Source organism: Drosophila eugracilis, unplaced genomic scaffold (genome assembly GCF_018153835.1).
Source record: "Drosophila eugracilis isolate 14026-0451.02 unplaced genomic scaffold, ASM1815383v1 contig_90, whole genome shotgun sequence".
Taxonomy (NCBI): domain Eukaryota; kingdom Metazoa; phylum Arthropoda; class Insecta; order Diptera; family Drosophilidae; genus Drosophila; species Drosophila eugracilis.
The window spans coordinates 8,925,086-9,032,006 of NW_024573812.1; the positions used below are offsets into that span (position 1 = coordinate 8,925,086).

Here is a 106,921-nt window from a genome sequence, read left to right on the forward strand (position 1 = left end):
CCTGCTCGAATTACGCATCTACTTGACTGGCACTTTGTAACTGTCAGGGAATCTAACGAGCCAAGCCAAAACAAGTCGAATTGAGTTCAACCGAAAGTTAAATATTTGTTAGGCAAACGCGAAAAATGATTCGTGAATGGGTGGGTAGGAGGAGGCGTAGGCTCATTAATATCAATTTATGAGCTGAGACACGAAATTAGTCTGTGACAAGTTTCGCCGCAGGATGTGGACAAACAAACAAGCGCCCATATCCTTCCACACATCCATCCATCCATCCATCCTTCTATCCTGCACCACTCCACAGGCACTCACACATGTCGTTGCTTTGTTTTCGGTTCGGGTGATGGTGATGGTGCTGGCGGTTTGGTTGTGGGGGTGGTCCTTCAGGGTCTGGGTCTCTGGGTGGTTGAGTGGTTTTTGGGCTTCGTCTGGGGTTGCGTTAATTAATTCCAAAAGTGTATTGCGTGTCCTGCCAAAAGGACAAATATGCGTACACGACTCATGTCCTGTGGTGAAATGGGCTTGTTACGAGTGTCTCTGGTATGCTCCGGCCCCCCCTCTCACTGGCCGCAAATTATGAAAAATATTTCCAAATAAATCAGGGAAAACGAGCTGTCCGAGCTGACTGCAAGGGAAAGTCAGAGAATTTTTATTTTGGTCAGGGATTTTCCAGCATTTTCCACTCCATCCGGCTGACTCACGAGTTTTGATTTTCCTGCAAATATTTATCCCTCCCCCCTCGGTTGGTTTAAACACAAAAACTGGTCATTTTTATACACATTTTCCTCTTTATTTGTTTTTGTTCACTTATTTTCACTTGTTTCTGCTCGTTTGCAATATTAAGTTTTCATTTGCTTTACATTGAAGGGAAACCAAATGAAAAGTAACGATGTTTGCACGAGAAATAAATATTCAATTCGCTTAGAAATCAAGGGTTAATTAAAAAAATACTCATATGCCTAAGTTTATGTTTGTAGAGTCGAAAGTTCTTAGTGGCTAAGTTTAAACCAAAATTAAATTTCATTCTTAAGTTTTTCGCTTATCCAATTTATAATTCGAGTCACAATTCAATTTGATTTTGTCATTGAAGAAGCACTTTTCATGTTGGTTTTTCTCTTTGTAGACTAATGGTGGGTGGGGGTGTGATCGTGATCGGAGAAAGAATCATTAAATGGGAAATAGAAAATGGAAAACTTTAAGTTCGGCCTTAGAGCAACTACATTGAATTGGAAATTGGGCTTTTCTTTGGGCAGGTGGTGGCGGAGACACATTGAACTTTTCTTTTGTTTTTCTTTTTTGCGCGCTGCTTAATCATGGATACATACAGATCTTTTATATATACGTACTATATAGATTTGATAAAGTTCTCGACAACAGATGCTTATAAAATTCATTTCACATTTAACAAAATATGATTCGATGCACATATACAAGGATAATCCATTTCATTATCGTATCGTATCGTATCGTATCGCCTTTAATATATATAGTTTGCGCCTATTTCAGATTCCTTTGTCGGTTGTTGTTGTTGCTGCTGCTGCTGCTGTGTTGTTCTTGTTCTGTGCTATATAAGTATTATGTCGATATAGAGATATGCCATTAAATTCTGTAATTTTATCATATATATGATCAGGGGGATAGTCTTTTCGTAGATTCGCAATGTGACTAACTAAGTTCAATTTAGTTTAGGCTACATTAAGTGGCTAAATCGTTAAACTAGTTTAAGTATTAGCTGACCTGATCCTAAATTAGGTTACATATATACACATCTATAGCTTAACTAGTTAACCAGCGCTCCTCCGGTTAATCTCTTAGTTTGAAGTTTAAACTAGTTTCTCGTTTATTTCACAAGCATAGCTCATTATGTTCACTGAAGATTTCCATTATTAATCTTGTTTTGTTTTAGTTTTTCCTTGTTTTCCATTTTGTTTTTGCGCACAAAGACAGATCTGAGTTGTACAGTAAGTAAGTAGTAAACTAAATAAATGCTTTTCCTTTGTGGTTTACAGTTACAGTTTAGTCGGGTTCGAAAACAATGCTAAATCCAGTACACATAGGCTATATCTATATCTATATATATATATAATCATATGATTTACTTTAGATTATTTTCCATCTGCTCCTGCTGCCCTTTCCATGGAAGTCTTGTCGAGTTTTCATTGCAGCTTAACTACTATAATACAGATTTTGGGATTCAGTTACCTCTTCGACTGCTCATCAGTGCCTCCTAGTCGTCGTCCTTTAGACGATGGTGGTGCGCTCGGCGCCCAGGGTGGTGGTGGTGCACGTACTGCTCCCGCCAATACACACGATCTGGCACTTGATGTCCTCTTTGGCTAACTCTCAGGAGCTCACCGTCTCGTAGTTCCCGCCGCCGCTCATCAGGAGCGGTGACTGCACACCGGCCAGGCCACCACCCAGCGTGGTGCTATACGTGGCCGTTTGGGAGCGCGGCGATGTCAGCAGCGACTGTGCCGCTCCAATGGTGATATTTCCGCTGGTCACCGAACTGGTCAAGGCCGCCGATATGCCACCCACATGCAGGCTGCCCGGATGGGGCAGTGTGTTGCATGCCCCACCACCACCACCACCTACCATTCCCACGCCACCCAACCCACTGCCGTTGGTCTGCAGCGATCCATTGGACTGGCCGCCCAGCAGTGGCATCGTGCAGGTGGTGGTGGATCCGTACGGGGAGGTGGGCGAGGTCCGTGTCTCGTACGCCGGCAGGTGATAGCCGCCGGGTCCTGCCGCCGTGACCGTTGCACCGCCGCCACCACCCCCTCGACCCGGTATGCGGGTGTAGATGTTCGGGGGCGTCCTCGTAGACAAAAGGGGCGGTGGTGCGGTGTAAACGGGCCGCTGTACGGCAGGAGCACGCTGGGGCGTGTTGTACAGGCTGAAGGCAGGATTCGTGGTTAGCGAGAGTTCACCGTACTGCGGAAGAGGGGGAGAAAGATAAAAAAGCAATTAATTAAATATTTCTTAAGAGGTTAAAAAGGTTATACACTTAGTCAAACCAAAGAGTTTTCTTAGCAATCTTTTACGCTTAATTTAAAAATATAATAACAACCTCTAAAGCCTTATTATTCCCAGTTCCATTTAGCATTTATATTGCCAAAGTTTTTTCAAATTCTACCTTGCTAAAAGTCGAACCAAAAATTAATTACTTTTTCCATTTGAAATAGAAAACGAATTTGATTTTTGCTTAGTTTTTAATTAGTTCCCCTTTGTGCTCCGTAATATTTGAACTGAAAGTTTGACGAGTACTTGCCCCAACCTATCCGATGCCACATTTATGACGAACGCTGACAAAAACAATTTCTAATCGAAAAGTTCCCAAACTGACCCACACAAACACCAAGAACTTCTAATGAGCTTGTTAGGAACTCTCAACTCGAAGGGACAGGACGGGACAGACCAACAGAAATTTACAAAAAGCCAAGCTAAACAAAAAGCTAAACATTTTTGAACTTTTGCTGGCAACGACTGGCATTTTGCTCATCAAAATTTGATGCTGCTGGCTTTTCCCACCTCAAACCTCAAACAGGAAAATGGGGAAAATAAGGAAAAACCAAACAATGATAAAAATTTAAGCAAAACGGCAAAGGACGTGGACACTAAGGAAAAGTTTCGGCATGCCAGCAACTTGTTGTTGGTGCGGAAAACAACGAAACTAATTTGTGTAATTTATTTACGGTTTTTGGCTAATTGCCGGCAAAAATGTACGGGAGAGGATGAAATCGAAGTTTGGCAGTACTCTTTCTTAAGAAGGTATATGAGAATATAAGGTTTTATAAGCAGATAAGTCTTACTAAACATACTAAAGCCATAACCTAATCAAAAATCAATCAAATTCCTTCTAAAAATCAACCCACTAGTCACATTTTAAACCAAGCCCCTAAAAGCTCACTAATAATTACAGGTTATTGGCGTCACTTTCAATATCGACAGCCGTAAAGTAGGCAACATTTCTCTCCCACGTGCTGTATAAGCCATGCACAAAATGGAATCTGTGGAATCAGAAATCGTTGCCGCGACCAAACAAATATATTCACCTGTTTGCCAAAAGTGGGTGACAGCGAGGGTGGCGGCGGCGAGGCAGTGTTAAGCCGCGTCGGCGGGGTGTACAAAATCCTCTGCGATTCCATATTCAATCGGTCGAAGGCCTTCTCCTCCTGGTGGAATTCGTCCTCGCTGTTGGCCTCCTGGGGTACCACATCCGGATTTTTGTCCTCCAGGCTAGAGTGGCTGCCCATGTTGCGGGACAGTGGCTCGGCACTGCCCTTGTCGGCTTCCGTGGTGGTGGCATCGGCCCCGTTGCCATGCCTCCGGCCGCCCCGCTTGCTACGGAATTTGATAACGATCACCACGCAAATGGCCACCAGAATAAGTGTGGCAATCACGCCGACCAGGGCACCCAGCAGGGGTGTCAATTGTACCAGCACCGCCGTCGATGAGGCTGTAGAAAATGGCGAAAATGCGGGGAAAATTGTGAAAAATTGAATGACAAAAGCCGAACAATGAACCCATTTGCGAGAGAGTTGACCTCGTTTGAGAGGCAAAACAATTGCAATGAGCCCAATTAAAATAGCCAAAGTGGTTAATAAAATAAATTTGTTCTTTTATAGGAATTTAGATTGAATAATATTTATGCTTTCAAAATATTTTTGGTGTCCATTTAGATTAAATGGGAAATGTGTTCATTCTAAGCTGTGTAGATGAAAAATTGACATTATGGCCTTTAAAATAGTTTTAAAAAGAAGTTAAGCTTGTTACAGCAATAATGGTAAGATATTAAAATTAGAAGAAGACAATTATAATTAACTGAAAAGACAACTTAAAATCTCAAAAATTAAGTTTTAATCTTAAAAGTTTAAAAAGTCTCAATGTAAGTCCTTCTTGTAATAAAAACTCAAACTAATTTTCAAATATTGGCTTTTTGATGTATCTTCATCAAATTAATTAGCTACTTTTCCCCCAAAACCGGCTAAAAGTACATCTCCGAGTGCCGAAAACTCACCTGTCCGCAGTAAAGGCGCCGAAAGCGTGCGTCCTCGCAGACGATATGCCGCCTTGCTGGGCCCCTGGGCATTCACCGCCGTTATCCGGATGACGAACACGGAGTCGCTGGGCAGACGTTTCACCGTGAACTCCGGGTACTTGTACGAGGCATTATACAGTATCTGGCGGTTCAGTTCGTCGTAGATCTGGGCGTGAAAGTGCTGTGGGATGCCGCCATCAAAGCCGGGAATGCACTGGATTTGCAGCGAGTTGGCCGTGGCATTGAAGGCCGTGCAGTTCTTCACCGGTTCGGGAAGGTCTAAAACGTGAAATAAATTGAAAAATCAGTTTAAAGTTTTTCATTTTAACATTTAACCTTATTTTTCACACCACAACATGGTTTAACTTGCCACCCCTAAAGGCCCTTTGATGGCTTCCATTGGCTATAGATACCCCCTAGCCAGAACACTCTCGCTGAATGGCCTTTCGGGTGTGTTGTTATCCTGCGGCTACGCACCAGAATTGGTGCGTGTTTTTGGGCCATGGCCAGCGGAGGTTTTATAAATAAATGATGTACCCTGGCAATTTATTGCATTTGATTATCAGATTATCGGGCCGCTCACAGATTGCAGCAGTTGCCGTTGCAACAGTGGCAGCGGCAGCATCGGTGAAGCAAACATGCAGATGGCGTTGGTAAACATGGCTTTTATTGCTGTCACGGACAAAAGCTGGCGATTGCCGGACGGACGAACAAGTGGATGCTGCTGTTGCTGTTGCCAGGATCTGTCCAGAATCCCCCTCCAATGCCCCTCGCTTAACCCCTTGACAACCAACAGACAGGCGGGGAGCAACGCGTTAAATTGCCGCCTGCCAGACAACTTCGCCCAGCGTCCGGCAAAATGTAAATAACGTGCAGAGATTCACTCGCCGGTATCCGTACGTGCTGCGTGCCACAATTATCTACTGACCAGCCAGCAACCTGCAACCAGCAACCAGCAACCGGCAGCCGAATCGAGTCAACATGTTTGCCGTTTGCTGTTGCCGCCCACCTCGATCTGAAATTAATTAAATTTTTTTCCATACCCTTTTGGGAGGAGTAGCTAAGACTTTTATCTCGATTTAATCCCTCCTAACTAATGGTTTAATTTAGGCAAATTTTTTAGTTTTCCCTTATTTTAGAAAGCTTGTTTCTTATTATTTTAAGAGATTTAGTTTTGAATTTCAAACTGATTAATTTTAAGTTATAAGCAAACCTATCTCCTCAAGTAAGATACCCTCAGAAAGGGTATCCCTAGCTACCCCGTTGTATCAACTGATTTCCTGACTGCTCTCCGGCCTTCTTTATCTACCGTCTCCGCTTGGACAGAGTCCGACACACACTCACCTGCCGGCTGGATGTGATACCAACAGGGCGGACTGTGGCCCATCTGACTGCTGGCCACGCAGGAAATGGCGCCGAAGCTCTCGTAGCTCTCCACGTGGTAGCTGTACACGTTGTTCAGCGGGGGCGCCGAGGTGGTGGTCGGGGGCGTGACCACGCCTCCGCGATGATGCTGCTTGTGCAGGGCAACTAGTCGCTTGCGTTCCGCCAACTGAAGGACTCCACTGGATGAGGATAAGGAGGAGGAAGAGCCATGGTGGCTGTCTCCGGACGATCCGCCGGATGGCATCTGCAGCTGCTGCTGAGGGGACAGCTGCTTCCGCTGCTGCTGTTTGCTGTTCTCCACGTGGTTCTTGTGCACCATGTTGGAGTAGACCATCTGGGTGAAGGGCTGGCCAACATCCTCGCCATACTCCTCGAACTCCCCATAGCCATCCTCGTCGTCATCCTCGAATCTCACGGCCGCCATTCGGCCGTGCCTGCCGTGTAGAAGGCGTTGCTGCACTCCGTGCGAGTGCTTCCGCTTGCTCCGCTGATAATATCCGTTCAGATCCGTACCGGAGGCCAGCATCACCGGAGCCACCACCCCCAGTTGGGGCAGCTCGATGAGGCTCTCCAGCGAGTTGTTGAAGTGCCACTTGTAATTTAGATTATCGAGTGGATTGGCGTCCACCTCGCAGGTGATGTTGATTGTCTGCTTGAGCGCGGCACGTATAATCGTCGACTCGGACTTGCAAACTGGCGGATCTGAAGGGGTGTGAAATGCACAGGCAAAAATTATAGCAAATTAAGGTTAAGTCTGAGGTCTTCTTATCAATGATATTCGAAATTAAAAAGTTCTCTTGTAATTGAGAAATTATAACCATAACCATAAAATATTAAAAATGTAAACTATTTAAGTTGTTTTAACTTATTTTTTACTGTGCTAAGTTGAAGTGCTTAAGTTAAGTGAGTGGGTTGTGGGGCACTTACACTTCACGTCCAAGTAGACCTCGTTGCTGGACACACTGCCCTGGAGATTGGTGGCCCTGCAGAAGTACTGCCCGTGCGAGGACTTCGAAATGCCCTGGAGGACGAGGGTCTGGTTCGAGATGATGATGCCGCGCGAGGAGTGGAGTTGTTTGTCCTGCAAAGGGCAGAAAGGATAACAAATATTATTCAATTTGTGTTTGTTATGGGATTTTGAGTTTTGCTAGTTCTAGCTGTTAAATAAAGATATTTATAATCTTAAATATACTCACACTGTGGTACCACTCCACCCGTGTTATTGCTGGATTGGCCTTCACATCGCACTCCAAATAGACATCGGTACCCTTGAGTAGATTATCCGGGTCGAGAGGGGCTCCCAGGTTCAGGTTGACAATAGGTGCATCTGCATAAAAAGATGCATTTAAGTTTCAGGGAAAACCTTCCTTCCCTTAAGGGCAACTTACGTGTCACATTAAGCACTCTGGAATCTTTGAGATACAGCCCGGTATGTCCATTTCCCAGAGTGGTCATTATCGTCGTATGACCCTCATGCAGTTGCTGGGAAGTAATCCCTGGATTCAGGGAAACAGAGCAGACCACCTGCCTTTCATTGTCCTCGGGAACGGGTATCAGCATTAGTTCAGAGATGGTAGTGTTTCCATCGGAGGAGGTCTGTGGGAAAATACGTTATATTCCTGACTATACCCCCTGGTTAGATAGCACTCACCGATGATGTGGCTCCCCGGACAATCTGACCCGCCTTGGACCACACAATTTCCGGCGGAGGACGAGCTCCAATGGCCGTGCAAGTCACGTGAGTGCGAGTTCCAGCTATTACGGCGTGGTTTAGGCCTTGCAACAGCAGACTAAGCGGCGGAACTGTCAAGAAAAATCGCAATAATTCAGGGAGATTTCCATCAGCTTTAATTGTTTTCTATTTGTGTAATTTGTTAATAAATAATTTACTCCCAACTTGACTCCTAATCCCATTAATCACTGATTTTATCCGCTCTTTTAATAAAATAACTAACTAGGCCGAAATGCATAAATTTGCATTAAAGTTCTTGTATCTTTAACAAAATAGTAGAAACCGTTAGGCTAATTATAGATACAGAATGCCTGTTTTATTCACAGTTTTCCTATGAAGCCCTGCTGATTAACATTGTGAAATTCAGTTATTACCGCACAAGGACATCGCGCAATTTGCGCTTCCAAGGATCCCGCTTAATTTCCTGCTCATCTATAACCAACCTTTATGGAAATGTTCATTATTTATGACACATTTTATTATGCCCATCACTGGGGCTGTCCTGTGTCCCTGCCCCACTCGAGGGACCCACAATGCGATTAGCATAGCGAGCTGAACCACCTGGAAGCCACCCGTAACCCGCATAACCATAAATGCATGGATGTGGATGAATATGCGAGTGGTCGACGTGCGTCCTTGCGGCAGAATGGCAAAACTTTAATTACATTAATTTCCATGAAAATGTCACGCCCACAACCGCAGCTAAAACAAAAACAATAAACCAGCTAAGAGCCGACCTTGAACTGCGTGCTGGTTAGCCCCGAAAATGTTTGTAATATAATATTTGTGTGTGAATTTTGATTAAAAGCGTATTTAAAGAGCTACTTACGATTCATGTCGAGGATAACTTTCTTGGTCAGCGCTGGGACCACATGGCCGTTGGTTGCCTGGCAGGTGTACATCTGGAAGTGAGGTGGAAAAACAGAAGGAACAATAATGAAACCCGATGATTTATGCTCATTACAATAATTGCCTTTCACTACTAATAATAACAACGAGCTTTGGCCCAGGACAGGGTATCGATGATAAATCAACCTTCCGAACATTTAATTTTAATTGCGGGAAATGTGTATCGAACACGAAGCAATATCAAGAAAGACTAATCAATTATGCTTTCAGTCGGAGTCGGAGACGGAGACAGAGACAGAGACTGAGGACAGCCACACAAAGAGTTCAAAAGGTTGGCGAATGCAAGTATCAATATCATAAATTCCCCAATGGCTGGCTGGTAATGCGATACTCCTTGGGTCCCGACCAGACCAGGCCATATACATTTTGGACATTTTATTGGGCCAAACGAAAACTGTAACGATGTCTGGCAATAAAAATATTTGCATAACTTTTGGGTTCGCCGCACCGCAAGTCTCGTTTCGATTGGAAAATTAGGTCATAAATTTCTATTCGGTTACACAAGAATATCTAACGTTATGCGGAGAGATACTTGGGTCAGGTAGGGGGTCTTGGAACTCAGACTGGAAACTGGGAAGTGTCAAACAGTGGGTCATTGATACCTCGAGGTGTTTATTATTATTATCGAACGGTTTTTGATCCACTGAATGGAAAATCGATTGGCATATCAACTTGAATTTGTTTTTCCGATATTTAATCCGAGTTAGTTTAACTGCTGCAAAGCTTATTCAGCTTTAACAACTGTTAAGATGGATTTATTTCATTTGTCGGTAAACTAGACTCTCCTGTTTGTTGTTCTACTTTTAATGGCCAATATGGACTGCTTTTTGATACGAGAAATTCTGGCTGGAAGCCTCTGTTAATCTGTTTATTAAATATTTTATCATGTTTAATTGTTCTGCCTTAATAAGTTTATATTTTGCAGATGTGATAATGGGTGAATAATCCACACAAATAAATATTATTTGCCTTGGAAATCTGTTTGCCGAACAGTTTAAAAATCAACAGAATTTAAGTTTCCCTTTTTCCATGAAACATTCAATAATATTTCCCCGCAATTTGACTCCATAAATCCCCACAATCCGCCGCCTTGATTCATCTCTTTAGTTTAAGCTAATAACTTTTGGTATTACATGAACAACACTCAAGTGATTCCACTCCAGCCATTCATCCATGATACAAAAGCCCTGACCGCCTCACAATTTGCCGTTCGGTTGGAAAAGCTGGTTGAACGGAAACCGAGATGTGAATGGCGGGATTAGCGCTGTCTAACAATAATGTTCATTACACGGACCAAAGAAAAGTCCGGCTTAGAATCAACAGAACGCAGCAGCAGCCTCAACGAGTCGGATTCTCTCGGGGGAAATGGTGTTCTCCGAAGGGAAAAGAGAGGAGGTAAGCCGCAGAAACCACCCAGGGAACAATTCCCAATGCAGTCGGTTGCATTTGATTTCTATTAGCCATTGTATGGCAGCCGCTTGCCACACGGAGCGCTGTCATTAACGGAGGCCCACGGACCAAGTCGTCCATTGTGACCAGCCGAAAATAAATGGCCAACTGATGCTGCCAAGGGGTGAGAGTCAGAGTAGGGAATCTGGCTAGTTTATAGACAAAGTTTAGAAGCTAATCGGTTTGGCAGCTTTAAGCATTTTTCGGAATAAGTAAATAGAAAGGAAAGTTTCTTCAAGGATAAGGTATTGATTTCGTTAATAAAAATAACGTTTTAAGAATAATTAATAGCTATTTTCAGCTACTTTTAGCTACTGTTAGTGACATCCCAATTAATAGCTATCTTCAGCTACTTTTAGCTACTGTTAGTGACATTCCAATTAATAGCTATCTTCAGCTACTTTTAGCTACATTCGACTGCCATCACTGGTCCAAAGAATGAGCCATTGTATTAGAAGTCGCTTTGTCCGAAAGTCGTAAATAAGGCTTACGATATTTGGAGCAAACACTCCGAATGGCCATCCATTGAGGTGGATGACTTACCGTTAGCAGATCCTTCCGCTGGATGTTCTTGATGCGCAGGACATTCCGAACGGAGCCATCGGGTAGCACCTGGAAGGAGTCGTCGATCAGGGCGTGTTCCCGCCACCAGGAGACCCGCGGAGGCGGAACTCCGCCGCTGGAAAGGCAGGTCAAGTCGATGCTGTCGCCCTCTAGGTAAGGTCCTGCTGTTTGGTCGCGTATCTCGGCACCATGGTGGTCCATAATCACGAGTTTGGTGGGTGGTACTATAAAGTAGATTAGATATATTAGATAAATATTAGAGGAATATGAAGCACAGTGAAACCCACCTAGCACTGTCACATTGATGCGCCAATTACGGGTCGGTGACTTGTGGAAGTCCACACGGCACTTGTAGAGTCCAGCATCTGAGGTCTGGATGTTCTTGATCCGCAAGGCAGGTGGGCTGGTGTCGTGGTGGAAGTGAGCCTTCTTATTCAGGACACTCTCATCTGCCCAGGGAATGCCCTGGTTAACAGGTCGACCTCTGGCATCGAAGCTGAAAAGGGAAGAAAAGGGTTGGTTAAGTTAAGGGAAATTTAGATTACAGTAAGTATATAGCCATGAAAAAGAGTTACTTAGATGGAGAGCAGAACTTATTTTCACCCATTAAAATAGCAGCACAAAGCCTTGTCATAAATATAACCTTTTAGCCAGCACCCCGACATTAATGGCCCATAAAATGTAGTTGGCCATGGAAAACCCTTTTGACACGTTCCACCAATACCCGAAAACACCTTCAATTACCCTGCTACTGATAAGGGAAATTGTGTTAACCTGGTTCATTGATTTTATTGTCCAAACAATTGAGACAACATCGGCCGGGGAAATGTGTGTCAAATCCCGGGAATCCACTAAAAGCGGAATACTTAATTAGCTTTCCCTTGGGTCGAACTATTTTCAGCTATAGTCCAGCTATACTTTAGATATATATATAGACGATATCGGGGGAGGGGCGAAGTGCATGAATGGAGGGAAAGAACTTTGTTTTTATTGTTATTGGCAAACGTTTTTGTTTTATGGCTTTGGCCAATGCATTTTGACAAAGTGCCGCATTAAATGTCAGCACGGCCCAAAAGCCTCACTCCCAACCGAAACAGACGTCGTAAAATGCATTTACAGAACTTTTGATTTCCCCCTCGCTTTCGCTTTTTATCTCTGCATTTTTTAGCATTTTTAAATGGTCACATTTAAATTGGTTTCAGTCTTTTTAATTTGAATTTTAATTTCGTTCTTTTTCCAGCATTTCGTTTGACCTTTTCCTGCAAATTAAAAAACAAAAAAGATTAACCAGAAACACATTTTTGCTATTTATGTTAATGCCTTGCAACTGCCGCCCTCGATGTGACACGCCCCGTCGTCAATCGGCCAGCCCACAAAATCGTGTTTTTCCATTTTCATTTTATAGTTCACTTCAATTAATTAATTGATCAATTTAGTGCTTGTTGTGTTTCCCTTTTGGCTTAAGCGGATTACTCTTTTATTTTTTGAATTTTCTGTATTTTCCGCATTTCCCTGAATTTTCATATCACTTTGTTTTCCCAATGAATTAAATGCTTTGTGGACATTTCTTTCACATTTTTTGTGGCACTTTTTAAGTAGCTTTAAAGAGCCCACAAAGTATCTTAAAGTTGGGCCATAAAGGCGCATGGAGGAGGCATTTCACGTTCTTATTTTCCTGCTGTGAGTTATTGGGAAAATTCTGTGCTGGCTTATAAAAGAACTATCAATTTCCAAAGCGAAAACTCGGCTAAAATAAGATTAAGGATTCTACTTTATGGGTTTTGGGATGCGAGTTAGTGATTTTTTGTTTAGATTTTGCTGCTAAAAATAAAATCGGGTATAAACTTTGTACGTTTTCGTGATTATTGCTTAAGATTAATCGAATAAATATAATTATGAAAAACCAAGTTAGCCCTCACTTAACCGCATTTATCGACTTTCCCCCCGGATCATCCCACATTTCGAATAGATCAGAGGCCCCATTTTACACTTTGGATGATTTATCATTTAAGAAAGCTCCAGAAACACGCATTTGGGAAATGCACTCGAAGAGTGGAAAACCCAACCCAGAAGGCCAGGAGTAAGTGGCACAAGATGGATGGGATATTTGTTAATGGATTTTAAACATAATTAAATTATGTAGAGAAGTGAGTGGAGAGCTGGGCTGGAGTGACGGGGAGGCAAGAGGTTATCCATGGATAATCCATGGCAATTGGAAAACAAATTTCTCATGCAATTAATCTCTCGACCTTCGGCAGCCTTTTGGCCATATTGAGTTTTCCAGCAAGCCAGAAGAGAACGAAAAAGAACATATTAAGCAGCAGCGAAACACAAAACACGGAAAATTTATGAAGTGTGGGAAAACCAAATTAAAATTGATGGAAAACAATAAAGAAAATGCGGGCGAGGGGCGGAGAATGCAGAAGAGATATCTGCATAAACCTCAACTTTATGCGGTCGTAAAAATTGCTGCCCCCTCTCTTTCCATGCACTCGCCATGAAATTGGTAATTGCAATCGAGAGCACACTGTAGTGGGAGACCGCAGGAGTGCACATTCTATGGCAGCGAACTTTGACACTTTGACTTGACATCATCGATTCCCGTGTGCACCGAGAACAGACGAACGAATTTAATGGAAAATGAAATAAAATTCAATTTCTGGTCTATTGCGCATCTGTCTACTTGAGACTCCACTCGACTTCACCTGCCTGGCGCTGCCTCCCCAGTTTCTTAGATTTTTCCATCTTCTGGGTTTTCCTTGAAAATATATAAAGTGAGTTGCCAACGAGCGACCTTTGAGCCGAATTGCTGCTGCCAATCAGTCAGTCTATATGGCTATATATGTGTTTATATATATTCCCCATCTGCCTGAACATTCTCCGCTGCCATTACTTGCGACATTTCCTGGCATTCCCTGCCTCCCAAAATGCTTTTCCTTTTCGTACTTCTACCTCATAAGCTTGTTAAAAGTTGCTAACGTGCCGTGTTAGACACTGAGAAAAATAAAGCATATTTCTATTTATTTTTTACTCAATTAATAAGTGATAAGAGAGATAATTTCTTACTAGGAATGTAAGCTTAGAAACTGCATTAAAAAAACTTTTAATAAAACATAAAAAATCCTTCAGAGAAAAATAAGATTTTCTAAGAATGATTAAAAGATAGAATAGTCCCCAATTAAGTGCTATTTTCTTTGAGTGCCAATAAACGGTGGAGAGTGGGTGGGACTTTTTCACCTTAACCCCACCCTCGAAACGTTCGTACCCCCACCCCGCACGTAGGTTGCTCTGTGTAAGTAATGTTTATATCGTCAAATTCAACATAAATGCCTCACGTTAATAGAATTTATAATGAGCCTAGCGCCTACTTTGTATGCCTCTGTATGGATTTCTGTATGTGCCACGCCTCCCCCTCCTTCAGCCCGTTAAACACCGGGAGTTTCTTTATAATTGGCTGCCGTTCCCAACGGTATCGAAACCGAATTCATTTCGGGTCCTTGGCTAATTTCAAATACAAATCCGAAAAAAATATGAGCTCAACTCTGGGCCTACCCCCGCTGGTAAGGTAAAATCATTAAGTGAAATTCATTTAGCTGACACTTTAGCGGGGCGTTACTGTGAAACAATCCCAGGAGAGCGAAGTGGCGGAGGACCAAAATGGATGAGCCTGCAAAGTTGGGTGATGAGATGGAGAAAGCTTAAGGAAGATTTAGTAGGATTTTGGAGGGAAGATGACTGCGTTAAAAAGTCGATAAAATATGAAGGAAGAGGTTTAATTTCGGGATATTATAATTCTGGGATTTAAGAGTAAAATAAATCATACTCCCATGAGATTCTATGTATAAGGAATGTAAATCTTAAACTTACGTGTAGATAGGCTTGACATGACCCTCGCGGTACCAGATGACCAACTGCACCTTGTCGGAGATTCCTGTTCCCGGCAGCAGATCGCAGGGCAGCGCAACCTCCGAGCCCAAGGCGGTCAAAATCTCAGATAAGGGTCCTGAAAAAAATCAAAATAAATTCCACTTAATAATGGTAAGAAAGAAACCTTAATCGTAGGATTTATAATGTGTTCGATTGGGAAGTTTGGTGGCTACCAGAGTTGCTGTTTATAAAACCGCTTTTGTGGCTTCCGCTAATTGAAATATATGAACTCTGACCTGGCCCTATCACCACCAGCCACATCGGGCGCCCTGTCCTTTGTGTTTACTCCACAACTATAAATTGACTGACAGCTTGATTTCCCTTTGATGATAAAGCCCAGTTCGCTGAAAGGGTTCAAGCGCCAAGCGGTCATTTCCATTGTGCGGATTCCGACATGGAGACATCATCGGCGCAGCGAGTGGCGCCTCCGCAGCCACGTTCCACACCGCAGTTCCGAATAGTCCGGGTCGTCGTTTTGGGTGAGGTTCGGTTTAGTCGACGGCGACATCTATTTCCATTTCCATTCGATGGCACCGCGCTGTGCGTGCCGTCGCCCAGAGGGGGGTAAAATGGGGGGCGGAGCGGTCTTCAATTAGTTGTCGCCCTTTGGAGATGGTCGCGTGACACGAACAATGTCGTTTACCCACTGAATAATATGATAAGTATGTGGTTTAGCTTGTTAACTAAGCTAGTAGTTAAAATATATCAAAGGTTACTTATTCTTAGAAGATGTTTAAGTGGTGGCTACCAGAAATACCCATTTAAAACCATTATTATCGAAGGAATATATCAAAATAAAGTGAATCTTCTTCCCAAGCTAAACATTTTTAAGCTGAAATATTTGTTAAATATTCTAAGAAACTTAACCGAGCCCAGCTAGTTGCCTCCTCTCCATTTCAGGGTGTTGGCTAAAGACCCCCCGCGAACAACTTCGACTTCATTTGTGCCTGCCTTGGCAGTGTGTTGTCGTTGTTGATTGGTATGTATTTGGTATTATCAAAAGGCATTGTAAATATACAAATTATATTTTCCATATTTTGTATTGCAACACCAACAGAAACAACGGCAATGGCATTAAAGGGCGTGTCGTACGTGCCTATATGTGGAACCCCCTCTGCCCTGTCCCCCCTCTAACATTACTGGGTTAGCCCCCAATGCAGAGCCACCGACACCGCCGCTGCTGCTGAATGCCTTTCCAAATATTAATCAATATTTATCTAGATTAGCCATGTACCTCCCTGGCCCCCCTCCCCTCCTGCCATGGCTCTTCCTGTTTATTCGAACTCAAATTCAATTATTTTAATGCATTCCAACTCGATTAATGGGCATTTTCCAACGATTAAAAGAGGCGTTTGCAAATATAAATGTTAATTCTGTTGGCATATGTGCCGTGGATATTGGGCAATGTTCGAAATATGGAATTGCATTTTAGTTTAAGGATTGAAAACAATACGATTTTTGGTAATCAGATTAGTAATAAATAAAAGTTTCTCGATCGAAGCTGAACGAGTTTCCCAACCCCGAACATCCGAAAGAATTGTTTCCCATTTTCCCGCCTGATTTCATTGGCATTTCCGGATTTCCGAGCGCCATAAGTAACTTTTGCCATTGGGCAATCGAAAGCCAAATCGAAATCGGAATCCTCTCCCGATATGCATGAACACACTCAAATAAATTAGGGGCCTCGGCCCGTGGAAGGGGTAGGTAACATAGAGAGGAGTCAAGAGGGCGAGGCGCCACGAAAATAAAATAAAATTGAAGCAATTGGTAATCGGATGAATGATATAATTCATTGGGGCCAAATGCAATTTGTTATGGCTCCGGGAATGGGATTTGTATTTGGGTCAGCAGATCAAAGTGATTAGACGAGGGCCGAAATGAGTTACAGAAGAGTTCAATTGCTAATTGCAATCCGCAGTCCGCAGTCCGCAAGTCCATGCAACAAATGTTCACACACATTCGGAACTGTGGCAATAACACCCCCCCTGATCTTTGTCCGACTTTGAAGTCCGGCGGAAACTAACCTCTGAAAAGATTTATTGTCACAGGCCCCAGCTGATATTGATTGAACGATCGCCCAGTGTGACAGAAGAGCTTTTCAGTGTATTTCCCTCTCTCTGTTTTCTATTTTTATTGGCTTGGCAATATTTTGACAAATTTAGTTGGATCTGTTGGCTGAGTGTCGGACATTTGGCCGCTAATGGTGCATGCAACAAATTTCCCGCATCATGTATTCTATAATTAAGCGGATCGCTAGGCATCGAGGCAAGAGACCGCCCCAAGATGTTCTGCGTTCCGCGTCCGATGTTGTCGCCTCATAATTGTGCCACTTTAAGTGGGCGTCAACATGATAGGGCCAAGTTGTTGCTCGGATCTTCTTCCTCGAGAAATAAAAACGAAAAACATTTCCGAACCGATGGAGATCGTTAGGCCGCAGAACTAATTCTGGTTGCCTCAGCACTCAGTTTCGGTAATGGAAAGGGGGATCGCTCCACAGAAATTTTATTCAGGTTCGTGGAATATGGAATTATGTGTCATATTCAATGTCTTCATGTTTTGGTGTTCTTGGAAAGGGCTAATAAAATATTCAAAGTACGATGTTGTTGAGGGAATAACCCTTTCCCATATTTCCCATCAGTTCACAGTTCAAGTCACAGAATTAAATTTATAGTCGTGTAGCAATTCGGCGGAATGAAATCTTTTTCGAAAGAGCGAAAGGGATGTATCTACAAGTGCAGTAAAGATATTTTTTCTGACTGATTAAAGAGTTTTCTATATCTAAACTAAGCCCCTTTAAATCGCTGCTAAAACTTGTTGAGATTTCTGTTCGTGTTGCAGGCAAACTTTTAATCCATTTCAACTTTCAACATGGAAAGCAAATATATTTTTCGCAATTTAAAAAATAATCCTGGCCTGGAAATTTAAAAGCTTATAAAAAAGCAAACGAAATAAGCGTGTTAAATGGAAAATCGGAATTTTCATGTTGGGAAAATGCATTTATTGTCTGCATTGAACTGCATTCTCCCACTGCAGCTCCCGCGGCGAAAAGCTATCAATGCAGCCCCATTCGCTAAGCTCATTTAGAACTTTTGTGAAAACAAACAAAAGGCCAGGCCAAGTGCCCGGGCAATTACCCAGTCAATCAGTCATGCATTCAAATCCCAGCCAGCGCATCCATCGTGTTTTTCGGTTATTTATTTATTTATTTATCCGCCTCTTCTTGTTTTCTGCCTGCAACTGTGAAAATATTTTGACAATCGCCTCAAGTGATCCCTATCTCTGCCTGTCGATGAGCTAATTACTCAGATCATTTGTATGGCCCAACGCTGCGGGGGATTTGGGTAAGTTATAGGCGAAAGCCCTTTGGAAAACCCAGTGTGAGATCTTTGAAGCTTTTTTCTTGTTGGCGCCAACGAGTAGCATAACAAACACAAAAGACCATGCTGCAGGAAATAAATCAAATTAGATATGTTTACGCAGCTCGCCTTTGAAGGGAAAAGAAGTGCAGGTTTTGGAGGAGGAAAGGTTATAGTATCTATAAATGGAACTGTGTGTGGAGTGGAGTGGATTCCCACCCAAACAACACCTGAAACGACAACCCAACAAACAATTGCTGACGACAAATTGCCAATGACTCAAACGACGCCATCAACAACAGCAGCAATTTGTACAGCAGCAACATGCACAGCAGCAACACCAACAGCAACAGCAACGGCAACGGCAATTGTCGTAAAATGTTTCTTTGATTCTTTTTTTGGTTGTTGCTTCTGCTGTCTTGGCTCCCTTTATTTCTATATTTTCAAATAACAACAGCAACAAAGTGGAGAGTTTGTCCCCCTATTGATGCCCCTATACTCCCCCCTGCACGTGACCAATGACAATTTGCGATCCACTGTCCATTTATGACCCCCAACCAAGTTCAGTCGTTTGAGCTTTAATATTTCCTGCAGGCGGCATTTGTCGAGTTTTAGGCGCCTCCATCAAAATGTCGTAGGCGGATGTTGAAATTGCCTGGCGAGGGGCGGCGGGGTGTGTCTCGGTCATAATGCCAATAATACGATTGCCGATTGCTTATGGCCCAAAGTGGGGAATTGGCCAAGAGGAACGAGCGACAGAGTCACCTAAATTAAGTCCGAAATTAGCCGGACTTGGCAGCTTGAGTTCTGAATTGGCTTCTTCTTCGGTGAGTTTTCCTCCCTAATAAAGTTCCTTTTGTTATTTTCCTCTTCATGGGAAGTTGTAAAATATGGAAAATACTCGTTAGACCTTCGCTTTCCCTTCTCTCGGTTATTTTATTTGATTTTCATTAGATTGACTTTGGGCTGTGGCCCTTGGCAAATTATTATTATGCATGGATTGCCTTCTCTTTCTCAGGGGTATTTTCCAATTGAAAACAGGGGCGGGTAAGGGGGCTGCTTTGGGAATATGTCCGAATATTGAAGTTATTGAGGTTGGATAAATGTCGGAAAGGGGGTTGCGGTAAGTGGGGTTAAGTTTGGGCTCATTGGCTTGTGAGGGTCAAGGTCTCTAAACTTTAGGAATAACTTTTTAAAAGTCAATTAAAGTTAACATAGAAATGTACCGAAATTATGCAAAATTAGTAAGCTCCTCACTGTAAAGTTGAGTAAAAATTATATAAAATTAAACTTAAAAGTGATTTTTAACCACATTTGGATAAGATGTAAGGCTTCTGCTAGAACAGCCTTTCAAATTTCACCCCTGCTAGTTAAATTCCAAATATTTTCTATTAAACCCAAGAATTTTCCCCCGAAAAATTCCAACCTTAAGATTTTCGTCGGAGTAACCTTCAAATGGCGTGTCTGACCCACATCATCCATCCAACTCGTTCACATCCACCCATTTCCACCGGCTGTCCATCGCCTCAGTTGGCATTGCCTGCCCAGGGCATAGCCCTACAGGTAATTCCCTAAATTAATATTTATACAACCCACCACCTACATATATATATTTCCTTTTATTCCGATATCCCAAATGTAGCACTCTTTCACCGCTTGGCTTAACTTTATCATAATCTTGGTTAAAAATCTAATGCTCGTAGCATTTGTGGCAGCCAAACTAATTTTATGATGGATTACGTTTGGCCCCCACTTTGGAAGGGGGATCGTATATATAAAAGACTTCAACACCCACCACTAAGGCCTTACACTGCAACAGAAATGTTTGAGTAATTAACTTTAATTAAGTTAAATTAACTTTAAACAGCTGTAAGAAAGGTAAAGAATGTTAAAGAGTTTAAAACCTTATATCATTTCCAATATATAACTATCTTTAAGAAGTCAAACTGATTATTTTAGTGTTACTCCGACTAACCCTTAGAGTGTCGCCAGTGGCGAAGGTTCCACTTATCGCCCTCGCTCTGGCTGTCCATCAAATGCAGCGCCCCACCGCGCTTATCAACCTGGCCTCACCTGACCACTAATAGAACCTCAAAGTGCATTTGCCTTTGTTGACATTTGTAAAATGCAAACAGAACACGCAATGGCGATAGATAGTCCGTCTGGCAAGGGAGGTACGAAGATACAGCGATACCAAGGCAGCCAAAGATACGGCGGATACGGATATATGGAACCCAGACGGAGTCTCAATGCCCCGAAGCCATCACTCAAAGTGATTAGATCGTCGAGCGGGGTAATCGAGTGTAGCGCTCAAGATACAGATACACGGACACATAGCTGGGTGGATAGATGGACAGACAGATAGATAGATAGATAGATAGATAGCGAGTTCCATAGGTGGATGGATGGATTCAGATTATGTGGGAGCTTCAATTGGGTTTTCGATTTTATTGCCCCAAAAAGGGGAATAAGGGGAAGGAATGCCAAATGGAAATGGTCATGAGGTCGTCGGAGTTCTTTCCGAGTCGGAGTTGTCTGTATTTACGATATTGACACTAGAAATCGTGACTTTTCCATAATGAACGGGATTTACACGTGTTTATGGCAGGTCATAAATGGTTCGACACCTCAAGGAATTCCTCTCCCAGACTTCTCCCCCTTCGGGCCCTTCTCCTTGTCGGTAATTTCCTTTTGTAGTACCCCACGGGGCAGAAGTCAATGCTTAAAATGAAAATATTATTTAAGCTCCTTCACCTTTCAGTGCACTACGAAAAATGTTTTTCTTTTAAGATGGAAAGGATCTGGAAACAGTTTTTTTAAGTTATTTCAAAGTTTTCAAATCTATTTGCCTTTCCTTTGTAAATTATAGCTCTTTTTTCGGCTACTTTCTTTCTTTATAAGCTTTTCCTTACTTTTAGAGTTCCATGCAGTTTCCACTCATCGAATTATTATATTTTCCGAGTGCATCATCATCTCCAGTGCTGTTTCTGCGTGTCTGCCTGAAAGAGGAGCTTTCAGACTGCATTAAGCTGAATAACTGGTAAGTTCTTTCTGGCTTTTCCCGACGACCCCTTTTCCTTTTCTACTTTCCGTGAAACACCTGCTGTTTCACCTTTGACAAAGCTCAGACAATCAGAGTGCTTAAGTGCTGCTCCCCAAACAAATGAGACATCGTTCCAAGTTTGGCCAAGAAGTTTGCTTAAAGCCGCTTCCCAGCGAAAGTGCACCCACTTCAAAAACACAAACTGGGCATAGTGGGTGGCGGGAAAACCTAATCGTTGTGGGACATGAAATTCATGCCGCATCAAATTACCTATCCTAGCGAGACTCCCAGCCAGAGAAGAAGATATTATGCAAAATAATATATAATTTTGATAGCACCCAATTTGAGCCTGTCATAACAAGGCCGACCCAGCCCCAGCCCCAGCCAGCTGAAAGGAAAATCGATATATGTAAAAAATGTTTGCATGACTTTAGGAAATTTAGCAAACTTTTTTTCCTTTTCCTTTGTTTTCCTTTTCTGACGGTTTTGCCTGCGTGCGTGTGTGTGTGTGGCCCCAATGTGGAAGCTTCATTGATATGAAAAATATCTTTTAAATGCAATAAACCAACGAGAAAACGATAGCGAATGGGGTGGGAAAGGGGGTTGGGGTGTGCTCCAAAGCGGTTTAGGAAAAACAAGACTCATAAAATTAATATGATATAATAAAGAAAAATTTGCAAGCTGCCAAAAGCATAACGATTGATTCTGAATTATAGCCCAGGGGGCAGAAAGAAAAAAACTTAGGAAAAACAGCAGACAACGAGGGTCGTGAGAATATATGCCACGCGATTTGATTAGATTATGATAAGCTATTTATTAGGCAAAGTAAATATTTTGAAAATTTGACTATTGTAGTAATAAGAACTATGTAAGCAACTACTCTTAGTATAAACATGACCAACGTAGTTTTAAGTTATTTATATTTTGTTATTTGTGTAGCCCTGGATATGTATTAAGTGTGCTATCCCTGGTTTGTAAAAGTAACGAGAGTATCTTCCATCCCTGGAATGCGAAAACGAAGAAAAAAGAAGAACATTCAAAAAAACGTGGCCGGCGTGTTCGAAAGTTAAGAACCGAAATAAATATACTATATAAATATGGAAAAATATTTAAGCTTAAGCTTTTGCTGGTTGATTACCAACTATAAGGATTAAACATAAAGAAAAGAATAAAATCTGAATAATAAGGAAATATGAAAACTAATGAAAAGATAAATAAATAAAGTAAAGCTAGACGGAGCTAAAGATTTGATTTATTATTTTCCAAACGTGTTGCTATTATTGTGCCCCCTACTGTACCTTTCGGCTTGAGAGGAGATTTGCTTTTGCAATATGTTTGAGGAGGGGGAGTCGGGGGCACCGAAATCAAATCGAATAAATAACACGCAGAACCCCCAAGAAAAAAGAAACAGCAGCAGCAACCCAAATATGTTCGGCAATCAATGGCAGCCAGAAAAAAAGAGAGAAGAAGCGAGGAAACTTTCGATGCCGCAAGGAATTTTCCGAGGGATTAGGGGAGCCACCAAAGGCACGGGGCTGGAGGCTAGAGAGGGATAGGGGGGCGATGCGGTTGGCCACTTGCTCCACATGCAGCGAAATTAATCATGGCATTGTTCGGCGCTTTCCAAAATAATAAATACTTCAGCGCGACTATAAAATAAATTACTCAAAATCATTTCATTTCACTAACGCAACAAGAGAATAGATGGAATGGCTCTGAAACGGGGAATGCCATGCGACTCTAAGCACTGGATCATGACAGAAAAAAAAAATATATACATATATATATTTCAGGAGCGTAGAAGGGCGTTTTCCCAAAGACAACGGGGGTGGATCGCGCAGTTTCAACTTTTCAGTTTCGGTTTCGGTTTTAGGTTTTTCCCCGCGCACGTGTCAACTTCAAAATGAAACGAAATGTCAGGGGAATTTGTTGATCATTAATAACGTGGCACAAAAACATTTCGGCCACTTAGGAGCCATGAATGGGCGCTCCTTCCGGAGCAGCTTCCAGCTACCAGACAGTTGTCAGCCCCAAAGAAATAATAAAAACGCCCCTGGCAAAAATTAATCACAACAAAAATAACAAAATTTGTTAACTTCTTGAAAGTCTATATAAAAATTAGTTAGAAATCAAATTGAAATCAGAAAATGTTGTAGTATTTCTTAGCTAATTTTAGTATTTAAATTATATTTTATATAAAACATGTTATAAGCTATTAAAAACACTTCAAATAGTCTTAACATTTCCTATATTTCTGCAATTCAGTCCTTACAACTTTTCTCCGCTAGACTAGACTTTCGTGAAATTGAAACTAAATTCATGTGCATATTTTGCTGGATTTTAATTTCACTTTTTCACTCTCCAAGTCTCGTCCTAAAAAAGAACTGGAACGGCAATATTCGTATTCCCATTTTTTGGCTGCTATTATTATTTTTGTTTTCATTGCATTTTTTCCATTTTCATTTTTTGTTTGTGTTTGGGCGTCGCAGCCACTTCCGCCCGAAACTTTTTGCTTTTGTTTCGTTTTTCTCTTCTATTTTCTGTTTTTTTTTCGGGAATGGGCAATGGGAATATTTATACGTCAGCGCCTCCCTTTCCACCCCCAACCCCCACCCAAATATTACCCTCGTCTTCTGCCTGTGTGTGTGTGTGTGTGTGCTTTTTTTTCTTTTAATTTGGAGCAAAATGTCAAAAAGCTACAGAAAATTAAGTAAACAAACTATAAAAGCAGATTATAAAGCCCCATAAACATAAACAACGAGAGCGGTGCTCCTCGAGATATGCAAATGAATTGGAAACCAAGGGAAACTAACTCCAACCGTTGATAACTTCATTAACAAATTGGATCTGAGGTGGGGGAGGGGTGAATTAAGAGCTGGCTAGTTTGTTAGATATTCGTGAATATTCATGGACAGCTTTTCGGACCCGAAAAACACTTTAAAAGGCGTCTCATAAATCTCCCTGCCAGCCGACTGCTTTTTAAGTTTAATATCGTTTTTAAAATTATTTATTGCACAAGGGAAGGGAAGTCCCAAAGGCTATAGTTCAGGCGTTAAGTGACTTCTTTACATATTTTAATATATTTAAAATTAAGTCATAACCATTTAGAAACTGGCAGTACAATCTTTGTTTTGAACATCAGAAAGTGGCCTTTTGATTTATGAAGCAAAGACCAAAAGTTTGCTTAATAAATATCCAAATTCCAAGTTATGGGAGATAAAATGACGGACGTTTCTCAATCACCGGAAAAGCGTGAAGAGGGGGCTTTTTCAGACTTATACATGTTCTTACTTTCCCGACACGTGCACAGATACCCGGAAGATGGAACCCATAAGTCATGGGTGCTTCCGCGGATACTAGTGCTATTCGCCAGTGGCGATATTGACCGAGTTATAAAGCTGATAACAGCCGATTTGGAGCACCCGATTGGGAGTGGAATGATCGTAACTGTTTTGGTAGAGGAGTCCATAAGGGAAGAAGTGATCAAGAAAATCCGCGCCAACTTTAAGCCGATGAATGAGCGCATTCAAAATCATCCAAACTATCTAAAGTCGATAAAACTTATCGACCGAATGAACTGCTCGACAATACATATCGAGGAATTCGAGGAAACTGATATAAAAAAACGATATGGACGGAGGATGAAAGGATCCCCTATCATAGTCTTGGACTTCCCTCAGTACTATTTCGGCGACAAACCTTCGGCTGTTATTACCTTGAGTACTTTCCGGACACTCAATGAAGTGGTAAAACTATACAAAAGGGAAGGCCTAAACTTCGATTCCGTTTCCGTTTGGTCATCGAAACTGGCTCAGTGCTTCGATTTGCTGACCAGACTTCCGCAAGCTGAAAAATGGTTCTTCAACTGCGTAAATGAAAACGTGAAGATGCCTAAAACTCAAGTCACTACATCAGTTATTGTCGAGGGGGGCTTTCACTATGAGATACATGTCATTCGGGACAAGACCAAGACTGTAGTGTTCCCAATCACAGAAGATGTCGGCTATACGTTGCTATAAATATAAGTAATTTATTGCTAAAATAATTATTTAAAGGCATTGTTTACCCATTTATCCATTTTCCGAAGTGTAGAATTTATTTATTACACGAAGAAAACCTACCCCACCCCTCGACTGCTGACTTTTCTTAAGGAAATCCACCCATCAATCGGTTCCAGAATATTTATGGGCCGAATGACTCTAATTTGTAAATCTCAAACACATCGAACACACACACTCGCGCGACAGATAATTTGTCAGATAATGGCTCATCTATCAGTTTTTGACAAGATTGATGGCTAGATAATGCGATTGATAAATCTCCATTATTTTGCAGCATCCTTTCTCTCCATTTTCCTCCAGTTAATTTGAGAGAGAGAGTGAAGGATGATTTTTCCTTCGCCGCTGAGACAATGATTTGATTTTGGCCATGTCACTTGCCATGTCATCATCCCCCAGGAGAGGTGATTTCTTTCTGATTTCCACACGCCCACCATTTATCATGGCGAGGCTACACAAAGAGAAAATGTTTGTAATCGGATTAAGCCCTATTGTATTCAAGAGTAAGAAAAGAAAACTAACTTCCTTAGGCAACAAACTAAGAGTTAGTTAAGTTTGTTATAGTTGGTTTCAGTGTACTTAACCACCATCAACTAAGTAAGTGACTCTCATGGAATCCAGGTTTATGCGGCAGGGGCAATAAAAGAGCCCATTGATTGGCATCATCCGTCGGTCGGATGAAATTCTAACCCAATCACACACGCTGGCCCATTAATCCAAAGTCATTCACAGCTCGCATTGTGATGGAGATGAGGTGACAGTTACTGGCCATTCAAGGTGTGATCGTAAAAGTGGCCGCAGACCAGGAACCGAAAAGGGTTAAATGCGTCAGCTTTTTGATTTAACCAATTGATTTCGGATCAAATTTTTGAAAACGTTTAACTTTTTACGAGCGGGGCACTAAAAAAGCTTTAAATAAATACGAATTAGTAGGAGCTTAACTCTAGAGATAGAGAAGAAGCTTAACCCTGAAGGTAATCTTGGGTAAGGAATTTATGTAAGTGTCAGCCATTGATTGAATTTCCTTGTTAGAAGTCGCCTTAATTATTGAGTGGGTAATAATAACAACCACTGATTGCAGGGTATTCTTGTGTCAAGTGCCACCTTTTTCACTTCCCTCTTCAACGGGCCCCCTAATTACATTAAAAATTGATTTCAATGACCTGTGAGACCACACAAATCGAACCAAATTAATATCCCTAGTTTCCAAATTGGTTTCCCATGTCATATAATTTTGTCAAATTACCAATTCACTCTCGAGAAACGTATCGATCAAGTGGATTACTATCGATTTCCAGGCGAGGGAGGGATTTCCAGGCCAAGAGCTGGGAAAACACAGGATTGTCCTCCTTCGTGCTCTCTATTTTTGAGCCACTCCTGCCGTGAGCGCTGCCACAAAAATAGTTGAAAGCATTTCCCGAAAAAAGGCAAAGACACAAACATAATAATGCCCAACAATAACAAAAACAACATCCCGGCAAGGACCACACACACAAATACACCCGCAGCGGAAAATTGTTATGCAGGAAGCACTTTTCTTGGTCGAGATTTTCCACATGCAGCAGAGGGAAACTCTTATCCTAAACCCGCCCGCCCTTCTCCGCTCCCGCTCCCCTTACATTTCTGTGTGGGAACGTGATTTCAGCATAATTCCGTATATCAGCGCATAAATGGGGCATGCCACACGTTCGTCGGCTAAAAGGAGCGAAGGACACTCGAAGCGAAGCCACAGTCACGGCCACAGGCTCAAAGAAAGGACATCCCGCGAAAACACACACACTCCCACAGAGATATAGAATCGCAGACTGCACTTTTGCCAGTTTATTGTGTGCCGCGATTGGCGGCCCAGTCTGCCTCAATTTCCATTTCCTCTCCTCCCCCCTGCCAAAAGATCTCCTCGAACCCCCACTCAGGTCAAGTGCATTCCAGAAATTCTCCTCAAAATCCACACACAAATATGAGAGCTGTGGGCTCAGCACATGAAGGGTGTTGAAAAAATAAAGTCGATGAGAAGGCCGAAAAACACTTTGACTGATTTGTATGTGGAGCGTATATGGAAATGCAAAGGGGGTGGATCGAAGAGTTGTACAAAAGAAGGTGGTACTGTAAGTTTATGATGTAAACTTTAAACTTTTTGTTTGAAATCAAGCAAAGTACACTTTGACTTCTAAAATTATAACTTTAACCTCCTTATAACCTCCTTATCTAAACTTTGTAAAAAAAAGTTTGTAAACAATCCAAGAATACTTTGACACCTTTGTGAGATATTTCTAGAAACCATTAATAGCTAATATTTTTTCTATCAACCTTTCATAATTTAGTCTTCAAACTCGTTAACCTCCTCCCGCTGACCACTGCGGCCAGTGCTAAAAATGAGGCGAAATCCATTGATTCATTGAGTGCCAATTTACAAATCGAAAAGGCACAGCCGCCAATGCACAAACGGCAATGGGAATCTCAAGCGGAATCGAAATCGGAATCGGAGCACACACGGAAATCGAGGAGAGGAAGAGGAGGAGGTTGGAGGATCGAGGGCTCTTTGGCAAACATGGAAAACATGGAAATCGAGCGCTTTAATATTTTGAGCCCATTGATTTTTGAGCCACCCGCTGGCCATCGAATGTGCCGTAGCCGAAACCGTAGCCATACCCAAATCCTTGTCCATACCCTCACCCTCTGGCATCCACATGCATATATGTGCGGTGTTTGCTCAAAATGTTTCCCTGGGATTTTCCACAATATTTTCATTCATTCATTCATTCAGCCATTCAGGCTACCGGCTGGTGGCTGCTCGGATCTCTGCCGCCGCTGCGGGTGAGTAATTTTTCAAGTATTTTCCATGTTTTTCCCGACCGTGTCTGTGTGCTTAGCTCCTGTTGTGGGTCGACCGACGCTGAGAGGGTCCTGACTGTCCTCCGCCAATATTCCCGAAAATCAAAGATTAAAAAGAGCAACGTAAACGGATGGCTCGGTGATAGGGAAAAGGACCTCCGCCGCGTATTTGCAGGAGCGCTTAAGTCCCGGTCAGGGATCGGTTTTGATTTCGTCACCAGATGCTGCTATTTGCCCCCCAATCCTCAAATCTTGCAATCCGCCATCCCCTAGCATTTTTCCACAAATTATTGTACAAATATTTGACTTCCAAAGAGAGCGGCGGGAATGGTGCCAAGAAAAATGTTATAAAAAACACAGGAAAAACCCGCGCTACGCATTTATTGAATTAATGAATTATTTCTGCGTCAAAACAGCTGCGACCTCTTCCCGATTTGATTTTTTAACCCCCCTGGATTATTATTCAAAGCATTTTCCGACCTTTTTTTTATTGATATATACTGTGACCCCCCCGGAAACCTCGGGATGACGGAGCTCTTTGAATGGAAATTGGCTTCCAATGTATTTAATTAGATTGAAAATTAACATTTTAATCCATGAAATTGTGTAGAAATTGAATTCAATTTTCATTTTAACCCGGGTAATCGGAGTCTTGTGTGGAGAATGACAGCGGAAAAGTGTGGAAAATCAATTTGCAAAGGGGAAAACAATGCCAATTAACTATGAACTATGATTGAGCGCCCTTTTTGACAGACAACCAATGAAGAATGCTTGATCAAAAGTGAATTTTCATTGGCAGTTTTATTCTGTGTAACTTTTATTTGATTGAATGACTGAAGGCTTTAAGTTTTTCTTTGGCTAACTTCCTTCTTAAGAGACTTTCCTAACATAAAATAGGTGATAAGGCACTGAAAACCAGGGGAAATCCAATAGAAGAAGTAAGTTTGTAAAACTAAAACCCGTAACCATATTATTCCTAATGCTGATCCCCACATTACCCTTTCTAGCACCCCTCCAAAACAACGCCCCTGACTCTGTACTGCAGTTAAGCATACCGTTTGCATGTTCAAATTACATTGGAATCGAGGTAGCAGAGCCGGAAAAAAGGGTCGCAATCACAAAGCACAAAAACCATTTCACAATTTTCTGTTCCAATTGGCCAAAACACACACACACACACTCGTACTAAGTGAGGGTTTTGGCCATTTGTAGGCTTGTGTTTAGTCGGTTTTTTTATAGCCCACATGAATTTCAGTTGTGGCCACTCTCGACTACAAACACAAAAACACACAGCACACACACACACACATATGCCACAATTTGGCCAAAAAGCCGAACATTAAAATGCACTTGTTAACAAGTAATTTGTTGGGAATGGCAGATATTTGCTTATCGCAGCCATGAAATCAGTTTAGCCGACTAAAAAAGGTTGAATATTTGACTAGATATAGCCTCGTTAAGGGCATGAACCTTTCGGCCAAGAGAGAGAGAGACGGAGTGAGGAAAGGGACAAACGTTTCTGTGATAGTTGCGACCCTCTAGTAAACTAGGGGGTGAAAAACTACCCACAAGTGCATCACTTACAATTAAGATCGTAATCACTTCGAATGGTGTTATAAGTAAGTCAAAACCCAAGGGCGAGGGGAGGCTGAGCCGATTACCATAACGAGACAGCATCTGAAAGCACTTAGCCGGGTCTCCTTCTATACGCTTTTTGTATATCTCAATGAGAGGCCATTCGGCATGAATTTAATCTTTATTGGAGGAGTCAGGGTAAGTCAAGTGGGAGAGAGCGAGTACTTGAACGCAATGTTCTGGAGTCTGCAGTCTACAGTCTCGAATTCCGTTCCTACAAATCCCCGCAGGCGAGACAAAATCAATTTCAATCAAACAAATGCAGCGAGTCGGGGGAGGGTCCCCGGACCAGATCCACTCAAGTCAACCAATAAAAACATAAAGTACAGGAAAATAATTCCAGGCAGGCACAATTTTCAGGGTGCCAGCTTGCCAAGGGGGGTGGCTTTCCCTCTCCCTCTCTCTGGTTTTTGGGACTGTGTCTGAGGGTTCTGAGTCACTGTAAATGAAATGCATGTAACGAAATAATTGAGAGTAATCTAGTTTAAATCACATTTGGCTTTGACACTGATGACACTGACACAACGATGATCTCGATCGAGTGGCGAAGGGAGGAAAGGCAGGGGGTGACGAAGCGCTGAGGGGTGACAAGGGTGAGGAAAGTTCAACTGTGACTCTCCACATGTCACATCTCAAGAGGAAAATCTGTCAAAAACCATTTGAAAAGTTGCATTCCCTTAATCCATTAGATACAACTTTGATGATGTTTGGAATTGCAATGGATTTTGATCGATTTTAGATATGTTTTGGATGTTATAGTTGGATATTGGGTTTACTACTCCATAGTTAGTGTTATCATTATGTTTAATACTTTATTTTGTAGCTTGATTATTCTCTTTCTTTTTAGACCGATCACTTCCTAATGTCACACTTTGGTAATCACTGAAATTTACAATCGCAGCTGCAGTCACACTTTAGTTATTCCCGCTGGGCTTTGCCATTGAGGCACAGTGATCCCCGAGATCCGGAAAGTCAAAAATTAAATTTCCCTGTCTCCCTGTTTCCATGTTTCCCATTTCCCGTTGCAATTAACCCTCCAAGCCCAAACTGTGTGTTTGTTTCGGTTTTGCCCGCCAGATGTTTGGTCGGTCCGTTGGGTAACGCCTCCGTTCGGGTAATGGAAAAACTAAACGCAATCGTAGTCCGAGGTTCTGGGCTCGGGCCATGCCCCATTTATATAAACAAACTCATTGACATGTTCTCTAATTTCATTTGGATGTCCGTGAAATGTCATTATGAAGGAACACAAAACGGCCAGAGGGGGAAAAACAATTTCAAATGTTGAATTTTTTATGGTTTTCGGGTCGTGCAGAGAACACGGACAGAGGAAACATTTCATTTTCATTTCAATGAGAGACAGAGTCCTGTTTAAAATCAAATTCCATACATAGATACAAGGGTAAGTTTTTTTCTATATTTAATTGGAATCTGTAGTACCGCCCAGCAAAATAAAAGTGTTAATGTCTAAATTGTTCTCGTTGTTGGATTTTTATCGCGGTGGTTTTCGGTGTTTCGTCATCGAGGCTGTTGTTGTGGCAACCCTCCTGCATTAAATTCAAAACATTTTCAACTGGTTTTCTGCGGTTACGCTGTTTATATTTCAATTGAGGTTTTCACGCAATTCGGAATGCGTTTGTTTGTTGTTTTTACGGCGCCTTTTATTTATTTATGCCCTGCCACTTCCGTGAATTTTGTGTATCCGTAAATTGTGTGGACATGCAGGGGAGTACGTACCTTCGTCGGCGGTGGCCGGGTGCTGTTCGCCTTGGACCAGGAGAGAAACTGTGGCCAGGACCAGGAGAACCGCAGCGAAAAGTGTATCCATTTTGGGTTGGACTTTTCTATGGGAAATCCCTTTCCTTTGGCGTAGCTTTTGAGTCGCGACTTTTCCTCAAGAGCGTTTATTGCTTTTGTGCTGAGTTCTCTTCTGCTGGGTTCTTGGCCCCGATTCCCCACTAATTGTTGCTTTAATTTTCCTCTTTTCAACGTTGTTAGTTTTCCTTTTTGTTTTTCTGCTCGGCTTTTAGTGCTTTTCATAAGTTTCCCATTTGGCGTGGCCGCGGTTTCGTGTTTTTCTCGCTTTTTCCTGCAGCTGCCTGTATTTTCAATCTCATCTTTTCTATTTGGGGGTTTTCTCCGCTCAGTGATTTGCTGTTCAATTCGATTTTTCCATCATCAGTCGCACGCTGCCGCTGACATTCGCCACTGAAAATAGAAAATGCCAAACATTAAAACAATGGAAAAACATTTGCACGAATTAGTTTTCATTTATGCACAATTTTCGGTTGGGGAAAAACAGGAACAACACTGAGATGGAAAAGAGCAACAAAATATTGAATTGCAAATTGAATCAGGGAAAATTCATGTTGAGCTTGTGGCCCCGCCCCGTAGCTCTTTCCCTCGTCTCTGCTTGCTGGCGAAAAGTGCATTATATGGAACAGTTTTTTGGGGAGGGAAATTCCAAGGAAGCAAAATCTGCATACTGCTGCGTGTTCGATCAAGCTTTCTTAATTACAAAGTGGAATTCGGCCAGAATTGGATTTGTATGCGAATGCAAATCGGAACGAGGAAATTGTAGACGACTGCAACATGGGATTGTTGAACTTCCACGCTCGATTTTCCCTTTTGTATGAGTAGGGAACGGGGAGGGAGAAGCATATATCCTTACATGTGCCACATTCCTAGGTAGCTTATATTGCAGCTCAGAGTTAGAGTTTCAAGCTTTGAAACCTTGGTTTTACTTTTCCAAAATACCTTTCTTTATACCCTTTTCTCATTTTTGCTTAATTATTACCCTTCTTTCGAAACTAATTATTCTAAACATTATAGTCCCGCCCATCGGACTGCCTACTTTCCTATATCTTAAAGTTCCTGTACCTCCTGTTTTCCCACCTGTTTGGTTCAATTTTCAGTCCAGATCTGTCCAATTTTCACCTCTAACCAATTGGATCAATACGTCGACGCCTCTTCATTCAAATTCATCAGGAAGCAACTTTACAGACACGCCCACAGAACTCAGAGCACAAAAACCACATACAAAGGTATCCCACGAGTATTCCAGCCACTTCTTACTAGCCACACCACCTCCCATCCACCCACTCATTTCGAATGCAATTGCCCAGCACCGAAACCCAATAAGTTTAATGATGTTGCTCCCTTTTGGGGCATGGAAATGACTTAAATATTTAAAATGCCAGCACAGACGGAAAGGCAGAGACAGACAGTCGGACAGGGAGACGGCGTCCGGAAAGCCTGGGAGCCATATCTCTGATAGATTACAGGCAAGCCTCGGCGGGCAGACGAACGAGCTGCAGACCGAGTGACCCACAACCTTGGCAGTTACGCCGAGGGCAGTGTAAATAATAAATAAATAAATATTGTTATATTTAACAACGATGTCGGTGGCAGGGAAACACATTCCAGCTTGGGCAAACAGACCGTTGGAATATGGAATATGAAAGTACGTTTTTGTCAACCTTTCAACATGCCAAAACAAATTGACCTCAATTTTCGTTTTTTATTACCCTCCCCTCCCTGCCGAAACTAGCCAGATGGAAATGCACAGGAAAAGTGAATTGTTTTGGGGAGTGCGGAGGGTTGGCTAAGAGGGAAAGCAACGCACTCCGTTACTTGTGTTTTACATGGCCAGGTGAAATATATAACTTAATGCTGGCCAAATTCTACGATTTAAGTATCTGTCTGTCTTCCTCTTACAGCCCCAATTTCGCAGGCACTTTCCCTTCAGCTTTTCCGGAGACTTTCCCTCTCGTGTGTGTTACTTATGTGCTCTACTTATTTGCCTCCTTTCTTCGCTTTCTTGAAGCAATTTAGCAGCATTTTGTTTGGCCAAAAGGGGCTTACAACGATTCTTCTAATATAAACACTCACACTAGCACGCACGCAAGGACGAACACACACACACACACACTAACACATTGGGGGCTTACATTGACACTTTTACGGATAACGGGAAAATCAGGAGCGGATTGATGGCTGTCGAGGGTGGACAACTTGTAGGGAATATAACCTTTAATTACCAGTTTGAACAGTTCTTCGAAGTGTCAATAAATACACTAATTTGATGGGAATTTTAGGCGTTACTAAAGTAAGTAACAGCTATTAAATAAGTGATAAAACAACTTGAAAGAAAAGCAGAAAAATCAGTAATAAAACGAGTAAATAATAATCTTGATTTTGCTTTACTTCGCACTAGCTAAGTACTTCTTACTAGCTCATAATTTAGAAATTTATTAAAATTCATTAGTCATGAAAACCTCACCGAACCGCTCCTGCACTTTCCACATTCAGTGAGTTCCCCAGGTGAGAGGGCGACCACAATTTTCCGTGGAGCAGCAGCAATAGAAACAGAAACAGAAGCTGAGACCGAGGCAAACTGGCTACAATGCATGAGTTGCCATTCATAATATTAGCGCGACGGGGCGAGCAGAACAAAGGAGCCACTGCCACCCCTTTTGCCCAACCCCCAAAAGCCGAAGAAGGGGAGCCACAGGAATTGGTAGCCAAGGAGGAGAAGTAGTTAGAGCAGGAGGAGCTGTGGCAGTGGCAGCGGCTGAGAAAGAGAAACTACACGTGTAGGCAAAGCAATCAACAAGCAGGATACGAGTCGAATGAGTAACATAAATAAGAAAAAAAGAAAGAAAGAGGAGGGTAAGGAGGATAAGGGAAGAATCAAGGAGGAGCTGAAGGAGCAGCAGGCGCAGGAGCTGGCTCAGACATTTGTATGAATGATGTCTGAGACCAGGACGACGCATGAATGGCAAATGGCAAAATGGGTGAGTGACGAGTGGCAAGCTCCTGCCAGAGCACCCACCTGGCCCACCTGCTCGGAAAAGCCTGCTTATTTATGCTGTGCCTATTGCTGCCACTCGAGACCCCCAGTCGCCCCCCCACCCTGTACAGTGCCAGTGTATACCCCATTTTAAGCCAGCGAATGGAATATGACGGCAAATAGAAAATATTTATGTATTATGCAAAGCAAAATGTGAAATGCGAAAAGCGAAGGAGCACCAATAATGGAAACCTGTTGTCCGGGAAATCTAATTTTCGACATTCCCACACGGAGCAGGACTTAGGCCATAACTCACCCGGAGAGCAGGCGGAGGGAGGACATGGTTATTTAATTTGGACGTAGCCTTCTGTATCCCCAAACGGAATAATGGCCATTTGGCCAGGTGAAAGGAAAGCTGTTGGTGTGCCAGGTGTAGCAGAGTGGAGGCCCAGGAAACTCCCCGGAAGATAAGATACGATTTGATATCTGGGAAAGGTGTTAAGTGTGCCAGAGATTAGCAGAGTAATCGTTGGGCTATTATCGGACTTTTATCTGTCTTCAGGCGTTGTGAAATCCTTGAGATGATTTTTAAGCAAATATTTATCCAGCTCATGTTTAAAGAGAAAGAACATTTTTTGGCAGTTTTTAAATTTAAAAAATCTCATCCCCCTTTAAGTCTTGGTTTTTCCTTTCTCAACATTTTCCCTGGGATTTTTGTTAACATTTTATTTCGCACAACAGAGTGAACAATGCGAGAAATTCTTAGCCAATTTGCATAAGTGATTTGCTCCCCTTTTATGCCCCGCCACTGAGCTTTATTGGGTGCCAGCCTGAATCCTGTGCTTCCTGTGGCGCCCCAAAAGGTCTCTTGTCTGTCTGCCTGTCTATCTGGGGCACAGGTGAGGAAGGTAGAAATAGGTGGCGAGCAAAAAAAAGTGTGTGTGAGAGATATGTGAGAGTGTCAGCGACGTGACGCTTATAAATTTATGAAGAAAACTTCTTTACTGGCAAAAAAAAATGGAAGGCAGCCCCCCAAAGACCTCCTCTTTTCCGTCTCCCATTGAGTTCAACGTGTGACTGGACCGTGTCGCATTGACAACTAGAAGAAGTACACAGAGGATTATAAATCGGTGTTGAATATAACTTATGTTTGTTCCAAGATATACCAGTTTTCTTTCTTATTTATTCTCCCAAATTCATAGAACTTATTGCCTTGTTTCTTTCTCTGTGCATGGGAGAAAAGGATGTAAGGGCTGGAAGGCCATCGCTGCAGAGACACTACAGTAAGTGAAATTAATTAAAAAGGACGAATAGCGTTAGTCAAGGATTGTTGCCCGATGGGGAGTTAGGGGCGGCAGAGAGATGGATGGACTAAGAGACACACAATGAATGGGCAAAAAGATGTCAACACTTTGTTGGCGATGACGACGTCGTCACGTTGTTGTCCTGTCTGTGAGTCCTTCCTGGGGTCCTTCGGTCTTGCAGTCCCTCAGTCCTTCAGTCCATCAGAGCATCCAACCCATCTCCTCTTGGCCACCATCAGCCATTGTTGCTGCCATTGTTTCATATTGCTCTTCTCATTCTCGGCTCTTGGCAGTCAGTCTGCTCGGCTGTTTATGAAGTGGCAGGAACGAGTGGCGTTGTTAATAATAGAATGTTACTTCTATTTTAGCCAGCTTCGCGTTACAATCTCCGTTCAGCCAAGGAGCGAATCTCGTTTCACGTTTCCGAGGGGCTTTTCTTGTTTCTTGTTTTCCTTGCACTCGACAAAGAGTTTTCACTCCTCTACCAACTTGGCTTGCGCCCCTTGAAAATGCTGATGCCTGGCAGTTTTCCCATGCTGGTAATTTAAATAATAGAGTTTAATATTTTATTCGACTGACTTTTCCAGCAGCGTGCAATAATTGCACATCCTTCTTCGGCTCTTAATGGAATATTTCGAAACAAAAGCCAAAGACACTCAAAACTCCGAGTGTAAGCTGTGCTTTTATTTGTTTTCCCAACTAATTGCACTCAAAAAGGCAAAAAAGGAAAATATTTATTGGAAAATAAAACATTTCTAGCATTGCGAAAGGGGGAGAGATACCCCAGAGATGAGTCAACAGTTTGCAGTTTAAATATGTTTTCATTTTGCACTAAGTACTTGGCCAAATAGCATGCAGGTAATCAAATTTCAACCTGTTCAAATTTCCAGGGAAAACACAAAAGGTTTGCCTTTTATGCATTTCCATGCCAAATTTTCATTTTATTTTCATTTTTATTTGCCTGCAAATATTTTTAATTAAAAGCAAAAAGTCAGGGGAATATATATAGATATATATCTACCGATTCCCCTGGGCAGGGACAATGGCAGAGCAAGGCTCGTAAAATTTCAATGTCAACAATTTCCCACCCACTCACACACACACACATGGCTTATAAAATATCCTACACACATGCATATGCCCCCGTCTGATTCTGTATCTATGACACAAAAATTGTTTACCTAATGGAGGCGAATCCCACATCCCTGCTACTCCTCTTTAAGCCTGTTTACCTTTTACTTTTTCAATGTACTAAAAATGCGTTTTTTATAACAAACTGCAGGGATAAGGCGGAAGAGGAGGGCACAAGAGACCTGCCTCTGGACTACTTTATACCCTTTAAAGTGAAAGTGCTGTTACGCGGGTAATAAAATCGTTTTAAGATATAAAAGTTATGCTACGCTAAAATAACATATACCAAAAAGTAAATATGCTTCTTTTTTACAATAATAAAGTATATTCATCTAACTAGTACTTTGTCCCGCTTCCGAACTGCCTGATATACCCCATCTTCAGCTGATGTTTACAGGGTGAGTTCAGTACAGAAGCCGATAAACTCGTGGGATTTTTCTGTGGAGCGGCGGTCGCGTAACGAGTCAAAAGGCAGCATATACATATCTCTCACACATACATTAAAAACATATAACCAATACCAGCAAGGAGGAGCACCAACACACAGACTCCGAGGAGGTCGTCGCGTATCCTTGGCACATTTCGTATGGATAACAAATGCTTGGAAAATTATTTTCAAATGCGCCGCCAAAGCGAAGAAAAGGGGGAAAGCAAAGGGAGTATGAATCTTTTTTTATATATATTTTTTAGCACTTTTCCCACCATTTTCCCATTTCCCTATCCGTATAAGCCTTAAGGAAAAGGGGAAAGCGAAGTAGCTAAAGGACTAAAATGTTTTAAAATGGTTTTCCTTTTGATTTTCTTCATATAAATATTAAAATTTCATCTAATTAATTTTACTTTGATATCAAGAGTCCTCTCTCCTGGAAACACTTTTAAACAGAAACCTTTAAGTTGACTTTTTGAAGGGACACCGGAAGTCTCGTTGCGTTTGCATTCTGCGGTTTTCCCTGACTACACCATCTCTTTTCCATCCCATTTCCCCTTTTATTTCCACACTTTTCCAGCGAGTGTGTTAATTGGCGGTCTAGGTGTGCGATTGTGTGTGATTTCCCGTATTTTCTCAGGTGCGAAGAGCAACAGGATTTATCCGCTTTCCCCCCTTTCCTTTGGCCCGTCAACTTGATTGGCTTCAGTGTGCAATTAATTGGATTTCTTTGCTCCTTATCTTTGCATTTTATGTTTTTTATCTTTGTTTTTATTATTTTTTAATTACCATAAAGAGTGGCTGGAGGTTGCCACTACAAGTTGCATAATTGACTGTGATTTCAAATCGACTTTAAATGGGCTTTGCATGTAAGGATAACACAAAAGTGTTTGTAAATATTTAAGGATTTTTCTTTTATCATCTGATTTAGCTCACTGCCCTTACAACCCTTGAACCCACTAACTAATCAAGATGTACTAAGCTCATTACTAGTCTCAGTTTTTTCCCTAAATGCTTTTACTCACTCCCAGAGTCCTTTTAACTCGGATTAACATTAGCAAATATAATATTTCTGTGATATATGAACGGCTATCTGCGACAGTCCTTTGACTTTTAATTTCCCCCCGCCAAGGCAAAGTTAGTTAAGCGGACTAAGTTTAGCACGCGATCTTAATTATGTAGGAGGGCTAAGTTTCCAAAGGGGTGAGAATCGCATTGCGTAAGCTCTACTAGCCAGAAAGAAGGAAACCCGAGGAAGAGGCAGACAACTCCACCGACAGACGCAGACCACTTGGAACTCGGGCTTGGGCCATGGCGGGCACTTTATGGCCATAACCGAAAGTGCCATTGACTGTATACACCAGCCCCCCCGCCCCACTTGCCACTTACCCCTCGCTGCGATTACCTGCGGGGCGACAACCCTAAAGCTGACGCCAGCCCCTGACCACACCCACTCCTCTCTAATGGGGATTAAGTATAGTCCCGGCAACAAAAACCCAGGAAAAAATAAGGATAAAAGCATGTGCTGCGTTTTTGTGCTCTTTTTTAGGGGAATTTTAATTTTAAATAATAGAAGGAAATTATAAAGAAGTTAGAAGGTGTTTTAAGGTTGATTTGGGAGCTAAAATAGTTAATAAAAAATACTTTCTTTCCTTCAAATATTTAAGCTATTCAAATTGACCTTAGGGACGTGTCAGAAAATAAGAATTCCCTTCCCCTTAACTTAACATTTCTAAACTGCTTAAATTTAAATGTGCAAAATATAGAAACCAAACCTTAACTAAGCCTTGTCCAACATAAGTTACATCAACTATTTTTGATATATGTTTGATTTTTGGATACCATCTAATATATTCCTTATAAAAACATCCTTTAAGAGTATCCTCAACTTCGGTTCCCAACAACTAATCCCTTTTTTATCAGGTTTATTTTTCGTGTTCTTTTTCCTTGGTAGCTAAGTGCGACACTCTGACATATGCACAAAGGGCCACGCATGCAAAGAGGTGAGGAAAATGCCCAGGAAGGGGGGTGGAAAGGCGTTGGATGGAGATGAGCGGTGTGGAAAAGTAGAGGATAAGGGACCAGCGGAAAACTCAGCAGGCGCTGCGACACGCACCACGCAAACATTTTTCATCGTTAGCAGCCATAAAGAAGACAAAACCAGGCATCAGCCCACCCCCACTTTTTCCACCACATTTCCCTCTTTATCCTCCAGTTCCCTTCTCTGGCAACCCCCTCCCCTCAGTTTCCACCAAGTGGCCAGCCGGAGACAGACCACAACTAATGTAAAAACAAACACAACACCAGCGGCCAGAACAAATTTGCACAATGCACAAGTGTGGGAGGGGGAGGGATGGATGGGTGGAAGTGAGAGGGAAAGAGGATACAACCAACACATGATATTAACTTTCATCACTTTTTTTAGCAGTGTTTTACTGTTCTTTTTAGTAGCTTTAATTTAAGTTTATTTAAATGGGAAAAGTTAGAAAAAGGAGCAATAAGTTTTCTTAAAGGTCTTAGTGACATGTTTTTCAAGGTTGCTAGTTAAGAACACCTTTCTATTTTAGTCAGTCTGTATTACATTTTAGACATTAGACATTTTCCTAGCCTTTGAGACCACAGTGCAGTCTCGTTTTCTGGGATCATATATAGACAGTAACCCGACCTGTCCTCCCCTCGCTTATTGGTTGTGCACACACATGTTTTTTTTTTTGTTCTTTTTTACGAGAGTGTACGTGGCGCCAGCAGAACACCCACACATTTGCTCTCCCCAACCCCGCTCCCCACACATATTTTCCTCCTGAGCCTTTTTCCAAGGCGCCTAACGACAGGCCAACTCATCGGAGGGGGGCGACGAAAGCGGCGACTAGGCGTGAATTATGACCTATTGAAACCTCAAACAAGACCCAAGCTCAACAACAACTGACTCACTTTCCCCCCACCCAGCTTTTCCCTTTTCCCATTCAACACACACCCCTTTTCCTGGGACGCTCCTTGCCCTCCCCCTGTTCACCCCCCTCTTGTCTGCAATTTTTACTTTATGACTTTATTCTGTCCTCGTTTTATGCATTTTTTATGCCGCTCCGTTGCGGTTTTCTCACTTTGTTGGCCAACAAATCCACTAACAGAGCCACCCCTTTGGCCCCGAATGGGTTAATATCCCACCACACCGCTCCTCCGATCCCTGTCCCCTGATCCTGTTTGAGTTTGTTATCCCTGCTGCATTATTTATGCATTATTTAGTTGAAGCGACAATTATTGGCTGTCGGACAGGGTAATGGGCGTGGGTTAATGTCTGCCACATGTGAGAAATGGGGGTATTATGAAAGTTTAATGCTGCTAAAGGGGGTATATATTATACATCATATTCTGAATTAAAGTTCTTAGCAAGCTAATGGAAAGGTTGGGAGGAGGAGGAGTAAACTAGTTGGAAAGGAGTGGAGTAAACTAACCTACAGGAGAACTCTCAAACATAAGCTGCTCCAGCTTTCGAATTATTCTAAATATAAAATAAAATCAAAAGTCATATTAACCATAAACATGCACAAACCTTTCTGCCAGATGGTAACTTGAGATGTTTGAACCAATTACGAACCCCTTTTTTCCCATTTTCCCACCCAAACGCAAATCATTTGCCATTAAAAAGAGCCCCAAGCTAAACTCCGATTAAAATGCATGTAAAAAAGGAGGCTATATATGGCTTATATAGTAAGTAAACTATCCACGTGTCGACATTTAGGTCCAATAAAAAATATGAAACGAAACCGCCTAACGCCTACCGCCCCTACCCCTTCGTGATAAAAATCTATAGTTAGAAACAGAAACTACCAAAATGTGAAACGTAAACAAGCCGGGAATTTGTTGCCACCCAAAAATATGATGAAACAGACACATAAAACTGCGGCCAGCTCGGTTGGCTTTAATGCAATTATGTGTCCCGAAAAAAAAGAGAGGAAACTGGGTGGCAGGAGGGGAAGAAAGTGGGAAAAAGTTTAAGTGAGGAAATTGCGTGCAAAAGGGAAGAAAATTTATTGGAAAACCAGGACGAAAAACGAAATTAAACACGCGCTGGGTGCCCGCCCGCCACTGCCTGCTTTCATTTTCTCTTCCCGCAGTAAAAAAGTCTGAATTATGTTCCATAATAAAAAGTTATGACTGTAAAATTTTTTAATTGCACATTTGGGAGAGTTTTTTCCTCTCCGTTTTTTGTTTATTTAATTTGAAATTCGTTTCTGGCTCAGACACCGCAAGGAACTTTATTGGCCGACTCGATGTTGCCTTAGCCAAGAGCTGGCTGCGTACGAATGTGTCAATACTTCGGGCCAAGGCAAAGTTTTGCCATTGCGGTTAAAACCAAGTTAAATGCTTTAAGTAAAAACAGCTGCCTCGTATTTAATTTTATTCAGCCTTTGTTCTGACTTTGGAGGAGCAATTAAATGGCCGTCGGGCGAATGTGTTTCTTTTTTTTTTGCTGGGTGAGTTTTCCGCAAAAGTGTTTTTCTCGAGTGACTCGGCTGCGGCGACAGGAAATTGAATTATTATTATTGACAAACTTCGAGACTGCTCGAGGAAAGATGAAGCCAGGAGTTCTGAGGGAATGCGACATTCCTGGGCTGTAAACCGAGATCGAGAGGGAAATTTGATAGACACTGCGAAACATAAATGTAAATACAAATTCGAGACACTGTTTGCCTACAGAAGTGGAGAGTCTGCCAATGTTGATTCACCGCAGAGTGAATGTGTTTTGCCTAAGACTAATTGGTTCTCAATTTGGAAATAGTATTTGCTGAATATTTGGTAAATGAAACTTAAAAGATTTTCCTTTTAAATTGGTTTGTTGATTTTGGAAATCATTTTCCTTAATAGTCTTTAAAGATTCGCCATAAATAACTCTTTAAAGGCATAAAAAAGGTTTTCTCTTCAATTTTTATATGTCATTTGGCAGGAATAAATTCTGTTTTTTTAGTTTAGTAAACTGAAAAAAGAGGATTTTTCCACATTTCATTTTGCTGGCGAGTTTATTTATGGTTTTCTGGTTCATTTGCCTTTTGTTTCATGAACTCGTGATTTTAATTACAAGGCTTTGTCACTATTTATAAATATTTATTATATATTTTTAAAGCATTTAATTTCAGTTTTTATTAAGTAATTTAAGCTCTTAACACCCTCTGAGTTCAGGCTCAGCCACTAATCCTGTGCCATTCCTAAGTGCCACAAATTCCAAACTCCCCAGAAAACTTTTCACAAGCAAATTTGTTTGTTTTTTCATCCTCAATGTCCCACTTTGGCTGATCCCCTCCCCTCGCTCCCAAATGACATCTGTCGTCCATCTGCATTTTTGCTGGCCTGGCCGAGTCTCTGGCTAATTTGCTTCTCTTTTGCTTTAATCTGGTCGAGTAAATTTACAAATTAATTAAAACAACAAACAAAAGAGCGAACAAAAAAACTGTCTGGAAAATCTGGAAGGAGAAAGTAAGACGGACGGACGAGCAACAGTCGCGGGGCCAAAAGTCAAAAATATTTAAAAAAAAAAAACGGCAGCCAAGAAAAACTTGAAAAAACCTCGCAGACAAACAGCGAAATTAAGGCACTAAAAACGGAGGCAGCAGACAACAACAATGGGCCAAAGGACCGAACAGGTCTGAATTTTGGGCAGCAGGTTTTGGATATCCCTCGCCGTGTTTTGGCCCTCTTCCTTGTTTGCCAGCCCGAATTCAAGGGACACCGCAGCAACACAGGAAAACACAGGCAGAGGCAACAATAACAGGGCCAACAACAAGGCCAAAAAACAACATTCTGTCCCCGTCGGCAAATGTAAAAAAGTCAAAAGTGGCAAAAACGTTGGTTGATGATGCAAAGGGGGGGTGTTGCAGAAAGGACCTTTTCTTTTTTTCTTTGCTCTGTTCTGTGGGCAGGGAAAAGCGCGTGGAAACGCACAGAAATAATAATAATAAAAGCGGGAGCTCTCAAGGAGGGAAAATGGGTACGGCGGGGGTGGTCGGTGGGTGCTAGGCGATTTCAGTGAGCCGAGAGTAAATTATAAATTAACGCTGCAGGCGACGCGAGGTCAACTTGGCGCTGTCCTTTGCTCCATATCCTCGCTCTCTCTCTTTCTGCTGATTCTCCACTGCTTTCTGCCGCTGTTCTTTGACTCGCTCACATACGCATGGCCACGGATCCATGTCCTTTCAAAAAATATAAAAAACCACAGCTAAGAGTGCTTCAGGACTAGGAGATACCATGTAGTTTCTCATTGGAAAACTTCTTGGATTGGAAAACAAATTTCTTGCAGATGAAGTTTATAGTCCACATCCCAAATATTTGAGTTTTAACACTCACAGATCCTGAGAAAAGTCGCTTAAAGCCTTCTCAACATCATTCAAAACTCTTACTTTCTCAGGCTATTCAAAATTTCAACCCATACATCATACCCTAAACCCTCCAAACACTGGGTAAGTAGCAAAAAAAAGGAAAACAAAAAATTAAACACGAAAAACACACATACAATGGAAACTCGGCACGCGGCCTCAACTGACCGCAAAAAACATAACGAGAGGAAAAGGAAAACAGGGCAAGGAAAGCGGGGAGGAGTTGGTCTCACAGCAGCAGGAGAAGGGGCAGAGTGGGTGGAGGTCAGGCAGCGTGGACAAGTGCCTCAATTGGCGTTGGTGGCGATAGTAAATTCTCTCCTGGTTCTTTTATTCCAGGAGAGGGGGATTTTCCGAATTACCAACATGGAGTTCAAGTGCAGCTGGTGTGGAGAAAGGAAAAGGGATGAAAAGCTGAGGGGAGCTGAGGGTGGCTCAGGATGGCTTTCCCACCAGATGACATGATAATTGAAAATAAGTTGAGATTTGGCCGGAGAGCTTAAGGGCGGAACAGTAGCTGAAATTCCACTTGCTGGTTAATAAAGTTAGGAAAAGCCAAGGAGTAGGAAAATAAGAAGTTGCGGAGAGGATTTCGAGTTTAAAGTTGAAAGATAAGTTTTATAAAAATATCTTTAAAATGCTTGAAAGTTCTGATTAAACATAATATATTGATAGAAGATAGCCAGAAGTTCTAAGAAGAACAATACTTACTAGTTTAACTTCAAATGATTCAATAACCTTAACTAATTGATTCCTATTTACCAATTTTATTTCATTAAAACTCTAAAAAGCGACCTTTTTATACAGAAAGTCTTCTCAAAAGGCTTTCCCCTTAGCTACCCGAATATGTTTCCAACTTTTATATGGCATATTTTTAATTTCTTTTACCATTTAGGCTTCCTCTTAACTTTATGACACGTTCAGAACTTCTATTTTCCCCAAAAAGCATTTTCATATTCCTCAGAAAGTTGCACGAGTTTTTAAAGGCTTACGGCTGGCTTGATGGTTGCACTTTTATTCCCGTTCCCGCAGGGACGGCCGCCATGTCCCCCCAGAGATTATTCACCCAGTCATGCATTCATCCAGGCGATGTCCATGACAAATATGCGGGAAACATGAACATAAACCCCAACAGGGGGCGGGGCCATCGGAGCACGAGAGCTCCCCAATGAACAGGTGTGTGGGCAAAGGGGGTTGCTGGCACAGAGAGGGTATGGGGAGGGTAGGGGGAGTGGGACACACGCGTGCACAATTAAAAGTTTCATTGACTCGCAACATGGACATGAACGGACATCCGCCGAAGCAGGATCCTTGGGGACGGGGCGGAGGGGTGGCAGCATAAATTTGTGCCTAGTTCGCTGTCATGATTCGGATTTATTTTCCAGATATGCAAATTACTTTGTTATTTAATCCTTATGTGTAATCCGCTGGGCATCATCCTGCAGCTACGCTCACAGTCGCTTATAATTCTCAAACACTAAGACACTGTGCCACACGAATCTGCGGCTGTTGCAGCAGCAGCAACATCTCACGAACACTCCAACTTTGGGTTATTATTAATTAATATAGAATTTTGGCTGTCTGGAGGTGATTGAATTACTTAATTTGGGCTAACTGTAGGGCTTTTACTGTTCCCCGCACGAAGTTGCAACAACTCGCGACGAACTGACGACAACCGAGAACGAACTTCGTGCAACTTGAAGGATCTTTTGGACTTTCAGAGGCTGTGCTTTTGGCTTGGCATTGGTCACTTTTGGGGTTTCGATTCTTCTAATTTCTAAATTCGATTTAAGCACTTCTTGCCACAAAATGGGGCACGCGACGCAATGGTTTGCTGATCGAAAAACAGAATTCAAAACGCAACACTACGCGCGTCTCGCGATTTCGAGTACCACAACGCTTGAATCTCTCGGCAATACTAAACGCAATTTATGAATCGAGTCGGCGACTGCATCGCCAGTGGAACGCATTCCTCGTCTGTGTATCGTATGTTAAGAGTGCGTAGAGAGCGTGGAGTACGCAGGCGCCGCCTTTATGGGAGAGAAATTGTGAGAGAGAACGGAAATCCACTGAATGTGGATGCTATGTTAATATTTAATTCAATTTTCAAGAAGTTTTACTGCTGGCCAAGAAGTTTTCGATCTTGTTAGCAAAGTTAGCTTTGATTTCATTTAACTTTTGCTATTCAAATTGATTATCTTGGATATGTTTTTTTAAATGTTGAGTTTAAAGGATCATTAAGGTATTTATATTATTAAAGTTATATCAGTTGATTTAAAATTTAACATTACTTTAAAATATATTAGTAATAATAATTGCAAGTTTCTTATGGCTCTTTCTTTAAAATGTTAATAAATTATTATTTTTTAATCTTATTTTGTTTTACCTAATTTAATCTTTTAAGTTATGATCTTACAACTTTTAAGTTAACATTTGCTTTGGCTTAAAAGTCACTTAACATTGCCCACAAAATGACACACATTTCGAAAGAGTTCCACAAACAAAACCTGACAGAATCAACAGCTCGCTCACAAAGTCCACTTTAGAAACTCAGAGAGAATAACATAAGTTCTAAGAAATGTCTCAGTGGAAGCTATTACGCTGCTGTGAATTAACATAAAGGGTTTATGTAAAAATAAACCTAAAATAAACTAATAAGCTTAAAAATTTTATAAGCAATATTAAAATGCATTTTTAATAATTTAAAATATTTAAAACAGTTGTTAAATTTGTATTCTTATATATATTTTAAATGCTCACAGTCTATGTTAGCTATTAACAGAAGGTGGAACATACTCTTTCGGAGTAAAGTCTTCCACACTAACATATGAGTAACCTGTAAAAGGGGAACTGCAAGCAAGTAAACAGTTTTCGGAGTGCTGTAATGTTAACCCCAATCTATCTTATCAGAACTGACCTATTCCATTCCGAAACCCCAAGAATCAAGCGGCTTTTAAAGCCTTTCATATAATTGTCATCCAATCTTTGCTGCAAATTTGGTTACATCTCAATTTAAGCTTTAATAAAATTTTATTGCCAGCTTAATTATTTTTGCATATCGCTGCTGGGTTGGAAAAAACGGCTTAATATATATTTAAATAAAGTGCAACGAACTTAATTACGTGTAAGTGGCCACATTTAAATTTAATCCTGCGGGGAATTCCCATTTCGCCCATAACTTTCCAACCGAAATGCTGGCGGCATTAAGCCAAACAAAAGATAAAATGCAGGTAACAAAAAATGAAATGATAAAAAGGGAAATAATATATATATATATATATGGAAAATTAAACCGAATGCAGAGGTCATATCGGACAGTTCGATCTGAAGGGATTTGGGTAATCGGAGGAACAACAGAAGTCTGTTTATTTTTCGATTTTAATCTCGATGCAATCTGGAAAAGTGCGTTTTCGCCCAAAGTGGTCCAAATTTAGTCGGGTTACGACTCTCCCAATGCAATCTGAATAAACTCTGGGAAGAAGACAAATGCGGCACCATTCCAGCTATTAAGGCAACCGAATACAATGACAGTACGAAATAAAAAATAACGTCAATTTTAATACCAATTAGGATACTTTTTTCCACTGCCCTCCTCCTCTCTTTTATTCCAATGGAAATGCAGGGAAAAATAAGGAGAGGAAAGCGGGTGAAGAGTGCGTTGGAACCTGCCGAGTGCGACAAACAAAGGAAAGGAAACCTGTTCACCTGGACGGGGACGTGGCAAGAGGGACAGGTACGAGTACGTATCACCGGCGAATCGGACGGAGAAAAAAGATTCCAAACTAAATAAAAAGCAAGGCAACGAGAAAAGCGGAGCGGAGCGCAGTTGAAAGATTAAAATCAGAATCAACGTAAACAGCGGCAAAAGAAAATAATGCAAATTCAGATGAGTATCAAAAGTTGAAGTTGAATTGTGTGGACGCTGACAGGCGGAAGGGGAGTGGCACTGCAGCAGCCAGGACAAATGCTGGCCAACAGAATGCTGCAGAGATTCATCCCGGGAGCAGCGAGCATTCATCAGTGGGCGGACCTCGAAGTTCACAGCGTTACACGGCAAAAATAAAGAAATAAATAAACATTCACGGAGAGGGAGAGAGAAAAACAGTTAAAGGAACTCCTGAATAGACCCTGTCAAAGGTCACTGAACCATTGGCCTAACTCACAGTTAAGATATGTAGCCATGTAATCTGCACTTACATTCATAGATACACTTCACAGATACAGTCTACTATCACAGAAGGCTCACAAGTTGTTGGTCATCAAGGAAATGACAGGTATAGGAGTTGGGAAATGGGAGACTTAGGCAGAAAAATAAATGTTTATATTCGATGTATTTATGCACTGCTTATTGGAATCGAGTGTTTTGGTTAGTCGATCAAGTGAAAAGGTTAGAGAAACAATATATGAATAGATATTAGGTCCTGAAATTATGATTTTTTTGTGGGAAAATGAAGAAGTTAGAACTTAATGGGTCATAGAAATATCTTAAAAACTGCTTACTTTTTAAAATTGATTTATAAAGATTAAGGAAGGAGGAAGGAGGGAGGATTTGCACTTAGTTTAACCACTTTTAAAAAGAGGCAATGGCAAGCTAGTCTTAAGCAAAAACTTGTAACTTGAACATACTAAACTACTCCCATATTTTCTCTAAATATTTTCTCTCAACTATTTATCGCAGTGCATCCAGATCCAAGGCCAAAAAGCAGGACAGTTGAACAACAAAATTAAGTCGGACATTTAGTTTGGATTATGCCAGGCGGAGTGAAGTGCTGGCCAGTCAAAAAAGTCGAGCATTTCGAGCAGCTTAAAATGTGTTTCTCCCATTGTCTCCGATGATGCCTGGGCTCTTCTTTTTGTTGTTTCTTTAGTTCTCTCTCTCTCTCTCTCTTTTGGATTATGTATTTCGGCTTCAGTTGGGGTCAAAGTTGACACGCATTTGCATAGGGAGGAGGGAAGAGGAGGTAGGAGGGCAGGCAAGGCAACAAAAGAAAATTCCCAAACAAACGATTTAAAAGGTTTTGCGGCGAAATATCAAAGCAAATACTCGAAAGAAATAATGGCTCAATGGTACGAAATGGTCTCATCCGCAAATCGTCAGCTTTGGGCCCATTTAGATGTCCTTTTTGGCCATGTTAGGTAGCACCCCTCGGGATAATCTGCATTATAATTTCATTGCTGTCTCACCTGTTACACCTTCTCGGATTGCTTTAGTTTCGGTTTGAGCCTCTTTTTTTCTTCCCTTCCTCGTCTGCAGGCTGAGGCCTGGCGCTTGATTTTATGACCCTCATTAAATGCGCTCACCAACTCGCTGGGTTATTTCGCGTTGGTCCCTCCCTCGCAGCAGCGCGCTGCTGGAAAAACCCATTCAGCCGCGATGCCCATCGCTTTTCCTTTTGTTTCTCGCCTCGGCGCCGTAGGGTGTCCACAAATGGGTTCTTCGAACTCGCATTCGGGATTCCGGGATTCGACCCGCTCGGCATTGTGTAAGAGTTTAGAGAGACAAATGGTTCTTGAGCCGCGTAATAGATCAGCGGAATTATCTTGTAACAATGTGCTCAGGCTAGCTGAATAGCCAGCTAATGGGTTAGTTTAATGGCGATGGGGGAACTAGTTCAATATAAGTTTTCCCAGAGATTTATTAACCCGAAGGTGAGGTCAGGTAAAGTTATGCTTCTAATGGTTTCACTTGCTATAAGCGGCATTAGAAACCACTATGTTTTCTATTCAAAAAGCACAGAAAAGCGATCAATGGAACTTATCATTTATCAGCTGATAGTTTTTGGACTCCTGATAAGTTTACAAATCCCTCTACTTAATCATTTTCTATATTTACCACCCAATCTTTCAAATTAGCTTCTCCCCAGAAATCCTTCTAAATTTAGACCCTTCAGAGATGTAGCCTTTGTTCCTGCTTCTGGTTCTATGCCAGCAGCTCATTCAACAGTTTAAGCAAATAAAACCCAAACAATTTTCAGCAGCCCGAAAAAGAGAGGAAAACAAACTCCTGAAGCATTTAAAGAACACTTTTTTCCGACATTTGCGTTCCTATTCCGCATTTATTATCGCCGGGCAAACAGTTCAAAGCGAAACAAAGCTCTCCAATGATGTCGTTTAATGAATTTTTATCTGCAAGGAGAGGGGAGGAGGATAAGGGAGGGGTAGACAGGGCTCTTAGAGGTCATAAAAAGGGTTCACAGACGATTTGCTCGAATTAATTGCGCTGCCATTAACGAAGCGACGCGGCACACTGGAAAGGGAATGGCAATGACAGTGGGTGGGTGGGTAACTCCTCCTGCCCTCTTCCAGATAAAAGAACAAAAAGTGGAAATTTCGGTGAAATTATTCTCGCTGGTAATTTGTTTTTAGCCTTTGTTGTTGACTACGAAGGGGAAATTACGAATTCGCTTGAACTGCACAACAATATTTGTTTATTTGATTTTATTTCGCATGTTTTGTTTGCCCCCCTCGGTCCCTTAATTTTATTTTTTCGGTTTTTTTCCAGGCTCCGGAAATGCGAATTGAATTGCGGGCCAAGCCAAACAAAGCAACAGGTTTCTGGTTAATTGAATTCGGTCTGAAGTTCCCCTTCAACCCCTTCGAGAAACCCCCACAAAAAGTTTCCAGCTTGATTTTTAAATATATTTCAGAGATTAACTTGCGACCTTTCGGGGGGATTTGCAGTCTAGCTCATTAAGCTTTTGTCTCTTCTGAATTAACATTTATCTTAATTAAATCTGTACAAATTGAAGGCATGCCAGATGCCTATCGCGATCATTAGATGAACAAATTTTTATGGAACCTCTCTACTGGCTAAGATATCTGTGTATCTTTGGCAAATTTATACGACTCTCGGGCCTCTAAACTATCATTAGTGAAACACAGAGAACACATCCTGCAGATCCGACTAATTAAGTTGGATAGCTCGTATCTCCCTGAGTGATGGATGCGATAAAGAGACAAGCTTCTGATACTCTGCCAGCTACCAGAAAGAATAATCAAGGCAAGGGGGAGTCATTTAACAAGCGTTTTTAGAGGAAGGCGTGGCTCTGGCAGGAGCCCAGTAATTATCTACTACATCATATTCAAATCCAATGATGAGAATGCAATTAAAAATGCATAGAAGCAGGGATAGCCACCGGAATGGAGGGTTCACTCAACTGTGGCTTTGATTGCTTCATTTCGTTGTTACCTAACCGTCGAGAGACCCTAACCTGGGTCACAATCTGCTTGAAGAAGTCGCATGACAAGATTCGGGGAGCAGGAGAGATTAGAAGTCAATCCAGTTAATCCCCAAAGCGCAGCTGCCAGATCGTAAAAATCAACGCAGGGAAAAACTACAAAATCAAAGGGGAACCCTTTTGACTCCTCCTCTCCGCCTCCAATCCGTCTGGAATTTTTATTGTATCCGCATCTTTATGGGCGTTTATTAATTACCCATTGAGGCATTGATTTTCATGGGACAGCCAGCGGCTTCGAAAGAAGTTTCTTGTTTTCTCAGTTTTTTTTTTTTCGTATTTTTGGGAGCAGCAGGAATGAAAGGTTCGCCTTCAGAGCGTCTCCTCCGGTGAATGACAAAAGTCCAAGGCGTTGAATTAATTTGTGTCCACGGTCCACTCAAGTTCTCCGTCTTCTCATTTCTCCTTCCTGCCACAATCTCCTCCGCTTTCGATAAAGCGTTTAGTTGTGGTCGTCGTTGCCACTGATAAATCGTTGAGTCCGGAGTTGGGCTTTCAACGCTCTTAAAGCTGCACTGAGCACAAATTTCGAAAGTAAACTATTAAAGTGCATCTACAAAGTTGGTTTTAATAAAGTTTAACTAAAACAAAACTCCCAAAGACTAAGGTTTCTGATCGTGATTAAATATTTACCCAACTAAGAGCGAATGGCTATTGAATTCCCACTTCCGAACCTCTTTTTTCTCTCTGTGTGTTAACCATTTCATTACGCGTACGGGTATTGATGATCGGCTGTCGACCAAATGACCAAACTTTAAGATAAGAGAAGACCCCAAAGACAGATGCCCCGAGAAGCTCTCGAAATGTGAGACCTGAGAAAATGCAACCGTTCGGCGAGATAAGCGGCCGGGGCCCAAGAAGCTTCTCCATTGAAAAGGCATTAAGGAATTACCTGAGCCTGCTTGCTAATAACCAGAAGGTAGGTGTGAATATGCCCGAGAAATGCCGGCGATAAAGCGTAAAGTTTAAAATTTTAATTAAGCCAAAAAGAGAGAGAAACGAAAAGCTTGGCCGACAGAGGGGAGAAGTCAGCTTTTGAGCAGCTTTTCAGGATTGCAGCTTAAGATGGTCTGGCTAATTGAATCCCCGGCACCCTTACTCCTTTTTTTTTTGAGGGGCAAGGAGGCGTGTCAGATAACTCAAAGCGATTTCTTTGGCTTTAAGCAGATGATATCACAACAAGGGAAAACAATAACAGAGAGCTCGTTCTTTTGCAGGGATTAAGTTCGATATGGCAGACTGGCCTTGGACTCAGCCGATTGTAAAGTTGACAAGAAATGGCTTGGATGAGGTAACCATAGCTATATCAGATACTTAAGTTTATTAAGTTTATTTTTTAATTAATATTTTTACTGAAAATCATTGGCTAGGTACTTTTCGGGATCATAGAACGAGGACATCACAATGCGACCGCTGAACTTGCGACCACTCAACGCGGTCAGGGCCTTTTGGCAATCTTGGACAGACTCGAACTGGACAAAGACCTTCCCCAAGCCCTGCGGCGGATTTTGGCCAATGGGTCGGGGGATTCTGATGCTGCGAACCTCTCCGTACTTGGCGCACTCCTGCTTAATGTCCGTGAGAATGTCCTCGTACTCCTCGTTGTCCAGCAGTTCCTCCGGCAAGACCATATTGAACAGACACAGAACCTCCGTGGCCACACCACCAGTGGATTGTAATGAAGGTAGCCCGGGAACCTGAAGTGCCGACATCTGACCAAGAAGAGAGCTCTTTCCGCCAGGAATGGATCTCTGGACGACCAGTCTGCGATCGCCCAACTGCATGCCGTGCAGGCCAGCGATGGCTTGATCCGTCACATTGGCATCCACGTACTCGAAGAAGGCGAATCCTTTGCTCAGGGTTGTGCCGGCTTCCCTCACCAGATTAAATCCTTTCAGATCGCCAAAGGATTGCAGAAGCTCCTTGATCTGAGTCTCTTCCAGGCAGGTGGGCAGCCCACCCACGTATATCTTATTGGGGGAATCGGGAACCAGATTGGATACACAGCTGGCAGAGATCGCTGGCAAGGTCAAGGTAGTTTTGCCCACCCCAAAGGTTTCGGTTTCAAAGGAACCCACAGAGGCCACTGGTTGGTAGTCGTGGGGTCTTCGGATCTTCAAAGTCTGTCCGCGAAAGCAAATCCCATCGAAATTAATAGCCTGGGTGGCCTCATCCATCGAACGGAATTCCAAGAAGGCGAAGTTCTTCTCCAGATTCGTTTGACAGGACAGCACCGCCCGTCCATCCGTGTTCTGCAATGAATCCAGTCCCAGCAACAGTATCTGCCTATTGAAGAAGTTTATCATGTCCTCCTCAGTAACGCCGAATGGAATGTTTCCCACATAAAGACGGCGTGCCTGTCGAGTGACCATCGCAATAGCCGCCGACTCCCCCGTGGGCACGGCATCCGGAATAATCCGGGAAGCTATCTGCCCGCTGGCCTGCATGGCTTTGTACTGGATCGGAGTCAGGTGGGAATAGCCGTCGGGCGGTATGTCCCAGGATGATGTGCCATGTCCCGGACGTCGTTTCACCCGTGGTCTGTCCGTAAAAATTGTATCGGAACGCGTGGGCCGCGACCGGGAACTGGAACGCGACCGGGAACGCTTTCTATTCAAGTAATGAGGCTTATACGACCGATGACGTCCCATAGTTTCCGGAAATTTTCCAAGGAACTAGCTCTTACTGGTGAAAAATTATTTAGAAAAATAGTAAGACCAAATTTTTGACAACTTCTTTGAGTGAAATGAAAGGGCTTCTTTTCGAAAGAAAAACTACTAGTTAATGGTGGCAACACTGAAAGCAATATTAAGCCTTGCAAATCTAAGATATAATAATTATTTAATATAAATATTTACTAACATAAATTACAAACTCATAAAAATATATAAATTTATAATAAATAAAAGGTTTTTATTGCTGAAAAAGGAAAAGTTTTCATGAAAGTTTATCCTTTCTTAGTAAATATTTTTACAAACTTAATGACCTCCCTTTTTAGGTTGTTAAATTTGTTTCTCCTTTTAAAATATCAAAATAATAGGTAAATGATTTTCAAGTTTTCCACTTTTAAGGTAATTAATGGACTTTCAGCTGACTTTCCCCTCTTAAAACCCAAAATCGTGACTACTTTACTTACCACATCCAAAGTTTGGTTAGCCTTAAAGCGCCAAATTAAACCGATTAAAATATATACCCCTCCCCCGTTCGAAAATATCAAAAATTCAATAATTTAAATGTGAATGGCTCGCTGAAAGCCGGCAATTAAGTCGTTTATCATACATCCGAATAGTTTGCAGCTTTTATTGTGATTCGTTATATCTTTCGAGAGAAAAACGTATCTGCGTATTTACGTATCTGCGGGTGCATTTCCAGCGAATAATCGTAATCATCATAATTTCCGTTAATATCGCCAATCAATTATAATTAATTGGCAACGGCTCGCCCGCAGGCCGAATAAATAGAGAAGAAGCCATTTGTTAGGGCCTGCCTTTTGGGTTTCGTCAAAAGAGCTGCGTGTGTCTCCATCGCAATGTGTGGTCTTCTTCTCGGACTCATCCTCCTCATCAGGGGGTTCTCTCGGGGATCGCATCCTCACGACATTCCTTGGAAACACGACAACGACGGCTTCATTCCGAGCCGAGGGGCGACTCAATTAATTCAAAAAAGGCGACACAATAAAACTGTCAACTCAGATCGGACAAAAGAGGGATTTTGAACTTGGGACAGAGGTAAGGGTTCTATTCAGGGAAAATATCTCATTTAAATTATTATATATATAATAAAAAATGTAAAGAATAAGATATTGAACTTTAGGCTAGACAATTAAGTCATTAAGAATCTGCTTTCTTACTTTCCAAATAGCAAAATAAACCATCTTTGATTTTCATAGTTATATTTTCTTCCTTACTCAAACAGTTTTTCCTCAGTGTTGTTTAGCTGCCCTCTGCCAACAACTCTCCGCCATCGAATCACCTAGAAACAACTTTGTCTGACCCAAAACCAAGTGATAATTTATGTCCCAAACCTCGATCCCCGACCATAACCACACGATAGCCTGCGGTCTGAGAGATCCTTTATGGAGACTTCGACATTCTTCTCCCACCAACCAGGATAATGGTCTACTGTTTAATGGCTATTTGATGGCCCAGCGATCGCGTACAGATAAAGAGATACAGTCAGAGTCATGATTCAATGCCAATTTGACACTTGCAAGTAGATGGTAAGGGACCTGCGAGGGGAATGCATACTAAAATGCAATCTCTGTCGGGCATTAAGCCTAAATTAAATATATTTCATGCAGTGTCCAAAAACCAATTAATTCTTTGTTCGGCCGTTTGGACTTTTGTTGCTGCCGTTGTCCCAATGGCTAGAACCTGTCCACAGGCCTGACAAACGCAATTAATTTGTCCATTTAAATTCAGGCAACGTCTCCCCACCACCACCGCCGTCGCCGTCGCCGACTTTCTGACACATCCCCGCATTGATGCCCATCGATGGTGTCCCACAGATGATGATGACGATGACGAGGAGGGCCCGCCCCTGGTCCGAAATTCCCTCCATTTTTCCCCAATCGCCGATTTCGATTTTGGCCTTTTATTTGAACAATAACGAAGGCGATAAATTAATTTTTTCCTTAACACACAAACAACTCAATAAAAATTCATAACAAATTGGACCACGTTTGAGTTTTGGCTACATGCACGAAATGGAAATCAGTTGAAGGCCAAAAGCCCTGTCCCATACGGCCATAACGAAAGCGTTCTGAACGAAATTGAAATTTTAGAGGGTTGTGGTGGGGGAACTGAAAACTAATGTTTAATTTAGATATTAAAGAGATTGCGAGGTAGATGATTTAATGGGTTTTTTAGTAAGTTAAGTTCTTACATTATTAAAATATTCAATTTGGTATTTAACCATAAGTTACGCATTAATTTCGTTGCGTTCTTATTTATGGATGAATCAAACAAATACAGAATTTAATTCCACCTTTCATTACGTGCAATTTCGCTTTTCCACCTAAAAACAAGGCCATATTTCTGATTCGTTAATTTAGCTCTTTTAAAATTGTCCATCATTCTGTTGTGGTTAGCCACCGAGACTATAATGCCATTGGAATTGCAATATTTATTTTTAAAACTTTTTTTCTGCCAATAGTTTGTTTTTAACAAAGTTTTTATTCCTTTTTATCAGCTTGTTTGTGTGACTTTCAAATAAAAAACTGGGATATTAATCAGAGAAAAGGAGGCGACCGCACAAGTTGAAAGAATTTTCTTTAGTAGAGTTTATGGGATAGATTGATATTTATACTTTTTAAGGCCAAAAGCCAAAGGCAAATTTGTGTGGGTGGAGAAGGGAGGGCCTCACTTGCGGTCAAAAACTGATTCCAAGAATCAGTTTGGGAACCCAAAAAGAAAACCAAAACAAAAGACAAATAATTTTATAATGAACTTTGGGTTCGGGACGAGATTTCATTGATGGGTTCGATTCCCGTTTCTCGTTTCTCGTTTTTCGGTGGCACCAATTGATTTGTGGCCTTAAGCGTGTGAACGTGATTTTATTATCAAATATTTTCCATGTTGTGTTAGTTTTAGTAAATTAAATAAATCATCCAATGGCAAACAGCAAAAAGTTTTCCGTCCGAGTTTCGGGTTTGTCAACAAGAATATTTCAATTTATTTTCTGATGAATCAACACAAAATAAAAAGCCATCACGGAATATGGTATATATTTTTCTATACATATATACATAAAATAATGAAAGCAGAAATAAAACAATTTTGCATGCAGCTTTTGCCCTTTGCCCGGAGTGTGGCCGTCTCTTTTTTCTGGCATTCTCCCCTCTCACTCCCTCCATAAATATCCCTCGAGTGCATCCGCAACTACTTCAGATTACAGATTTCAGCATAACAATTTGTTTTTTCTCTCTGGTTTTTGTTTTTTGTCTTTTTTATAGTTTTATGCAATTTCTCGACAATTTGTCGGAGGCTTCTTCTCGTGCCATCGCTTCGTTCTTCAGTTTTCAGTTTTGGGTGAGGAATTTGCATCATAAATTGTCAGAAATGTCATAAAAAATATATACATTTGTACATACTGCTGTCTGCTGTACATACATTCCGTTCGGTCTTTGTTTTTGGTGGCACGAAGGAGGAGCAGCAGTTGGGTGCGGTGGCAAGGGATTTTTTGTGGGAGGACATTGACATTCAGCTGGTTCTTCGTAATTTCATTTCACTTCACAACATCAGAGTGCCCCCTCTTTCCATTTTCTGGAGTTTTTCTCCTTCTGCCTTGCAGTTGCATTAAGCACGAAGATTCTGCTGCCCCTTTCTCCGATTTCGAAGCGGGAAAAGGGAATTCCTAATGATATTCTGGCCCAAATTATCCGCTTAGAGCTGGCAAAGGAGCAGTGTAATGCAGTTAGCTGAAATGCAATCACATTGGATCTCAGTTGGGGGCGGCAGCCTTAACTATTGTGAGGTTATCTGCGATTCTGCTTGTGTTTAATCGGCTAGCTAAGAAGGGGAAAGTGCGAGTTTAGTTACTTTTTAGACCATGCATATCAGAACATCTCTATAGATATAGATTTAAGACTAAGCACTATTTCCACACACTCATTCCTTTTCGATGATTTTCAATGCCAAAGTGAAAATCTCTTATCAGAAATCTAATAAATTAGTGGTTATCGTTTTGAACACACAAACCAGAAACTTTCAAAGAGTCTTGTACAGTCAAAGGGAGTTCCAATACAACCCCTTTTCTATAATGGCAACTCCGCATTTTATGTGCAAGTTTTCATAACTATCCGATTTCCAACAGCCAGTCAATGGACGCTTTTCCATTTCCCCAACCCAAACCCAACTATAAAGGAACTATGGAAAAGTCTTTGTTTCAACCCCAGCGACAAGCCACAAATGCCATAAAATGGAATCCCCCACCAGTTACCCCCTCCGGCCACCCCCAATACACCCACGAGCCGTTTCAACCCCCCTCTTTCTGAGTTCCCCCTCGCTGCATTTACAAAATTTATATCCTCCCCCCATGGAATTTAACCCTTGAACGCTTCTTCTCTGAAATTGATTTCTATGCAATTGTTGTTTCGCTCGAAGACTTTGAAGGAATTTATGTTTATGTTTTTCCCTTGGCCATTCTGCCCGACATCGTTATAATTCAATAACCAGATTCCTTCGACTCCTTCAAGGGGGACGGACGGACCCCTGCTCCTCCCTCATTCGCTGCCCTTTGTCTCGGACAATGCGTTAAAATCAATTCAGAATTTATGCACTTTGGCTGGGTAATTTATTTTATGAATGTTTAATAATCTGTGCATTGAGTAAATTTATGACAATCGCATGTTAATTGCCTGCTTGGCGCCGATATGTCAGTCAGCGAGGCGAAGCAGTGGGAGAAGCGCCTGGAAGGGATTGGGTTGGTTCGGGGACTTTGCTGGGGGATATTGTCACCCGGACAAGTGAGCTTTGCAGGCGAGTCGCCCGCTCATTTTGTTTACATTCAATTTCATAAGTGGTAGTCCATTGGTGGGGAGATCCGGAGCGGTAGTGGTGTGTGAGTGCTCCATTGACCAGTGTTGACTCTCTGGAAGCCTCAACCTTTCTGTTTCGCTGGGGATTGGGGATTGGGGATTGGGGCAGCGACATAAGCACTTGGCTGACATGTTGAACACATTATTAGAACGCCCTGCTGACGGATATCGATTGAATTTTCCATCAGGCATTTAATGAGAGGGAAATAGAGTGGGTGGGCCAAGCGTACGTCCCACAGCCAAATATGGTCTAGAGAAACCAACAGAAATTTGTGGCTTACTTTGGAGAGTACAATTTGACCATAAGCCAAAAGTCCTGACTGCTTTTATTTGCACTTTCAATGAATAATGGCAAGAGCATTTCGGTTAGCAATAAATAGGCAAATGTTTGCCATTCTAAAGCCCAAATTATGAGCATTTTGGGATAAATAAGTAAGACAAATATCTTAAGCGTCCAAATCAATAAATAGCCAGCTCGTTTATTTAAAGTTATCAAATGGTTCTGAAGGCAAGACACTTTCCCATAGTTTTTCTTCCACAATTTAGAGACTTGTTTAAGAGTTAATATGTCCCATAACCATAATTTTCTACACATTTTTCTTAGCCTTTGCTGCCTTTTTGACCAGATGGAATTTGAACAGAGTCCTGTGAATACTTTCCGTTGTTTACCTAACCAACTTGACCTTTTCTCTCTCGAAATACCAACTGAAACTGAAGCTCCTACTGACTAGTTGGTGACCCACTTGGAGCTCGTAAATCGCCAGAACTACTCGTAGTTGCTATCCGTGGAGGAGCCTAGCCCCTCCATCATCATCTTCAAAGTGGAACCAAAAGCGACACTTGTTTGTCTAAGCGCTGTCGCGTGGCAACCTCTGAACTCTGCCCCCTTGCCCCTTTGCCCCTGCTGACCACCGTATTTTGGCCCTGTCTCTGCGCATTTTCCGCATTTCCTTGTGATCTCTTGGCCGAGGCAAATTTGCGGCAGTGCCAGTGGAAAGACCAACAACAGCCAGCAACTTTGAAGAGGAGAGCATGATTTATGAAAGCTCTACACATCATAAGCGAATGCGTTTATCATTTTTTACACTCGGAGCCAAAGTGAAGCTGCAGCTTGGCCAAAATCTTGAAACTGGCGACGTTGACAAATGACAAAAAACAGGCGGCAAATCCGAAAGGCCCTCCAAAAGCCTTGAAGTCCATCCAGCAGTTCTGCTCTGCTCTTAATTTGATCTCCAGTTTCTGGTACGGCACGCGCATCCGGATTCCGGACAGGAAAAGATATTCCTCTCGAGCCGTCATTAAATATGCAATAGATTCCTCCGCTGCTGGCAACTTTGTTTTTGTTTCTTTTTAAAGCATTTGGCCAGTCAGTGTCGCATAAATTATTCTGTTAACAAGTTGTGTCAACATCATCATTAACAACAACCACTACAACTACACTGCGGCACATCTCATTGTCGGTTGGAGTCTGAAATGTGAGACGACAACTACGGCTACGAGGATGCCGATGACGACGACAAGGTCCCCATCAAGTGAAACTTTTATTTTATTTTCCCTCTTCTATTGGCTAATGGGAAACATGTGTTGCCGCAAAAAAAAAAGTTGGACATGCGAGTTGGCCGGCAGAGATCCGTGGCAAGAACGGAGGCATTTGCAATGGAAATCTACGGGCGGAAGGTGAAACTTCCAGCCTCCAAACGAAAAGATGATCCAGCATGAAACCGTATAAAGTCCAGTATAATTTATTATGAATTAAATATTTGTTTTGATTTTTTGAATGGTTTGAAAGAGAGTCTCCACAGCTTAATTCTCATATTTTGCATTAAATTTATTAAATTTCTTACTTCCCCCATTAGCAATTCCCTGGCAGAGTCATTACATTTTTCTACTCTCCGCTTACATAATCGCACTTAGCCAATTCCCAGAAGCTCGAAACATATTTAAAGTGCAGTACTATAGGATTGCATATGAAGATCCCCGCAGAGTTCCCATAGTAACCCAATCGACACTTGACCATTCCACGCACAACCAGGCAAACTTCCTCCCACTCAATAGCGATAGTCCAAGCCCGAGGGATGTCAACGAACCAAAGAACTTCATGGGTTCGTTTTACCCATTTGCGGATGGTAAAAAGCCATGACCAAAGACGTGGAAAGACGGTGCCTTGTAGGCCTCTTGGCAATTATCGGCAATCGCAGAGGAAGCGATCCCAAGAAGCATAAGTCAAAATTCCCCGACTTTTGCAATAATTGCAATAAAATGGAAAACAAAGGAAAGGCGCCTAAGCAGTGGCGATTACCTTTTACGATTAGAACGAAAAGTGTCAGGCGATTTTCATGGAAGCGAAAAAGAGGGGGAATGGAGAGGGAAATGAAATGGGTAAATATGAATCATATTTTCCGATCGGGAAGCCAACTTCCTGGTCAACAAACTCGCCGTTCGCACAGAGAGCCAATGGCTAATTGGATTTCCCGAATGGATTTCGCAGCCGAGGATGAGGATTGGGCCATGCTCTAAACAATAAATGTGTGGCCGAGGCCGAGTAGGAGATTCTGGCTTTCGTTCCGCTGGCCATTGTCAAAGGGTCTCCTCTACTCTTTGGCCGGCTTTGTTACCCTCGGACACTCTGGCATAAAGTGAAATTGTGCGTGAAATTCGTTGGTCACGTTTCCACGTCTGTTGACAATTGTTTTTGCCCGGCTCTGTCCGCCGTTCCGTTGTTGTGTTTTCTGCCATTAAACGCGTGCACATGCTACCCCCTCCCCCTGCCCCTATGCTCCTTTTATCCATCCTTAGATGACTGCAGTTCGTGTCATTTCCATTGTGTGGTCCCAGCACTGAGAGAAAATGTGGTAATGAATGCCAGAGTTTATACAGAATATATTTTGTTAAATCAGAGTTAAATAATATGCTGCATTACTCTGATAAATAGTAATTATAAAATCATATTCATTTCCAGATATATTTTAAAATTTTCTATATATTAATTAATACTTTCAACCTACTCAGTAATCAGAAATTTGAAAGGTTACTTTCACCTAAGTATTTTTCCAAGTGCAATTCCCTCTGTTGGCTGCAGCTAATCTTTTGTTTAGATGTTACATGGCTCAAAGGAAGGGAAGGGAAGGGAAGTGAAGGGAAAGGGGAGGTAAATGGAACAGGAAGAGGTCCAGCTCCCGCTGAGGCCTCAAATTAGGCACAAATTTCACTGGCCGAGTGTCAATTCTGATCATATCTGCAGGGATGCACTCGGGCCAAATTGCACTGGCGACAGGGAACAGACAGGATATAGTCGGAATGGGATGATGATTCAGGAGATGTATGTAGAATGTAGAAAGAGGGCAGGGACCGAGGGACACACCTTTGTCCCGGATCTTACTGTGCTTTAAACTCATTACCAACATTTGGTAAACTAGGGGAACGCAATAACAATGCAATTTATGGGAAAAAGAAGCTGTTTCAGTTTTAACACATCTGCGAGTCAACAGATCTATATTGTATTATTATATACTCAAGAGTAAGTATTACAATAACCAGTTGGAGTCATAAATTTACCTGGTAAAAAGCATACTTATTTGGTTTTAAGTAGCTATTTAACTTCATTCCTATTTCCGTTTTCATTCCCCACAAATCCAACTCTAAAAAGTGAATCAAACAAAGGAACCTAAGACGACAACGTTAAATACAGCCTCAGGTCACAAGAGGTCAAATGAAGAGGGCTTTAAGCCACAGTTAAAGGCAAAAACAACAGGAATTCTGCTACACTGACCGACAACCCGAGGGGTAATAAGGAAACTTGAAGTGAGCTAAAGGTTTGGACTGGCGGAGTGAAGTGGCTTATAAAGGATTGCGTTGCCAGGAAGCAAGGTTTATTGTGCAACACCGCAGCAGCAGCAGTAGCTGGAATCCAGAAGCCCAACCCTACACCACCCCTACTCCACCCAAAAACCAAGCCAAATAAACCAAATGTAAAGCACACACACTCTGTCCCCGTCCCTCTTTTTTCTGTCACTTGTTGGCTGCCCACTCCCCTTTTCTCACTTCCACTTACTTACATCGCGATTTTTGGCGTATATTATGACTCGCTGAGGTCTTCGGACAGAACTGGCTTCTTGCATGTTTTATAGCCAGATTTGGGTATAAATAAGTCAAACCGCTTTAAACAAGTTTTCTAACGATTTTTTTTTGGTGTTTTATGATTATATTATTAAAAAACAATTCACCTTAAAAATTTAATTTTTTATATAGAATATTTTTTTACATTTGTAACCTTTGTAAATCTCGATTATACTCAAAATATGAAAATGTAGCTACTTTTTGAATTTATAAGTGGACAACACTGTCTCGAGAATGATAAATGAGCGCGAGGGAGAAATGTGAGCGGGTAAAAGGGAAGGATAAACCGTGAGCAGTTGGTCGAGTGAAATGCAAAAATTATTGCAAAATGTTTTTATGACGAATGAAATATTCGTTGACTCTGGCTCGGGTTTCCCTCGCACTTCAACTCCGCAGGATGCCCACCGTCTTACAGGAACTCCTTGTTTTCCCACCCTTTTTGCCGTGTTATTTTCTCTCACGAATTTTTTCGTGAATCGTTTGTTTTATTTTTGAGAGATTGTAAGGCATTGACGAAGAGAGGTTGTGTGTGTGGGCGTATGACTGTGTATCTGTGTGAGTTTACCGCTATGTCCTACTGAATCTGCAGCTGTGCGCCGATTTTTAAGCCTTTGGGCATTTTATTTGCATTAAGTAAAAGCAACAAGAATGAGTGAAAGGGCAGGAATCAGAAAAGAATTGCCGTTCTCTATGTGTGGGAAGGAAGTGTCCTGCGGAAAGGACAAAGACCACGAACTTTTCATGTTCCCGAGATTTTACAAATTTGTAGGTACACTTATTACTAAGTGTAACATGTTTTTTCGTTGGAATTGTCTATAAAGCATTAAATTATTTAAACATTTTAATTTTTATTTAAATATATCAATGATGGTAAATATATTATAAGATTTTAATAAGTATTCTTTCAATATAATACGACTTTAATCTTTTATAGTCCGTAATTTTTAAGATGGTATTTAAAAAACTAGAATTAACTTACGGTATTTTCATACTAGGAATAATACCGATACTTCTGTTAAGTTATTTAAGCCATGAATTTACATTTACATTATACTTTAATTAAGAAATAATAAACAATATTTGAAGTAACGATTAAAACCAATATTCTTGCCATAATGCTCAAATTTTATAATGAAAATCTCTCGTATTTATTATTTTAAAATAATTTGAGAATTAGAGTAAGATTTGAAGAAGACATAGCTATATTCCTGCATATTCTAGTCCATCAACCACTTATATTCCTTAAAATATAAATATTAAACATGGTTATAAAATTTCCCTTAGGACGCAAGCCATATTCACCACAATATCAAGGAAGACTCTTCGTAACTGCAACTGAAGGCCAAACCGACTTATAAAAATAACTTATTTTTCAGTTTGGAATGTGAAAGACAACCTTTACTGCCAGCAAGTATATATGTACGGGTATGTGTTGTCCTTGACAGCCACAGACTTTGCTCAAGGGATGTGGTCAGGACGAAAATCCACATACACACACAGACACAAACATACAGGATACAGAGGCGAAGGACTCTGAAGCCGCCAAACAATTGTCCCCCACAAGCAAAATATTTGTATTTAATAAAGCCAGGCCAGGGTTGAGAGACAGGAGACCTGACTTTGCATACAACTTGCGGAATTTAATGTAGCCTGCGGACATGGCAATGCGACTCGAGGACTCTTCCAACAAAAAACACAAAAAACAAAATAAAGTGAAATAAAATAAAACAAAACGGAGCGAAGTGCGGCCGATGCAGAGCGTAAAAAATACAATAAAATTCGAACATGAAAAGCCTATTTAAAATGCTGACATACGAAATGCGAATGAACCGACACTTGAGGGCGCCACTGTGCAAGTGGGAGGTTCTTTTTGGGGAAGTGGAAAATGGGAAATGTCAGAGGGCCAGCCAAAGGGGGTCGGAGCGGAAGGACGGAATAAAGGACTTGGCGGCATTACCATAAAATGGAAACAAAAGGCGCAGGCACAACAAGATCCACTTGACTCCCAGCCACCCCTTGCCCTTCGAAAATTTCCCACCGAGAATGCGAAAATATGAAAATTGAGTGAGAATATGTAAATGTAATGAAATATTGTTTTTACTGAGGGAAAGTGGCATAGTCGGAGGACTTCGCACATGACGTGCTCTCTTCAATCCTTGCCCTGCGCTCCTTTCTGGCCAGAAATTTATGCGTAACAAGTCGTTGCTCCATTTATCATTTCGCTCCGTGATTTACACTCTCGCTTTTGTTTTGTCCTGGCGGAGCTGGCAGAGGCAGCGGTGCCCTCCCTTTTGGCCAAAATAAAGGAGACTATCCTGACGGACTAACTGGGTGAGTGAATGACTATCTGTCTCGGTATTGCAGCCGCCAGGCTCAGGGAGCTGGGGGCTGTTATTTAAATTATGAAAATTATTCAAACCGCAAATGGAATCATCATCATCAGTTATGACCCCCCCAGAATAAGCGGAGTCCCTGCCTCGAGGAGTGCGAGGTTTCTCAATCAGACCGAAAAGATAATCCACAAATGGCAATCAGAACGAAGAGGCCCATTTATATAAAAAATGCGAACAGATTTGTGTGACCCAGCGAAATGGCCAGAAACTTTGGCAACGAGGACTTGGCCCATCAAGCTGTTGGTTATCAAAAGTCCTTTCGCAAATTGATTTAGTTATCATAACGGACCAAGCTTTTCCTCATAACTTAAACCATGGATTAAGTAGTATTTACCTTTGTTATTTTCCATTTGGATTATCTTAATTTCTTTCAAATTGCCTCTCTGACAGCTGCAAAATGTGTTCGTCGCTGCACAACGAGCTATTAATTATCTAAGCCAACAATTCACAAATAACCGAACTAAATTCAATCTCAGCCAGATATCCAAACCTGTCACAATGCACAATTTGTGGCCATTTAGGGGGAGAGGAGAGCTCAAATAAATTAAATGAATGTTAACCCCAATACGAAACGTCATTAATAAATCCCTGAGCAGTCCCAATCCAAAATCAGACGTAAGCAATGTTTGCGCAAAATGACATTTGACCAAAATGTTTGGCACACTCCAAGTATATGTACGAATGAAAAATGCTTGAATTATTTTGTTTGTCAGGTCATAGGTAAACCCAACTCAGCTGGAGTGGACGGACTGCATAGATGGATGTTCAGATATTTACGTCTAATGAGTTAATTCAATTAAGAAGCCAAGCAGCAGCAGAAATGATGTGGAGATGCTAAATGGTAAGGCAGGTAAGAGAGGTTCGGATGCGGCCACCGCATGCGACTTGCAATTTGACAGTTTTCAATTAGTCAAAGTGTCATTGGGTCATGAAAAGTCAGAGAGGTCAGCCTCCGGTCGGATTTCCCTCCTACCTCCTTCTAACCTGTCTACTGCCACAGTCGTACTCAACTTAGGTACTTTTCAGCCGAGCCAGATGGTATAACAGATAATTGCATCGAATTTGAAGTGCCCTTCGGGTGAAAGGTAATAAAAGGTAATACGAAGTGAAAGACTTATCAATTATCTAGGCTAATTGACCATTCCATTGAAAATGGCAATTCTGATGATTAATCAATTGCCTGGCTTTCAAGAACAAAGGATAGCTTAGCATGACCAGAGTTGCCTTTAAAGGAGATAGTGTGACCAAATGTGCGACTAGACTATCCGCTGCTTTTCTCACCGCTTCGTGCCCAGGCTCACTTCAATTAGCTCATTGACACAAATGTGAAATAAAATCGACACAACAAACCAGGAAGGAAGAGTCTGTGGAATTGGGAGTTTGAAAAGAGTTTTGACCCAGTGCTGTCTAGGCAGATCAGGCGGATAGAGGGTATTTATGCCAGTTCGGGGTGAATTATTCATGAATCCAGCTAGGCAAGACCCAGTAAGCGAAAGGAAAAAACGGCGAGGGGTATTAAAATCGACATTGCTAATTTAATGAGTTTCCTTCTCTACCCGCTTTCCCCCCTCTAACTTTCTCTTTTTCTCATTCCCCGGAGGCAAAAATAAACACTCGAGCGTTAATGCACGAAATATTTAATTTATACTTACATCAACATTGGACAACCTTGGGTCCAAATGTTTTTATGGCCAGTCGGAGGGCAGCTGGCGATGATGAAGTGAGATGATGAGCGAATGGGAATGTGGCCGGAAGATGGGAATGGTGGTGGTGTTGGCCAAAAAGGAAGACCAAACGCCAAAGGCGCCAACTTCTGACACGGTCTCAGTTGAAGGCTAATAAAAATCAAATATGAGAGCATTCCTCACGGACGGAATGGTGTTAGTGTTAGTCCAGGTGGAAGGACAACATCGACATTGGCTGCTCACTTGCCCAAAAGCATTTTCAGTCATAAGCTGCCGCCGGGGATAAAGGCAAGCTTTTCTGCAGAGTAAAAAGCAACGGGAATGGAAAATTTAAGTTTAAATGGTGAAAAATGTATTTTATTGGAAATGATTATTTGAACTTTTTACTTGTGGGATGTTGAAAATGAAATGTCTTTAAATTCTTTATCTTAGACATAATTTCCAAATTGAAAAATGCAACAAAATAAACAAACCCATAGAAAACCTTACGAAAGCTAGCTTTGATAGAATTTGAAAAAGTGAAAAGTACCAACATTTAATACAAGTATTTTCCTTTCAGTGTAACTTACCCCGCTTTAGGTTGCCATAACAGAGACACGAGCAAAAAACCAACAGCCAGGTGGGCTGAAGGTGGAAAGGAAGGAGGACCTAAACCTGAAGCACGTGGCGATAAAGAAGACATTCACGGCACTTTGTTCGAACATTAAGTGGATTTAATGTAAACTTTATGTTTTCCTTAGGTTACGTGGTCGATTTCCGTTTTATTGCCTTAATTAAAAGGTCTTCCATGTAGCCACCCCCCATCCCCCTGCAATCAACAATATTTATGACTATTTGAAATATTTATTTGCCCTTATGCCATTTTATGGAGGTAGAAGGATGTACGGCACATCCCAACAGCCAGCCCAGGTGAACTCGTCGCCATCGCCTCTTTCTCCCCCGACGGTCATCAAATTGGAAAATGCGCTGGGCTCAAAAATTAAAATCGCATTAAATTTGATGTTTGGGAAATTGTTATGGTCTCGGATGGAAATGATGGCTGAGCAGTGCAAGACCCTAGATAAGAAAAGTATTCAGGGATTACTCTTGGCCAGCATCATCGCCATAAAAAATTAAATTCAAATTAGTTTTGTGACATCGAAACCTTGGCTAAGCAAGTTAATAGTGTAGATTACATAATGATCGCATCAACACCTTTGGCAAAGAATCACACCTGCCTATGGCAACTCTGACACTTCGGTGGGTGTTTATAGTCGCAACTCTTATTCAGAGATCAGTCCATAAATCCAGGTCATAAATCGACCACGCAATTCGCTGGGCTTGCCTACAGATTACAAGGCTTTCTCGCACTCTGTGTTGGACGTATCAAAAGCTTATCTCGAAGAGATAAAGAAGATAACAAATAAAGAGAAAGATACACACTTTCATTTTCACCAGAGATAAGGCGGTCAGAAGAGGGGCCGCTAAATCATTTCCATGAGCTTAAGAAACGGATTAACTTCCAGAATTCCTCATAAAAATGGTTTCAAATGAAAGACGAGATGATCGGTTATATATATTGGTCATAAAACACGAGATCATGGCTAATCCCAAGATTAAACCTGAATAGAGCTGACAAACATTGATCTACAGAATCTCCAGTTCAATGGCTTTATTTTTTTACCGATTTCTGACTGCAATTTAACCTCCTTAGCCTGGCTAAGCAGAAAGCAGAGCGGAAAACAAAATGTTTATCTTGTGCAAGCATTTTGCTTTCCAAATCCACTTCCAGCTACGAAATTGTTGTATATTATTACTTGGGAAGCATTTTACAACTTCTCTTGACAACAACTTTGGGCTGCTTGACAACCCACTTGTGGAGCTGCCTCTGCTTCTTCTTCTCGTTGTTGCCATTGTTGTTGTTTATTATTTTTTTTTATTTTTGGATGATGTTGTTGTGTGGACCCTAAGCATTCGTCGTTGAGGTAAAATGCAAACATGAGGTTGTAAAAAGCGACGGAAACTAAGTTACCGAAAGCCTTTTTGGTAGCAGCAGCAGCAGCAGAAGCAGTTGCTCAAGTGCTGGGAAGGCCAAGAGCTGGATGATGACGATGATGATGGGTAGGGGTTGGATGGGTGCACTTAAAGAAATGCTTCATAAATGTAATAAAACAATATAAGTCTGAATTATGATTAAAATATAAGATAAGGTACTTATATTACTAAGCTTCAAAAGGGAAAAGAACGATTTTAAATATTATAAATTACTTAAAAGGTTTAAACTAAAATATTACAGCAATGGAGGATGTCTTTATAATAATTCTTAAAAATATTTAACTAAGTTTTATTTAAAAATATTGTCTTAATATCTTTCTCTCAGTGATTTGAAGGGCTGGAGGCTGCCTCTTTAATGCAAACAATGAAGGTTTTACTTCCAGCCCCAAAAGAGGGAGCGAATGAAAGAGGGAGATAGATAGCTAACAGAGTGCCCTTTCGCTGGGCGCTCTATCCCTCTCGCTCCCACTCGGTTAAGGCAGAGAGATGGGGTTTCCCCCTTTTTTCAGACTGCGCTTAATTGCGTAGGTTGGTAGCCGGCAGAGCAGCCTCTTCACTTGCCGGGCACTCTCTGCTTATCTTTGGCCCCTTTCCCCGCATCACCCAGAGGAGGTACCGCACCCTCTCCTCCTCACCTGGTGCACACCTTTTATGCCCCAACATCGTGGTCTTCGCCTCTTCCCTGGGATGTGTACATTTTTACTAATTTACAACAATTTTCGTTGTACTTGAATACAAAATGCAACCGTTGCTTTTTCGCCTCACCCCTCCGCCGACCAACTCCATGGTTAACACTCCACTGCACCCCTTAACCCAGCGCTGGCCCCCATCTCCCAAACATCATCCACTTGCACTGTGCTACTTTATAGTGAAGTGCGCGAGGCATTAAGAAAAATGTATGATGATGCACCTGAAAGAAGGGCTTGGGTGGTATGGGCAGAGGGGAGTGCAGTACGAGCAGGGGAACTCCCGAAAAAAATAACAAGATGAAGCCAAGAAGGGAATGAATGCGCAGACCAGAAGCGAACAACAATACAAGCCCAGAAAAAATATTTAAATGAGGTTAAGTTAGCGTAACTATTCTGCTGCTAAACCCCAAAAACCCACCTGTCCAATTTTCCAGCTCCCCTGTTGTTAAACTTATGAGACCGCCCTCCTCCTTACCCCCTCAGCCCCTTTTCATACGCGAAAAACTCCCTATAGTTTTGCCTTTACAAAGTGCAGAAGGGAAGAAAAAATGTTTATTTTGTAATAGTTTTTTAATTTATTATTTTGGATTTTTATATAAGAGATAAGTACATTTTACTGAACTATAAAATTACGTATTTTGGTTTTAAAGGAAATCTCTTCATTCGATTTGATATAAAGTTTTAAGCATATGAATACTACACTAACTTTTGTACCTTCTTTTCTACGTTTACTGCATTTTATCATAATGAAATATTCCCTTAAAGATGGTTTTTTGGATATAGTAGATATAACAGTCTTATCATATCATATTTTATATTAAGAAATTCAGTTAGGTTTCCCTTTGTGTAGCCCAGAAAACTTTCCAAAATATTTATGCAGCTTAAGGTGAAAATATATGAAAAAGGTTGAGTATCTCGCAAGACGAATCTCCACGCCAGCCTGCGTTCGTTGCGAGGGTTAAATTCCGGAATTCTTGCGCTAATTGGGTCAAGTGTGCCCAAAGTCTTGACAAAAGCGACCTGTTACACCTGCTTGAAGCACAGTCGAGTGGGTGGAGAAGCGGGGTGGAAGATGCAAACACAATGGAGATTACATCCTCCACCAAGTTGCCAGAATAGATAAACCTATTAAATATTTAACCAGCAAACAAATTAGAGTGAATGTATAAATAGAATCCACATAAAGCAAGTCATTAATTAGAATAAAAATTAAAGATATTGAAAAACACCAAGAAGAGGATATTTTTAAGGATAAAGGTTGGAAAAAAAGAATCTATATTGAAGTGTGGATGGGGTTGAAAAGTTGTTTTTTCTGCCTTCATTGAGTGGCTGAGCTTATTGTTCTTGTTGGAAAGTATTGCGAGGCACTTTAGCACTTAATGAAATTAAAATTGTTCATAACGCCGCCGCCTCCTTGCTTTTCCTCATTTTCCTCGCATTTCCCTTGTTAAATGAAAGAGCACTTCTGTTTGAAGGAAAATTGCATAACGCGAAATGAATTTCGAATGGAGCGATGACAAAAGGGAAACTTAATACCAGATCCTTTATGCCAGTGCCCCGGGCTTTCTATATTCAATATATGAGCTTGCCAGTGTAAATAAGCAAATATGCGAAAATGTGTGGCTTCCATTATTAATAAACAAGTATCTGTCTGTTTCCCTGCTCATATATATAATCAGCATATATCTGTACTTACAACCGATCTCCCCTCTCTTTACCGAATCCCCTTTGGCAGCTACCAAAAATAAATGCGCAAATAAATTGTCAAAGTCTCCAGCGAAATCAACAAGCGAATATCCTGCGGATATTTTGTTCGACATTTTGTCAGCTCGTTCGCTTTCTCCATCTCTTTCGCGCACTGAAGCGGGCTGGGCAGAGAGTGTGTGGGAGTGAGATAACAAGCGTAAGCTTTGAATAATGAATTGCAATTAGCGCAATTACAACAGATTGTCACAACTATATAATACTGGTCAGAGGTTCCACTTTCAGCAGCCTTATATTGGGCTGCAGTACACAGGGAAAACTATATCGGTTTTAGGTTTGCTATTCAGGATTAACATATAAAGAAATATGAAGAAGTTACTATATAATTTGTTATCAAAATAAACTTGAAAATGTCTTTTAGACAACGAAAGTTAAATAATAAGTTTGGGTTTCAAATTAGAATCTGGTTTGTTTTCCTAAAAAATGGTATTTCCCTCGAAACAATCTCTGAAAATTTCTCTACCTTTCTACTAATTTGCCCATTTCCTCCCACATGACACGTGTACATGTGGAAAATAATGTAATTTTATTTTTCGCCAAGCAACGCGTGGCACAAAACATGACAAATTGAATAATTTAACGAGGATTTAGAAGCGGGTTGAGGGCTTGTCAGGAGCCTGGAGAAGTCTACAGAGGAATACCCTCTCTGAAAATGGGTCACACACACACACACATCGGGGGCTTTGAGGGTTTCCCCTACCGGAAATAAAAAAACCGCCAATCCCCAATTCCCCACCCACTTTTCACCCACTCTCATTGTTTATGCGCGTGTCGAATTTTGGGGTTTAGTCGCCAGGGACCACTGGCAACATAAATATTTATCCAGCGATAAAAGAATTTTGGGAATTTTTCCCAGTTTTCTCCTAATGTCGTTGTTCCTGTCGGCGGCGGCAGTGGCTTCGGTGGGTTAACTGAGTAGCACAATTTGACTTGGTTAACCCGAAAGCCAGTTAAATGTTTGGGGCATGTGGCATGCGGCAGGTGAATCCGCAAATGTCAGGGGACACACATAAGCAGTTTCAGGTGGGCAGTTCTTCGATAAAGGAAGTGGATTAGCCGAAAGGAGTTCCCCGAAACCATAACTTTGACTATCCACTGGAGGTATCCTTGCCACTCGAATTAAATTAAGTTCTAAGGACTCTGGAGACTGAAACTTTTGGTGACTTTTAATTTTATTGCAGGATAGATAGTGATTAAGTTATGAAGGTTGTTTAAAGAACTTCAGTGAAAAATGCAAAGACCTTGTTCTGAAGGGAAACCACATTCTATATTCTATAATCCAGGCGTTACAACCCTCTTAAGACATTCAACATACCCTTTAAGCCTAAGGACATCTGACTGAAATTTAGAGGTTTACTTGCCCCACGGCATTTACTGCATAACAATGAAAATTACCACGCTGATGACGACACGGATAATGGCTATGTGGTCGGAGGATCTGGAGGTGGATGGTGATTCCGTGGCTTGGGATGAGCATTGTCACCTCTTCCCAGTTGTTTGCAGGTGGGCAAATGGGCAATCTCTCTCGCTCTCTCTCTCCCTCTATCTATCTTTCCCTTTCCGGCTGTTTGCAAGTCAACACAGCTTTACACTGCCACGCCCTCTTTTTTGCGCCCCTGTTGACTGTGTCAATATTGACACAGACCGTATCTCTTTATGACATATTTTTTGGCCACTGTCAGCACAGAATGCTCTGGCATTTCTGGGTCTGTTTACATCCTCTCGTGGTCTGTTCCTCAGCTCTTTGACTTGATATATATATATAGTAGATATGTATATATAGTAACATATATATTAGCGTACTTGTGTATGACTTATTTTCTGGGTCCACCACGGCAACAAAATACAACCTAAAATCCTCTAAAGTCTGAACTTTGTTTTTTGGCTCTGCTTTGATGTCTCTCTCGCTGAAGAATTTTATGGTTTTGAGTCTCCTCCATGTGGGTTAGTGGGTAATGCAGTTGGTATTCGGTCACAAGGTGAATTATGAGCCCAGAAGATGTCAACGATGTGGGAGAATCCCATAGATAAACAGAGACCTGGGCTACCAAATCGATCGCATTGGCATTATAGACTCGTAGCTGCAGACCGCCCACAAATCTGGTTAGAAGTACTCTACTAAAAGAGGTATATAAGCTAAATGAAAATGATGATAAGGAAAATAGTGACCAAACTTATTCTAAAGGAAAATATTGAAAATAGATTAACTTCAATAGATGTTCAAGATAACAGATTAAAAGTCAGCTCATAAGGACTCGATTTTAGTAATATATATATAGTTTGGACTTTTCATTTATAGAGCATTTAATTTTCGTTATCTCCCCTTTCCCTTGGGTTTTCCCGTGTTTGCTTTGGGTGGCACTCGATGACTGGCACGCAAACTGAATCGGAAAAGCGACCCAATCTGGGGCCATAAATAAATCGAATCGCCCAGTTTTCGAATGGATCGTCTGCCTAGGACGGCGATGGGTGGTGGGGATCATGGGGGTGATGTGGTGCAAAGTCCGCAGACAGTTCTTGGAAGACGGCGACAGTTCCATCACATCGGACCCACATATCAGGCCAGGCGACAAGTGAAGTGTCAGCCATTGACAGGTTGTCCCTGCCCCGGAGAATCCCTCCATAAACGCCAATTTAAGTGGCCATAAGGCAGGCAGATCACGTGAATGGTCTCTCAGGTGTCGCCCTGACACATTAGAAGAGTTGGAGGATTTTAAATGACTCACTGCACAAAGGATCTCGAGTACGTGAAGGTATTCGATTACCATCAATTGATCGGGGAAAGGGTAGATAGGTAAGGGAAAAGGAAAAGACCTGACCCCAACCTCAACCTGATCGAAATGCGGATTGGATTCACATGTTTCCGCATTCAGACGCAGTGGCGATGATCGATTTGCCAGACAAATTGCACAAACTACCTCGAAATGTGCGAATTTACTAGAGACTAACCCACCGCAGAGTGACAGCTTGGAAACCCTAGAAGTGTACATCGAATTCATGGGCAATTCCTCACGATCTCTTCAGTTGGAGGTCTCGTATCGCATTTCAATGACGCGACCACATTCCGCGCACTTTGCAAGGTTTCAAAGCGTATAGATTTCTATTCCTGCACAGGGAGAAAATCTGGTTTAGAATTTAAATAAATATGAAGTTATGACATCAAATTTGCAGTCATTTACCTATTAATAAGTTAAGAGATATTGATGGAAAAACCAACAGTTTTCAACATACTAACCATATATGGATGACTGAAACACATTCTTCCTTCTTCAGGAAGATTAAATTCCTCTTTTTGCTCAGTGTCTTCCACTCAATTCTCCACTAAGTCCCTTCCATCTGGACTTGGCATTGTTCCAGTGGCACGCTCTTAGTTTTGATTTCTGCTGGGTTGTGTTTTTCTCCTCTGCTGTGGTCAATTTGCCTAAACGGGCGCCCAGTGTGAAATCCAATACGATTTTCGGGGTACGAACTCAATTAATTTGGAGTAGGGACCGCGTTTTGACATAATTGCGGCGGCGGAGGCGGCGGTGGCGGGGGCGGAAACATTTCCGCTGTGGTGCCGACAAAGCTGCAGCCACGCTCCAATCTTGTCAATAAATCTCAATATCAAAATATGCTAAATGACCACCCGTATGTGAAATATATATGTTCGAGTATAAGCCCAGACAATAGTTAGAGTCGCCTGGGCTGCCCAAAGAGAGAAAAATGCAAATAACTGCACGAACTATCTGTGAGATACGCGCATAAATTTACAAACTATGAATGCCCAGGCCCGCGGATAAAATAGATATCGATGGGATAGCATAAAGTGAGCTCTAATGCGGGAATGGGGGGGAAATGGTATTCCATACCAGTTCAGATTCGAGTTCGAGTTCGAGTTCGGTCTTTTTCATTAAATGCCGCTCTGAGGCAAACAATGAACCGTGTTGACAGGTCTCCGTTCCGAAGTCTTTGTGTATGATTGATTTAACCTGAATCGACTGACAGGTACGACGACAGGCGAACCGAACCGAAAGATATGGAAATCCACAAGATACTTGCGCTTATGCTAACGATATACGGGGGGCTCGCTCTTTGTGCCAGGCGAAATTTAAAACGCAACTTGATCGTTCCATAAGTGGAATGTATCTCGAAGATACAGATACAGAAATGCATATTCAGGAGTTCAGCTCTGTGACAAGGAGCTTGCAAGTAATCCAAGCAATCAATCATGGATTGAATTAAACAACTTCTAATGGGACGACACAAAGAACATGCCGTTCGAACTCATTACAGATGGCTGTATAATTATCCACGAGTCTGCGGTTGGCTGACCACCTCAGATCGGAGGAAAAAAAACAAAGGCAGGAATTCGTTTTCAGCCCAAGACAACCGCATCGAAATTGATTGACAGCTGAATGATTTAATGAGCAGCAAGACACAGCCCGGCCATCTCTCTCTTTCTTTAACTCTGAACCCTGAAAGCCACAGCGAAATGAATTACTTATTTTCGTTTGAATTTGAATTTTCCCCGTTGCAGTATCTTTTTATCTTTTGTTGCTGCTGCTGCAACCGTCGGGTCCATAAAAGATACTTATCTCACTCACTCTTCCCCAGCGTTCGCTCTCTTTCTGACAGCCTCCAGCCTTCTCTCTCCAACTTGGGCAACTTTCTTGCGATGTCATGCAACGATTGACGATGACGATGGCCGATGACGATGACGACCACGCATTTTGTGTCAACTTTGGAGGAATATCTACCCAGGCCCCCTCCATCGCCACTTGGTATATCGAATTGATAAACTGAAAACGTTAGAATAGATGGGTAGAGGAGGGGGAATGGACTTACTTTGTATGCATTCAAGTCTGTTCGTTTGAATTTTTCTATGCGAAAGGCATACCAGAAGCCATTGGCCAGCCATAAAATGTTCGACTTAAATGATCGATGTAATGAATAGTTTAGGCATGTGGCTAATTGATTAAGCCAGCAGTTTAGCAATTCCAAAAATGGTTATAGAAGTGGTTATAAAGATACAACTTCAGGGCAAGGGAACATCTAATACCCTGTTAACTTCTTAATGTGTTTTCCTATTTGAAGCTTCCCTATCAAACCACCTACTACCAACATTTCTTCTTGACTGTTCGCTGGCTGCTTCCCATGTGATTTAACTACTGTTTAATTTTCCATTAAATAAGTTTACACATAATTAAATTCGCCGCGCCATTTAAATACACATCTTCCAGCCGAGCGCAACAATTGCATTGAAAGCTTTTCATTTCTTTCCCATTTTCATTGTTAATTTTTATGTCGTTTGCGTGAGACCAGAGACCTCCGAGGCCCAGCAGTTTCCCTTCATCTTCTCCTCGGCCATCGCAGTCACTGGCCAAGGGCCACTTGTCGCTGGAGAAAAACCAAAGAGAAGAAGCCCACACGGCCCTCACACACTCACGCACATCGGAATATAATTTATGTATCGGCGGAATAATGCTTTACGATCTCGGCATGTCATTTGGACGTCGACTCTGAGGCTACCTGGGACTGGAAACTTTGTGTGGGAGGGTTCGGCTGGGAAGAGATTTGAACCCCAAAACTTATTCGAGGGAAATAGAAATTATTTACAGTGCCTATTAAATTTGAATTTATGATTTCTTAACAGTCTGATTAAAAATATATAAACATCTTAATCCCTCGAAAATCCCTTTTAAAATATATAGTTTTTCCGTATAATTCTTTAAGGGAAAATGATAAAATTTTCATTATTATTTTAATGATGATCTAACTTATAAATGAAACCAAAACGACTTACAGACCATTTTAACGACTCTCAAATTTGTCCCTATTTTGCAGGTAGTTTTATGATATTCCTCAACTACCTCAGTTATATTATTTAGTTTTCTTTTAAATCTCACTACTGTCAGTTATTTGTTTCTGAACTGCTCAAAATTAGTAGCTACAAAAATAGAAACAACAGCAGGGCACAGACGACGAGTTTGGAGACAAACATGCAAAGTGCATCACTCTAGGAGTCGCGATGCTATCAAAAATTCTACGTAAATATGGCACTCTGAACCACTTGTTCGGCAATCAACATCCCCATAATGGCCAACCCCGTAATCCGTGTTCCCAGTGGAAACTGGGATGTAGCAGCAAGCCACAGATGCATCGTCGAGAACTCCACGATTGGGATCGCAAGAGTGCGGCTTACGATCAGCGTCGAAAGACGATTCCGAAACTGGTCTATTTGCACAATCCGTGGAAGTACCTGGTGACCAAGTTCAATCTGTGGAAGCTTAAGTGGCTCTGGGATCGGGAGTTCAGTGAGCCGGACTTCTTGGAGGGCGCCAAGCAGGCGGCCATCGTCATGACGGACATAATCCGGCAGCAGAGTGCGGACAAGATCAGCGAGTACACGACTCCGGTGGGATTCCAGCAGATCACCCGAGATATGCTGCTCTCCCGGAACGATACACGCCTCCAGCTGGTCAGATTCGAAAGGGAACATCTGCGGAGAGCGATTCCCATGAAGGTTGCCACGCGGCAGAACTTCGGCAGGAAGTACGCTTTTATAGACATGCTCTTCGTGGGTCTGCGGAACACCAAGGATTTCGATACGGCCAGCGAGGTGGTGGAGGTCAACGAGATTATCCGCCGGATGGACAACGAACTGAAGACCCCACCGGAAGTTGTGGCAGTTCCACATCGAATAGTTTTCGCTGAGATCTTCATCCGCTTCAGGAGAGACTACACTGCTGATACGCAAAGAGGAGTTAACCTAAATAATCCTCATGCTCAGAGCTTTCCCTTTAATAATGCTCCCACAAGCCCATCGCCCATTGCCAATTCTAGGCCACTCCAAGAACCTTTCATACAATCAGCTATAGATCCCATAAGATCCACCCAAAATCCGGCTACGGCTGCTGTGCCCATAACGGGAAGAATCGCACCCCGCATGGATGATGTGGGCTGGTCGGTGTCGTTCTACAAGATCCTGACCTTTGACGTTCTCAACTACGATCCCCACCACAAAAAACACCATCAGTCCCACGAAAAGCCTTGAATGTTATTGTGATCTTTTATCAGTTTTCTCCTGGAAATTTAGAGCTTCAGTCTGGAAAAATTTGTATATGAAAATTCAAGATAACAATAAAAACAATCTTTGCCTCTTCTATGATTTCTGTTGTGATTTTGTGTTTTGTTATATAATCTATTTATTATTCATAGTTTGAAATGCTTAAATTAGTATTTATCTTTAGATAAATCTTTTCAGGCACAGAAAAGTATTATTCAATCGATGAAGTGAAAACCATGAATTTCCATAACGTTTATAATCAAATTCATCGAACGACTTGTTCCCATAACTAATGCCACCATTTAAACACATTTTCGCGTTCATCTAAGCTCATTGAAAACCCGCCAGTTCACACCTTTTTTTTGGGCCACACACACACAGAAAAAAATATATATTTGTACAAAACGATGTTGTAATGAGGGACATTACACGATTTGATCTTGTCAGCTGATGATGTTTGTGATGTTATTTTTGTCGTTATTGTTGTTTCGGCTCTAATTGGTTTTCCAACATGAGCTTGGGGTTTGGGCTCGGAGTGTTGTTGGGCTCTGGGGCTTGGCCTTGGCGTGACCCAATCAATTTAAATATTCCAAATGATTGAAGGAAATAGAAAAAACATAAATAAATTGACAAATGTATGTACAGCGAGCTCGTGTCGTTTGATGTTTTTACATCGTGCCTAACACATTTTTGCATAATTCGAACATGGTAAATGGTTTTTGGAAATTTACTTTGGAGGTGGTCCCATCGGAGGCACAAATCGAAAATCAATTAAAAGGGTTGGGGGTATAAATGTGACTGTGATGCTGGTTAACTTAAGGGGAAAGTTAGTTGCGGAACAACGAAACTCCATATCGATGATGGTTTACTACGTTTAAATGGGTATTGATTGGAGATTAAAGATATTTTATAAGTATTTATCTAGAGAAGCTACTAGGTTTTGGCAGTGCTATTAATTCAAAATATATTATTGCATACTTCTAGACAGCCTTAAAAATGATTTTAAATTATATGGGAATTGTGGGGATACCTCAGTTGAAAGTTATAACTCCTTTCTGGTGATTCCCTTAAGCTCTTATGTAAATATCAACCTCCGACATGCATTTCTTAGGTAAGTCCCTTGATCCCTGTGTCTGTCAATCGAATCAAGTTGTTTTGACTGCAGTTTTAAAGGATAATTTTCAAAGTGACGGGAAAGTTGCCTTTCATCTCTACCAATTCCAATTAGTTGGCCACGGAAAAGGCTATTTGCTTAAGTTAAATAAGACCCAGGACCCAAGTCCCAAGCCAAATAATCCCGACATCCTGCAGTGGCCAAGGAGCGTGAAACAGGACACGAAAGGAGCGAATACGAATACGGATGCGGATGCGGATGCGGATAACAAGAGCCGTCAAAAGGGAAAGAAATAATTTAAATAAGAAAACACAAACAGCTGTTGCAGTTCTGAGCCAAAGATGGAAATGTGCCACTCCTCCGTTTTCCCAGGAGCAGATAGCTACTGAGGCAGTAACACTGTACAAGCAAAAGGGATAATCTCATTATAATGAAACGCAAGTTATGCACGCGCAGCCGGCAGCCGCTAGATGGCGCCAGTCAAGGCGTCACTCAAGTGTCGCCCGCGCTCTCGGCTTAGGCGTCAAAAAAAAAAGATTTACAAAATAAAAACATAAAAAAATCACAAAGAAACAAAAAAAAAAAAGAAGAAGGAAAACAAACTGATGAGAAAGGAAACCAGAGACACAGCTGCTTGTCTGAGTCCCGACTCCACGACTCGGCTTACACAGCTCGAATTGGCCTGGCTTGAGCTGACATGCAAAAGAGCGTCCATCGAAAGTACAACAACAATAATAACAACAACAACAAAGGCAGCAACAAAAATGGTAAGAAAAAGGAAAATTATAAAAATTTATGTGCTCCCGTCCTTTCTGGCCATTCAATCTCTGCGGCAGCCAGCTTCTGTCAGCCTGTCTTCTGGATTTGTTGTCCATTTTCAAGGATGTCAGCCTGGCAAATGCCTCCAGTCCGGTCATAAATAACAAATGGGATAACGCTTTCTATTTTAGACCAACGAAGTGTGGGTACCCTTTAGTGAAGAATAGTTTATTAAAATACCTTCTTTGTTAAATTTAACTTAATTAAGTGCAACGAACATTTTAAGCATAATTTTTGCCAGTTATAATAAGCTGAAGATTTACTTTTGTACTTTCAGAGCATATAATAACTATTTCGGAATCCGTTGCAAGTTTATATCGATTGAGAAATCTAAACTATAATATATAAACTACTAGCAGGAAAGTATACCTCTTTTTTGGATCGATCAAAGATTAATTTACCTCCGAAATTAACGTGTGGCATATTTTCTTTCACTCAAACTTATTTAAGAATTTTAAATAATACATATTTACTTTTAATAATGTAGAAAACCATACATTCGACCCGATATGACCAAGGTCACTATCTAATTGGGCATTCTAAAAAAAACTACCATCCCGTGAAAAGGAAAAAATTAATTAGACAATCTGAAAGCGGAGGAGACTCGCAGAAAATCAGTAAACCGGCTTAATTTCAAACTCATTTGCAAATATTTACCGAACCCAACAAATCACAGACATCCTAAACCCTTTTTCGGGCTGAATCCTCAAAACCGGATCGAGATCCGCCAGAAAAAAAAAACAGATAAGAGTAACAGGTGTACACAAGAACCCAGAGCCCACGCGATGGGCTCAAAAGTTTCCATCGCTTTTCCGTTGCTTCTTTTAATTTTCCAAAGATTAATTACAAGTCTGGCGTAATGAGAGGATTTCCGGTTCAGGATTTGCTACGTCCTCTTTTTTTGCCCAGTTCCCCTGGACAAACCCAACGCCGGTGGCTCCTCCGGTAGCTCATATTTCTTGTGTTTAATAAAAATTGAATGAAATTTATGAAATATTCGCGCGATGTGCATAGAAATGCGTTCTTTGAGAGGGAGCCAGTAGGTGGAGCCACCCACCTGCAGTCTGAATCTCAGCCCCGACTCGTTGATCTTCATTAGCGGAACCACCGCCGCCGCCGCCGCCGCTGCCGGTAAATGTCTTTATAGACATTCCCGGAGTCGCCTTGGCAAAGCTTTAAATTTATGACAACGCATTTGCGGCGCGCGCTCTTACGGCCATAATATGAAGTAACAAAAAAAAAACAGCCAAGTCTGGCTAATAAAGCGTCGGCGTTGGCCTCCCTCCATAACACCATCGCCACCGCCCCTTGGCCCATCTGTCCTTTATTAGTTCATTGCTCGGCTGGAAAACGCGTCTCACCCCTCTCCCTCTTCCGCCCATATCCATTTACACTTGAATATTTATCGCCGCTCTTGGCCAAGTTAAGAGGAGCGAGGTGCGAGACCTCCCTGGGCGCCGAGGAGCGACCAAGGCACAGCGGTCCCAATATAGAGTTGTCACATAATTCTCGACACTAACAAGCTAAATGCGCTATTTAGCACAACATTTGTAGAATGCCGCCAGATCGGATGAAATGGAATAGATTGGAATGTACTGGAACGGTTTGGAGTGATCAACTCAGCTCCGATTGCATAACAGATTCGAATGGCGGGTGGGCGATGTGGAATTCGCTGATGATTTCAAGATCTTTTGAGCTTGATTATGGATATGGGAGATACCGATACGAAGCTATAACTATCTGGAGTATTTAGATAGTACAGATGGAGTTGTCGTAAAACAAAAAACACTTTATATTGACTAGTATTAAAGAGGGGAATTAAAAGTAGTCTTATTGGAGACTAAACATTGTATTTTTAAATTGCCCTTCTTTTTATGTCTTATGGAAGAGCAAAACTGTGTTGGTTAGTTAGTTAGTAAGTCAATAAACTTTTAAGTTGTTGATTAAAGTAACAAGCGACGTAATTAAGGAGATGACCACTTAAACTTACCAATAAAATATTTAAAAAAAAAGGAAGCAACTCTTAATCTTGATTGCTATTATATGTATTAATTCAGTAATTTAGAAAAGTTATTAATAAACTTCCAATTCAATTTCTCAAAAAAGAAATTCTGCTTCGCTAAATTTGTATATTCTAACAGTATAAGAAATATCTACGAAGGCCTCTTCGTCAGTATAGTCCAGGGGTCCTCAAATTCGAATTTACTAATCCAAATAAAAGAAAACGTGATATAATGTAGTGATGCTTTTGTTTGGTTTGCAGATGTACACTGAGAGAAAGAAAATAACTTTTTCTTGCTTACCAATTCATCCCTCAGTTCCAAATAGTCCCCTACGAAATAAACTCCAAAGTGCAAACAGAAGTTATAGGAAATGAATTCCAGTGCAGGGTTCGAGAATGATCGAGGAAAAAACAAAAACAAAATATATTGCAGTTGGCGACGGAATGAGGCGGAAAGAGGAACACGAAAAATTGCTAGTGGAATAGCTTAGCGAGCGCCTAAAGTTTACAGGCGAGCAAGCCCATATCCATATGCAGCAAGGATTTACAATAACAAATCAGCATTTAGAGAATCAGTGTTGAGCACCCCTGGTCAGTCTATTAAAGTTAGTTGAAAGAAAAGGACAACTTACTTTGTTTCAACCAACTTCATAGCCAATCTTATCAAAAAGCATTCGATTCATTAATATGAGTGGGAAAGCAACACATTTGCTTCTCTTTTTTTTTAAACATATCCCCGCGAAAAAGAAAAATTTTTTGAACAAAAAATCAACAATAACAATAACAAACGGAACCCTTTTAGCATGTCAATCGTTTTGAATGCCCTGGGGCAGTGATTTAAACGATCTCAAACCGCACATGTTTTAAAGTTTAAACTTTAAAGAACTGGGCCACAGAGTTCGATTGCCCCTTTAAATTGCCACTTGGCGCCAAATATTTATTGCAGTCGGTTTCTCTGGTCCGCTGTCAGCGTTTAAGGGAATCTGCATAAATCGAAAATATTTCAGCAAAAGTTGTGTCTTTAATTTAAAACACAATTCGCATGCCCCTTGGGGTGCGGACTCGAGGCACTGAAAGAAAATTTAGATTACTTATGAACTTAAGAGTGTTATATGGCTATAAATTATATTTTTGTTTAGTTTAATTTAGGGAAAACACAATGCTTAAATGATTATGTTTCTTAATTTTAAAAAATTTATAATCTACACATAAATATTTTTAAAATTTTAAAAAATGTTTAATAAACTGTTAAAATCAAGCCAAACCAACTCAAAATATGTATGTACTTGAATAAGTGTTAGACTTTTAACATAATTATTCTGGATTTATTTTTTTATATAAAATTAACTCAAAATAATATTTAAAGTTTTTTTTTTTTTTGAATTTGAGGAACATTAAACCTCATTTTTTCTCTCTGCACTGAGCAGCCATAAGGAGAAAACATTAAAAATAACGAAAAGCTAAACTGAAACATAAATAAATCTGAAATTTTAAGCACTCAAAATCCGACAGAGCACACACTCGCACACCAGCTGCACACATACAAGCAAACACACACACACATGCACAAAGCTGTTTGCGACTTGAAAACTTTTGTTTTTGAAAGTTCTTTTGGCGACGTTGTTTTTTCCCCGCTCCCTTCCCTGCTTATCGCCTGTTAAACATGCAATTTCTTTTGGTTTCGCAACGTTCGATTGTTGCGGTGAGAGCAAGGGGCGTGGCAGGGCAGAAGTCTCGGCAACAGCAGCTGCAATAACAACAACGAGCAGCGAAAACAGCGGCAACAGCGACAAGGACAAAAGCCAACAATGGATTATTAGTGGCACTTAAGCAAACACGCGGCCAAAAGGGCTTGCTGACCAAGGGGGCGTGGCAATAAGGGAGGGGGGAGGTGGTGTCAGGGGTCACATGCCACAAGGATGTCGTCTCATGCGCAAGAGAGTGTGTATGAGCCATGTGTGTGTGATCGGTCTCTGCGGTTGTTGTTGCCTTCCACTGATTTATCGCCGAGATGTGGGCGTTTTTAATTAATTTCCACTGCACCGCCGCTCAGCACAGATTTCCAGCTCATAAAGAGCGTATTTTTGCACAATATTTAAACAGGCGGAAAAAATGCAGAAATGTGGTATTTAGTTAAGAACCTGAAGAGGTTGCAACTCCTTCAGAAGTGCCTCGAGTGTCGTTTAGTGGTCCACCAACCATTGTGCTTACTTGCCTCAAGTGTGAACACAATTTATTCACAAAGCCAAACGGTTTTGCAGTTTTCAATGGCAAAGTAAACGGGTGGAAGTCCAGAAATATTTGAAAATTATAAGGCTTAAGGATTTGAGTATGAGAAAAATATTCACGGATTGATAAAGTATATTTATTTTACAAAAATTACCCTGAAACGCATTTCCCATGACCCGTTTTCCCTAACGATAATCTTATTAGATCCAACCATTAGCCCGCCAAAAAACTGATTTCTTATAAGAACTGAGTATAGTTTTCCTAGAAATCACTAAAATACTTGCAGCAACTGCACTTCCAAGGCAAGCACTCATCCAGAGACTGTGAAATAATTACATTTTCTGGAGCTAATTTGGTGTTTCCCTTTCTGCTTGGGCAAACTTTTCGCCTTAGCTTTTAATTCTAATTTTGACGCGAGCTTTTCGCTAATTTACTTTCAACTTGAATTTCTAGGGAATTTAGCAGAGGCGGAGACGAGTTTGTTCTCCTACCCCAAGCTCAACTTTCAACCAAAGAGGACTCCAACTTTCCGGGAGTTTTCCAAGATAATCTCGACGAGAGTGTCACTTTGCTGATGTTTTTTGCACTTGAAGCTTTTGGCCAAATGGGGATTTCCTTAGACAAAAGAATGTTTAAATTCTGGAAACACTTACCCAAGAACTTTAAAGCGAAGAAACTAGTTAGCACTCCTTGGGCCACAATAAATTCATTAGCCCGCTCCAGTTGAATATGAAAATTGCGCGGAAGGAACTAATTATGCTGGGAATACTGTTGCACTATTAAATTTCACTTTGTTGCATGCATAAAGTTCATTATGCGCCTGCAAACTCAAATTAAACCCGTTGTTTCCCTCTCACTTAATGAGAATTCTGCGGCAGAAGAAGAAAAGCCATTCCACAAATCTCCCAGGGCTGAATTAATAAATCGATAGGTTCATAGCAGAAAAATACCAAATAGTGTCCATGGACAGCGCGCGCGGGAGTCGAACCTATTCGGATTTGGTTTAGTCGAAGCTAACAAAGCAAAATGTTTGTATAAATTAAAAAATTGGGTAAGAGAACAGCAAATAGTAAATAAACGGACAGCAGCGAAATGGAAACCAATTAAAAGCAAACAGCCAGTTTGTTATGTTGGCCGATGTCGTGTATGCAAATATTTTCACATCCCGGCGATGGGCGAAAAGTGATTTAAAAGTTTAATTCATGGTCAACAAGGGAAGCTTGCATTTTAATGGCTTGTACAATGGAACGATTAAAAGGTAATATGTCGGGTGTTACATTTTTAAAATAATGGGAAATGCCAAAGGAATCATAAAAAACACCAATAAGGATGCCCAAAAGTATGCAGTAATAAACTGAATGTTGGTTAATTATTATTGGTGTTCGTTATGAATATTTGTAGGCACTTTTATAAGTGATTTTGAAACCTTTTTGCTCTGTTTTAAGTGTAGAAATAATCTCTTTCTTGTCGGTTTAAAAACTATTTTAAAAGTAATTTGATTAAAGACCTTTTTATAGATATTGTCCAATTCCAGCTACCCCTCAATTATTTCTCATAAAAAATTGTTATTATTACTAGCATTCCCTATGCTAATTAAAGTGCATAAATAAGCCAATATCTTCGAGTTTTCAGCTGTCGCCCGAATAGAGAAGTGCCAGAAAGTGCCAGTTAATTGATTTACGACCTTCAATAAAATCGTAGAAGGCAACTTATCATTACCACCGCCCCGTTTCAATGGCGGCTAAGCTAAAACAAACTAATTTCAGGCTAGAACCCAAGCCAAGGCAATAAAGTAAGTTAACGATCCAGCGAAAAAAAAGGAGAGAAAACTGGAAGCATCCGTGACATTGAAGGGCCCCAGCCGAAGAGTTCTTCAATTAGTGTAAACACAAACGATGACACTCTCCACGGACCAAAGACGAAAGACCAAAGACCAAAGACCACAGAACTGGAGAACAGAGCCAATTTCCAGTGCCAATCCAGGGCCTCTCCTCTCCAGATCTCCAGACACTTTAATATTTAACGCCCCTGGGAGCCGGCAGACAACGGAGCTGGCGACAATGAGCCAAACAACACAACGCCAACGAGTATTCCACGAATATGTTCGTGATCATAAAATTATAATTTATGAACAAAAAGCAGCGGGCCTGGCATCGAAGGAGTAGTTCGGGAAGTGGGAATGGGAATGGGAATGGGTATGGGATGGGGACCACTGCAAGCTTATCTCATCTCGGGCATCTCTAAGTGCGCACATATGGAGGACGCGAGATGCAGATGACGATGCCGATGCCGATGCCGATGCCAAGATGCAGATGCAACCACCGACCCAACAGCCCAACAGCCAAACAAACCGACAACGATGACAACGTTTGGAGCGATTTCAGAGCGCGGCTCGCGTCAATTTTCTGGCGTGAGTAAAAAAGTGACGGAGAGGTCTCTGGACAAAAGCACTGAAAAGAAATTTAAAGTTTACATTTTAAAAAATTCTCTGGGCAATTACAAACTTCGGAATTTATATGAATATTTATGTGGAATGTTTACTTAAAACCTTAACCCATCATAGATTATTTTTAACTACATTTTAAGATACTCTTTTTTTAATCTATTTTTTCCCCAAACAATGCAACAATCTCCATATCTAACCCATAATTTCTGGCAGTGCATCGGCACGGTCCCTTTTCCAGAGCCCTGTGTCATGGGGGTGATTGTTGTTATTGTTATTCCGGTTGCTCTTTCGGTTTCCAGGAAAGACGCCTTGGGCACTGGTTGCCGGTTACTTGAACAATATTTTCATATTTATTCAGGCTTGGACTTGGCTTGACATTGGTAGCCAGATACAGATACAGATCCCGAGGAGAATCCCAATCCCTCCAAAAAGCGAAACTAATTTGCGGTTCGGCTGCCCGGCGAGTCATCTGCAATTTCCTTTGCGCGAGGGTCTCTGTTATTGTGCCACGCCCACTGGCAAAGGAGGCCTAATAAGTTGGCTTGTTGGTGCGGGGATGGGGTACTCGAGGACCCAAACCTTTTGGGGTCAACTTCCCGGGGGCTCCGACACACGCATCGCATCGCGTGGTATCTCTCTCTCTGTCTGAACACCACGTTCTCCCCTCCTTCCAGTCCAATTCTGGGGAACATTTTGGTTTGGCTTCAGCAGCTTAATTAAATTCTTTTCACTTGTTCTGCTCGGCGGCTCTGATTGAGTCTGCGTAAAAACAAATTAGTTTAGTGGGAAAGTTTATCAATTAAGTGGCTGGGTTTCTCTAGGCGAAGTGCATTTGATTGGGTTCTCGCTTTGATGGACCCAGAATTGGGCTGCAAGTCCTCTCATATAATGGGAGTAGTCCATGGAAATGGGAAAAAGAATCGATATTAAAGTCAAGTTTATACTGGCATTAACACATTATGCATATTCGATATTAAAGTTAAGTTTATAGCTGCAATCGGTCGGCAGTTGCATAATTTTATCAACCGAGAAGTGACCACTCTGCAGATTTTTTAATTATTCTGGAAAGTGCTTAATTCAGAGAGAGTACTTTTTAAAGTTTCTGCACTTTCAAAGGTTATTAAAAAATTAAAAAAATAAATACATTAAACATTTCTTAAATGATGTAGAAGAGTAAGATGCTGAATCATAGGTCTATATAAATTAGAAAAGACTAAACATATTTCTCAAATAAACTCCCAGAACTTCTTTTATTTTTAACCTCTTAATATTTATTTTACTTTTCCTATCTTTTGATATATTTAAGGTATTCAAAAGTTTTCCCTTAGCTTATATGGCCTTCCACTTTTAATGTAATTTTTGCAAATTATTCACTCACTTCTTCTCGAGTCCATTGTCAGCTCTTTTCCTGGGCTTTTGTTGAGTGCAAAATTAAAAATGATCGTCATCTGGAGCTGGATGGCTCCTCTGTTTATTGTTATGGGGCTCTGCGGGTCTTGCGGTCTCCCCGCCAGGATCATAACTCACAACCGCATCGGCGAGTCCTCTGATTTCGCCCAGCCCCCTGCTTGCCTCCTGCAGCTGCATGGATTATCCTGCCCCAGGCTGCAGGCAATAATTTAAATGCGCTCTATTATTTATTTGAGCATATGTCAATGGAACTTATTTATTTATTCACGCCAGCAATAATAAACAAAAAGCTTCGTATAGAGATGCAAAATGGGAATAAAATCGCTTGTGGACGACGGGCGGCTGTTAATGAGCAAAGGGGGGGAGAGAGGGAAATCCGGGGAAAAGGGCGAAAAATTGGATGGCAAAAAGGGGGGAGTGAAGGGTTTATGCCGTAGCGATGGCAACGCGTTGCTGACGTTAATTGACCGCAACAATTTTTTCGCCGCTGCAGTGTGCAGTAAATTTTAATGAAATTGCTGCCATCGCGCACACGCCCACCGATATAAGGGGGCGTGGCCAATCGCCTACCGATTTCCCTGCGCCCAAAGTGCTGATGACGTGCTGTCAGCGACACTTCGTGCCGCTTGTTGCATGTTGCATGCGGCAAAGGCAAAAATAAAACTGAAATTAAACACACACACCAAAAAAAGAAAAAACGGAAAACGGAAAAATGAAAATCTATAAAGAAGGGAATGCGAGATATAAAAATTATTTACGACTCGGGGCTTAATTCACGGCTCAGTGTCTCCTCTGCGATTCTCTAGGTTTCGGCGGCCATTTTTGATGTGGCAGCATTTATAAATTAATTAAAAATAAATTACTTTATGTTGCATGTCCCAATTCATTAAGGCTGCCAATGCAACAGCTAGCAAATAAAAAATATTTTTGCAGCGACAGACAGAAACAAGAAAGTGCCTTAAAAAAGTGCATAAGTTACATCCTTGATGAAAATATTATTTTAGCAAAATGGAAATTCTCTACTTAAATATGTGAAAAAATCTCCAATGAGGAATAATAATTACGAGTATATAACGAAATGAATACCCATCCGTAATATGGTTCGGCATTTTTTATACAGTTTTACGGTTCATTAATTCTGGTCTCGATTTTAAAATGTGGTTGCAACACCTGTGCTGCAGCTATCAGCCCAGAGCAACATGTGACTACTAACCCATAGATAATCCCATCCACCCAACACATTTGTATACATAATGCACCTCATATTTGCCCCGGCCAAATACACAGATTCCGACGAGTTAATGTCGCATTAAGATGGCAATCCCCGACTCGGATTCCATATAAATCCACCGTCGGTAGCCCGCTCATATATATATATATGCTTGCCCCTTTGGGATGCGGGAGGAGGTCAGGAGATGGGGGCTGCTGCAGAGATGGTGCAGATAAATTTTCATGTTGTCACACCTTGCAACTTGCATGCCACATAAATATATTTCCACCTCGAGCCGCCGAAAGGTGACACTGTCTGCATTTTTTCACTTTTTTTTACTTTGTGCTTGGGCTGAGGTGGGGTAAATAAAGATATCACAAGGCGGCACCACTCGATTTCGTATTCAGAGGTACCCCGAAATGCCTGGGCCAGCTTCCTTGCACCTTTCAGCGGATTGAAAGTGAAATATTATTGAATGCAGTCAGTGAAAAAAAAGGAGGATGCTCCTCTTCTCGGAACTGGCCGCATTTAATTTATTGGGAATATTTGATGTTTGATTTTTGCTCGCCTCATTCTTCTTCCCCTTATCGCCTTGGCATTGACATTTTATTTTCGCCAGACATTGCACTTTCGGATTGGAGTTGGAATTCGGATAAAAATGGTAAATAAAGAAAGGAAGGCAAGCGAAATGCCGACGAAATATTTGCTTAACGACGGAAAGATGGAGTCTGCCAAAATATTGGGTTTTACGGCTGACTCGTTGACCAACAGATGATGTAAGGACGGTGAGCTTTGATGAGATAAGTTAAGTGAAATATCAAGTAATGTTGTCAAAAGCATTTCTCAATGTTAAATATTACCAGCGGCTTTGATTGATTATGAAAGATTCCTTAAGAAAACCATAAAGCATTATAAAGTCAAACTTTAACTTAGATACTTGATAGCTGTAGTGCCTTTATAACTTCCATTTCTAAAAAAGAGACTTTAATAACTAAAAATGACAAATGTTCTTGCTATATTCCCCGATTACAGATCCTTAATCATATCCCTTTGAGATCCACTTAGCCCGCCAAGCAACCGATTAACAAGAAGTCAAGTCTACGTGGAAATCAATTAGCAACTGCCGGTTTGCTGGCCACAAAAGTGAAAATCCGGGCCAGACAGCATAATGCCACCCAAGAGCTGTCAATGGAAGGAGACCACACAACTGGCCGGAGGAGTAGAAAATGAAGCCTGGTCACGCACAGAGTGAGTGGCCAGCACAAAACCAGAGGGACAGTGTGTGGAAGATATCCCGATCTCGATTCCCAACTGGAATATGGAATTATTCAAATGCAGCCACAACATATAAATTCAAGTTAATCCGCACAGCTGGACGTCAGTACCCCTAGAGGCAAACGTCGAGCGGATCTGGTTAGTGGGGATCTATATAGAGCTATATATATATAACCTAAACATGGATTCAGCTGCCTGGCCGTTGATGGGCGCCAGCTTTTAATCATTATTAATTATCCTAGAGCCAGGGTGAAGGAGTATAAATCACTCGTGCCTGCGCTGCACCATTTCCAGTGGGAGGAGCGGCTAATCTATTTCTTGCCAACTTGCAAAACGCTGAGAAATGCGGCTAATTACATCGGAGGCAAGTCGAGCATCAACAATTCATTTATTTAAAATTAAAATTAGGATTAGTTCGATAAATTACTACCCATAGAGGTCATGTCATCAAAGGCGCTCTCCGTGTCGTAAGCCATAATAGCGACAGGCTCTAATTGCGGCACAGCCTTAGCCCATGTTTCCTTTTCTTTATAGATGACGCACATGTTCACGTAATCATTCTCCCCCACTAGAAGGCAGGTCCTTACTAGTTGCTCAGCTTGAGCCAGGTTCAATGACTTTTTCCAGTTGTGCATCAAATAGCCGATGATGTCATCCCTTCCCTTGCCCTTTGCTGCATATATCAAGGTTTGCGGTATTCCGATCCCTTTCATGGCATAGATATGCGGCCCATGGCGATCCTGTCCAACAAGCAGTACGTTCTCGGAGCTAACGTTTTCATATTTTCGGGCCAACATATCTCGCACTTGGTCCATGGTGGGTTTTATACCGCGTTCCCGGTACTGGCATTCCACCTGGTTGGAAATTTCCAACATTATTCCGCGTTCAATGCCAGTACTCGGGGCACAGCAGCTGTGGATTGAGATGGACATTTTTATTTAGATAAAATAAATCAGTTTTGTTTTTAGTAAATTAAGAAGAATTCTTACAAAATGCGATCACCTAGTGAGTAAATTTGATAGTCCTTTGAGTTTGTGCCTAATATCACGGCTTCGGCACACATAAGGGCCACCATTTTGCCTTCATTACCAGGACTGTGGGAATAAACAGCGGATTAGTAATGCAATACCAAAGTGAATCCAAAACATAAACTCACCTTTTACCATTAGACATCTTGAAAGGGGGAACCCTGAAAGCGGTTAAGTAGAAAACATCTTCAAAGATTAGTCGAAAATGAAGTTTGATCTTCTATTAATATCTCAACCGAAAACTTGTTGACCTTGGATCGCTGGAAGATGAATATTTGCTCAAGTAGATTAAGGTTAAAAAAAAGTGTCAACGCCTGCGGAAAAACAAAAAACCAAGACCTGTGTGGCCCAGAAGCGTGGATAGCCATTGTGTGGAAGTAAGTGATATTGGCAGGCCGAGGCTATCTGTCACCTACACTAGATGGCGATGATGACGGTTGGGGTTCCACCAACTGGTTCGCATTGACCAAAAAAACTATCTAAGGGCCATGGCTCTTACACCACGAAGGCAGTTGCACCTGCTTCTCCAGGGACTGGCCCTAAAAATAGAACCAACCAGTTGGTGGAGCCAAGACCAGAAGGCCTTACAGCCATAGCCACCGGAGATATTTTAACGAGCGCCATCAATTTTAAGCGACACTGACCGCGCAACGTTGTAATCGATGTGTTAATTAGCTTAACTAGGGACAGGGATTAACCAACCTCAAACGATATTCGGGATATGAATGAAGTTTGGGGTAAAATTAAATGTCAACTTGGCAGCGACTAAAAACAGGGTTTGCAATCAATTTAAAAAGGGATTGCCATTTAAAATAATACTTTTGTTAAAGCTGCTTTTAGTTTTTTTTGTGTATAAAATAAATATTAAAACTAAAAGGCCATTATTTGCTAAAAATACTCAATATTATTTACAAAAAAAAGGACTCATCAAGGCATTATTACATCATAAAAGTGTTTACTATTAATTAAATGAAAAAATACATCTGAAGGTAATTAACACGTGCTAGAAATGTTTATTAACAAAGAGTAAATTGAATATTGATTGGAGTTCGATAAACAATGCCATCGTCTATGGGTGTTAGTTCAATCAATTTCAATCATCATTAGCTGTCAGATTTTTTACAGCCAAGAGTCCAGGCCAGTCAGATGCTGCTCCTTCTGTTTGGGCCAGATATCGTTTTGCCATTTGACAAAATAATAATCGCGTGTGTCTCACTTTTGACTTCTCCTCCTTACATTATCATCATTATTATTATTGGTAGTACTTGTCTGCATGTCTGGAATTTAATTTTTTCTGGCATTTACAAAACACTTCAACCCGTTTTGACAAGAGCCGGCGATGACAGCAATTACCATACGATTTGCATGACGTTTATGTTTATTTTCGCTTTGTATTCTCCTCCTTGGCTGACGTGCTGAATATTTTGCCCAGCCATTGTGTTCTTTTTGGCCCGTCCCAGTCGAAAACCAGCAAAACGGCAAGTGCTCAGGTTGATTCCGATTTTGACAGCTGCCTGACTCACTCGGTTGGTCGCATTTTCGTTGGATTCGCATTTCATTAGCTCGTTATGGACCACCTACGGCCAACGCTGACAGACGGCTGAGGTGCTCTCCCCCTCCCGATGTCTTACGGCTTTGGCCATTTGGCAGACCCACAGCGAAGCAATTAAGCCGCCTGGCATCGAAAACAATCCCGAGCAATGGGGCAATTTAAGGTATTTACAAAAGCGTAAAAAGGTAAAGAAAACAAGACTGGCTCCTCCCAATCAAAGCAAGATGAAAACCACTCCAGGCCCTCTCTGAAATGTCAATCGTTCAGGTTAAAAGTTGAGAATGAATGCGAAAAAGGCAGCTTTACTGAAGTAACAGTCCTTCTACCTGCTTTTAACATACGAGTATAAAGTTTTAGTTTTTGCAGGGTACAAAGGCAGGACTTACCTATAGATAGGAATACTGAATGAATTTTTAAAGTTAGAAATGCAAGATACATCTTAAAGAAGGCGGGTTTAAATGATTTTTTATTAGATATTACAGGTTAAATGATTAGTAAAAGAAACAAGCAAAATGTTTTTCTAGATTTTTCGAAGAAAATTAAGGCAAGTATGACAAATCAGTAGAACTTGTAAAGCATGAATAGGATTTAAAGTTCACTGAAAGATTTATAAAGAAATTGCCTTTTCGAAAGGGAGTAAGTACATGCCATCACATTTAGATCTTTGCATCAGCATCGTCATCATCATCGTCGTCATCGTCCTGCCCTTGGATCTTGAAGTAGCGCATGGTGAACGTGTCCTTGCTGGTGGACACTAGCCGCACCCAATCGCGCAGGCTGTTCTTCTTGAGGTAGCGCTTGGCGAGGTACTTAAAATATCTCTTCGAGAAGTGGACACCACAGTGGATGATCAAGGAGTAGTTCTTGGTCCTCTCGAAGGTGACCAGATCGTTTAGCTGGTTGGTCTTGTTCTTCACCTTGATGTGAGTCTTGAAATACTTCTCGAAATCGTTGACATCCATAAGCATATCCTCGGCCAAGCATGTGCAGTCGATAACGAAGCGTTGCCAGATCTTCTTTTTGGCCATCCGCTTTCCGCGCAGAACATTCTTCGAGCGTTTAGGCTTTCGTTTCGGTTTGGCCGGAGCAGCTGCAGCTGCAGCCTTGGTGGCTATAGTTTCCGGAGCTGCTTCTCCTTCGGCTGTTACCACCTCCTTCTTAGGCTTTGGGGCTGGAGGAGTGGCTGCCTTGGTTGGCTTGACTGGAGGTAGCTTTTTGGCAGCGGGAGCCTCAGGTTTCTTTGCATTTTCAGGTGCCGTAGGGGCAGGCCTCTTTTTCGTTGGCACCGGCAAGTTTGATTTTTCAATGCTTTCGATGGCTTTTCTAGCCGACAAGGCTATTTTCTTGTCAGCATTTTCCAGGCTTTTCTTAGCCGACTCCTTCATGGCCAACTCATGATTCTTCAGGGCCACAGCCGGAGCTTTGGCCACTTTCTTATTAGACAGTGGGGCAGCAGGAGCCTTGTCAGGAACTGCGGTTTCTGCCACCTTAGCTTTGGCTTTCTTCGTAGGCTCGGGAGCTTTCGGATTAGCCTTTTTGGCTTTCTTTTCGCCAGCTTGCTGCTTCTTCATTTCTAAATTATTTAATATAAGCACATATTTTCTAATTTTTCCAGACCTACTTACTTTATTAGGTTGTGAGCGTCAAAAATAAATCTTAGAACGCAAAGCACGTGACTTTACTCGCATAGAATGATCAGAAAGGGAAAAGTGTGGCCAGGCCCAGTGTCTACTAAAAGCTGGCCGTCAGTGTGGCCTTCCCCCAACCGATTGGTGTTGACTTAAAATGCGAATGGCAATTACTCGATTCCCCTTTGGCGTCCGAAAACAGGAAAAACGGAAAAAGAAAAGAAGATTGTCAGGCAGGGTGGGGATGTTGACGCTCTGATTTAACGCTGATTAATTGGCACGAAATTATTATTACAGCTTGTCGGTCGGGCATCAATTTGGCCTTGTTTGTCGTCTCGCCTTCGGTTCAGGTTCTGCAATTTGTAATTTTTACATTATGCCTGCTCCCTTTTAAGCAGGTTTATTATAGGGTTTTGTACTTAAGTGGAATCGATTTAATCTTGAGGACTCAGGTCCGAGATAAGTAACAGAGATTGGGCATTATTGGCACAGCATATCTTCATTCTCACGAATGCCCAGAGATAGCTCACCTCTACCAGACCCTCTCACCAAATTGATTTCCAAAAGCCTGATTAAACTCTCATCACTTCCTTCTCGCTTTGTCTGCCAGTTCATTTATTTCCGAGTTGTACAAACATTTAGCTATCGCTTCAATATTTTTTAACCAAAAAGAAATCCCTAAATTGCATAACATATCGCTTTGCAACGAGCGCCATTTATCAAATTCAAATGAAAGAGTTGGCCACCAACTGGGATTTGGGTTTCGTGATGGGTATGTAGAGGGGGTTGGCTGATGGGAGGCGTGCCATCTCCTATCGGCAGGAAAAATAAAAACAAAAAAGTGCAAGGCAAAGTGAATTCCCGGGGAGCGTTTAATCAAAATTTACCGGCGAACGCGTTCGCTGACAATGAGAAATTGCAATAAATTCGCGCTACAGCGAAACCTTCTTTCTTTCTCTCTATCTGACTCTTTTTGTTTTGGCGCAGCTGTCTCTTTCGCTCGGCATTGCCAAGTGCAAACAAGGCTTAAAATGGGGGGCGGGATGTGTGGAGTGGCGGAGTGTCGATAGCAGCGCAAACAAAGCGTCGCAGAAAGACCAAAGAAATGCTGCGATCACGTATACGCACCCCTGCCCACCGAAACTTAACCCTCCCCACATTGATTCACCTCTTTATACCCTTTGATAGGGCATTTCTATATTGATAGTCTCTTGGACACATTAAAAAGGATACCAAAAAGGTATCAGCTATATTACTAATCTCTAAAAGAATTATAATCCGAAGTCCAACGTTTATATTTTAAAATCTCAGATAGAGTATTTGAAACTTCGCCTTTCCATAAACAAAATCTCCTCTTGGTTTCCCATCACTCCATGAAGCTCCTGCTGTTAGGATGCTACTCGATTTCCCTGCCACCGACTGGATATTGTTTTCAGAGTTTTAGGTTCTTTTTTCTTGGTTTTGTTTCGGTTGCGGATATGAAAAATGATGCCGAAACAATTTTTACAACCAAAAGCGCTCGAAGGCCTAACCTCGGTGCCTCGTCCTCCTCCGCGGGTCCTCATCGGATATTCGGAGGCAGGTAAAAGCAAGTGGAGTGCCTCCCGCTCACTGCTCACTGCGAGCACTCGAAATTGATTGATGGGCACCGGCGATGGCGATGGGAAAACTGCAACGGTGGGCGTGACGCCTCCCTGTGCCCCCTGCGAAAAGTTGGAAGGAGTGATCGGCGAAGTCGTGCGGCTTCTGGCCCGAAATCAATCTGGCTAAACGGTAGCAAATGGGCGGATGGAAAGCGGAAAATGGGATTGGCAGAGCGGAGGCGTTTTGGCCTGGGAGTTTGCCTCGTTATGGATGGCAATGGATGTCCAGGGATATTGATCACATCGACATCAGGTGGGCAGTGATCGTAGGAGGGTTTTAGGAGGCAAAACAGGGCAATAACGCCATGTGAAGGGGCAGAGAATGTCTTGAAAATGATCTGATTTATGCCAGGAACTCTGCTGCCTGGCAATTAAAATGATCTTGATATATAGATAAAAAAAAGTTAACAATATTTCCCAATTTTCTTCGAGCATAAACTTAGCCATTTTGTAAACCGCAAACCTTCTACTAAATATCCTGCACATTGACAATGACATTCAAAATGTCAAGTCAAAGTTATTGATAGTTTAAAAAGCAAACGCTACATGGCTATTATTATTGTATTATGTTACTAATAAAAACCTCTGTAAATGTTAGTTTATAGAATATAAAAACCATTGCAAATTATTCGAATAAAACCAGTCCAGCTCTTAACACCTTTTATTGCCATAAACTTGCAAGCCAAATCGATCAGGCTAATGAAATGCAAACCGCCAATAGAGATAGAAAATGCAAATCCATGGCCCAGCCAGACAAAGAGTTGCCAATCTAGCAGGCCACAATATACGGCTATAGAGTGCTCTAGTTGGCCAAAAAATAAAGGAAAACGATTACTAACTGACTCAGCACAGGCTCTCAGTAAGAGACCAGGCCAAAATTGGAAATGTGCCAACTAAAATAAACAGTTATTGAGTTGACTGTTTGACACTTCCCGCTGCGATAGGCCAGGGAAAATGGGAAATGAATACAACACCTGGTGGGTGACTGTGACTCCAGTGCCCATTCCAACTGTAACTCTGTCTCCAGTCGCTCTATTAATTAAATTAAATTTCAATATAAATTCAAATGGGCAAAGCGTGCCCGCTTACGAGTTCTAATTGGGCGAGTGCGAGTCAATTAGATGAAGGGTAGGGGGCCCAAACGGGAAAGCTGGAAAGCAGAAAAGCCCGCCCATTGTGAGCCAGTAAGTCAGGATTGGAGTCGGAGAATGCCAAGTTGGTTGCGGGTGGCAAGACCTAATTGTTTATTTATGGAAAGGCCTCCAGCCGCCAGACTTTGCCAACTCTTTCTCGACATAACTTTCGGCGGCGAGGGATTGGGCCTCACATTTCATTAATCACGCAAATGCTTATCGCCTGACCAGCAGTAGGAGCTCCTTTTTTTCCTCGAACAGTCCAAGTCCAAATCGTGGTCATAATTTGTCTGACTTGCTGGAAAAGCAACGGTGAGCTTGCGGTGTGAATGCGAAAATGCGCCTTGCATGACCGGGGCCAAGCCCACTCTCAAGTCCAAACCCCTCATCACAATCATTCTGAGTCCGCCTGCTCTGACCACTTCCGTGCCCGCCTGCATTACTCTGGCCACCTCTGATTATGTGATGCTTCAATTGCCGACCTGGTCAGGAAAAATTCACCGCTGTGGAAAACTAGAGGGGGCTGAGGTAGTTTCACGAGCAGTCTACTGTGTGTGAAAATTCTGTGGGAGGCTCTAGAGTGACGAGCAAATCTCACCTAGACGGCAAACATTCCTTCTGGGCTGACTGCATGGATGTGTGAGAGGTCCACTGAAGCAATTTTATGAAACCTTTGAAATTTAAAAAATAAGAAGAGTTAATATTAGATCTACCTATATAAAGGTTTGTTTTATATATCTTAAGAATTAAGAAATATTAGTAACTATATAAGAGTCAGAAAGTTTAAGAATTTGAAACATCGTCAGAGCTTACAGTTTCCCATCTGCATTGGAAAGGCCTAACTTTTTTAAGAGGACGCCAGCCCTACGATCCTGTTTAGAGTTTTCCCTGCTTTGTGTGGGCCATTACAATCACTTAACTTGATAGTGGCCCCCAGCTACATTGAACTTTGCTCTCGCCCACTCTCTAAATTAAGATATTATCAGATCTGCCAGTCGTAACTTATGTCATTTATGTCCACGATATCTTCGGACCCGCCCACGCTGTGCTCTCTCTTCTTCTCTTTGTCCAAATAGATGGAGATTGTCCCCAGGAATTGGCCGGGGAAAAAACGAAGAGAGCAGTCACCAGACAACCTGGCAGACACTGGGCTCCTTTTCGGCCATATTAGCAAGGCAAATTTCCCAAAAGGCGCAGGAAGAGCTGCTCTTGGGCGGAGGTGGGCGAACCAAGAGGGGAGATGCGCCAACAAGTATGCAATACAATCTTGAAACTCGAATAACGGAAATAAAAATTATGAGCCTGGAATATTTTAGCGTTGGCAATTTGCATAAGAAAACCGTTGCGAGAGAGCAAAGGAACTCCGGCCGGAGAAGTGGCCACAAGATTGGACCCGACTCGACAAAATGTGCTTTTTTTCGGGCGTGGAAAGGGAGATCCTTGGTGGCGGCGGCATGAGGTCCTTCGAGCACGTGCCTAGTAGGCCACTCCCTCGAATGGCCGTGCAGTTTATTGTTGTTTGGGCGTTGTAATTGATAAGTTAATTTACATTTTTATTGAATGGCCCAGGCAATTGTTGTGACTTGTCGTTGTGCTCTTTGTCACGAAGGTCAGGCCGCTTTGCATATTTCCAACATAGCCCACACAACGATACACCCCCGCCACTTCCCGTTTTTCCCATTTTCATGCATAACGAAATAAAAATGTTTTATATGCCTTGGTCTTCCCTGGCTCGGGTGAGTTAATAAAACGAATTTGTGGTTTATGTTCCTAGCAAGTCGGCCGTGTTTAATGCTCAATTGGGTGGAAAGTCTGGGCCAAATCCAGGAGGAACAATTGATAAATTTGCACAAACGAATAAATGTGTTGTGGTTAGGCATAAATCGAACACATCTGTTGTCAGAATCTAAAAATTAAATGGGTTTAATTAAGTGATCAATAAAACATGGCATACAAATGCCAGAGATGAATTTCTCCTATTGAGTGCCAGAAACCACACCAAAGACAGGTTGCTATTGTTTCTTGCCTTAGAGACAAAAAGAACAGATTATTTCCTTTAAGAAATACATCTAATTTTGTGAGGTTGGAACTTAAATCAAATACTTTTAGCCACAAGAAATTAGGTAGTAAATGGAAGTTAAGAAACTACGACTGAGAGGAATATTTACTTTAAAAATCAATGCCTCTTCCAATTCAAATTAAATAAAAACCAAAAAATAAGCAAATAAGTCTTCTGTTTGATTTCCTTACTTCCATTCCATTCCTTTACTTCCATTAAAACTTCTGCATAGAGTGTAAGCCCATTCAGATTTCGATTGTTATTAATTTAAATATCCACTCTGGCACGTTGAAAGCGAAACTTTCTGCGCGCCATGCTTCCATTCCCGTTTGATGTTTGATTGTTTTTTGCCATTTCTTTCTCCTTTTTTGTTATTTTGGGCCTGGTCGAGTGGTTCTGCAAAGAATCGAGAATCCATATCCATTTCATGTTCCATCGCCCAGTCGTGCATGAAAAGTTAACGAGAATTGATGTTCCATGTATCGCCAAGGCAAAACAAAGCATAAATTTCTCAGTCGCTCGCCGGCTGAAGTTGCCAGTTGCCCGTTTCCAGTTGCCAGTTGCCAGTTTTACATGCAGTTGCAGCTACTGCTGCTGCGACGAATGCAACTCTGTCGATATCGGACTGCGTCCAAGTACATTGTCCAAATACACACACTGGCAGGCGGCGAAGGTCCCCGATATGTCTCCCTATTCTTGTATATATATGCCCTTCTATATGTTCCCCCCACCTCGTCGTTGTTGTTGTTTTCTCTTGGCCGACGCGACGTTGCATAAATTTTCAGCCAACGAATTCAATTTGCGTAACGCATGCGGATGGGTCCCGAAATGGAAACGGGTTGAGAATGGATGGGGATGGCTTTTGGGCAGGGAGATGGCCATGGTAAAATGGTCCCAGAGCTTCTTGACCGAATTTACGCATAAGACTTGTATATTTCCGCTGTTGAAAGGTTCATTGGAAAGGGTTTTCAGACTTCTTAAAGATTCTTTTAGTTATAATATGTTCTTTAAATCAATATAACAAAACCCATAGAAGCAAACTATCACTTCCTATCATTAAAATGGATTCCTAATGCCTGGTATTGAGGTACAGTAAATCTCATTAGATAATAATCCATCTATCACAAAATTTATAGATGACTAATGTCTGAAGATCTCATTGTCAGTGCTAAGCAATGAGGGATAGGGTTACCAGGCCAAACTCTTCGTTCACTCGCCACGCTGACAACCCTGGTCACGAGCTCAATCAGTGTCGCGTCTAATCCGGCTACCTCCATTGAGTCCGCAGCCAAAGTCCAAGCCAAAACCAAAACCAAACCAAAACCCATGGCTGCATGCAAATCACCTCGTTGACTTGTGGCCACTGTGGGTGGGCAAACTGCCGCCAGGAGACTTGGACGTGTGGATCACTGTGCCCCTCCTGTCTCCTCTGATTTGAGTTGATGAATTGCAGTTTTCGGCTGGCGACTGTAAAATGTGAAAAGCGGACTGCGGACTGCGGGCTGCGGGCTGCTGACTGTGGCCCCTTCTATTGGCAGACAAACTCAGTTTGGAGCGCCAAGGAGTGGGTTAGACGGCGCACTGAAGATGCAGCCCGTGCCCGCACAGAGATAATCGCTCTTGAGCTGATTACGTGGACAATGGGTAAACAGGGAAAAGCGAAAGGAGAGCTCTTCGGTGCAGCTGAGTGGGTCTGAGCCCAGGAGAAGATTCACCCGGAGGATGTGCTCACTCGCATGTGGAATTGCTAGTTGCGGTGACTTTTTTGTTTTGCTACTCTGAATGGGAAAGGAGTTTCATACCCACAAAAGGTTCATACAGCCGGAGTAAATTTTGTACATTCTGAATGCAAATGTGTCAGTGGAACATGTCCATTAGAGGGTGTCAAATCCGAAAATATCCCATGTACATATGACAAAAGCAGTCATCGGCTTTTATCAAGCCGATTATATATGTGGCCCTTCATCAATTTACACTAAATTGAACCCGATATTTGTCCAACTCATTTCCATAATTTCGCATCAACAATTTATGCCACATTCTGAGGACGAAACTGCAACTGTGCGGCCAAACAAAAGCTGCAAAACCCAATTAAATTCCAATCAGCCAGCCGCTCGGCAGCCTCAATTAGTCGCTCTGCCCCAAATGGCAGTAGCTAACAGATCCGGAATCAGAATGAGAATCAGTATCTGTATATGTATCTGTATCTGTACTGTATCGGTGGCAGCTACAGTAGCAGCAGTGCCAGTGGCAGCATCACCAGCAGTGGCTGCGCCAATTGAGCACTAACAAAGATAAATGGCTGAAGCCACAAAATTGATTTGGTTGACAGATGAATTGTGGAGTCCGCTTTTCCGACCCATCCCCCGACTCTTTCCCCCATGGATGTCAAATCTGCAACTGCAACAATAAGTGCAACATGATCTGCAACTGTTGCCGGTCAATGGGAATAAAATCAAAAGCATATTTCTCAATCATTCATTGAATGGTGGAAAATATTTCGAAATAAAATGGCAAATACAAAGAGGCCGAGGGGGGGATGGCAGAGGGCGTGGCTGCATCATTGGAATATCGAATGAAGCACTTAAATGCGTTTCATCCAACTCGCAGGCTTCAATGCTGACCGGTTGCACTGTCAAATGCAATTACGCATACGCCATGGATGCCCGCTGCCATCAATGAGAGCAAACGGGAAAAGTGCAGGGGGGAATCGATGACTCGAGGGGGAAGGGGAGGGGGAACAGTGCCGAACGCTACTGCCAATTGACACTTTGACGCATAAATCAACTTTATTGTTTATTGATTTTTATGTTTGCCCGGCGTGTTTTTGTGTCATTTTATTAAATCTTTGTCTCCGCAATCTCGGCCCCGCCTCCGTCCATCTGCCGACTTCTGTTTGGCTGTTATTTATTTGAATTTATGCGATTTAAATGAAATTGGTTCATTGTTTGCCCGTGTTGGGCATCACTCAATGCATTCATTGCATCAGTATATACGCCCATGTTCAGCAATTCATAAATCGATTAAAGATGTTTTATTTTTCTGCTTTTTCCGCAATGCCCAATAAAAGCGGAAAATGTATGCCAGGCCATAAATATGAAAGGTTTTCCTCGGCTATCCTAATGAAATCTCTGCCTTGGGTTATGGTTTTCGGATTTCGGGACCAATCTGTGGTTGATGGATGTCATCGAAGGCAGGAAAAAGTTAAGAAAAGGTAAATCAATAAATGTATGATTATTTCTGGAAAATAAAAATTTAAAGTGCTAAATTTATCAGAGAACCTTAACCTCTGCATCCCCATTCGATATTATGATAAACGTCCTTCATCTTTATCTCTCTGCGACGATGAAAATCATTCAGTTATTCAATCAAAGCTCGGCTGAAACGAATTCATGACCCCGGCCAAAAAGTCAACCGGAAAAGCTTTTGAAATATAATGGGAATTCCGCAGAAACTTTTCCGCAACGCAACTGTCAATGCCGAAAACTTAGTCCTGCCGAAAAACAGATATGGTGGATATATAGTCGGGGGCGGGAAAAGGGAATCCACAGACCTAGACTCGACTGCCGTACAAATTAAAATTTAAATGAGCTGCCGGCGGTGCCCTGTTCCTGCTACTGCTCCTCCTCCCGCTGTTTTCCGGGCTCTTCTTGCATACCCATCTCTCCATATTGACACGTGACAAAGTTGAGATGCCAATAAAATACTAAAAAAGAAGGAAACCCCTGGCTCACGCCCTCGGCAATAGAATCGAATGACCTCCCCACTCCGCTTTGTGTAACAAACACCCAGCCACCCACCGCCTTTCCCCAAAAACTGAAGGCGTAAAATGTTCGAAACAATTTCAATAACCATTTCCGGGCTGGGCTGTGCTGGAGGCCCCAAAAACTGCTGGAGGAAAAGCTAATAGAAGAAGACGCCACTGGAGCTGTCTGATGAACGCCGCCGAGTAAAATGCTGAGTTTAATTGAAAAAACGCCTGCTGATGAAATCGATTTTGTTTTGTTTCTGTTTGAATATTGGTTTCTGCCCGAGTTCTATTTGTAAACAGCCTGGGTAATTGAAAATGCCGCAGGTCTAAATAATTAATTGTGTTTTCTATTCTAAAGATATATATAGAGATAGATATATATATAGATATATATATAGACGGAAAAGGATGGCCAAGGACAAAGTTTTCGATTGAGCGAAACTATCATGAAATCCCAACTAGCAGAAAACTAAGGGAAACTCTGGGAAATCTGTTGTGCTAATATGACACAGAAACGCAGCTTTTCCGAACCCGGAAAAACTACTTCCTCACCGGCTTCCACCTGAGCTCGTGGTTCCGTTCCGTTCCGCTCGCATGTTTTGGTTTTAATCTGCGACAGAGCATTAACTTTCCAAAGCACACGGGCACAGCACGTAAATTGCTTCACTTCGAGCTTCAGATGGCCGGAGGTCAGGACGATGATGTTGCAACCGGGAGACTTTTCCGCCTTTTCGTATTTCCCTCGCCCTCACCCTATTCAATCCCCCTAGCTGACACAGGGGCTTAGAGTCCGTTTTCCGGGCGACATTTTATGAGCATTTTCCGAACCGGGTGGAGCAACGGCTAACATGCTGGACATGTCAGCGAGCCATATTGAGGCTGGCCTGTGAGCTACTTAGGCCATTGGGCAGGAGTTTAACGCCATTTTGGTGACAGGGCACAAAGTCCAGGACACAGAGTGTCCACAACGAGATTGGGGCACAAGAACGGCATTTAAAGGCATTCGCATGAAAGGATGGCCAGGATGACATCCTATATAGTTGGCTAAGTTAAAGCTTAGAAAAATGGACTAAACAAACTTAAGCTGGCATTTAAAGGAATAAGAAGATGTTATCAATAAAATATAAACAAGAGAATCTAAGTAATTTAATAGGAATTTTGTTAGATTATCTGGAAAATGCAACTTCACAGCTTAAAGCCAAGACCGAAATTCCAACCCAAACTAGACAGCAGAATGGAGAAACTGTGAAATCGGAGTTCCGAGTTCATTTATTTTTCACTTGCTTAACTTTTTGACCAACACGAGCACCTCAATAAAACAATTTAAAAGTCATCGTCGTCAGCATTCGCCGAGAAACAAACCCTGGAACAATTCTTTGGCCCGAACTCCTGGTTTTCTACTGGCCAAGTGAGCTGTCAGAGTCTCCATTTATATTGTTGCACATTAGCTGCAGATAGAGAGGTTCAGGCCAAGTCGGAGACTTGGCCAAGAAGCCAGACACATGTGGCCCCACCGGCGGTCACAACGTCCAAATTAAGAGCTCTTCTCAGCTCTGCTTTTTAAATTTAAATTTCAAGTTGAGTTTTCCTTGGAGGCTTCGGTCTTGTCTTTTTGCACCAAATTGGACAATCAAAAAATTTGGCAAGCAGGTAAATTGAAATGAAAAGACAAGATGGGTTAATGGAAAGAAAGCTGCTTGATAAACGGTTTTAAATTTCATGGAAGAACGCTTCAGACGCTACTGCAACCACATGATAAAGCTGTCTTTTTTAAGTAGAAAATTATAAATATGAATACCTTATGGATGCACTCACCTGGGCCAAATGAATTCCAGCCAAAATAGGCAAAAGGAAGTCCCGAGCTGAAACTAATTCCGCGCTGATTTCAGATTCTGTTTTTGCCAAAAGCCGGGCAATTAGAAGAATGCGCCAAATGGCCTCTGTAACTCAGTTGAGCTCTGCCTGACTGGAAAGGCGCTAAAAAACACATTAAAATTAATTATGGGAAACACTCGACGCCATTTGCCAGATTTGGAGTGGAGTGGATGGTGTGGATGGCCATCATCTTTTTTCAGGTTGCCTCTTTGCCACGCTTTTTGGCAACTAAAACGAAATGAATCCATATGTGCAGGATGAAAATTCCCTCCTTGCTTTTTTGGCCCAGCTACTCTTACCATCCGCTGCCGCAAAGCGCCCCCGCTTTCCCCCTTTTCTCACTTCAAAGTTAATTATGTTGACATAGTCAGTTTCCGTAATTTCTTTCTTTGCAACCCTTTTATTAAAATGAGGGGCGGTTGCAGTATTTTCCGTGTGCTCTCCTGTATTTTTTTGTATTTCTGCGACGGCCACGCCTCCACCGATCCCCCCTGGGTTGGCCGACCTCCCCCTCTTGCCAGCAGTTATTAAGAATTCATGCCACACCCAAAGTTCCACAAAGACGCCCACGGGTGGGAGGAAAATGGATGGTTGGTAGGAGGCATCCAGATCGGACGACTGCCAAGTTACTCAAATTAATTAAGTTTCGCCTTTGCCAACATCGAGCATACGCCCCATTGCGCGACCGCCCACCTAGCACCCCTTTGTGGCCATCTCCTCACCCTCTTTGCTGCAGGGTCTGCGGAGCTTTTAAATTTTTCAAGTGACATTTGCCAGACATTTTCCTCCATGTCTCATATTTTCTAACCGCAGTCGGCTTCAGCTCCAGCAGCAGCGACCCCTGCCGGCCACCAAAGGGAGCCACTTTGGTGGGCGGGGGTAGAAGGTGGGTGGGGTATGGTGTATATGTGGGTAACCTTTTTAAAATTTAAAATTAATTGCTTTGGCGTAGTTTTAATTATTAAAAAACTATTGATGGCACGGAAGTTGCACTTCCAAAAAAAAGGAGGGAAAACTAAAAACTAAATAGCGGACGAACTTTTCCACTTGGCACCAGCCCCCCTCGGAAAAGTTGAGACTTTAAAAAGCTTTTTTCAAAGTTAACCATCAACTGATGGATCGACAGAAGACCGATGGAGTGGTACAGTCAACCTCCGGCAAAGATAATTATCTTCTATTCTATTAATATATATTGATCGATCTATTAATTGAAGGATGAAATATGGTTTTTTATAAAGTTAAGTGTCATAAAAAATATTACTCTAATAAATGTAAATATTATAATGTAAAAT

At 41.7% G+C, this 106,921-nt stretch overlaps 6 protein-coding genes across 6 annotated transcripts; 2 read left to right on the forward strand and 4 right to left on the reverse strand.

Moving 5' to 3' along the window:
- Window positions 1-765: 765 nt before the first annotated feature.
- On the reverse strand, window positions 766-45,858 carry LOC108112983. Its single transcript, XM_017223391.2, is given in 14 exon segments — window positions 766-2,937; window positions 4,059-4,462; window positions 5,024-5,323; window positions 6,389-7,132; window positions 7,358-7,511; window positions 7,627-7,757; window positions 7,819-8,026; window positions 8,082-8,233; window positions 8,992-9,064; window positions 11,064-11,308; window positions 11,372-11,580; window positions 14,952-15,087; window positions 31,670-32,140; window positions 45,353-45,858. Coding segments are annotated over 13 exon segments (3,543 nt in total). The 5' UTR covers window positions 31,761-32,140; window positions 45,353-45,858; the 3' UTR covers window positions 766-2,241.
- On the forward strand, window positions 24,580-25,483 carry LOC108112986. The gene has a single exon (XM_017223392.2). The coding sequence runs from the start codon at window positions 24,620-24,622 to the stop codon at window positions 25,427-25,429; it is 810 nt and encodes a 269-aa protein (XP_017078881.2). The 5' UTR covers window positions 24,580-24,619; the 3' UTR covers window positions 25,430-25,483.
- Window positions 45,859-52,538: 6,680 nt separating the features above from the next.
- LOC108112148 (splicing factor U2AF 50 kDa subunit) lies at window positions 52,539-53,840 on the reverse strand. The gene has a single exon (XM_017221896.2). It carries the CDS (start codon window positions 53,838-53,840, stop codon window positions 52,539-52,541), a length of 1,302 nt encoding a protein of 433 aa, XP_017077385.2.
- Window positions 53,841-77,320: 23,480 nt separating this feature from the next.
- LOC108112323 lies at window positions 77,321-78,551 on the forward strand. The gene has a single exon (XM_017222153.2). It carries the CDS (start codon window positions 77,418-77,420, stop codon window positions 78,441-78,443), a length of 1,026 nt encoding a protein of 341 aa, XP_017077642.2. The 5' UTR covers window positions 77,321-77,417; the 3' UTR covers window positions 78,444-78,551.
- A 12,803-nt stretch (window positions 78,552-91,354) lies between these two features.
- LOC108112260 lies at window positions 91,355-92,045 on the reverse strand. The gene is made up of 2 exons (XM_017222083.2): window positions 91,950-92,045; window positions 91,355-91,872 (listed from the first exon to the last, which is right to left on the reverse strand). Exons 1-2 carry the CDS (start codon window positions 92,033-92,035, stop codon window positions 91,371-91,373), a joined length of 588 nt encoding a protein of 195 aa, XP_017077572.2. The 5' UTR covers window positions 92,036-92,045; the 3' UTR covers window positions 91,355-91,370.
- A 1,943-nt stretch (window positions 92,046-93,988) lies between these two features.
- Window positions 93,989-95,259, reverse strand: LOC108112259 (60S ribosomal protein L22). Its single transcript, XM_017222082.2, has 2 exons — window positions 95,166-95,259; window positions 93,989-95,113 (listed from the first exon to the last, which is right to left on the reverse strand). Exon 2 carries the CDS (start codon window positions 95,109-95,111, stop codon window positions 94,197-94,199), a length of 915 nt encoding a protein of 304 aa, XP_017077571.2. The 5' UTR covers window positions 95,112-95,113; window positions 95,166-95,259; the 3' UTR covers window positions 93,989-94,196.
- Between the last annotated feature and the right edge of the window lie 11,662 nt (window positions 95,260-106,921).

Excerpts from the sequence above, each read along its gene's own strand:
- LOC108112148 (XM_017221896.2), bottom strand. The coding sequence starts at position 53,840 with ATGGGACGTCATCGGTCGTATAAGCCTCATTACTTGAATAGAAAGCGT.
- LOC108112260 (XM_017222083.2), bottom strand. The coding sequence starts at position 92,035 with ATGGTGGCCCTTATGTGTGCCGAAGCCGTGATATTAGGCACAAACTCA. Across the intron at positions 91,873-91,949 it reads TCACTAGGTGATCGCATTTT|CTGCTGTGCCCCGAGTACTG; the intron begins GTAAGAATTCTT and ends CTCAATCCACAG.
- LOC108112323 (XM_017222153.2), top strand. The coding sequence starts at position 77,418 with ATGCTATCAAAAATTCTACGTAAATATGGCACTCTGAACCACTTGTTC.
- LOC108112986 (XM_017223392.2), top strand. The coding sequence starts at position 24,620 with ATGGGAGATAAAATGACGGACGTTTCTCAATCACCGGAAAAGCGTGAA.
- LOC108112259 (XM_017222082.2), bottom strand. The coding sequence starts at position 95,111 with ATGAAGAAGCAGCAAGCTGGCGAAAAGAAAGCCAAAAAGGCTAATCCG.